General features: G+C 36.6%; 1 protein-coding gene across 1 annotated transcript; it reads left to right on the top strand.

Annotated features, from left to right (window-relative positions):
- The first annotated feature begins 45,485 nt into the window (after positions 1-45,485).
- On the top strand, positions 45,486-105,409 carry LOC121314206 (cadherin-12-like). Its single transcript, XM_041247230.1, has 11 exons — positions 45,486-45,835; positions 55,730-56,024; positions 62,275-62,394; positions 67,620-67,787; positions 70,996-71,183; positions 85,117-85,370; positions 90,405-90,541; positions 98,107-98,228; positions 100,639-100,756; positions 103,201-103,452; positions 104,236-105,409. The coding sequence occupies exons 1-11, from the start codon at positions 45,602-45,604 to the stop codon at positions 104,733-104,735; spliced, it is 2,388 nt and encodes a 795-aa protein (XP_041103164.1). The 5' UTR covers positions 45,486-45,601; the 3' UTR covers positions 104,736-105,409.
- Positions 105,410-144,179: the final 38,770 nt, after the last annotated feature.

The following is a 144,179-nucleotide window of genomic DNA, read 5'->3' as shown; positions in this document are numbered from 1 at the left end:
CGGTCAAAATTAGTCGCAACCAATGGATCAAAAATGTCAATTAGTCAGCAAAAGAAGCTAGTCCAAATGAAAGAGAAATCACTCCGCATCGCCATGCTCAACATCGGGACGCTCACCGGACGAAGCCGCGAACTCGCTGAGATCCTTAAGCGCTGCCGCATGGACAGCGCCTGTCTACAGGAGACGAGGTGGAAAGGTCAGAAATCCCGCGACATTGGTGAGGGCTACAAGCTCATCTACCATGGCACGACCAAGAACAAAGGCGTGGCTATCATCGTGAACTCCGAGCTGCGCAGCCGAGTTGCCGAAGTACATCGACATTCTGACCGCCTCATGTCTGCCGTCATCGACGCCGATGACCTCCGCCTGTGTGTCTTCTCTGCCTACGCCCCCCAAACTGGCTGCGATGAAGAGGAGAAAGATCAGTTCTGGCAAGAGCTACACGACCACGTTTCGTCCTGCCCAGCGGAGGACCTGCTACTCCTCTGTGACCTGAATGGACATGTTGGGTACGACTGCCACGGGGACAACGGGTATGGCACAAGGAACAACAATGGACGACGACTTCTCGACTTTGCCGAATCGACCAACCTCATCATATCCAACACGTTCTTCAAGAAGCGGACCAGCCACCTGATCACCTACGCCAATGGCAATAACAGCGGCCAGATTGACTTCGTCCTGGTGCAGAAGCGAGACTTTCCTGCCGTGGTCGACGTGAAGGTCATTCTGTCGGACTGCCTGGCCCCGCAACACAAGCTGCTTGTTACTGATATGAAAATCAGCGTGCGGAGAAAGTGCGGCACAATAGGCCCAACGACAATCAAGTGGTGGAAACTGCATGATCAAAAGGAAGCCATCGTTAACAATATCGCCTTTCCTCCGATCACCCCGGATTCGCTGGACGCCCCGTGGGCTGCGCTCCGTGACTCTGCCACCTCTGCCGCTAAAACGACCCTCGGAACCAAGAAGCCCGGCCGCCACCACATCAACAAACAGGCGTGGCTCTGGATGGACCAGGTGCAGCAGAAGGTGCAGGAGAAGAAGGCGGCATTCAAGGAGTGGTTTGCACAGAGGACGGACGAAAACTGGCGGAAGTACACCAACACCCGGAGGGAAGCCAAGAGGACCGTCGCAGCAGCGCCAGCCAACCACTACCGCGACCTCTACGAGCAACTGGACACGAAGGAGGGCGAGAAGAACATCTACCGACTGGCAAGGACGCGTACCAAGGCAGCCCAGGACATCGAGCACTACAAGTGCGTGAAGGACAAGGATGGGCGGCGACTACAGGACAAAAGCGAGATCCTGAAGTGCTGGCAACAGCACTTCGATGAGATCTCCAACATCAAGTTCCTGCACCCGCCAATCCCCGATTGCCCGATAAGCGCTGGCCCGGTTCCCCGAATCACAAACACTGAAGTCAAGAAAGCCATTGACAGCATGAAGAACCTGAAAGCGCCTGGCCCCAACGATCTGCCAGCCGACCTGTGGAAGCTGAAGGATCTTCATGGCGCCGCAAGCGCCTTGCTGACGGACTTCTTCAACGCAATGGTGGACACCGGCCAAACCCCTGCGGACTGGGCCACGAGCATTACAGTGCCCATTTTCAAGAACAAGGGTGACCCGGCAACATGTTTTAACTACCGCCCAATCCGCCTCCTCTGCCACACCATGAAGATCTTCGAACAAATCCTCGACCTGCGCCTGCGCAGCATCGTCAGGCTAAACATCAATCAGTGTGGATTTGCCAAAGGCTCGGGCACCACAGACGCGATTTTTGCCACGCGCCTGCTGCTGGAGAGACACCGGGAGAAGAGGAAACCATTACACCTAGCCTTCCTTGATCTGGAGAAGGCCTTCGACCACGTCCCGCACCAACTCATCTGGTACGCGCTGCGACCACTGGGTGCCGGAACGTCTCATCAACTGGGTCTGTATGCTCTACACAAACGCCACCAGCCACGTGAGGTGCTCAGTTGGCATCTCTGACAGCTTCCCTGTGAAGGTTGGCTTCCACCAGGGTTCTGCACTGTCACCACTCCTCTTCATCCTCGTCATGGACACCATCATGCATGACCTGCAGCGCAACGTCCCGTGGACCCTGCTCTACGCTGACGACGTCATGCTCGTGGCCACAACCAGGGAAGAGCTGCAGCGACAGGTGCAGGCCTGGAACGATTGACTTTGCCAGTTTGGACTTTGCCTCAACACTGCGAAAACCGAGTACATGGAAACGAGCCCAGCCGCTGGTTCCATCCAAGTCAACAGCATGTACCTAGCAAAGACTGACCTGTACCGGTACCTGGGATCCAACCTGCAGAGCGATGGCGACGTGCGAGCGCGAGTCAACGTGACCTGGATGAGGTGGAGAGAGGTCACAGGAATTTTATGCGACCTGTGGCAGAGCAAAGCTCTGCCCTTTAAATTGGCAGGGATGGGGTTAATTTCCCCTACCTGCCTGATGTTCAGGTGGCGAAGATCAATCAGCGCCCAGCCACCTGAGGAGGCCTCTGCTTCTCATTTGGAGAGGGGGTCTGGAAACTTTATTTTTGTGAGTTTTATTCCTGTTATTTTGCCCCCAGTTATTTTTTTGAACTGCAGTCTGTCTCTGGGCCTCTATCCACTCGCCAGCCTGACTGAATGCTGGCCTATGGGACCAAAGCTGGCCTACGACCAAAGCCGTCGAGTGTCGTCTTCATGCCATGGAAATGCATATGGTTCGCTGGTCAATGGGCATCTTCCTCCTTGACCAAATCTGCAACGACATGCTCTGACGGCAGTTTGGCATCGCTCCTATTGACGCAAAAATGCAGGAAAGACGGTTACGGTGGTACGGCCACGTCCAACGAGCAGCACCTGGTACCGTCGCCAGCATCTCCTACCATCTTGAGATCGATGGCCAGCGCCCACGTAGAAGACCGAAGCAGCGATGGCAGGACACGATCAATGCGGATATGAAAATCAGCAGCCTGTGTCCGAATGAGGCGCAAGACCGAGCTAAGTGGCGTTCAAAGATCCGAAGAGTGGACCCTGCACCAGCGGGACAACGCTAGGAAGAAGAAGAAGAAAAATTAATTTACACACAATTTTAATTAGGCTACCAATACAATCCTAATAATATGTGGTTTTCAAAAAATATATTATTGAAAGAATAATATGAATTAATACATCATATTTTGTTTTTTTAAATATAATAGCGCAATGATTAAATGTGATCCATTCTTAACATAGTACCAGCTAGTTTTATATGATATCCCCTTCAGAGGTTCCATTCAAACAAAATATTAGTCTGGCTTTATACCAGACATAAAACAAAATGAGAGCTATAGATGCATTCAGGATAAAAGAGATAAATATATGTTTAAATAATATTAATTAACTGGAAATTACAACATGCATGCGGTAGACAATATTAATATTAATTTGCTATAAAGCAATACAAAGAAAGATTATTGAAAACCAGTGTCTGGATTAATAAAGCTCATACTTGCTTGATTGTAGAGAACTCTACGATGAGAACTAAAGAACACGCAGGCAGCTACTTACCAATTTAGATGTCATTCACCTATAAGAAAACCCCTTATGCAAAAGCTTGTTTTATTGCTTTACTGTGTGACAGTCAGCAGTACCATTGATTCAATGGTTGACATTGTTCACCCTCATTGTAACATTTTTTTGGAGAGTGAAATATTTGCTCTTTAATGGTGAAGGCTATTATGGTACACACTGGCCATGCTGTTAGGGACACCAAAAGTGCTTATGAAAGATTTAGGTACTCTAAGATTATATTGACATAACTAACTACCCACCAGATTGCTACGGCATAAGCACACATGACTTTTGGTTACCATTTTGTGGTCACATTATTATTTACTTATTTTTTATTTTCAGAAAATAAATAGTACCTTACAGATTTTGTATCAATTGCATTATACAGGATTAGGGATTCTAGATATTCAACAGGATATGTAGTCATCATACAGTGTATTTTAAATACAGTTCTCATTGGACAGTAGTCAGAATTCAATTAGTTAGTTATATACTTTGAAAGGGCAGAATGCAGATGAAAGCGTGTTACATGGATACATTATATGGCCCTTGTGCATTTTGTAAAACAGCTCTAACCTTTTAAAATTGAAAATAAATTAAATTAAACAGAGTTCCAAGTGGAAAGGGCATGCAATGGTAACAAAAGACATGTAGATTCCAAAATTAGGTCAGCCCAGAACAAGGACATTATACTTCAAAAGAAAAGTGCAGCTTTAAATATTAAACAGCTCCTGCCTTTAAAATAGACACTTGTGCAAATTTGGGGGAAGACATATGGAGATCTATCCAAACCAACTGAGGCTACTAACTCCTTAGAGGGTTAACTCTTTTGATACACAGACGTACTCCTTCCTAACCCCACCCCCTCCACACACACACATACATTAACACTCTAACCACAACCTGCTACAGCATCTGCAAGTGCACTAGCCTGAAAGAAACAAGATTCCCAAGTGACCCTGTCTTCTCAATTAAAGATCCCCTAGTGACCACAAAGCAAATCACTGCTTCACTGCAGGAGGGAGGGTTTGCCACTAATCTGGTTGATGAAGATCCCGCAGTTCTGGGGGCCTGACAGAAGCCGCTTCACACCAGTCACGGGTCTCTGACTACTAAATGCACATGCAAACGTTTGAGAGTACAGCACTCTGTCTGCCCTGAACCTCTGGGAAATACTGTTTCACTTATATATTTTCCCTTTCCTTCCTTTCTTCACGCAGAACACTGAGGTTCTGCACTGAGATAAAGGCAGCTGAAGAAACAATTCTAGTTATCAGAGAGAATTGCTTACAGGGAAGTTTGATTGTCTTGTTCATTAGTCATTGGATTAAACTGGTTACTCCATCTACCACAGGGTTTTAATTAAGGTAAGTGCCTCTGTCTTTATCTTGCTTTCTGTATTTTGCTTAATAGCTGCTTTTTAAGGTCTCAGAGTGGAATTTAATTAGTTGATTGGCAGTAAGTCAGTGCGTTGGTGTTATGGGCAAAATAAAAATAAAAAAGCTCTATGAAATTTACTAGATTGTATTTGTTTTTCTGTGTTATTGCTTCTTCAAGTTATGTTACAGATCACTGAGCTTTTTCCCATTTTTCTTTCCTTTTTTGTGGTTATGTGAAATTTCACTTATGATGGCAAACCTCTCTCTCTCTCTCTCTCTCTCTCTCTCTCTCTCTCTCTATTATATTATATATATAATATATATATATATATATGTGTGTCTATACGACATAAAAAGTTGTCTAATGTCAAGTATTCAAATCGAAAAATTTTATATTTTTTTTAGTTTTATATTTAATAAAAATAATATAGATATATATATATATAGATATATATATATATATATATATATATATATATATATATATCATGGACACATACTACCTTTGTCGTGAAACAGCACTGGGGTCATTGAAATCTCAGAGTGTCATTTGGAAAAACGAATTATTACAAATATTAAATAAATCAGCTCAATAAAGTTTAAATAATATATATATATATATAATAATAATATATATAATATATATATATATATATATATATATATATATATATATAATATATATATTCATATATAAACGTCCCAGGTTACTACATAAGTTTTTTTTTTTTTTTTTTTTTTTTCTTAAATACAGAATATACAGTGCAGTTAAACAATAAAATCAGCATAACTTCAACCATACATGATTTTATGTTTTAAATAATTAATGGCAATTGTATATTTAGCTTTGGATTTAGCATATTCACAATGTGAAGATAATTATGTTGTGAATGCATCCCTCATCGTACCCTAAGATACGTTTCGGTAGAAGGTAAACAATGAAGGTACCCTGAATCTTGTGTGATGTATTGCACTTTGTCCATGGTTACAGCTGTCTTCACCCTTTTCTATCAATCTCTGCAGGCAATGAGCTCATACAGAAAAAATGTATACAACATTGTCTGGATACCGTTATCAACGCAGGTGTTATTTTCATACTTTTGCTTAATTTTATAATGAGATCAGCCATACATACTTGCCAAAAATTTGAAACTGTTCAGTGGAACGTTCTTCCCTTTGTAAAAGTTAGTGATCAGCAGATGTGTCAGCTGCACAAAAAGCACAGCGTGTGGTTTTCACTAACTCTGCTGTGCAGAATAAATAATTTTTTTCTATAGGTAAATATCTGGACTTCCTTCGTATGCATCGAGACGCAGGACATTTGCTAGGAATTCAGGACTGTCCCGACCATATAGGGACTGGTGGCATACAGGGACATATTATAAATTATTCTCCACTCACTGTATTTGGGTTGTAAACTTCTAACAAAAAGTACAAGAGTAAGCAATTTAAAAAGTTATTTTATTTTCCTGAATGATAAGGGGTAGATGGCTAATTTGTATATACAGTGTCTATAGAAAGTCTACACCCCACTTCAAAAATGTCTTCTTTTGTTGCCTTATAGCCTGGAATTTAAATGCATTACAATAGTTTTCTTTTTCATTTATCTACATATCCTACCCCACAACTTCCAAATGAAAAAAAAATTCTAGAAATTTGTAGAAAATTAATTAAAAATAAAAAACTGAAATAGCTTGGTTGGATAACTGTCCTCCCCCTTATAATAGCAATCCTAAATTAGCTCAGGTGTAATCAATCGACTTCAAAATCACACACCAAGTTAAGTGGCCTTGACCTGTATTAAACTGTAGTGATTTACATGATTTCAGGATAAATTCAGCAGTTCCTGTGGGTTCCCTCTGCTAGGTAGTGCATTTCAAAGCAAAGACTCAACCATGAGCACCAAGGAGCTTTCAAAAGAACTCCAGGACAAAGTTTTTGAAAGGCATATATCAGGGGATGGGTATAAAAAAATATCAAAGCCCTTGAATATCCCTTGGAGCACAGTCAAGACGATTATTAAGAAGTGAAAGGTGTATGTCACCACCAAGAACCTGCCTAGATTAGGCCGTCCCTCCAAAATTGAAGACCGAGCAAGAAGGAGACTGATCAGTGATGCTGCCAAGAGGCGAAAGGCAACTTTGCAAGAGCTACAGGCTTTTATGGCCATGTCTGGTCAAAGTGTGCATGTGACAACAATATCCCATGCACTCCACAAATCTGGCCTGTATTTTATTCAAGAAAGCCCACCTTGAATCCCGTTTGAAGTATGCAAAAAAAAAACCTCACGAGATTCTGTAGCCATGTGGCAAAAAGGTTTGTGGTCTGACGAAACTAAAATGGAACTTTCTGGCCTAACTGCAAAGCGTTATGTTTGGCGCAAACCCAACACAGAGCATCACCCAAAGAACACCATGGTGGTGGCAGCATCATGGGGATGTTTCTCATTGGCAGGGACTGGGGCACTTGTCAGGATAGAAGGGAAAATGAATGGAGCAAAGTACCGAGAAGTCCTTGAGGAAAACCTTCTGCCCTCTGCAAGAAAGCTGAAACTGAGACGGAAGTTCGCCTTTCAGCATGACAATGACCCAAAGCACACAGCCAAAGCTACACTGGAGTGGCTAAGGAACAAAAAGGTAAATGTCCTTGAGTGGCTCAGTCAGCGCCCCAACCTAAATCCAATCGAAAATTTGTGGCATGACTTTAAGATTGCTGTCCATCAATGCTCCCAAGGAACTTGACAGAGATTGAACAGTTTTGTAAAGAAAAATGGTAAAATATTGCCAAATCTAGGTGTGCAAAATTGGTAGAGACCTATCCCAACAGACTCACAGCTGTAATTGCTGCCAAAGGTGCTTCCAGCTTTATGATTTTCAGTTTTGTATTTTTAATATATATATATATATATATATAATATATATATATATATATATATATATATATATATATATATTCTCAATAAAAACTTTTTCCCCTTAACAGTTTGGAGTACAGTGTGTAGACAAGTGGAAAAAAAAAAAATTAAATGCATTAAACTCTGAGGCACTGACACCAAAAAGAAATGTGAAAAAAGGGGTTGTAGGCTTTCTATAGGCACTGTAAGCTGTAGGCTTAGGAAATGTGATATATAAAATTCTACTTTAAATGTATGCAGCACATTATTTCATGTCATTTTTTAATTGGTCACGTGAGTCCTTTTTTTTTTTAAAAACAATTGTGTGGTTAAGTATTCAGATAAAATATATGGTTCTGTTTAATCCTAACAACACAGTAAAATACAAAGTGAAACTCTTTACATTTGTGAGAAATTAAGCTAGTATTTGCAGAGGTAAATGGCTAGACAAACCCACACTTCCAATGCCAGTGCACTGTTCAGCATATGTACAAAAGTATTCAACCACACTTGTTGTTTTGCAGTGCTTGTAGTGGGACATTTGTATCACATTGAATATTGCACCAGTCTATGTACACATCTGTGTTGCATACAGTGAATTAGAAAGTGGAAATTTATCTTCGCTGGGATCTGACCATTTTTTTTTTTTATAAACAAGCACATGTCTCAACTCGGTCAGTACAAATCTTTCAGTGTTGTTACTGTACTCAAATACTAATCTTGTTACTGTGTCCCTCCTAGCATCTAGTCTGTAACACAACTGGCACTGTCATTATAAAATGGCTGGGATAAATTAAATGAAGTGATTGGTTGGACTAGATCATATGACTGTGCAGTAAGAATCAAAGCTCGTCTGGCAGTGTTGCCAGATCAGAGGTTTTCCCTCAAGATTGAGATGTTTTTATTCCTTACTCCAGAGATTTTTGGAGGTAAGAATTTAACAAAGGTTTTTTTTTAAAGCGATATATAGATTTCAAAAGTTTCTTTTTTTTTTTTTTATTTAAAATCCTCTCACGTTCATAATTAATTCAAGCCCTCACAAGCCCTCTGTAACAGTGTGATGTGTTACGTGTCGTCACTGAATTGAGCATTGGTGTTGACACGCTGCACATACATGCAGATTTAATTAACGCACTTGTGCTGATGCTAGGGTACCAGCAATGGTAGCCCTAGTGTCACATTTAATAAAGAAAAGCAAACAAAACAAAGCTAGAAATAAAAGTTTGCCACACAAAATGGAGCTTGCTAGTCCCACTAAAAGGAATGTCCCGCTCCAGGAACCTACTACTCTACGGTAACTCTTTCTATACTATTTTGGGATGAACCTCCCCTAAACTGACCTACTACCGTTACTCCCAAAGTCATGTCCTGCCAACGACTCCTGGCTGCTTCAACGGTCCTTGCAGTTCAACGGTCCTTGCAGTTCAAGGGTTCCATAGTAGTTCCTGCAGAGTGGACACTCCACTCCTTGATGTAAACAAACACACGTTTCCGCTCAGCGCCCGTCTGTGTCAGCTATTGAAAATTCAGCCTGTGTTAGACAAACTGCTTTGCCAACTTCCACACCCAGTGCTAAAATCAGCCAGATTCAGTTCACTAAAGAGGAAAGATTGATAACATGATGTGTATGACACTGATGTAAAAAAAAAATATTATTGTTTCAACAATTAAAACATTTTTGTTACAAACATTGAGAATATTTTTGTTTCTAGGTGAATGCTTCCATATTTGGGCATATATATATATATATATATATATATATATATATATATATATATATATATATATATACATTTTTGGACATTCTTGTTTCTGGCAAAAAAAATAAAAAATAGAAGAAAATGAGAAAACATTCTAATACATACCAGTTGGAATGGTACCAGCCATTTAGTTTTGCATTTTGTATTACTTTTTTTTTTCCCAAATAAAATAAAAAGACTTTCATTCATAATATGCTGTTCCAAGATAATAGTGCAGTTTGTTACGTTACAGACGCATGTTGTCCATTCAAGTGGACAGATGTATAACTTAAATTTGATACTAAAAAAATAGGCCCTGAAGAAAAATAAAATTCATTTGATAAAAAAAAAAAAAATGTTTAAGGTTACCATAATTCATGCATGACAGGTCTACATAGGGATTAAAATGTACTGACAGATTGGATCTGATCATCCAAATCGACAGTTTCCTCATAGTACTTGAGTAATTTTATTTTAAGAAGAAACCATTTGAACAGCCATTGAATTTCATGAGTACTTAAGGGATTAAAAAAAAAATTATAATTACAAATGTACTCAGTAGTGATATGTTCCAATAGACATAGCATAGGAACTGTTTTATACTGGCAGAAGGATATATTACATAAAACTTAAAGTTTAAAATGTTTTTGTTTAATTTTTTTCTTATAAAATTAACAGAGTCATTTCATAAGCGCTAAAGCTTCGTGCTTCACAAGACACCCAGGTGTGCATAAGATAAGTCTTAGCGCACCCTGTCGTGGGTTAATGCCTAGCTATGGAATAAAAGGCACACCATGCTCTATTGTAATATTTTACAAAATCACAGAGCTTCTAAATAAATAATGATTTACATTTTTAATAGTCTATTGTCTGTATCATTTTAAACAGATCAGTAAATAATTAATTCCTACTTTACAGAAAAAGGAGAACTGACAACTGTATTATATATTATACAAATATTTATTGGAGTTGAGTCTTTTATTTAAAAAGTATTGCCTCAAGGGTTGAAATAGTGACTAGAATAATCATGTGGCATAGTTTAAGTCATTTCATGGCAATAGATGGGTGGACAGACATACACAATTAGGCTGTGAAAAAGATGATCATTGCCAGAACAGGTAAGTTTCAGTCAAACAGCAATGTTACAGTTACCACTAGCAGTTCCAACTGTTGTTCCTGTTGGACATAACTGTTCTCACTGTAACATAACAAAAGAAGCTGGTAACAGATTAATTAGAGCATTAATTCAGAGATATTCTGAAAAGCAGAATTCAAAATGTATGTTTTTTGTTGTATGGATAGAAAGTGCCCTACTTATTATAAAAATATTTATAAAATAAACAGATACTTAAGATGGTTCTTTGTTTAACAGTGGAAATCCTTTAAATTGTGAGTAGACAAAAGAGAAAGGACTTACAAATAGCTCTGTAAATTGGCTTACAAAAGAATTAAGAAATCTGCTGCACACACAAACAATCAGATGGAAATCAGATGGACAAACATAAATCTGAACATCTATGGCAGCTCATAAAATACAAGTGTTTAATTTGCATACAAAACCAACCTCATATTTGATGTGCAAAGGGTTTAGATTTTTTTCTTATAAAATTAACAGAGTCATTTCATAAGCGCTAAAGCTTCGTGCTTCACAAGACACGTGCTTCATATATATAAAACCTGCATTGAAGTTATATATATGCTTATCAAAATCAATAGTAAATATCTGACTTACAATAATTTAGGTGTGCATTAAATCAAAAACACTAATAATTTAGCAAATGAAATACGACTTTTACATAAACACCAATATAATCATTTTACATATTCAGATCATGTTATCTGACTCTAAAAAACATAATTAATTGAAATATTACATACATTGACCTTGCTCTTTATTATTCCATTAAACTACATATTGCATGAAGGGTGCAATTCTTAAACTATTTGAAATTAACTGTTTTAGGTTTTCACAAAAAATTCTCACATGTCTGTTTTATGTTAGTGAAACTCAAGAAGACTTATATATGTCCATATTGTTGCATGTCAGCTTTCACAAACTCATTTATGATAGAAATTACATTTGTAAACATTAACTTAAAGGAAGTCAATCTTATCAATGCTTTTATAAGTATCGGTTAGAAACTATACATTTAAAATAAGTAAGAACAGAAAGGACATATATTATTTAATTGTTAATTTCATGTTTTCACAGCTTTGTAAATACAATTTAACACAGTGGCTCAGTCCCATACGATTATGCTTAACCAGTGTTTCGAATCCACACAAACAAAGCTAAATACATACTTTCAATTCCCACTAGATTGTAATCAAATTTCTGACAACATTTCATTTAAGTGACTGTAGAATTTACTGCAATGGTGATACATTTTTCTTTGTAAAAAAATGCACTTTACATAGACATTCAATTTAGTAAAAAAAAAAAAATAGATTAAATAGATTTTTTCTTAATAATCATCTCCCAATATTCTGATGTTCTTTCCCTTTGAGTAGTTGAAAATGTAGTCGTGTTATTTCCATAATATAAAATGCATTTAGAAAGGCATGTTATGTACATGTGAATGTTTTACAATGCCAACTGAGATGTATTTAACCTAATATGGAATCAAATATTTTTAAAAATGAAAATATATAATAATATAACATCTACAGGGCATGTCACACTTCTGTAGCAAATAGAAGTTCACAGTCTGTTATTATATCTTTGCTAACTTGCAACATGATTTCTGATTGGGAGTTATGATAGACACTCTGGCCAAAAAACTCAATTTCTCCTAGCTTATGACCCTCTTGATCTGTTAGACCTGTTTGCAAGAACCATTGTGGTTTTCTCTTCACTGCCTTTAATATTTTTAACTAGAGTAGTCTATAAATCCAGGCCATCTCCCACAATATTTCTTACACGCCTGATCTCCTGAAATACTATGCTGTGGGAATTCAAGTTAAGTCAAGTGAAGTCAATTGAGATCTGTTAATTCAACAGGCAAAGGTTGTGTGGCAGTAGTACCTGAATATCAAACAGATGAAGTTCTGCTGCAATTTTGCCTGTCAGATCAAAATCTAATCAAAGTCCTTTGGTATCAATTTAATGGAGATCTCTGGGCAGGGTGTATAACAATGTATTGATGTCATATAGCCTGACTTGTTTACACAAAAAAAATGTATTAAAGTCTTATACAAATTCCAGTGACACAACTTTAAGCAGTCAACCACATTTTTCTGAAGTAAATCGACTATTGGGGAGAATGCTCAATGAGTTTTATTGGCAGGAGCATTAAAGTGAGACTGTACATATTGCTTTGTCCTTCTTGAATCGCATCAGCCTCTCTTTCTGTATTTTAAAGTAGATATAAGGGCAGTGCCTGGTCCTGTTATGTTACCATACCATAATGCAGAAATATTAAGCTCCCTATCTCACATCACTTCCTGTGCTATAGTTATAGGGCCCCTCCTGCTCTATTATTATTATTATTATTATTATTATTATTATTATTATTATTATTATTATCTGTAACACTGGAAGTAAAATACAGGTATTGTGGCTGGAATAATTATCTCACCTCAATCAAAGTGAAACAATCTTTGGAAACCAAAAAGATTAATAGGAAAGAAAAGATTTTTTCAAGCCTTACGGCCGTTATGCCTTCTAATCCATTTTCTACATTTCTGGAAAAATGTGGCAATTGATTTATCACTTGAAGTCGAACTGGTATCCAGGCAGCATAAAAAAGAGAACCCAGCATTTACTTTAAACAAGGGGCGACTCCTCACCTCAGGGTTCCTTGGTTTAAAATGCATCCCTATCACTCACAACTAGGAATGACAGAAAGTTTGTGTCATTTAGCCCTGAGAAGCAGTAAATAGAGGCAGCAGTATGGTACAAAACCTCAAGTGTTTTTCTTCAGTAACATAAGATCTGACAGAATACAAAATGAACAAGAAAAGAACAAATTCGTACGTTGCTAAACAATCCGATTAGTATTGAGCAGTAGTCAAATTGTCTTGGATTGCACTACAATTATATTTGTTTGTTTCCCAGAAATAGACTTCGGGTTGTATTGGGATTTAGACTGTGAGCATCACATTGCTATCCAACTAATACTTTATGCATATAACCCATTGTGTTATTTCTTCTTTATTCCAAAGCAAAGCAGCAAAGTATTAGGCATAAGTAGCCTTTTAATAGGTATTTGAAGTTTTGATAATATTGAATCTCATCTTTGACAAGCCATTGGCAAGTTTATTTTTATTTCATTTTGTTAGAAGTGCTTTCTGTCATGCTGGTGAAATGCCATTAGTAAACAGACCCTGAAGGTACTGGTGGAATCTCAATGGATACTGGTAAGTTTGCTGTATTAAGAATATGTCTTGTGGCAGAGGAATACTAGAGACTGATTTTCTTCTGATCTGCCCCAAAATGCTATGTTCTGTACATTAGCCGTTTTCTTTACGGGTTTTGAAAAATGCTAAGAATGTATAATAGTAATGGTTGCATAATTTAAAACTACATTGGATTTCATTGAACTGTAATTAATATTTGTTCCTCCAGAAATCTTTTTATTAATTTTCGTGTTAACAATGGTACACGTAAAAGTAGTTATTAAACATTCAATAGAACTGAATTAAGAAATACTAAAATCAACTTTCCATGGCAAACATTTTGACTAGAAGGCTTTGAAAAATAATTGTCAAAACATTTGTCATTTAATTTTAGTTCATTTTAGTATTTCTTATGTAAACTTAGAGAATGTATTGTAAACAATCTTTACAGTTACTTTTGGCACCCAGAATGGAATGCTCTTTTTCTAGAATTTGTTGCCATCATACTGTCATTGTACTATACCTTTCCAGATTTTGGAAATACATGTTCCAAGCATGGAATGACTGGAGAGGGGTAGGCCAGTGCCATTTTTGGGTCAAATTCAAGGGAGAGATTGCAGAAGCATTATTTTACTGAGACAGAAGTACTTATCCTTATCTCCTGTAATCCCTTTGTAAGTCGCCTGTTAAGTTTTGTGTATCGCACAACTACAGAAAAAATAACACAGTCATTGAAACTCAGTGTCAAAAGTCTTACCAAGGAAAGGGCACAGAGCTATATTAGTGCTTCACCACGACTGTCAAAAGTACGTCATTAGGAATTTCAAAACATACTTAAACCAGGTTAATCACAAAACAGGTTAATCTGTTTATACTGTACATAGACACTGCCAGACTTTTTCTGATAAAACCATTAAAATGTCAGAACCAAGCAGAAATCTCAGTGAACAATAACTTACCTTAGCTTACCTAATAACATCAGTTTATGGGCCTTAAGAGTCCAGCTGTTGGAAAGTATTTTAATACAAAGATTATTACTTTATTATAATTCTAGTAGTTATAGCCTCTCTTTGAAGATTGAATTGATTTGGAATTAAGAACCATGTGTCTTTTATGTTACATATTTTGTTTTAACTTAAATCTATAAAAATGTGACCAAGGTTTTATTCATATTGGTGAAGCTCTTGATACAGATGATTGCACTGCTGATGAGGAATAATAGGATGATACACATATTAACAGTATACAGTTGACAAATTGACTTTAGTGTAATTAGTACTAGCGGAAACATTCAACAAATAATGACTGTACATTTAACCATCCTCAGGGCCAAGCAGAATGATCAAGTTGCACCTGTTGTTAACCTGGATGGCCACGATTAAGTTAATAAAATTAACAAGTAAACACACAGGAATAATATAGTGGGATATTGCTAAATTTAATTGCCGCCAATGGGGATCTGGTTCTTTTGAGGAAAATAATCTCCTCAGTTGGCTGTACAGTAAAATGTAGTTTAGCTAAAATGTGACTTTAATCAAGCACATTGAATGAAGTAATATGCAAGAAAAATAAAAGCATAGTTCAATACATATTTTTATGTGTCTTTTTATAAGAGATCTAGTGGTGTAATGGATTATTTTGAGCTCCATCCCTCTTTGTGGAATTGTGCATGAATGGCCTTAATCTTGCAGAAGAACAGTACCTTATTAGTAACACATCCTCATCCTAAACCTTACCGCTTGCATGCAATATTAGTATGGAAATGCAACTTTTTATAAATGTCAACAATATTTTTACAGGCAGCATGTAATACGAGCCTCAGGTCAACATTTAAGTATTCGATACAGACACCAGTTTTAGCTGAACATTTGCCAGTTCTTCAATTTCTAAACAACAATTCTGTAAACCCTTCTCCTTTGTCTGACATGGCCTTTTTATTAAGAAAATTGTGCAAGATTTGTGGTGGTGGTTATTCATAACTAAAGTGACAAGGAATTACAGATTTGTTATCCCAGGTACTGTATTAGTGTCTTTACCTGCTTTTGCTGATTTTGACTTTTTGAGAGGGCCTTCGATTTAGTGAATAGGTAGATGTGTGTGACAGACAGTCCAATGACCTTGCATTCTACAAAACAATGAATTCCCTCAGATATCTTCTTTTTTGCACTCATATCCCATCACCTTGACTCATATGCAAGAGACGGCACTATCTGTATCATATTATGTATCTGCATTATAGAATATACTATCTTATTTTGTGTACATTTTTGAGGGAGCATGCATCGTGAATACATGTATGCATAAATTGATGTTAAACAATTCTCCATGCACAGTATCAATGAATCATGATAGTTCCTTACTTGATATATTGGGTCATAGTCATAAGGGTTTTTATAATTATGTTTTTTTTAAGTCTTTTTTTGATAGATTAAATCAAATTTGATATCCATCCACAGTCTGTTGTAGTTTTCTTTAACAATCTAGAAAAAAGTATAACATGCTTGTAAACCCTCCTTAAAAAAAGCCGGTAAATTGATAATGTTATCATATTACAAAGGTACGCCAATGGCGTACCAGTCTATTTTTAAGAGCCCAGTAGTATAGATGATATTGTGGTAGCCAGGGTCAGCTATAATCACATTTTTTTAAAAAAAAAAATTTTTAAAGACCATTTCTTTTCTGTGTTTGAAAATCGCTTCTCATAGTTTCAAAGTATATCTTCAGATATTAATTTTTTTCCAGGATTATTTATGTATTTACACATTAGGAAAGGCTATGAAAGAAAAAATAAAGCTAAATATGAATGTGATCTTCTGTGAGCAGGATGGCTTGCAGTGGTGACGTCAGACCAGAAACACAGACTCAGGAAGTAGCGGGTGAAACTGAGCCACAGGGACGCTCAGTGTTTTATTAAATAATAACAGAAAATAAAATATTTAAACAAACAAAACAGAAACAAAGAGGCGTGTTGGCCAAACAAATAAACAAGTATCATGCTGGTTTTTTGCCAGCACCTATAGCATTTGTTTACACTTTTAATACCTTTTTTCGGCAGACTTGCGTCTCTCCTCTAACCCCCTTCCCCCTAATGAGCCTGGAGTGTGTCTTTTTATAGTCTGTGGCTGGAGCCTTAATTACCTAATTTGATATAATAATTACCTTAAGGCTCCAGCCACATTCCCACGAGGGTATTCCCATGAGGGTATAATAATAATAATAATAATAATAATAATAATATAATAATAATAATAATAATAATAATAATAATAATAATAATAACAACAAATAATCAAAGGGGCGGGACACTCCGCCACACCTTCCTATGTGAGTCATACCCACTCCTGAATGAACTCATTTGTAAGGGTAACATCTCTTAACCTTAACCAGCGTCAGGCTAACCTGGAATCAATAAACAAAGCAGCAAAGAATTGGTCTTTTGTGATACAGTACTAATTTTAGATAGTGAGACTACTGAATTAAATGCTTAACCACATGGTTTAAGTTGTTTGTTTATTTGTTTTGCTGTAGCGTTATTGTGCATTTGACCATCACCAAATATGCATTTTTATTGTGCAACTGAATCTTCTTTTTAATCTGGGTTATGCAACATGTAATTGATGATGATAATATTGAATGCACTGTTTTCTTGGTTTCATTATACGACTAAATGCTACCTTATTTTTAAATGCTACCTTATTTAAATTACTTATTCAAATAATTCAATGAAGAGCCATGATCAAAGTGTCTTTTTTCCTAACATCATCACATCTTACCCAAACCGTATTGATGTTTAGGTTTAGTTGCCTCAGTTCTGAAGAGCATGGCAGGTAAAGGGCCTGAAGTTCCACTGAGTTTGACAAAATTGTGGGAAGGAAATCAATTAAAAAATAAATCATAATATTGAAATTAGCCCCTCCAGTTCCATTTTGGGAAATTAATCTTTGGTTGTATATAAATTATTTGGACTGATGCACATCCTTGGGTAGGATATTTTTTGTTTCAATAGAAATGTTGTTACTTGTGTTACAAAGGCAAAACCCACAACTGTGAAGATTAAATGCCTAGTTGACAGAAACACATGGATTTACATTAGTATTGCAGTAGTGGCCTTATATTGTAAATGCTTGAGCAAGCCTGACAGACTGTTAAGCTTGAAGGAGTATCCTCATACATTAGGTGACAAAACATTAGAGGCATTTACATGAATTAAACAATAGCAAGAGCTTCATCTCAGACCCAGATTAAGATAGCTAAAAAGGATAATTTCATGTTCAAACAGAAGCTGCAAAAAGCTATTAAAATAAAGCATGTCAGAGTGTTCCACAATACTTCTTAAATGCATATTAATCTTAATATTATTAATGCATCTTTAGTAATATATATTTATATAATTATATATATATTATATATATATATATATATATATATATATATATATATATATATATATATATATATCATATATGAGGCACTTTTCGTGAAAAGATTCAAAGGACAATACCTGTTGAGAATCTAAGTTTCCTATGGACAATAGAGTATCTGAGACTTCCTGCTCTTGATCAGCAGCTAGTGTAAGGCAGCTAAAATGTCATTGTGTGTGTTTGTGTGTGTGTGTGTGTGTGTGTGTGTGTGTGTGTTTCTGGACTAATAAGTCTGTCAGGCATAGTTTAGTGCAGGGTACTATTAAATCTTCCCTATAAAGATAAAATCCCAAATCAGCCCCACTATTTAATCCTCTATCTATCTATGCTAGATTTAAATAGTATGTCAAGTGCAGCTTTTTGGGTTAAGGCAGGCATTGGCATAGCTAGGCTATCCAGACAGTGTGTGTGTGTTGGCGGGGGAGCTTCCTAAGATTATATATTAATTTTAATATATTATATTTAACTCAATTTGACACTCAAAAACTTGATAACAGTTTGAGCTCAAAAGACTGTATTCTCAATGAATATTGCATTTTAAGACATATAAGATTTTAAAAAGAGAGATTTTATAAAATGTTGCAAGTTATATGTTTTATTGGCAATGGAATGAATACATTACTCACTTTAGACCCCATAAAATGAACATAATGTATGTATTACCTGTAAGTAATCTTTCATTTCACCTTAAATATAATCTGAAACAAAACCTACTGTATACAAGGCAGTAATCTATTTTATATTTTTCTGTTAAATGCAGCACTTGAAATTCAAATACATAATACAAGTGTGTCTTGGCTCTAAGCTATTGTTTAAATTTCCGTATAGGGAGAGAAAAGAACCATTAGATGATGCGACACATACCTGCTACACTTCTAGACACCACTGGCTTTTGAACAGTAATGTTTTGGGGTATTTTTTTTTAGTTTAGAAACTAGAATTGCCCGGAGGTGAACTGAAACTGTTCGTGTAGAGTAAATTCTTCTTTAAAACTGCATGTTAAAGTATATACAAGTGTAGTGAAGCATAGCCATCCTAGTTAAAGCTTGGTAAAGCACACACAAACATGGCAAGTCTTGCATAAGCATGGGAAAAGCACAGCAATATTTACTAGGTTTACAGTGAAGCTATAATAAAAAGAATAAAACTACAGCACATAAGAATGTAACCATTTTAGAAGATAATTGATGAGTACAGTAAATTGTATAATTTCTAGCGTACATAGTACCTAGCCCAAGCCAAGCCCAGGGCTCTCTCATGCTTAAAAATATCTATTATGTTGTGTTTTACAATTTTGCACTGTTTATAGGATCTGAACCAAATCTAGCTCTTAAGATTTATCATACATTTGCTATTACTTCTCTTGCTATTAAACCATAACGACATGTTAGGACAGTACATGTAGAGTATACTTTAACTAAAAAACTTACCATTTTAAGTGGACTATGCTTCGCTATTTATAAATTATGAACTCAGACGTGATAAAAGCTTGTGCTGCTCCAGTAAAATGCATAAGAAATCATTTTGACAGACTCTACATCTTAGCATGGGCAGCAGCATGCTTTCCCTTAAGGTCACCAGTCCTGGTTTCTTACAGAGTTCATGTTATATGACAAATTCTAATGCATTAATGCTTTCTGTTTAGCTGGAAGTGAAAATTGCATAAAGGACTACAGTTGCTGTGAAGATGATTAAAGAAGCAGCATGGAACTTTGACCGCCTGTCTGTAGTGTTTTAGAAATACTGTTGGAGAGCCTGTGCAAACGATAGCATAACTCTATATAGGCTATATAAAGACTTTGTGAAATGCAAACAATTCTGACAACTGTTCGCTACATTTATTTTTGTATTACTTCCAACCCTATATTGTATATTTGAACTAACAATACATTCAGCAAAAAGGGTATATGTAATCAATAGTATGCATACTCTGTGTTTGCACTGGTTAAATCACTTTTGTACTGCTTCCATGTGCTTTCATATTAATATACTTAATAGTATAGTGTTGTTCTAATGGAAACCTCAATTTATATTACTATTCCTATCTATCTCTATCTTGTTTTAAATTTTCAGAATTCTGTACAAATTCTGTATGCCTATGCCCATAGTGTGTGTGTTTGAACTATGTCCAGGTCCTTTCAACACAGAAAATAGTAGTATTTAAGCAAACCCCATAAGCAGTGCTTATATGTGTCCCTCATCTATACATGTCCCCCACCACAAACTGAATTGCCTTACTGCAATAATGATTTACACTCTTCAGGAATGTGTTGGGTGCCCTTTCTCTTCTTTAAAAATGGTTGGCTGGAAATAGACTCTGATCCAAACCACATAGCAGTTTCCACCATGCTTTTCCCATAATCATACTAGGCACTTACCATAGTTTACAATATTTTATTATATGCTTTACAATACCTCTCTAGTAGGGGGTGCCTGAGTACAAGTAAAAACAAGTGTTCATAATGAGTATGGCCATTTTTTTTTTTTTTTTATTACAAATAATACACAAGTAATTTTAAAACGATTATGACTATAGGGAGTAAAAAACTATACATAAAAAAAAAAAAAAAAAAAAAAAAAAAACATTGATCAAATCAACTCCTTGCTCCATTAGTGAAGGGGTAATGAAGGGTGACCTTTAGTACAGCAGTCTTTCAGCAACATGTCCTCCAAAAGTATGCACAGGAGGGGGTCAAGGTCATATAAAAAATTATGACACTTATATAGAGATTGAAATGTTCACATGCCTCAGAAACAGTACTAGAGACAACAGATATCATGTTGGAACATGTTTCATTCACGCAACGCACAGTGAATACATAATTTCAAAACAGACAAAGGAGAGTCAACAAGTTTTGTTTAATTTTTCTAGTGTAATTTTTCTTAGGCCTTTCAAATTCCTTTCTGATGAAATGTGTTTATCATATAAAACATGTTAGTGTATGTTATAGGCGATAATTTGCATGGCAAATGATATACAGTACCACTTGCCAAATGAAAATACTGTTAATTGTTCAATGTCAGCAAATATACTGTAATATATTACTACTATGTTTCATTGCAAGATTGAATTAGAAAACTTGACATACTTTGTGCATTTTTCTTTTGAAGTTCCATTTTCTAAATGCCCCTTAGATTATACAGCCGGGAAAGGTTTATTCACAAAAACTGGATTTCTAGTTTCTGAAAATGTACATTTCTTAAGCAACATGTTTAATCCGGTATGGATTCTAAGTAGTCTAAGTAGTATAAAAGCTTAATTTAAAAAATTAATTGGTGATAAAAGCATAGCTTGTATGGTAATTAATTAGCCTTGGCTTTTAAAAAATATTTTGTTTTCAGGAAAAGTATTTAAATGAGCATGCAAGTTTTATTTTAAAATGTAATTAACAATCAGCTCCTGATTTAGTGCATTCAATTAAAAAAAAAAAAAAAAAAAAAACATCTGTAGATTCAATAATGTTTATACATAAATACTATAATAACATTGATGACAACAACAAAAACAGATCAATTTTGCTAATGCAAGAAAATAAAATGTAATGTATATAATAAAACAAAAGGGTAAAATTACCTATAAAATGGCGCCATGGAGTCTTGCATGGCAGTATGTTTAAATAACAAGCTGATGTTCTCTGTGTAAGATTGTTTTAATCATGTTGATGTTAATCCAGATACTGTACTGGACAAGGAATTCAATCCAACCTCCATGTTTACGGCACATTTTTCTTCGGAATATGTGAACACTTTCAACCACATCTTCACTCTGTCAACCCGCACAGCAGGTGTCATTAGTTTAAATAATTTGGGCACAGAATGTAACTGCTGAAGAAGTTGTATTGTGACATGAGCATTTGAAGTTTGCGGTAACACTATAAGTGTCATAATAAACCAATGTTTAGTGCAGTTGTTCTGTATAATGTAAACAAAAAATAGTTTTTGTTTTTTGTGCCATTGTTGTCTTTTGTAAACCTGCATGTCCCTAGACATTGTCATGTGCCATTAACTGACAGAACAACTATACATTGTCAGTGTTTTATTTATATATTTCTGAAGGGTCCGTACACAATAACAGTTAGACCCCATATTCTCCACCATACTCCACTGCCATCAGTCATATTTGGTAAACACCAAGCTAAGTCATAAAATATTGGAACCACCAGCAGAGGTTTTTTTTTTTTTCATCTCTGCAAACCTCTTAACTGACCTTGACTGAGTGTTGCTACCGGTTGCTAACATTTTAGTGGTTGGTCTTTTGTTGTGAGTAACTATACCTTTAATTTGCGCTGAAATAAGATTTCCCTGAAGCACGACATGATGTGTTTATGTGGTCCAATTACTGCTGATAGCAGCAAAAATTACTGCAAGTATGAAGTTTTCTGACATTCAACAATGTTGTCAAGTTGTGACTTGTTTATTTTTTTTGTTATGCTATGCAGCTGCAAAGTTTTATAAAATATAGTGACAATATAGATTCACTTTTAGTGATTGTTTCCTAGATTATGGTTTTAGAATAGAGAGATGTGGCAGAGTAAAGCTCTGCCCTTTATAAATTGGCAGGGATGGGGTTAAATTCCCCTACCTGCTTGGCTTTATTGTGTTCAGGTGGCTGGGGTTGATTAGTTGATTAGCATAATTAACGATCAATCAGCGCCCAGCCACCTGACATAAAAGGAGGCCTCTGCTTCCCATTAGAGAGGAGGGAGCTGAGGAAGCAGGTTGGGGTTGGGGTGGGGTTGGGGTTGGGGTTGGGGTTGGGGTTGGGGTTGGGGTTGGTTGGTGTTTTTTAAATTTTCTAAATCCTGTGAAGGCATTGCCCAGCCTGGAAACCTTTATTTTTGTGATTTTTGCTTTTTGTTTTATTTGTGTTTAAATATCTTTTATTTTGCCCTTGTGCACTTTTATTTTGTGTTTATTTATAATTAAAATATTTTTTTGAACTGCAGTCTGTCTCTGGGCCTCTATCCACTCGCCAGCCTGTCACATTTGGTGTTTGAGGTGGGAAATAGCACCTCCAGGAGGCTCGGAGCAGTACTTCAGAGTTTTTTTTTTTTTGGGACAATTTCTTTTTTTTATAAAAATGGGAAAGAAGAGCAGACAGCGGCAAAGGCAGGAGAGGCAGCAGCTGAAGAAATGCAAGCTGCTGCAGCCACCGTTGGAGGACCCGGCCAGCCTCTTCCCCTGGTGTTCCTGGTGCGGGAAGGAGGATCACCGTTGGCGGTCCTGCCCAGACGTGACACAGGATGCCCCTACAATCAGGCCCAGGAAGAGGTGCAGTGTTCACCCCGAGCATCAGGGGCCACCCCACTACCTCCAACACAACCACCTTCACCACCATCCCAGGAGATCTGGGAATGGTTGATGCACCCTGAGGCAGACCTCGTCCACGATCACCCATTAGTTATCAACACGCTGTGGCGTCGAGATGGGGAGAGGTGGGAAAAGTGGGAGGAACAACACCACCCAACGTCCTTCCCAGAGGTTTCCTCATGGTGGTTAATTACCTGGCGGTAGATATGGGAGATGCTCCGGTCATTCCAACAAAGAGGGTGAAGATGCTGTCCTGAGAGCCAGAGAGGGAGGAGCTGCCGTCCCGAGAGCCAGAGAGGGAGGAGCCGCCGACCCCGAGAGCCAGAGAGGGAGGAGCCGCCGACCCCGAGAGCCAGAGAGGGAGGAGCCGCCGACCCCGAGAGCCAGAGAGGGAGGAGCCGCCGACCCCGAGAGCCAGAGAGGGAGGAGCCGCCGCTCCCGAGAGCCAGAGAGGGAGGAGCCGCCGTCCCGAGAGCCAGAGAGGGAGGAGCCGCCGTCCCGAGAGCCAGAGAGGGAGGAGCCGCCGCTCCCGAGAGCCAGAGAGGGAGGAGCCGCCGCCCCGAGAGCCAGAGAGGGAGGAGCCGCCGTCCCGAGAGCCAGAGAGGGAGGAGCCGCCGTCCCGAGAGCCAGAGAGGGAGGAGCCGCCGTCCCGAGAGCCAGAGAGGGAGGAGCCGCCGCCCCGAGAGCCAGAGAGGGAGGAGCCGCCGACCCCGAGAGCCAGAGAGGGAGGAGCCGCCGTCCCGAGAGCCAGAGAGGGAGGAGCCGCCACTCCCAGAGCCAGAGAGGGAGGAGCCGCCGCTCCCAGAGCCAGAGAGGGAGGAGCCGCCGTCCCGAGAGCCAGAGAGGGAGGAGCCGCCGTCCCGAGAGCCCAGAGAGGGAGGAGCCGCCGCCCCCGAGAGCCAGAGAGGGAGGAGCCGCCGACCCCGAGAGCCAGAGAGGGAGGAGCCGCCGTCCCGAGAGCCAGAGAGGGAGGAGCCGCCGTCCCGAGAGCCAGAGAGGGAGGAGCCGCCGTCCCGAGAGCCAGAGAGGGAGGAGCCGCCGTCCCGAGAGCCAGAGAGGGGAGGAGCCGCCGCCCCGAGAGCCAGAGAGGGAGGAGCCGCCGTCCCGAGAGCCAGAGAGGGAGGAGCCGCCACTCCCAGAGCCAGAGAGGGAGGAGCCGCCGACCCCGAGAGCCAGAGAGGGAGGAGCCGCCACCCCGAGAGCCAGAGAGGGAGGAGCCGCCACTCCCAGAGCCAGAGAGGGAGGAGCCGCCGCTCCCGAGAGCCAGAGAGGGAGGAGCCGCCGTCCCGAGAGCCAGAGAGGGAGGAGCCGCCGACCCCGAGAGCCAGAGAGGGAGGAGCCGCCGACCCCGAGAGCCAGAGAGGGAGGAGCCGCCGACCCCGAGAGCCAGAGAGGGAGGAGCCGCCACTCCCAGAGCCAGAGAGGGAGGAGCCGCCGTCCCGAGAGCCAGAGGGGGGAGGAGCTGAAGATGCATAGATAATAAACAATATCGGCTGATTTACTGCTTGTAATTTCCAGATTGATTTTAAAATGCTTAACCATTTAAGACAGTACATCTCTTTTTTTTTTTTTTTTTTTTTTTTTTTTTAAAGTTAGCACTTGGGAAGAAAGACCGTAGTGGCAAAGTGGTTAACAGTGTGAAGGTGCAGGAATGCAGAAGTGATCAATGAACAGATAAACAACAATAATCCAGGTGCAATGATATTTTATTTGTAAATCTAATGGTCTGATGACACAAACACAGGAAACAATAACAATGCTAACAGGCAATACAGTGACTTGTATTGCTCTGTTTTAATCCACAGGTTGGTCCCGAAATAATAATAGTCCTGATCCTTAACACCCACACGTTACAGAAAATACAAACACAAGTCCATAGTCAGTGTGATAGTGCTCGTGTTGTAAATACAGTTATTCGTGAAGCAATAGTGAAGTTTTGTCCCGGTAAGTGCTGGCCTTTGGCGACAGCTCGGGATCGTGTTAGCCGTCTAATAATAACAAGCAAGTATTCTTTAGACAAGATAAGCAAAACAATTAAAACACTCACGACAACAATACGGGTTTTCCTTTGAGTTGAGCATTTAACCTTACAAAGGAACCGATCACTTCACTACGCCCCCATTTGTACCGTCAATCATGACCCCTTGGTTAACTAGTGCAGCTGCTCCTCCAGTCTGCAGCTGCCATGTCATTTCCCTTCTGGTTCGATGATTTAATGTATTGTAGCCCCACTCCCTTTCTAGATGACCGATTTACTTCTGACCCTGGGGATGAATTGTCTGGCCGTCCAGTTCAAGGCACTCTGTTCCCTTTACACAGGGTGCCCTCACAGGTCGGGAGGGAGATTTATCGCCAAGAATCATTCTGTCTCTGTCACAGCCCTGTTTGTGATTTTTGTCATAGCATACCGACAAAAACAAATATAATAATGTTTGTGTGTGCAATACAATCATTTGTGAGCAATATCACAGCGTGAGATCAGGCTACCCATAGGGTCTCAGAGCCAGTGCTCTGTGATAAACCTGGCAACTGCGTATTTGAAAACTGCTCTTTTATGAGACTGTTGATACTAAAGGCTAATCTAATGTTAACTGGTACCCAAAGATTGAGCTTTTTCTACTATTGTATGTTTAGTACTGTCTAAAAGAAAACACAGCATGGTCAGGGAATGTCCTGGAAATGCACCTGTGGGTTAAAATGTATTTTTTTTCCTTAAAGAGTTATGAGTCATTTTGTTTTATGTAGGTGATTGATACACATGTAGATCGATCTGTAATTCTTAGCTCATTTACCATTTTATTTTGTCGATGTAATAAAAAATTTAACTGAGTTTGGTCTAGTATAAAAATTGGCAGTGAAATAGGAAAAAAAATCTGGACAGTCTAGAAATTAACAGATTGCATGGCTCTAAAAAAAGATATATGAAATCAGTAGCATGGCTTGCTGGGAGGAGAAAATGAGATTGTAGTACAATTATTCTAGTTATGCTAGATTAAACAAGAAGTCTGATCCTTTATAGTTCACATACATAATATTTTAGATATATGAAATAATGTTTTCCCCAGAGACTAATATTTAATTCAATTTGGTTGAGTACACCAGTTATCTATATTAAGACATGAGTCCCCAATTCTAACATTACATTTGAAGCAGAATTGCTGACATTGCACAAGCTAGCAGAAGCAAAGGTAGTCTATGGTCATAAAATGAATTCCATCAGTTTAAGTCACATCTAAAGGAAATGCTATAGCATACACACCCTTTCACTTCATTTAGAAGAGTGACAGATACTTGACTAAGTAAGCTAAAATCTGCTCTACTTTGTTGTGTGTTGGGGTCAGGGGGATTGATACAGCATCAGTTGTTAAATAAAACTCTAGTTTTAAAAGGCTTCAAAAATAACAAAATACAGAAGCATCTCTTTATAAAAATGTGGTTACAAAATTGTATTCATATGCTGTTATTCCAGATAAAATATCACATTTCTTTGTACACAAAATCTAGTTAGCCATTCTCAAAGCTTCCTATTTACCAACTGTTATGAAATTTTGCAGAGAGTATATTTCATAAGTCATCTCAGGCATGCTAATTATTCTTTGTAATTAACATTTCATAAGACAGATGTACAGTAAATCGGCTGTAGCATTCTGACTGCTTATATGAGCGACAACTACAAAATTTGACAGCTGTTTTTTATTTTTATTTTAATGCAGCACTGAGTAACATTTTACCAGCCTCAAAATTTAATAAAATACAAGATATTTAAAGGAGCTAACTTAGGAAACATAAATATGGGAACAATAACATCATGAACATACAATCAGTGTTCTAACCCCCCAACTGACACCACAGAGCTTGACATCAGGACCTCTACAGTATGTTTAATCTGCACTCAATCTGTGGACCATATAAAAAGCAGCAACATGAAGTGGCATTATGAAACAAAAGATCACAATTTTAATCAGAAATACACACAGAATACAACCAAAATGGCTTCAAAAATTTCTTCAATTTCTTCATCTCATCAAAGGTCTACGAAGTTGTCGGTTACTTCTCTGACTCAGCAAGAAAAAAATAACTAAAGCATAATTGAGCGTTGCTTGGTAAGAAAAGGGGCTGGTGTAGAGAATGCATGAACAATATTCCAGTTTGATCTATCATTCACCAGTCTATCCTGTGTGCTAGCCTTGGAGAAAAAGGCCATGGCTGTCAATATAAAGCTTGTAAATTTCCTACACTCCAAGTCTTCACCGTCTTCTTAGAGTTATGAACATAGAGTGATGAAACCCTTGTTATGAACAGTGACACTTTACTGCTGATGCCCTCAGAACTTTTAGACAGATAAAAGTTGCTGCTCTTAAGATGGAGTTCATAGAGCTGCAAGAATCCTTAAAAACAAAGCTTGTGGACTCAAACCTTGCCCTGCTACCTAAATATTTCTAGCCAGTTATGTCAAGAAGTAAAGCACATCACATCTAAATACACTATGGCTCCTCTGTTTATAGATTTAAAAAATATATATAAATTAATCCAATTTTATTTGATAGATTAAAAGAAACCTTTACTTGAAATGTTACAGACTGGAGCATTTTAAAACAACATGATACTCTGACAAAGTCAACAACAAATATGGTTCCACATTAATTTTGTTAAGTGTTTGTTCATGTTCAATTTAACAATTTTCACTAGCTTGTTCAGCCAATAAAATACAACAATAAACCTCAGTAGTGATATTACTTTCAGAAAATGCATATTTGGACCTTTTGTTTAATGTGATGAAACAGCAATGACAGGGTTTAAAAAAAAACTAAAACACTTTTTTGGTCAATTGCAGCAGACTAAAACTAGTGTACTAACTGGGGATGATCCTGTGGTTAGTACAGAGGACCATGCTAATGATAGACTGACGGTTTCAATTGCAACATTATGGTGCACTATAATTGCAATTAGTGTGCCCGATCATGATCACATTATTTACTATTGCAACTGTATTCATTATCTTGCAACATAGTGGACATATTATGGTGCACACTGATTTTATTGTGCCACACATGGTAATCAGAATGAATATGTGATTTCTATGGTAATGCACGATAATGTATTTAAATGAGGCACCCCGCTCTGAATAATGAGCTTTATTCACATCGTATTTACTAAAGCGCGATATTCATAGCGTGGACCATAAAGTGGCATTACTTGCATTAAAGTTTTCATGTAGAGCAGTAAAAATAACCTGTAAATAACAGGTTATATTAAGAGTGAACAGATGTGAATGGGTGTTATAATTTCTTCGATTCTTCGATTCATTACAGTGGTACAAATAATAGAGTGGTTAAATAAAACACTGGACCAAACAAGGTAATATAACTTTAAACATCCTCCTCAACTAGAATTTTTAACTCCACTGTACATTTTTAGTTTGCATTGCCTCTGCCTGTCCCCTGTGGAGGGCTGTGTCTGTTGATCACTCATTTTCGGTCAATGTAATCCATCTCCACCATTCACAAGAAGCCACTGACCAAAAGATATGCCTGGATTGCTGCAGCTTTTTTTATATCACAGAGGTCACGGGTAAGTCTTGGACATTATTATTATCAGATTAAACATTAAATTATCACTAACAATACATGTAGTGTGCACGCTATGGTATGTAAATTAGCCAAACAGTGTGCACACAAATTAATGAGTTCTCTGTTATTAAATGGGACAGTAAATTTGGATTTATAATGCATGTTAGGATCTAAAGGATTTAATGTTCTCATTACAGCTACATTTAGTGCCCTTTCTAAAATAAGACCCAAAGAATGTGATGTGTATTTCCAACGTATTAAATAAAGTGACTTTTTTTTTTTTTTTTAAATAAAGCATTGCATTAACATACAGTGCCAAGAAAAAAAGTTTGTGAACCCCTAAGGATTTTCACATATTTCAAACCTAAAATGTTATTAGATCTTAATCTAAGTCCTAATAATAGATAAAGATAACCTGATTAAACAAATGACACAAACATGATACTTTTTCAACATTTATTTATCCACAAATGATTCAACATTCAATATCAATGTGTGCAAAAGCATGTGAACCTTTAGATTCAGTAACTGGTGGCACCTCCTTGAGCAGCAATGACTTCAACTAAGCATTTCCTGTAGGTCAGTCTCTCACATCGGTTTTGAGGAATTTTGGCCCATTCCTCCTTATAGAACTGCTTCAACTCGATGACATTTGAGGGCTTCCTTGCATGGACAGCTCGCTTCAGGTGCTACCACAACATTTCGATGGTTTAGGGCCGGACTTTGACTAGGCCATTCTATAACGTGGAAGTTCTTATTCTGCAGCCATTTTCTTTTAGATCTGCTTGTATGTTTAGGATCATTCTCTTGCTGCATGACCCGCCTTCTGTTCAGCTTCAGCTCACGGATGGATGGCCTGACATTCTCCTCTAGAATCTTCTGATACAATGCACAATTCATGGTTTTGTCAATGATGGCAAGCCATCCAGGTCGTGAGGCAGCAAAGCAGCCGCAAACCATCACACTCCCACTGCCATGCTTGACGGTTGGGATGAGGTTCTTCTGTTCGAACGCAGTGTTTGGTTTTTGCCAAACATAACGTTTCTCATTGAGGCCAAAAAGTTCTACCTTTGACTCGTCTGTCCAGAGAAGATTGTTCCAGAAGTCTTGTGGACACCATTCTTGTTCAGTCTTTTTCTGATAGTTGAGTCATGAACACTCACATTTGCCAAGGCGAGAGTGGCCTGCAGATCCTTGAATGTTGCTCTGGGGTTCTTTGTGACTTCCTTCATGATTTTTTTTGGTTTGTTCTTTGAGAGATTTTGGTAGGACAACCTCTCCTGGGTCGAGCGACTGTGGTCTTGAACTTTGTCCATTTGTAGATTATCTGTCTGACAGTGGATTGGTGGAGCCCCAAATCCTTAGAAATGGTTTTGTAAACCTTTCTAAACTAATGAGCATCAATAACTGTTTTTCCAAGGTCCTCAGAGATTTCTTTTGATTGTGGCATGATGTGTTTCCACACATCTGTATGGTGAAGACCAAACTCAAAGTTTCTGATCTTTATATAGGGTGAGGCCTCCCAAAATCACCCCTGAAGATCTATCTAATTATTTGAACACCAGATTCTAATTATTCCCTTAGTTAAGCTGATAAAACCAGGGGTTCACTTACTTTTTAACATACCCTGAATCTTAGTTACTCATTGTTTGTCTAATTCATACATCATTTTGTTTTAAAAAACATGGAATTGGTTAATATAAACCCTATTGGATATTTGAGAAAAGACTGGTAAAACTATCATGGTAAAACTATGCAATTTCCATAATTATAATTTGGGTCCACAAACTTTTTCTCTGCACTGTAATTCTGAATGTGTAAATAGAAATGTACACTAACTTTTTTAGATACCATCCATTGTAATTACTGATGCTTTAAAGAATGAAAAAAATCATATTACATGATTAAAAGGTTACACTTAATTTGATTGATTTTTGCAAAAAACTGCTGAATTTCCTTCACAAGTACTACTGACAACTGTTTGAGCAATGTTTTAAAATAGGTTTTATTTGAAAACATACTGTCAAATGTTCCTACTAATTTTAACATGAAGTGTATTATTATAAGTACACACAAATATAGAATGTAGAAAAAATGTAAGAAAACACCTAAGAAATAGAGCTTTAAAATAATAGCTGAAATACGCAGTACAAGAATGCAGCACTCCGCTCACTCTAGAGTCCCTGCCCCACTCACTGCCATTTCTCATACTGATCAACCCTGAGGTCTGTACTAATGCTGGGATCAGCTAATACCAGACTCTGTATTTTTTCGTTGCAACTGGTACTAAGATAGTATAGAGCTGGGGATGATTTGTGGATTCTGCCAAGGGCATTTTCAGCTTTCTTAATACTTTTTTAGAATGTACTACTAATTTTATCTCACCAATCTGCAGCTTTTTGGTAGGTGAACAACATTGCTTAATTATATGTTCAAGCCATTAATTTAAGTTTTCCTCATGAAATAAATGAGGATCCTTCCAAGGAAGTGCTCACAGATGCTTGTGACAAAGATCGAATTACGCTTGGTGTTAGATCTCCCTCCCGACCTGAGAGGGTACTAGATAAAGGAAGCAAAATACCCTGGACAAAAAGGCATGATACTATATTTCCGTGGATAGGTGGAAGTTGGCCGGCTAGAAAAGGGACTGAGCTACAGTACCCGAACTCAGTGACCCAAACGGGAAACGGCGTGGCATCCACGGATTGGAGAAGCAGATGCACTTGTTAACCAAGGGGTCATGAGTGAGGGTATAAAATAGGGGAGTAGCAACGTAAGTTGTTCCTTTGTAAATAGTTAGAAAAACAACCTGAAAGGAGTCTCTGCATTTAAAAGAAACTGTGAGTGTTCTGTTAGTCTGTCTTGTAAACGTTGTTTGTTTGTTTTGTCTGCTTTCAAGATTACTAGCACTATCAGGAGCTGCAGCCGCAGGCCAGCATTAAACCCAGACACCAGCCCTTCACTTTCTACTTGGAACAGTCTTTTCACCACAAGCACTTAATTCACGCACCAAAGGAACTGTGTGTGTGTCTTTGAGTTTTGTGTGGGTGATAAAAATTGACTTTTGGTTGTGGGTCAAACCCATAGGATTATACAAACTGAAGTGATAAACACAGCTGTATTATTTCCATAATTTATTATTTACAGGCATTCACCATAAATCTGGACATTGTAAACCCTTTCAATAAACACCCTTGCACCTCTTCCTAATTGTCTGTGTGATTTGTACCTGCACTGCACTCACCTGTATCTACTCACCACTTTGCCACAATGCTGCACACATGTTTCTCTGCAAGTGCATTGTACTGTAACTCTGTTGTGGTAATTTTTTTTTTTCAGTATGTATTTATGTAGGACAATATGGTATTAAGCAGTGCGTCATGAAACATGATTTCTTTTGACAACATTTTTTTCTATTCAGCAGCAAACTGTTTTTGTGCCAGACTGAGATGGTTCTATCCTGAAATGTTAATGCTTCTATTTAATTTAAATAAATAATTAACATTTCAGAATTTTAAGTAATATTAAAATAAATAATTGCTATGCCATCAAACACATCCTCTCTTGAGACTATGAACCATATCCAAACATATCCAAACAGCTAGGCCTATCTCATTTCAGCAGAAATATATCTGAAAGCTCTGGTTATCAGTGCTTTGTTGTGAGAGAACAGTGTTTTGGGGAAAGTAAATTGAAATATACATGGACACTGCTGGTAAAAATGTTTTTGGTATATGGATACCTATGAACTGTCTTTCACTACTAATTTTACATCTGTTATTATATATAAAAAGGAAATTAATTTGTAAATGTTAACAAATAGGTTGTATGCCAGTCCTAAATTATTTTAGTACAGTTTACTGTAATTCTCTTGTGTTCTGTTGCAATGTGTATACCAGTGATGTAAAAGATATGCATGCCAAGCCAATCTGAGTCACCCTTGGGTGTAATGGTTTGAAAAAATGAAAAGGCTGAGTCTGGTTCTTTTTTTTTTTGACATCTCCCAAACAGTTCCACACTCCCATAAGCACAGATATTGCAGGTTCATCCCTGTGAACATCCATGCCTTGTTATTTATTTATTTATTTTTTTCATTATTTTGTTTTGTTTTGTTTGAAGCTGGGTTATATGTCAGCAAGAAAGGACTGGTTGAATTGTACGATACATGATGGAGGTAGTCAATCTATTGTGGACAGATAGTGACCATAGTAATTAATTGGTAAATTAATTCCATTGTCCTCATTCAAAGTCATATAAACTTCTTATGGAAAAATCTGAATAAACTTTGATCAGAATAGTTTGCTTTGGTAATAGGCCCTAAGCAGCTATTTCTTTCACAGTACTAAATTAATGTAGGCCTTGGGCATATTCTAAATTTCAGAAAATAATTTGAATGCTTTATTTCACTGACAGAAATCATAACACATAGTATGTCTATTATTTGTAAGAAATCTAGTTTGCACACTAAGCATTATGACTTATTTATTTTCTATGTGTTATGAATAATTTTGTCTTGCTGCATACAACCGTGGAATTCCATTACATTGCTACCCATACAGAATACAATTATGCAAAAAGCATACTGTGTCAATGGTATTTCATTATCATCTTCACAAGAAATATGTGCAAGATTACCGAGCAGACTGGCATATACATGCACTGGATTGGGAGTATTGGTTTTACTAAAATAATTCAGATTATGGGAATTTTTAATCAAGATCTTATTTGGGTATTGACAAAAAAAACTTAGTTTGTTTGAAATCCTAGAACTAAATATTGAAAGCTTTCCATAAAATGTATCATTGAATTTTGTATTAATGTATGAAATTGTCAGTTGTTGCTGTTCTTTGCTTAGTCTCCTTATCAGGGTTCTCACTAGGAATTTTTCACACAATGGTGGTTGGAGGAGCGGGGAGCGAGGGGGGGCGGCGGCAGTGCAACGAAAGAAATGGAGATCCTCGCAACCCCCTGCAGGCGAGGCAGGACAAGTCATGCGCATGCTTACACTTTCTGGAAGTAGTTGTCAGCATATATACTATTCTATATCTATGAATGACAGTAGGTAGATGGAGTCTGCATCATAGAATGACGTACTCACTTGCATCCAGACAACCTATCGAGAATTATCTATTATTATGATAGCTAAATTTGGATTCTATCATCTAAAGCAGAATGACAGTTGCCTAGTAAAACCCACATCAGTTTGTATAAATAACATACAAACAAATATTATAGTGTTCATTAACTCAAAGCATGAATTGAAAGCAATAATACTTTTCTTGCATTCCACTTAAAACAAAACATTAATTTTAGTTTAAGGTCTGCTTATTCTCAAGGACTGAAACACTGCTCATTGAATACTTAACGGACTTGCACTGCCTCCTCCAGCTGTTCCGTGTCTTCAACAATACAGGCACTCAAAGGCTCTCCTGCTGGCAGGTTCCGGGGTCTGCCTTCCTCACGTTTCATCTCCACCAGGGTACGAAAGAAGTGTCTTTGCAAAGAACAAGAGTCATTAGCTATTTAGGTAATTACAATGAAACAGCAATTCCTCCACCTATGTGCACTCTTCGTCCAGTTACATCTGGGATATTCCACTGCAAAACTCCGGCACTGCTAGGTCAATAAATTGAATACATTTCAATTTATGTCGACTTCAAATGTTCATCCAACTCTTTCTCCAGTGGTCAACCTGGGCTAAGTTAGAGATTTGATTACAAGTACTTTAGGATTTTATTCACACACAGAATGATATTATGACCCACACTGATGCTACAATGTGATTTTGTGGAACTTTGAATACAGAGTCATTTTTCCAGGTAACAACATAAGGGCCTGTTACATTCAACAGCACCAGCGAGAACCCTGCACATGCCCGGAGACCCAATGAAAAAGAAGTCTTTTTTGTGCATTGTGCCACATTCATTTGTTAGCATGCCCCTGAAAGAACATATCAAAAGTACATGAACCTTTGCTCAAAGCATTATTGTTGTATTGACAGAGTAGTTGAAATTTGCATTTAGATTACTGTTTAAAATAAATAAATAAGTATCACTCTTAAGTAAAAAGGGACTTGTGGTTATTTTGTTAAAAAAAATAGAACTTAACCACTTTAAAATATTTTGGTTTTAGGAAATACATTTTATCACTAATATTTAAAAACAAGTGCATTTGTATTCATAACATAATATTTCATGGAGATGCCCCTTGGAAACTGCACTTACTTATTAATTCATATTACAAAAGAATATACAATACAAGCAAAATCCAGTATTGTACATGGCATTACTAATTTGAAACTAGTAAAATAAAACAGATGATCATACTATGTGATGACAACAAGATAAAGAACCATTGAAAGGGGCATGTGAAGGCTAGCACAACAAAACGCTTTTACTGGCATTGAGTGGAGTGAGAATGAAAGAGGCAAGATCTGTTATTTCACAGAGAAACATCCAGGGACCAGGCTTATTGCTCGATATTTAATTAGGGCAATTACAATAAAAGTGCAGTTTTCCTGTTAGGGGATTGCATAAAGTCAGCCTACCTCTTTTATAGTGTTTTCAAAACTACTCATATCAGGAGCCTAGCTTGTTTCAAAATTAATCATTTAACAAAGTTCAGTAAAGGCATTGCCAAGCCTGAACAGAACAGTGTGGAGAGAACTGTGAAAGAGAAGGTACCGGGATAGCTATGCTAGGGTGCTGTTTTGTTTAGTAGTGTTTTGGATTTGTTTTGTTTAAACCTTTAGTTTGTTCCTTTTTTGTTTTTGTAAAACAACAAAAGAGCGTCAAGGCATTTAAACTCCAGTTAATGCCTCTGGGTGTGCTATTCCTGCCAGTGAGCAGCGTTGACTGCCCGCCACGTTACCTCATTCAGATATCTGGCACTGTCCTGATAAACTATATGCAACTCTGACAAGTAAAAAGTTATTTGTTTATTTTTATTTTTTCTGTAATTATGTGATTCTTTTATGAACATTATCTGGACTATTTTCCTAAAACTTTTTTCAGTGAAAAATCGCCTGACAAGGCAAATCTAGGTTTTAAAGTGTTGTTTTTTTTTTTTTTTTTTTTTTTTAATAAACAATGAGAAAAATTGTTAACTAATTGTGATAGTGACCACTCAATGAAGGTTCTATGGTGTAGTAGTTGATCTTGACTTTCTTTAGCGCCTTTGGCTTTGGATGCATAACTCCAGTAGCGGACACTGTTGCCATTTCTAATTCTGCATGACTGGTAATGGTTATGAGTCATCTTTGCAGAGATTATATTACACAAATGCTGAATGGCTATAGATGAGTACATTTCAGATAAAGCCTTTTAAGGAGCATATTGTTTCTTACAGACAAACTAAAATGGGGAGGAAACGTTTAACACAGATCAACTAGAGTCCCTACACTGTCTCACCAAGAAAAAGCACTGCCATTTTCTGCTAACACCAAAGTGCTCCAAACACCTTTTCCTTAAATCTGAATTATACTTTTACATTTCTTAATTGTATCATAATTAATTTGAAATGATATCTTTGCACACCTCCCTAACAAAGTAGATTAACCTTATTCTAGGCCGCACATGTATTTACATTACTTCTTATGTAGGGAAGTTGTAGTAAAGTAGCACATCGTCCATATGAATGGCCAAGAATAGTCTTTATAACAACAGTGGCTGCAACCTTATTATATATAGTAAAGTTGGCTGTAACTGCAAAATCACAGACATCCCTTTCTTGTGTTAGTTTCTAAAAGACTGGCAGATGTTTGCATATTAATCACTTATTTTCATTTTCATTCCCTGAATGCCAATCTTAGTCTGCAGTATCATGCTGTTCATGAGCATCACAAATAAAGCAAAGAGCTACACAGTGGCAAAAAAGATACCAGAAAAGTAGAAGCTCTCTCTGACCAAAGCTGGACACAACACTATTCCACCCCCAGTAGTACCTTTGTTGAATAATTTATCATGACACATTATTATTTTTGTATTTCGTTGCCGTTTTAGTTGTATCTCAGTTTTGGCATTCTCTTTCATTGTGTGTTATAGGATGTTTTGATGCCACACTTCTATATATGGAATATAAATGATATAACATTGTGAGGCGAGTGACTAGACTGTCATTTGGCAGCTTGATGTGTTTAATAATATTGTGCCCTGCGGCATTTGCTTGTTTTTTTGTTTGTATGTTTGTTTGTGGTGGGGGAGTTTGGGGGGTGGGAAACTTGTTATCTACTGGATATACAGTGGAAGAATTGAAAGCACGTCATCTTCTATTGCACTCTTATTTCATTTAATTTTAGATTCCCATCATTCATGCCACAGATTTAAATACCATAAGGTGCCACATGTGCTTTTTTTATAATGTATGTCCTAATAATATATATCTGACCTAAATACGTTTGTTTGTGGGGTTTTTGTGAACAGACATGACCTTGATGTGCTATCTTTGCAGCCGTCTTCTTATCTCTTTATACTGTATGCCTGCAGTAAATAACAACTTCCTAATCCATATGCCCTACGAAAGAATCTGGATGATAGGATGGCTATGGCTTTCTTTATGCCTGTCTGTATGTCTATCTACTGACATACATAGCATAGGGGTAGATATAAGGATACATGCAAAGTGATTTGTAAGAGCAAAACCCCATAATGCAGCCGTAAATCGTGTTTAGCAGACATAAAGTCTGATTTTAGCATCTGCTAAAAATTTGGCATATGTAAAGAATGGTGTTCACCTTGTGTTCCACATCTGCTATCAAATTTACACTTTGCCATCATTAATCCATTAAAATTATCTGGATACTAAGCGGCGCAAATATTATAATGTGATTACAAGGCGCAAACCATTGTAGAAGCATGTAATTAAGAGATCTATTATTATTCATTTATTTAGCAGACATCTTTATCCAAGGTGACTTACGAAGACTAGGGTGTGTGAACTATGCATCAGCTGCAGAGTCACTTACAACAATGTCTCACCCGAAAGATGGCGCACAAGAAGGTTAAGTGACTTGCTCAAGGTCACACAGTGAGTCAATGAGTGAGCTGAGATTTGAACCAGGGACTTCCTGGTTACAAGCCCTTTGCTTTAACCACAAGACCACAAAGGTCACACCTCCTTGGTGTGTGCTATATAAAAGCACACAACTCCAGAGACCTGCCATTGGCTTCAGGCGTCCTGGTGTGACGACACTTGGGTTTTGTTAAGGAGAGGCAGGAACAAATATTCAATTCTAGGGTCACTTTGTTTGGGATGCAAGAGGATGAGATGCTGAAGCATTATCGTCTCACTCCACAAGTCATCCTAGACCTAATAGCTGAATTGAGGGATAAGCTAGACACCAGCATCAATCTAGGTACCACTATCCCTGCACATGTGAAAGTGCTGTGTTCTCTGTACTACTTGGCGTCTGGTTCTTTTCAGACCAAAGTTGGAATCTCTGGAGTGATAGCCCAATCCACCTTTTCCAGAATGCTAGGGAATCTTTTGGATGTCATGCTGAAAAGGATGTTTCATGCTGAGTGACCTCAGCTGTAAAGACTCTCAGCACCTTCTCAGAAAACCTTTATTTTCTTTTCTGTGCACCAAGAGGACTTTGTTGCCCTTACTCTGACATAGTTTTTTTTGCTTTGTATTTTTGTGCTTCACACATGTCATACAGCGACTGCTGCTCTCAGTACTGTGAACTCTGCAAATCCGGGTACTAGCTAGACTGATACACTCATTGAGACCTCATTATCATAATTCTGGATCATTATTTGTGTGTGTTGGGTAATTTGTATTGCACAGTGCAAAATAATTGCTTGGCTGCAATGCAATTTGAATTTTGCATCAGAAATTATTTGCACTGTGCCTGTACTTACAACCTACTCCATAATGTATAACACAAATTTATTATATTGTGTTACCAAGCAATCAGTCACTTCAAATATCAAGCCACGCTACCCTGCAGATTAATAATACAGGATTCTGGACCCTTTTAAAGGATCAAAGGGACGCTAATGTTCCCCCTTAAGAGATTTTCATTTTAACCATGTGACAACCCACTCGTACACCCATCATGACATTTATTATTTTTTTAAATTTCTTCCAAGGAGATACTTGGTGACAGGGAGTGAGGTTTGCTCAGCTGCATGATTTCTGTTCAGCACAGTTAATTCCGTTATCTGTTAGTCAAGTTTATTGCAGTCTGACAGCTAATAACTTCTGTATATCTCTGTAACCATTTTTAATCTCATTCCCAGCTCTGTAAGTCATATGTTCTCTGATTATGAGAGGTGATGTGCAAGTATCGTGTCAGCCCTTTACTTCATGTTATCTGAACCAGACAAGAAAGTTAGAGCTTCTCTCATAAAATATGCATCAAGTGAGAGGGATGAACATTTATGTAAGTTTTGAAACAGCCACATTCCATTATGTTTTTACAAAGTGAGAAATGAACTAAGATATATATTTCCAGACTTTTACATGGTTTGTTCTATACTTCAGGGATGTTTGATTCGCTTTGGCTTTATGCAGTGAGAATCTATTTCACCCATGTCAAACAGATATTGTAGATTTTTCTTTAGATGTGAAATGCATTAATGTATGTTCTAACAGAAGCAATTATAACTACTCACATTTTTTTTTGTCAAGACCTAAAAGACAAGATGAGACATCTGATCATTAGATAGATTGCACATTTGCAAGGAAATCAAAGCAGATTGTTTATCATGCAATATTCTCTTGCAAATCAAATGGTACCAGCAAACAGTTTACAAGCAATGTAGTGTGTGATACATAAAAAAGACAAAACTATTAAGAAACAATGTGCACTTTAAAAATTAATAACAAAAAAGCAAAAGTATCCCAAATATATTTGTATGTGATAGGATTATGTAGTGTCAAAGTGGGTCATAATATCATTCTGTGTATGAAATTAACAGAAATTAAGTTTTTTTTTTTTTTTTTTTGGGGGGGGGGGGGGGGGGGGGGGGGGGGGGGGGGTCCTAAGCCATTCTACTTGGTTTCTGGTCACAAACTCCCCCACTGACAAAGAATGCTTTTTAAAAAAGAGAGTCACAAACTAACTGCTGGACAAGTGTGTGATCTTTGTCCATCGCTGAATGATTCATTTGGCACCAGTAGTATCTTGCAAGCCAGAGAGTCTTGGGTGTTTTGACACCTCAGACAGAAAACAGTCCATCTCACAAATCTAGCCGACAGGGCGAAACACTAAGAACAGGGTGCCGTCTCTGAACGAGAACAACCAATGAGAACCACCCCATGTGGACCTGGGCACATACCAAAATAAACAAACTGACCAAACACAGCGTGGAAGTGAGAATCACAAAAGTAGTAGCTTCAAATGGTGTGCTTCCCACACTAAGCAAGCTCCCCACAGGAGAAATAGAGCTTCAGGCAAGAGAAAGAAAGTCGTGCTGAGAGGAAGTGGAACGGAGTTCGGAGGAACAATATGGAATCTAAACTGCTCTGACAAAAGTTTCTCAAGTCATGGGAGCATAAGTGCTCAAATTCATGGAAGGCAAGGAAGACCCAATGTTCTGAAGAATGGCTAAAATCATGTTCTGAGAAGGCTGAAATCATCTTTGAAGAGAGCAGTAGTTATTTGCCCTACGAGAGAGGGAAACAGTAAACGGGATACTGCCTTGATTTGAAAGCGGGTCTTGGTTTCCATGTCGCTCCATGAAATGGATGGAAGCATAGCCAGCAGCTGGGCCTAAGGTCATGTTTTAGGCATACAGAATAATTGCAATGAGAACACTTCTATGAACTACATAATGTTCCAATTACAATGTATTCTCTGAACTAAGTTACTTCTGATCAACAGAACTATTTCCAGTTGGAAAACTGCTGACAACAAAGATAATGCTGCAAGACTTGAAAATCAACAAGATGGTCTCCATTTGAAAATAACTATTTGTTTATTGTTAGCCAACGCATTACAATGTGTACTTTAAGCAAAGTACTGTCTTCTTTCTTTGGAACTTGTAGACACTGTGATCAACCATAATTAATATTAGTATATTAACCACGTATGCTAATGATGTTATGGTTGTAATTGTATATAAATCAATTAACTGTATACTATTCACATATTTCTAAACAATAGACTTTCCTTTCTGTATAATTAGATTAGTTGTGCTCCCCTTTTTATTCATAAATAAATTATTGTTTTACATTTCTGACATGTTGTGTGAATGTTGGTTTTTGTCAAGGAAATCCAAGTTCTACATGATCCAGAACTTAGATATGGTGTGTTCCATTTCTTACATGTTGACATCCCTGAGTGGGTGACTAGAGACTAATTTATATTTAAATAAATTGTATACCTAATTCATTAAATTTTGGAGGCCCCGTTGGGATATCATAGCCTGACCTTAACTGGATTCTACTGACAATGATTTAAAAATAATTTATTAAATACATGTTTAGAAATGCTAAAATTAAATGGCATTATTCTGATACTCTTCTCACAAACTAAGTCGGCAGAGACACCGGACATGACCTGCTTGCTACCGAAGCTGCAGTCAGTGTGTGTGCGAGTTATAGTGTGAAAGCAAGTTTAATGCTGTGTACATTAAATCAGCTGCAAGCAGATTTTGGTTCAAAGTAATTAGATATAATTATTTTGCTGGTACTGCTTTGAATAACAATGGCAGCATTGTTTTGTGAAGTTGAATGTTTAGTCCAGAGAGCTAGAGATGATGAAATCCCTGTTCACGTTGAAAGTATACTGGATGTTGATTTTAACATTAAACCAACACTGTCTCAAATTGGTAAACAGGAGATCCTGGGTTTGGGTAGGAAATAGTCAAAGCCGTTAACATTTACTCTGAAGGAGTTAAAGAAAGCTAAAATTACTGGACATGAAGCAAAAGAAGCAGAAGTTAATTCTGCCAGAATTGGCAAGGTGGTAATTCAGGAGAGAGACGAGATAAAATTGAAACGTTTATCAGTGGTCTGTAAAAAAATTGCTTTAGAAAATAAGTTTGATGCATTGGTAAATCAGCGAAATAATATGCAAAAGGCATTGTATACTGTCACTGAAGACGAGTAATCTTTTCGGGATCAGCTTGTTTCGCTAAACAGGGTGCAAGTACTGAGAAACAGCTGTGGCGCACAGACTGACCCACTGCGGTCAAAAGACAAACAATAAAAGGGGGAATGATTTTGCAGCATATCTCAATCAAATCCCTTCATTCCCAGTAAACGGGGATCTCTCGCTCTCAGCCTGGGAGACATTCTCGCATCATAGCGAAAACTGTCCTCGCAGCTGCATGACAGACCACAGCGAAATTGAGTTCAGCCCATACATTCTTCCCCTCGCTGTTCAAACTACCTCTCCTAGAGAAGGGGACCCAAGCTAGATTTGCAACAAGTGAGAGAATTGGTTACAAACATTGAAACATTTGTTCCCTCAAATCTCCACTGTAACGTAGCAACATATGTTAAAGATTAGAATTTTGCCCTGCAGTTTATTCCAAAAGCTACAGAGCTTGAAAATATGTCTCTCTTTCGAATCAAGAGTGACACTACACTATGGGGTTGGATTTTTAGACAGAAGCTGGAAATTCCTGATAACTTTATGCAGCTGTGTCAAGCGCTGATTAGAGTTCTCAGTTGGCTTGCTGATATGGGGGCTGTGTTGCAGATCAGGCAAAAAGAGAATGAGTGTCCTAGGAATTATTGCAAAAGGTTGAGAAACATTTTTCTGGACATCATTATCCAGGAATGGAAGAGGACATTTTCTTTAAAAGATTGATTGTTGCTAACTTATTTTCTGCAGACAGGGAAAACAGCAGCCATCAGGGGAGACCCTATGTTAGCAACCCACAGAGGAAGAGGGGAACCTCCCTCGAGGTTAGTGTGCTCATATCACCACAATGGGAGTAATTGCTGCACTAAATCAAGACAAAAGCCCCCAGGTAAAATTGAGACATGGGATAAGCATAAACAGAGCCCATAAGAGTCAGCAGCTAGTCAGTCTGACTTGGGTGTGGCTGGGGCAAGCTTTGAAACAGGTGTACTCTCTCTCCTGCCAGAGGTGGATGTGACTAGGGTTACAATAGCCAGGCAGCAACGTGCCCCGCTGATGCTTGACCAGTCAGGGGTACTCCCTACTCCTATCTTTAACTGAGAAAGGAGGGGGGAAGGGAACTGCTGGGAGACAGAATTCCCTGTGGGACTTAAAAGTTTCACTTTGAAAGTGTTTCTTTTATTTTTGTTGGTTACCTCAAAAGGGATAGAATAGTCAAAGAATTAAATTCCTTGAAGGAATATAAAAAAGTAGAAATTTATATATATATATATATTATTGAATGTATATTACTGAACAATCCAGAAGTATTTGTGAAGGATGTTTTAACTGATGTTCTTGATAGTTTGGTTATGAGACTGACGTGTGCAGGTATGAATGGATCTATACAAAGATTACTTAATTCTCTGTGGAGATTTAGTTCTCCTGGTGAGCAAGCAATTTGTTCCCAAAAGCATGAAGGCTTTCATTGCCAGAAGCATTATAATGTGTCACATGGATACTGTCTTAGAGATTGAGTTCTCTTAATGAACAAATAAGTTGTTCGGGAAAGTTTGTAAACTTTCTCAGCCTAATGGTTTGAAATGTAGCTAGACTGATTTCTAGACATTTTAAGGAGTAAAGTATTTAAATGTTAAAGATGTTACATAACCTACATCTCCTTTGGGAACACAGTGATAAGGTATACTGACTAGTGTGCTGATGAGCTGCTGTCATGAGTGTGATCTAAGATTACCGTTAATATTTTTGCATAGATTGTGTGTGAAGAGTCAACACAATGCTGACCTCACAACATTACCCTCTATATGATTTGGATATTGTATTTCATAAATCAATTAAATTACTGGTTATGGTTTTAATATAGATTAGTAAAGGTGTGAAAATGTTTTGTCAAAACTACCTGTAGTTCTAATGGACATTAGAATTATTCCAACTATGTCTGCTGAAAGTTCATCCTATAATGAGTAAGAATAGCCTTGGTCTATATAAATTACACTTAGTAAATGGGGAAACGTAACGATTAATGTCATGTTGACCTACCAAATGCATATCACCCTGGAATAGCATGCACGTTAAGGAAATATTTAACTATGCTTGCAACTCCAATATGTTGTTGGTGTCATTTTAAAAAGAAAAGCAAAGCAAACAAAATGTAACTCGGCAGAAATGAATATGAAAAAGTTATTCCAAGTTAGATCTCTCAACACTTGTTTTATATATGTATGCGGCAAAGTGGCTGGTAAAGGGGGAACAGGTGTAGCTTTAATGCGATGCAGGAGTGTCAGGCAGACAACGGTAATCTGGTGAAAAGTGCTAATTTCTATGCCAGGTCTGGTAACCGTAAAATAATAAATCCCAGGCAATACGTAACAATGTGTAAGGCACGGGGATAATAAAAAGGGCACAGTCCCAAAGAATAACAAACACACGGTCACCAGTCCTGGGTGAGTGCAGTCGTGCTAGTGCTGAGTGCAAACACAGGTATTTCTCGTGACGGTAGTGCAGTGGTGCTCTGGATAGTGCTGACCCTTTGGTGACAGCAAAAACACAAACAATTACAGTATAGACAAACACAACTCTAAATACATAACATGTCTTCCTTTTATTATTGAGAGCTTCTCTCTCAGTCCTTCTCTCCACCGAGCATTACCCAAATGAAGGAAAAGATCAGCGTTAGCCTGGCCCCTATATGAAATCCCGCATGACATCTAGGTAAACGGTTGCAACTGCTTTACTGCTTGCAGCTGCCCCTCGTTTACCTTTCAGGTCAATACGGTCTTACAACAGAGTCTCGCTTCTTTCCAGGCTGACTGACTTCCCGGTCCCGGAAACGAACTGTCAGGCCAGTCCTTCCAGATACTTCTCCTCCCTTTCTTTAGCGCCCTCACCGGTTGGGAGGGAGATTTATCAACAGGACTCATTATCTTTCTGTCACAATGCATTATTAATTTGCCTATAAAAAAAATAAAGTACATTGTATTTTTAATATACTGTACATTTTCAGTCTCGCGACACTGACATCTTGGTAGTACCACATCTTCTATGAAAATAAATAAATGTTTACATAACTGCATATGACTAGATATATCTGTCACACACATTTATCCAATTCCCTCATCTCTGTTCATTTGAGAACCAATGGGATTAGCTTCACTTATGTCTTTGGGCAAAACCAACCAACCACCCTGCACAAAATGTAACTGTTATATCTTTTTCCACTGCAGGTACTATACAGGAAAGAGATTTGAACAGAACACATCATTGGAGGAACTCCACAGAGTCAAGTTTTTCACCACTCTGGTTGCTGTCAAATTCACTTACATCTTTTGGAGTTTACATCATCCTGTACTGAACAGATTGCCAATGCTTACAAGGAACTGCTTGTTGCTGTTTCTTTGGTTCCTGTTTGACGAAGGTCTCTTGACACCCCTGCAGTCGCCACCACGTAGAAAACTGGGAAAGGAACATCCCGGGGACATTGTGGGGCTACTGAGAAATGCACAACCAAGTTTTCAACGAGTTAAACGTGGCTGGGTGTGGAACCAGTTCTTTGTCCTGGAGGAGTATATGGGGTCGGACCCTCAATATGTTGGCAAGGTAATATGTTTGTTTACTGTAATCTCAAACACCTGAAATTCATCCTTAAACAAGTGGTGGTGTTATTTTTTGGTAAATCTTTCTCACAAAACCTATTTTTTGCTAAAGCTTTTTTTTTTTTTTTTTTACCCAAAACACAAAATGATACCGGTGCAATTCACATATTAATACAAAATCTAACATTAGTAAACAGTAGTAAGATAGTATTAGATGTATTATTATATTTTGAAAACAACAACAAAAAGCAGTATAAAATAAAAAGTGCCCTTTTAAATATAAAAAATAAAGTCTGTGTCAAACCTGAAGGTGCTCCCAGAGTGCATGCAGCACATAAATGACATGACAAGAAATGTATGCGGCACAACTCCCTCACTTTAGAATATGTGGAAAGTTTGGCATTCTTTAGTGCACCTGTTGTCAGTTGGTTAAAACCACATGGTTTGGCCTTTCTGCTTACAAGGTCCACAAAGGAACATACTACTGCATAGCAACTCTTGAAATCCTTGACATAGTGACTGGTGTCTGAGTTGATAAGACACATAATCATAAAAACCTGCATCCATTGGACTAGTAGAATGTATGGACTGCAATATATCATATTGTAAAACTTTACATTTATCAATATTGAAATACACACAATTTATTTTTATGAATCTCAGCAAAACTTATTGTAAATAACTTCTTATAATACAAATTAACTTAACACAAATTTCCAGTAAACTTTTTAAAAAGTTAATTTACAACCGTATGGTCAATAAAGTACACAGTACTTCTAAATGTATAATAATTTTCATTATACTGTAAATACATTTTGATTTCAGTGGTACTGTAATGTCAATACAAACGCACAGTATGCTTAGACTCCTCATAATAGGAATTTCTGATAAGACTAATTGTTTTGCCGCCCCCTTAATTTGTACTAATGAGAGATGACTGTATTTATGAGTGGAAGTTCATCAATAGATTCTACACCCACACATTGCAATGTGTGCAGTCCAAAACCTTCTCACAGCAATTGATGTGTTGTGTCTGTGCAGTTTTTAAAATGTACAGTATATATTTTACCTGATCTTTTATTCAGAGTCTGTTTTGGTATGTCCAGGTTGCTTCTATAAGTAAAATCTTACAGAAACAGCTAAGCTACACATATATTATTGCTTGTATATTGAGGCATAACTAGAAATCATTGACAATACTAATAAAACATGTACATGCCTTTAAAGTTGTTTCAGGTGGTGACTATATTTACAGTACATGCAGTCTTAAATTATTATATTACCATGCACCTGTCATGAAATGGCAATGCAACACAGGGTTAATGCATTGGGTAGACAATAGTTATCTGACTGCTGTACAAATCTTGTCCATTGTAAAAATACCATGAGCTTAAATTAACAGCAGCAACTGGGTTATTACATAACCCAATTATATCATCATAAAGGGGCTAAAATCAGAGCTACATGTAAACCCATTGCATCATACTAAAAATTGCATGACAATTTTTTGGGGTAGACTGGAGCAAATAGCTGAAAATCAGTTATTGACAAGTTCCCTGTCTACTCTTATGCATGCAGTTGGGTAGTTATCCTGCAACTTGTGTTAAATTTTACTAAACTATTTTTAGTCCAGTAACCATTGTTGAAATGTTACAGGGCTGCATTACGACGAATATGTTATAATGCAATAAATATTTTCAAACAGACACAGTTATAAATATAGCGTACATAAAGGCTGTTATATACATTCCCCAACTAATTTAAACAGCCTTAAATTTATTAAATGTTTTTATTTGCAAAGCTTTTACTCATTTCTGCCCTTTTAGTCCAGGAGCTGTCAACTTATTTGACTGCCCACCTGGGAGCTCCTCATTTTGGAATGTCTTTACCAGTGAAATACTATTGCAACACTGATCAAATAACAAATTAAAGAACTTTTTTTGTTTGTTTATAAATATCTCCAGACAGAGGCAACCATTTTCAGAAATAATAAAAAATTAAAGAAGTTTGTTTTATTCCTGCACAGAAATCTATACAGATAAACCCCATGGGTCACAGTGACCCGAAACATCTTATTTGTCGAAATGCAACTCCCTCAACAATATTTACAGGTCTTACATCTTGCGTCACTACATCCACAATCAATCTGCTTTGCTCTCTCACCATTTGGATCTGTTTTTTTTTTCTCAAAAAAAGAAACAACTGATGGTAAGTGCTTATTTTTCTCACTGTCGGGTTGTGTTTGGAGTTTTGTAGGGTACCATCTTATTAAATGGTTACACACATTTGTTGTGTTGCCGGAGTATCCCAGACATTTGTAGCATAGACTGCACTTTACTTTCTTACTGTCTTCATTTTTAGAAAAGAATTGTCAAACGTCAGAAGGCATTGTATCTCTGTCGTTAATTTGCTCCGTTGTTCGTCCTGAAGATTCCAGCGCAGAAGAGAAACAGGACGGGAGTCCAAGTGATGAGCCCAGAAGAGCTGTGGCTGGAGTTCAGTGTCTGTTTGTGTGTGTTTCAATCACTCCCCCATCCATCAGCCAACCTTGTTCTCTTTTTTCCTCTCCATTTCATTTATTCTAAATAAATACTGGCTACTACCCCATTTTCTACAGTCACCCTGTATCTGTCTGATTCCATCAGGACCTTACCCGAGTAAATGCTACAAAATTATATATATATATATATATATATATATATATATATATATATATATATATTATATTTATTTATTTATTTTTATTTATTTATTATCTGACTGATTTTATCCTATAGGATTGGTTAAGGAAGAATCGTATACAATGGTTATCATTAAGCTCCTAATTCGAGGATTAAGTGTTTCATCCCAACATAGGGGGGGGGGGGGTCCATTTAAATTAATTGAATCAAGTTTGCCTTTCACTATATGAGAAAACTGTTTTAGGTATGGTTTAAATTTTTATATTTGTTAAAAGTCTGACAAATACGGTTATATATATATTACATGTACACACTTATTCACAAAAGAGTGAGTACTTTCATTTAAAACTTGATTTTGCTCTGGGGGGTCAGATATATATATATATATATATATATATATATATATATATATATATATATATATATATATATATATATATACACACACACACACACACACACACACACCTATTTACAATTGGATGAAATGTATCAATCAGTCAGTATGACACTTTTACAGTATTTAGTTTTAGCCAGTCAACATGTTGACAAATGTATTCATTTGTCCATAAAATGCCTCTTACATTTAGAAATAATGGTGTAGCATTCAGACCCTACTTTATAGTATAAACTAAATAAGTGATGCAAAGAACACACTCCATTATGGGGTGCCATGTGTAAAAAAAAATTAATATTTTTTCCCAGATTTAACTTAAATCTTGTATTTCTTCCCCTGATTTATAAAAATTGTAAAATATATATAGTCACTTTTTTGCTTGCCACACAGGCTCTCACGGGTTCTTCTCCCTTTTAAATCACAACCCAACACACAAGATTGTACTAAAACAGCGCTCACGTGCACTTTTAATAAACACAAAATTAAATAAATACAAAACAAACACCTAGCTCCTATTTGGAGCACTCGCTAAACAAACAGGAACCTAACGATCACGCAGGACGGCTAAACCGTTTACCTGCCACAAACATTCAAAAACACACCCTCACATAATACCTCGATATGACTGCCCACTCACACAGTCGGGCTCTTCTCTCAGCAGTAGCCAGGAACAGCCTGGCTGCCTCTCAAATACCCTACACCTGGCTCTAATTTACAATTACCACCAGGTGCAGGGGATAACTAAACAATAAAACAATTACACAATTAAACCCCATAACACCCAAATGTGCATTCTCACATGGTTTTAGCAGGGAAGGATTTTAACCCTCTCCCTGCTATCTCACTATATATATATATATATGCGCACACACACATTCAGATATAATTTATAAATCTAGTTACAAAATTTAACATTTAACTAGATATTAAGTCTCTTAACACTAGCACCACCATAGACACTTTTTGAAAGGCTTTTGCAATTCAAATATTAATATCTCCTCGTATGTGAATATCTCGTGCAGGTCCGTTTTTAAGTGTTACTAGAATTAAGTACCCATACAGTGTTTCAGCTGCAGAATCATTAAAAAATGAATACTTCATAAACACTTGCTTCTTCAACTGCCAGATCCACAGTTTATGTGGCATATTGAAATCAATACAATATAGCTGAAAATTTAGTCTGGGCTTTGTAATAAAAATCAAAGTCATTGTGAAATAACGTATTATAATCCTGTTGAGTAACTGAAACACTGATGAAAGTCATTCTACACATCATATATTCTTATTGTTTACACTACATTTCTCAGGCAGAACACCCCCATACAATACATTATTCAATGAGTCTGCATTACTTGATCTGGGGGAATTAGCCATGAGGGTTATGAGTTGGAAATACATAGCAGTGCATTTGGATTCTACTCATTAAACCTGGTTTAATGAACTGGGCTTAGAAATTAACTTTAACAATGTAATCACAGATATAATTATACATAAATAGTTTCTGCATTTTGGGCAAAGCAAAAATGTCTTGCCAAAATAATTCATAACTGCATATGTTAAGTAATTTAAAAGGATTAATATATGTAAAATGATGCAGCAGGTTTGCCAGTCACTTATAATCTGTCATTATTATGTAATAAAGAGCTGAAAGATTTAGTATTGTAATATATGGGGGTGATACATGCTGTGAGACTTGCTGAAAATGGGTGTTGAAATGATGTCTGCATTAAGGATAATGACACCATTTATTCGCCCTGCCAAATTATACTTTTTTTCAAATATGTTATTAATGGGACTGCTGTTCAAATCACAGTCAGGACATATTTCTAAAACGTTAATGTCCCCATCAGTCTCACTTGCTGTTCACACCGGATCCAGGTGTATGATTGATCTTGTAAAAATGAGCCTCCCCAAAAGGAAGAAATATTCTATTTTTTTTATTTTTATTTTTTATCTCATACTGATTCATAACCTTTATTATAAACCTGTCAAATGAATAGAATGAGAATGCTGTCTTCTGATTGGTTGCTGTAGAAGGCATTAAAGACCACAACCATCACTGACAAAGTACAGGCTCCATCTCTATCCAACAAACGAGAATGGTCTTCACATCTTTCCAGTGTCTTAACTCTTGCATTTATTGACATCCTCCAGCCATCAATAGTTGAAAATCTGCAGGAAACCTTCCAACAAACTGCAAACCTGCAAAAGCACATTCAAATACAGAAGCTCAATGTTTTAATCCACCCTCAGAACTCTCAGCCATGAACACACCCGCTATGTTTCAAAACTGCACTTCCACAGGAAACCTGCAATTCAACTTGAAAGAAATAAACTTAAAAAAACCAAAACAAACTAAACAATGAAATTTACAGAATAAATAACTCAAATAGTTAAAATACTAATTTGAGTTCCTTTCTTTTAAGAATACATTCATTTGTTTAGTAATACTGTTAGTTATAGAAACAGTTTGTTATATTTACCTATTTAAAACTAACTTTTCTTTTCGAAAAAGCAGATGAAACACAATGCCTGTCGGTTACTATTGCTTAAATTTATCGCTGGTGGGAAATTACAATTTATTTGCCAGCTGTAGTGTCAGTTTCAACTAATTTTCACAAATGTATCCACATTTATTTCATGAAAAAAGTCCAGTATGTGTTTATTTTGATACAAAGCATGTCCTATTTCAACTCGGGAAACTGGAGTAATCCTGGAAGTGGGTACATTTTTGGGATGCAGTTTTTAAACAGAAACGCTCTGTACAGTCTGCATTCAGTACATGTATTTCAGATGTATTATTATTATTATTATTATTATTATTATTATTATTATTATTATTATTATTATTACACATTATGTGTACCACTTGCCATTTGACACGATATGTGAACCTATACACTTGGTGTAATACAGTCGTATTACCACGTTGGTGGCAACACCTGTGTATCATAATCCACCACTGTGTTCTGGGACCCAGGTATAATATTCTTACTTACGATTGCTAAGACTTCTAACCTCACCATGTACTTATGAATTTGTGAAAACACTGTTGATACCAAAACTGAATATGCAGAGTACTATATATATATAAAAAAAAAAAAAAAAAATAATAATAATAATAATAATAATAATAATAATAATAATAATAATAATAATAATAATAATCTATTTAACCATGTCATCAAGTGTTCAAATCAAACTTGAATCAGGATGTTCAGGGTTTAGTACTGACATTTTGTTGGATAGGCTGTATGCCAAAAAAAAAAAAAAAAATTAAAAAAAACAATCATTATAAATCAGTAAATTATAAATTTACCTTTGTAATAGGATGATTGATTTCTTGCATGGACAAATATACAATGCTGAACAGGGGGATTCACTGTTTATAAGAAGTTAAAATCAGAAGGACATTTTTATTTATGCCTTAAATAACATTTTGAACTGTTTTGTTCTTGGCATAATATGATGTACATGTCTGGTTACATCAGACAATGGGCTATTTTACAATGCCTGTTCAGACAGGATATGTCAGATTTAAGGTTACAGTGCAGAAAGGTAATCACAAACACTTCAAATGACATGTAAACATTTGTCCAGTGTCACATTAAGAATAGTTTATCCTAAAGCATAATAAACATGGTTTCAATAAAAAGTGCTTTCAAAAAGAAAAACAATATGTTCTGTTCTGCCATCCTCAGTAAATCTAAATACCTGATGTTCTTGAATAACATTAGTTACATGCCATAAAAGCTATGTATTTATTTATGTATTTATGCATTTATTTTTCCCAAATATTAATACATTAATATAATATAATATATAATAATAATATAATACTTAATTATAATATTATATAATAATATTATTATGACTGTCACGAGGTGACACTATAAAAGTTGTGCTTTGCTGTCAAACACGTTAAAGAGATTCACTTGAATTATGTGTACACCTGTAGGCTATTGACTTAATTAACAGGTGCTCGACTGGCTCTGGGTTTAAAAGGTAGGAAGCTGATTCAGAGACGGAGGGGGAAATCACTAGGAGAAGACTGAAGAGGGGAAGAAACACTAGGAGAAGACTGAAGAGGAAGAGCACTGGAGAACAGAGAAAGGAAGTCCGTTTACAACTTAAAACAAATTTAAAATGAAAAGTAAAGAGTGACGCAGAGCAACAATGATAAAAGGAACTGGGACAGAGAAGAACGGGGACACAAACCAGCAACGCACAGATAACAAAAAAGAAAGATTAAATAGACAGGACAGAGGAGGGATGGAGGGAAACGAAACTAACAGAGAGGAGATATTACAGCCGAGCCGATTGCAACAAGGATTGGCAGATCCACCTACTTGAGAAGCAGCAGCGTGGCAATGGCTGGACAGATCAGCTTATTTTTAATGTGTGACTAGTGTCCTGTGATAGCACAGTTAAACACTGTTTCTTTTTGTCTGATATAAAACCAATACTGAATATTCTTATAAGAGTATTTTTTCATCTGGATACTATTTATCTGTTATATACATTTAGTTTGATCTTAATTAGCCTTAAACAGGATTGTTTGAGTTTAGACTTCTCTGTGTCTCTTTTTATTGAAGGAGTGATTATGTATATGTCTTTTCTGCTGTTTTTCGACTAATTTATTAGTGATTACATCCGATTTTTAAACTAAGGTCGTAGCTATTCAACAGAGCACTTTTTAAGTGTGATTTATACTCGGTATTTTAGAAGAATAGGTAAGGTTTTAGTTTAGTGTTTTTTATTTTTATTAATATAAAGTAAGAAACTTTTTAGGATTGTTTTAAAGCTAAATCTATTGGGATTAACTATGGGTTTACCCGCCTTGTCTGTGTTTTTTAAGTTAACTATTGCTATCACCCACAAACATCAGTGCAGAATAGGACAGGACTCCAAACATTATCCCCCATTAGAACTTTACTGGACAAGCACTGTTGTGGGACAAGAATTCTGGACTTGTGTGGGAATGAAAGGATATTGGATCAGAAGCCTCTTACAAGTACAGTTTTCAGAGCTGAGCGGTACAGGGTTTGGCTGGGTGGGCGGCACGCTTGGGGGAGGGTGTTAATTGGCGTTACAATTTCAATGAGTTTGGCTATTGTGAATTGCGAGAAACGAGTGGTTGCACGCGTCACTACCTATGCATCCAAGATGGTGGCACTAGAGGCCAATGTACATTGTTTTAGTTATTGTGAACCCTTAAAATTTCCAATCACATGTATAAATACCTGACACTAAATAAAAAAAAAAAACTGTTAAATATTCATCTGTGGTTTGTGTTCTCAATCCTGGCTGGTGGTAGATCTCAGTTGGTGTGGCTCTATTAAATGAAATACGAGAGAACTTGTTTAATCTTTAAAGTGAGTGGCGCCTATAGAGAAAGTATAGGTGTTATTTTGTTTCTGTATTTAATTCTCTGTATGGGTAGCTTCCGTGCTGGCATAGGCAGTACTACATTGTGCGGTCTGATCATATCGGCCAGGTGACAATACTACTAAACATTTATATAAAAGTGTATTCATAGCTATATGCACAAACTGTAAGTATTGTTGTGTGGTTCATTAGTTTTAAAGGGTATTGTAAGTATTACAGTGAGTATGGTGACCTTACTATTAAAATGTACGGATTATACTCCTGATTTTAGAACACAATTTTTAGATCTACCTTTCTTTAGATAACTAAAATATACCTCATAATATTATTTAATGTAGCAGCTATTTTTCAAGTTATTTTTATAAATAAATAAATTCGGGTTCTTTTTTTTTTCACTGCTATATTCTGTGACTATTTGGAAGTGGTTTTCACGGAATAATGACATCACCTGCCCTATTTTCCCATAGTTAAGATAACTGTTATATACCTCTTAAAGCAGCACGGTTTTGTATATATATATATATATATATATATATATATATATATATATATATATACACACACACACACACACACACACACACACGTCACACAATTATCTGCACCCTATAACCGAAAAGCTTTGCGTCAGTTTTTATAATAGTCTGTTTCCAGCTTTATCAGAGCTAACATAAATAAAATTGTGGAAACTAGAATAGGTTCAGAAACAATACCATGGTTGAATAATGATCTAGGACAAGTGTAAAAATAATATGAAAAGAAAATCATTATTCTGTTCAAATGTATGACAAGTTACAAGATGTATCGAGATAGCCTGCCTATTTCTCAGGGAGAGGCCCTTAGGGTAGACCCCCCCCTCACAACAACAAGGTCTCTCAAAGGAGAAACATTATGAAAGCATTATGCAGCCGCATTAAAATGAATACTGTAGCATGTTTTTTGTGTTTTCTATTAACTTTTTATAATAGAATTCTGAATGCTGATTAAAATAACAAGTTTACTGGTAGTTATTTTTCTTTATACTATAACAATCTCCAACTTGCTTTTCCAGTATCTTATTGAAGATTCCTAAGAGTGAGCCCACTGATTCTGTTTTCTTATTATAGATTTTTATTGAAATGCTGCTGCTTATTTAAGGGAGAGAAACTGACAATCAAAGAAATAGGAATAATGTAATGTATAGTAACATATGTTCAGAGATGCCGATCGTAGAAATTATGTTTAATCTCAGTGGAGTCTATCAAGCTTTAAAGACCTAAATACATGTTGACAGGTTTAACCCCATCCCTGCCAACCTACATCCCCACACAATCAATTTACATTTGCAGGGCTTTCGGCCTGACACAGTTACATGCATGCATAGTTTTCTGTTAAAAAATATGTTGGGACAAACCTGTCTTAAATGTCTATTGTGTTTTTTCACTTTCTTTAGCTGCATACAGATCTGGACAAGGGAGATACTGTAGTGAAGTACACTCTCTCAGGAGATGGAGCTGGCTCTATTTTTACAATCGACAAGACTACTGGGGACATTCATGCCTTAAGGAGACTTGACAGAGAAGAAAAGCCTTACTACACTTTACGTGCTCAGGCTGTAGATACAGAGACTGGCAGGCCTCTAGAGCCTGAATCGGAGTTTGTCATCAAGGTTCAGGATATAAATGACAATGAGCCCAAGTTTTTGGATGGTCCTTACACAGCTAGTGTACCAGAAATGTCTCCAGTAGGTAAGTGGATGTTTGGTTTACGGCTTTCCATGTGATCATATTAGAGTACTCTACAGTACATGTGCAATTTGTTGTCAACATGATCTAACCATGAATTTAACCAAAATCATGAATTAAAAAAATGTATTTTGCAGTGTGTGTGTGTGTGTATGACACACTCAAACACACACAAATGTCTATAGTGTGTACATGTGCACAAAAACATACTTATGGTTCATAAAGGCAACAATATTCTGTGCAACATACAAATCCTGCCAGGACAGATTTAGCAATTTACTCAATTAGAGATAAAGCCTGAAACCCATTCCAGACGGTTGCTAATGCTGAGGAACTAGGGAGGATGCACTTTGGTTCATCCCTGGAGGCAGCATTACACTTTAGCCATCAACACTGGGCCAATAGGAAATCCACATTACCTGGCAGAGGAAAGGCACTGAAAGCTTACATACTACAGCAAAGCTACATCTTGGATGGTCCCCACCGCTACTATCTAATTTTATCTTTGCAAAAGCAAAGTCTAATATTAGAATGAAGTAAATAACAGCTACTCTCATGTAATAAAAATCAGTACACAAAAACATATTCATTGACGTATTGCTTTGTAAAGACGGTAGCATTGAAAAGGTCCCAGTGATAATAATGCTGCCTTAACGTGTGTGTGTGTGTGTGTGTGTGTGTGTGTGTGTGTGTGTGTATATATATATATATATATATATATATATATATATATATATATATATATATATATATATATATATATACAGTATAAATAATAAATTGAATAGACACTCTTGAGTACCAGCAACTATATCTTAATGATACACAGTTAAACAATGAACATAGAATATTTAAAAAAGCATGTCAGAATTTGACCTAGAATGTGCATGTTCAGCAGAACACAATTGCATGCCTTGGTTATCCTGAGAGCAATTTTACACTGACAGTTGCACCACATATTGAACACAGGAAATTAAAATTTCCACAAGGGCATTCTTTGCATCTCTATATTGAAGCTATTTTTAACACTGTTTCTGTCTGCAAAGCATGCCTTACTGCCTGCTATCATACCTGAAGAGGGTTGGTTCTCATTGTGAGATTACCTTCTACCCTAAAGTTGAATTGATATTATTGTGCAAGATATTCATCAAGGTATTACTCTTACTTACAGTACATACATGCAATATAAACCGCCATTTGGTATCTAGAGATATAAATTAGAATTATAATACATGCAAATGAATAGGAAATCACGTATTCCATCTATTTAGACCTGTGCACTTTTTACCTTCTTTAAAACAAAGGATAAGAGGAAGAAAATATTACCAAAAGTAAATGCAGTATTTGAGGTTAAACAGAATACTGAAGAAATGTAAAAATAAAGTGAGGTGACAATGCAACCGAAATACAACCCTATCAAATCAGATGGAGCCCTTATTATGATTTTTTCTTTCAAGTGGGTAAAGTACCAGTTTCTAGTCTCTATGAAAAATATCCACAAAACAAGATAAGCACATAATGCTGTATTTTAGCTTATATTATGTCACTAAACACAGTTCACTTACATGCATTTCAAGTGGTACCAATCACCCCTTGTGCTATCCTATACTGTCTATTAAGCATCTTTACATTACGTTTTAATGATCCCTATAAACATATATGGTGGGTGTAATATGTCAGAGGTCAACCCTAAACATAACAGCTTTCATTGATGTGCATGCGCACAATCAGGGTTAACTGGATGAGCACAGAGCTTAATAAAGACATCATCTTCTTCAGTAACCTACGCTCCTTTTGATGTGATACAACATGGACTATTCAGATTAATAAACAAAATGTTTATAATAATTTGACAATGTATGCTTTGAGAAACTCAAATTGCATGCGTACGAAAAATACTAAGGTATAATGAATGCATAGATCTATAATGTGTATCTACAAAATACATGTGTGCATCTAATAAGTAATTTATCTAACACAATAATAATTAATATACATTGTCAGTTTTTTTTTTTTTTTTTAACTAACGCTTGCTATTCTCTTACAAAAACCTTTATGTAACTTCAGTTGTTTTTTTTTTAACTTTCACTCTATTGTAATGATTACTATTTGCTATATCCACTAAATTATTAAGTTGTTTGTTTGTTATACAACCACAATTTTAAAACCTGTTTGACACATTTAATAGGTGGATTACCAGGCATACAGTCAAAGTTACTATAATCACAACAACTGTTTCACAGGACAATAAAGAAGAAAGAAATATAATGAGTAATATGTAACGAGTAATATAACACTGTACTTTTTTATTAAGGAATTATATTTGTTTTTTTCTTAAGAAATGAGTAACAAGAAGTAACTTTTTTCAGTAAAGTGCCCAACACTGGTAATTCACATTGGCCCCGTTGAGTCTTCCAGTGTTCTGAGGCTGAATAATTGTTACACTACAAGAGCAACATGATGCATTATCATCGTCATGTTCAAACTGCAGCCAATAAGCAATTGGTTTTTTTTTGTTAAAATGACGGGGAAACCACATGCTTTGGAAAATCACTCTTGCACTCGAGGCCATTGTAACATCTAAACGCTGGAGTTACACCCATCTAAATTAAGTCGCTTTTCAAATTATAACGCAATGTGTCCAGGTGGTCTATGACACTTTTAGGTCAACAGTCAAATATTTAAACATTAATACACAATTTAATAGCCTTTACCCACTGGTAACAACATACACTGTGTAAAGATTGATTTACTGGATGCTGAGGATATCAATGGTGGAATACATTTTTGTATTATTTTCACAAAAAAAAAGTATGTTTAGAATTTTAGGGGCCTTTACTTGAGATTTAGGATTTCTGAAACTCTATTTTTACCTAATTGATTGGTCATCATCATTGGATTACCCAGTAAAGGCTATCAGGTGCTATCTAATCTTGACCTTGCTCAGCTGCCAATCTTGGCTGAGACCCAGCCCACTATGTTGCATTATCCTTTGCACACACAAGAGTAGGAGAGGAAAATTAGCTGGGGATAGTTGACCTCATCGTCTTTTAGCAACCTCTACTGGTAAAGTGCCCATCAAGTCCACATGGAGACTTTCAAGGCTGGACCATTGTTTCCAGGGTTCAGCAGCTCGGTAATATCCATTTATTTGGTTTGGTGGGTGACCCGAACAGGAACGGAGGTCAAGTATTGATTTTCAGTCCTCCTAAAAAGTAGATGGATTACAACAGTAAGGCAACATTAGAACTGGGCAAGCCCTGACTGCATAATTCACACTGCACAACACACAGATATGCATTTAACAGATGTGCCATCTGGGACTTAATCAACGTTGGGATGTTTTTGTTATTGTTAATATTTAAATGACAGTCAGGTTTTAAACACATTTTCAAATGGAACTATATATATATATATATAAAACAACACTAGCCTCCAAATTATTTGGATTTGGGCAATATTTAAATTTTGCAAGCTGTTTTCTTGTGGATGGAAAGACTAATTCATAATGAAATGTAGAATTACAAATTAGTTTACAAAGAGACACGGAACAGTACCTAAACATAATGAGGTGGATGGCATGTTGCCGTCAGATTAATGGGACACAGCAATGAGGCCCCGTAGACATATACTTTTCAGAATCAATGATATACTTCCAATGTAAAATTTGAAGAGGACTGTGGAAGGGGTGTGGGTAAGTCACTGATTAGGAGACAAACAGGTGTACTTGAAAACACCACACAGGTGCCCAGTTTTATTTTTTAGACAGTTCTTACTTTTTCCGGCAGAGGGCACTGTTGACCGTGGGCTGCCTATCAACGATGATAGACAGCACCACGGAAATACCACAGTCGGTACGTGAACAGGAAGGGCACTCGCAGGTGCTCAAAGAAATAATAATGAAAATAGAAGGCGAAAAGAACAAGGGAAAATAAAACAGTAATAAAACTACAAATAAAAGGTGCTGCACTCGGCAGCGTTATCCCGGTCGTCGCTACCCGCACGACCCGGATCACCGTCCTACTCTATCGGCTATCTAGCCTGCTCTTTCACAATACGCCGGGGTCTGCCCAAGGGTTCCCCGCTCTCTCTCTCTCTGTCTCGCTGTGGTTCTTTATTTTTCTTCCCGCTGATTCCCGGTCCCGAATCAAAGCGTCCGCACCCTTAGCGCGTCTAAGTGGGCAGACCTGAGGAAACAACAGAGCGTTATTTTATAGGACCGACAATCACCCAAGACCCGCCTCTCGGCCATTCAGAGAGGGGGAAAGTCCACACACACACTTTCCCACCTCCCCGTGTCACTGCCATGACTCCCAGGCGGTTGTTGGGCGACTGCCGCCCTCTTCCTGCAGCCCGTGAACACGCCAGCAGAGTCAGCACAGATCTCTCCCTGTTTAATTCCACAATCAACAACAAGGACCATTAACAATTGTTATGAATGACTAACTTAAAGTTTTAGAAGCTATCAGTACACACTACAGACATATGAAAGTATGAAAGAATAAACACATTTGACTGCCAAATTATAATTACTGTAGCTCACCAGTATAGTTTAGAAGGAACCTTACTCAATGTTGTTATTTATTTCACCCAGGACTGTAAACTATTTTAAGATGACCTACCACATAACATAACATATGCTGTTAGAAAGCAAGTGTACTATTTAAGAAACAAATCTCATATATGATCTGGGAATTGAGAAAAAAATAACTACAGTATCTTGAGAAAAGTATGTTAGTCATATTATAGAGCTGGGAAGAATTTGCATAATCAATGTGTTATTCACTTTCCTGTATGATGTGCAGGTGTAAGCATATGATATTCTGTCTATAGTGAATAACAGAGAAGCTGCTGTGAATTATGAGGTTTGAATTGCATCAAGGGTATCAGGTGATATCATAAAATTAATGTCAGCTCCATTCTCTATGTTTTTGTACTATGTGGATTCCACTTTTTCTACAGTATAAAAAGTGGGCTAAATGAACATCGAGCTCCCCAATGCCTATTTCATGTAAGTGTCTAGTCTGTCTCCTGTCTGTTGTAAGTACCGGTATGTTTTCACAAGGTTTATAGTGACAGCAGTTTTCTTTATTGTGTTTGCCTAATGTGGGAATTTTAAAATGGGCCAACCTTTTCAGTGCTTGGATCAGCATGTTAAAAGACATAGCACTGAGAATTAAAAAAAAAAAAAACAATCATTAGTAGTAACTGAATCTACAATAAGACATTGTTTTATTATGTACAGAAAAATGTACATCCTTTTTTGTACCTCTATATATATATATATATATATATATATATATATATATATATATATATATATATATATATATATATATATATATATATATATGGAGAATGTCAAGGCCCAACTAAAAGCATTGGATGTATTTTTTTTGTTTGAGCTAGCCACGACCTTGTGCCTTGATGTCATAGTTTATGACTAACACATTAAATAAATGCAGTATTTCACATTTTGACAGATTTACAAGCAAGAGGGAGAGAAGAGGCTTAAGCAACCAATATCACCTCTACTGTCTAGAAATTATAACTGTCTGCGAGATGTGTTCGATCTTGGATTGCCTTTCAGAACTATTTCAGAATTTGAAACAGCTTTGGTGTGAATAATGTTTTTACAGTAATAACATCTTCATTCTTTTCCGGTAAAGTGGCACCGAGATGCACCCAATGCTAGGCTGTGGCTGTGAGTGCACCTCTCAAATCTCACCGGCCCATACAGAAAGGGTGTAGATCTACTTTCCCTGCTAACAATGTTTTTACTATTTTTGGCCTGATTCTATTACAGCGTCTTTTGAAAGCTACAGGATTGCCTACATATCGATTTTCACAGATACTTTTGAACAAAACCAAGGTGGTCATATTTTATAGAAGTACTCAGAGTATAGTACTATACCTGTTTTTTTCTAAATATGCCATTGTATAAACCTGAAAGCTAGGTTGTCAATTCACTGAAAAGTAACCAAAATTAAACAAAACCTGTAGCCAGCATATAACATTTGCTTTTCTAGCAGAACAGAATGGTTAACATTTATTAAATTTAGAAGCCAATGATGTTTATGTTGGTGCTGTCTTCATTGTGTGTGTGTGTGTGTGTGTGTGTGTGTGTGTGCGTGTGTATATATATATATATATATATATATATATATATATATATATATATATATATATATATATATATATAATACACACACACACACACACATACACAATATATTTCTCTCTCTCTCACAAGGAACCTATGTGATGCAGATAAGTGCTACAGATGCTGATGATCCAACCTATGGCAACAGTGCCAGAGTTGTATACAGTATTTTACAAGGACAACCTTACTTCTCAGTTGACCCTAAAACAGGTAATCACAAACAAGCTTCTTTTTTTGATGCATTGTATTAAAATACAGTTTTCCACAATTTGATTTATTATGGATATTTGTTATTATTTTTTCCACATTCTGGGTATGAAGGTTACAGTGACCACTGCCAGCTGATTGCTCGAGTCATTGCAAGCTACTCTACTTGCTACACTTTACCTTTTTATACTGTGTTCTTGGTGTCATATGTTATCTTGTCAATATGTTTATTGAGAGTTTATTATTGTAGTTCAGTAAACATATCAGCTCAGAAAACTGAAAACAGAAATATGATAACACTTCGTAATGCACATGGAATTTGTAAACTGTGTTAACCTATAGCTTTAAAAAAAAAAAAAAATAAATAAAAAAACTGGCTTTAGTTATATAACAACAGAACTAGCTACAGTTCATATGAAGGGGAAATAAATCCCAAGTGATTTAAAATGTATCAAAAGTACTGTAATTCCACAATTAAAAAGCTTTTTAAGGCCAGACCTTTTGTTTCAATGACATTTCTCCAACTGATGGGTTTTCATTTGGAGACTTTGGACTGTTGAAAGAAGCTACTGATTTGGACGGAGTTGTTCATTTATATTATATGAACTTGCAAATGTTTTGATTTAGAAAGCTTTATAAGAGGTGTTCATTTTGCTTAAACTTTCAACGTTTTACTTGCTGTTTTAACAAAATGTGCATGCATACTTTTACAGTATAAATTAAGTAATCTTATTTTTAACCTTTATTTTTGAACATCTCAATTTTCAAAGCTTTTAGAGAGCTATGTTTCAAAATCTACATTTTCACTGTCACACTGTTTGACCTGCGTGACCAAAAAATATAGATATGCATGTGTTTGCAAGAATGAAGTTCACAGAAGCGGTCATTCATAGTCATTCATTTTAGCAATAATATTATATAGCCTGTATATAATTATGTATAGGTGTGGACAATTAATAGTTATGTTTACAAATGTATTACTGTCATGGTTGTCCTCTACCTTGGGAGAATATGTGAGTGTCAGTATGAGAATCTGCCTTGGGGGAAGATGCTTGAGTCACTGTGAGAATCTGGCTCCGGGGAAAGATGTGAGATTGTAAATCGATCATTTTCTCTGTCTTTTTTTATTTTATTTTTTTAAGAACACCTCTTACAAATCTTTCTAAATTGAAAAGTGTGTAAGTTAATATAATATAAATTAACAACTCCCTCCAAATCAGTGGCTTTTCAACAATAACCCCACCTCCAAATGTAAACCAGTCAATTGGAGGAATGTCACTGAAACAAAACCCTGCCTCCTTTACACAGTAAACCAATCAGATTGGAGATGTGTTATTCTGCCTCCAGAACAAAATGACTCGCAAATAACTGAACAGAGCATACAAAACAAGGCTCACAGAGCAAAATAAAAAGTTCAAACAAAACAAATCTTGAACACAAAAGAATTACCACCACCAAAAACGTGTACCATGCTGGTGCTTCCAGCACATGTCATCTTTTTTCCTATCCTTATTCCTGAAGAGACACGCCCCAGTCAAGCTGCGGGACTGACGAGGGTGAGGTTTCAACAAGAGACTGCTGTGACGGGACACAAACTCAGAGGCTGTGGCTCCTGTTCTTTGGCGCAGAGTTTTGAAGCAGGGAGGTAGAGGTGATGAGACAGCAGACATAACATTAACAAGACAGAGATAATATCTAATTATGGTAATCGAATACTCATTCTAAAAACTCGTTCTACCTGTTCTAAAACCAAAACGATACATTTTTAGCAGGGCTTTTCCCTGCCCCATATTTACATCCAAAGAGCCTATTGTCAAGAAGCGATGAGCATGTTAAAAAAAAAAAAAAAAAAAAAGAAAATCTTTTGCAAATCTATTTTTGTGCAAGCCTTTTAACTGAGAACACAACATTAAATCAGTGCACTATACATATTGATCAAATATCTAGCATTCATGTATGTATTAGAAACCAACAAATCACAAACCAAAACTGGAATAATAACATACAGTAGAAAAATATTTCCGTATGTGGTCTACAAGTCTTCAAAATGTAGTTTTAGATTTATGTCTACACAGGTATTATATTTTGAAAAAACAAAACAGTATAACAAGACAGTGAAATACAAAGTGCCTATATTCAATATAAAAAATAAAGTCGCTGTCAAACTAGAAGGTATTCCCAGAGTAGGCCTACATGCAGCCCAGATACTTATGCTATACAGAGACATATTGCAGAAAAACCTATACCAGTACATATATACATATATTACTGTATTGTTATTTGATACACATGGATGTTTAAAGTATGCTTTTTGCAATGTAGTTTGTTTGAAACCCTGTAGCATCCACCACTATAATCGCAGTGCTGCTACATAGTGGGAAAATGGCTTAGTAGATTACTACTGGCTATGTTGAACTGGATGACTGAAAATAAATTGCAGGGTCAGTGAGATTGTGAAGGCATTGCCATAGCAATAATTGGGGTCAACACAGATGAAACGTTTTTGAAATGCACTCATTTTCCACTTTCATAATTTGAAATAAATTATGTTTGGGAGTGACAATTCTGTTGACGCATTTATTTTTTAGGTCTGGCCTGATCTACATACCACTTATATAGTATGTATAGTATCTCTATACATATACTGATGTTTATGTGCACACATACAGTACAAATATGAATCTATGTATACTGTAGAAACCATACTTATTTAATAGTTTTCTACACAGGAATGTTGTTCCTATTGTTTTAGAACATGGTTCTAATTATAAAACAACTGTTACAAAAGGTAAATACCAGTATATCCCATATTGGTTGTGGATAGATCTATTTATATTTTTTTTGTGCTATAATAACAAAGGCCTAGTCAGATGTCAGTTGAATTCCACTTGGAAAAATACATTAGCAATATGTTTCCATTGGATATGCAACCATGCAAATAGCACAGCACACCCTTTGATATATTTGTGATGTTTTTTGAGGGTGCTGGGTTCCCATGTAAAGCCCTTTAGCCCTGCTATTTATTGAACTTTATTTTGAAATAGCAACTTCAATTACGATTGGCGACTGTAATGACTGTAATGCTAATAGTGACCATTTCTGCTCGGCAGAGTAAACTTGCAGCACCAGATGATCCATTATTTTAATTGGTCACTTTACCCAATAGAAAGTCAATCAAATGGCTTAAAACATAAATGGAAAATTGGAAATACTGACTATGAACTACATCAATATAAATCTTCTTGGTGTCTAAAGCAAAGGACTGGTACCCTTGGCATGTTCAATAAATTCGAACTAGTGCACAACATCTCCTAAAGATCAATGGCCAAATCAGTAGAGTATTTTTATTTCATCCCATACGCTGTTGCATCTTAAGGCTGATACTACCCTTGCACTATTGCACTGCTATTATGTCACTGGAGATGCTTTTTTAAAAAAAAATACTAACTTGCTACTTCTTATCTAGTAGTATATGCACTTACTGTAAACTATACTGTATTTAAATATTATTTTGCACTGTAACCTTATATTGCCCTGTAACACCTGCAAGTCGCCTTGGATAACAGCATCTGCCAAATAAACTTATAATAATAACAATTCATTATCAAAAAAATAGTTGTAAACACTAATTTCTCTGCTTTAGGTCATGATACATTTTTATCTTATGGTTTATATCAGAACTCAAGTACAGTGGAATAGTTAAGATATTGAGCTGATCTGTCATTTACTGTACTGGTCAGAAAGGTTGTACACGGTTTGAACCTCAGTGTAAGTCTTCTTTGCAGTGGGGAAAGTTATTAGTCTGATGATCCCAGTTTCAAACTTAATAGACCATTTTCTTAACAGTTTTCTGATCAAGTCTGAACTATATACACTGGGGACAATAAAAGGCCACTCTAAATTGTGCAGTTTTGTCACACAACACAATGCCACAGATGTCTTAAGTTTTGAGGGAGCATACAATTGGCATGCTGACTGCCGGAATGTCCACCAGAGCTGTTGCCAGAGAATTGATTGTTCATTTCTCTACCATAAGCCGCCTCCAACATCGTTTTAGAGAATTTGGCAGTACGTCCAACTGGCCTCACAACTGCAGACCATGTGTAATCACGCTAGCCCAGCACCTCCACATCCGGCTTCTTCACCTGCGGGATCGTCTGAGACCAGCCACTCAGACAGCTGATGAAACTGTGGGTTTGCATAATCGAAGAATTTCTGAACAAACTGTTAGAAACCGTCTCAGGGAAGCTCATCTGCTCGTCGTCCTCACCAGGGTCTTGACCTGACTGCAGTTCAATGTCGTAACTGACTTCAGTGGCCAAATGCTCACCTTTGATGACCACTGGCACGCTGAAGTGTGCTCTTTACGGAAGAATCCCGGTTTCAACTGTACCAGGTAGATGGCAGACAGCGTGTATGGTGTCGTGTGGGCGACACCATAAACTCTGTGAACAGAGTGCCTCATGCCTCAGACAATGAACACAATTGCATTTTATCGATGGCAGTTTGAATGCACAGAGATACCGTGACAAAATCCTGAGGCCCATTGTCGTGCCATTCATCCGCCGCCATCACCTCATGTTTCAGCATGATAATGCAGTGCCTCATTTCGTAATGGTTGTCCCAGTTCTTCCATGGCCTGCATACTCACCAGACATGTCATCCATTGAGCATGTTTGGGATGCTCTGGATCGACGTGTACTAAATTGTGGTCCAGTTCCCGCCAATATCCAGCAACTTTGCACAGCCATTGAAGAGAAGTAGGACAACATTCCACAGGCCACAATCAACAGCCTGATCAACTCTATGTGAAGGAGTTGTGTCACACTGCATGAGGCAAATAGTGGTCACACCAGATACTGACTGGTTTTCTAATCCGCTCCCCTACCTTTTTTTTTTTTAAGGTATCTGTGACCAACAGATGCATATCTGTATTCCTAGTCATGTGAAATCCATAGATTAGGGCCTAATGAATTTATTTCAATTGATTGATTTCTTATATGAACTGTAACTCAGTAAAATCTTTGAAATTGTTGCATGTTGCATTTATATTTTTGTTCAGTGTATGTCTTTCTCATTATTGTGATTTAGAATTTAAGCTGCTGCTCGTAAGTGTTCTGAACATAATCATTAATTCAAACATTGCTATACTCTAATGAAATATATATTATCATATGTGAAATGAAATACTTTCCTTTTTTTCTAATTTAATTCCACAACTTCACCAGGAGTTATAAGGACAGCTTTACCGAACATGGATAGAGAGGTGAAAGAGCAGTACCAGGTTCTCATCCAGGCTAAGGATATGGGCGGACAATTGGGAGGGTTAGCTGGGACAACCACTGTTAACATTACTCTTGAGGATGTCAATGACAACCCACCCAGATTTCCAAAAAGTAAGTGAAAATTATTTGTATGTTTTATTCTTAATTGCAAAGTACATATCTTACCTTGTTGAGTCGACTGTATTTGCAAGTCACTTTACTCACTTGCATAGGACATGTTTTTAACATTATCGGACAACACATCACTGCTAAATGTGGTGTCCTTTTATGAGGCGCCATTTGGGACAATTCACCCAAAGATATTCAGAAACACTATATACTGAAATGCATACACTCTATACTGACACTCATACATATGATAAAATTGAAATATCTTGCTTGCATAAGTATTCAACCACCACACATTAACATTTGGTAGAGTCAACTTTTACTGCAATAACAGCTTTAAGTCTTTTGGGGTAAGTATGTACCAGCTTTGCACACAGTGTCTGAGTGATTTTGGCCCATTCTTCTTGGCAGATTTGCTCCAGGTTTTTCAGGTTGTTTTCAAATAGTGCCACATATTCTCAATGGAATTGAGATCAGGACTTTGACTGGGACCTGTAGGACATTCATCTTTTTGTTCTTGAGCCGCTCCAATGTTACTTTGGCCCTGTGCTTGGGATCATTGTCCTGCTGAAAGGTGAATTTCCTCCCAAGCTTCAGTTTTTTAGTGGACTGAAGCAGATTCTCTTGCAGTATTTTCCTGTATTTTGCTCCACCCATTCTTCCTTCAATTGTAACAAGATGCCCAGTCCCTGCTGATGAGAAGCATCCCCACAGCATGATGCTGCCACCACCATACTTCACTGTAGGGATGGTGTGTCTTGAGGCATGGGCAGTGTTAGGTTTGCGCCACACATAGCGCTTTGAGTTTTGGCCAAAAAGCTCTATCTTGGTCTCATCTGACCACAAAACCTTTTCCCACATCACAGCTGCTTCACTCTCATGCTTACTGGAAAACTCCAGACGTGCTTTCAGATGGTAATTTTTGAGTAACGGCTTCTTTCTTGCCACCCTCCCATACAGGCCAGTGTTATGCAGAGCTCTTGATATGGTTGACTGGTGCACCATTACTCCACTCCCAGCCACTGAACTCTGTAGCTCCTTCAAAGTGATTGTTGGCCTCTCTGTGGCTTCTCTCACAAGTCTCCTTCTTGTTTGAGCGCTGAGTTTTGAGGGACGGCCTTTTCTTGGTAGTGCCTGGGTAGTGTGATGCAGCTTCCACTTCCTGATTATTGATCCGACTGTGCTCACTGGGATATCCAAACACTTGGATATTATTTTGTACCCTTTCCCTAATCTATGCATTTGTATTACTTTATCTCTAACTTCTGTAGAATGCTCTTTGGTCTTCATTTTCCTTCAGATTCACAGCCTTACCAATGATCCTTCAACAGTGGGTTTTTTATCCAGAAAATGTGACAGCAACTTTAATGATTCACAGATGGAGGCCAATGGTAAGGTAATTGTGTCCTCGTTAGGGCAATTTCTTTCATCGGTGCAAACTGGGAGTTTCCACAGCACAGGTGTTGAATACTTATGCAAGCAAGATATTTCAGTTTTTTATTTTTCTTAAAAATATTTCCCAACATAAAACCAGTGTCACCTTACAATAATTGATTCTGAGTTTCAGTGTTTAAAAATAAAATATTAAACAGAACGAAATTTCAATGTACCATTTGTAATTCACTAATATGAGAGAATTGAGAGAATTGGTCAGGGGTCTGAATACTTTTGCAAGCCACTGTATATACAATATATATTAAAATGCATACACTATATACTGTACTGAGATTCATACACTATATACTGAAATGCTGAAATGCATACACTGTATACCGAGAAGCATACACTATATATTGAAAAGCATACAATGTATACCGAAACGCATACACTCTATACTGAAACGCATACATTGTATACTAAGATGCAAAAAAAAAAAAAAAAAAAAAAAAAAACTCATGTCTGCACACTCTCGGAGAATGCACAGCATTACCCACTGTGCTGAACACTCTTGGTAATTAATAATTTTCTATGGTCATCACTACAAATATCTCCTCAGTATGCCTCTAAACTTGAATACCAGAAATGTTCTTAGATCTCCAATTGATTTGAAAAAGATTGTATTCATGTTAAAGTATGCCATTGAAACAGTAGTGGCATGTAGATAATAAGCAGAAACAAGTGTAATAACTATCTTTACATATTTTACATATCAAGTACTCAGTATTTATTCCATTATACCTAATCTAGTATTAATCAAGAAATGCATTGGTTTAAGAAATGTAGTCATAAATCTGATCAGCATGCTGAAATGCAGACTGCATCTGTCAAATGATCTGTCTTAATATAAACCTCTAGATTTTAAAATAAATTCCAGAGAGTAATATTAAGAATACAAAATAAGATAGGATCACCGGTAACATATCTACAAAACATTTCCTTAAAGCTGGGGAACTGTGAACAAGGGACATTATGAAGTAAGAAAATAATAATTGTATACTTTAAACTAATTAAATGGTTCTATATCTGACACAGTATTAAAATAATGTTTGATGGTAATATATTCCACAGGCTAAAAAGATGTGTCAAGGATGGGATAATTGGGGGTTGGGTTGATTTACCAAAAGCTCTTTCTATCTGTCCTTTGTCACCTTCTTTAATCTTCTGATATTTATGTCTGCATTGGAGTTACTTGCTACTAGTTGTGTAAAATGAACAGGTGTTTGTCACTGTAATAGGAGCTTTGGCAGGTATTGTATAATCAACATATTTAAATATGTTGATTACTATTATTAATAAGGTAATCTAATTCCAATGATGTATTACAGTATTTAACTGACTCGCTGGGTCCCATGCAGCAGCTAAGTAAGCTTACTTGGGAGACTGTTCATTTTTTGTAATGTTTAACAGAGAGCAGATCAGATGCTAGTCTTTGCTAATCTGCCTGACAGGCTCATGTGGAAGTGGTAAACAATTTCAGGGATCGATGTAAGACTCCTATTGCAGAGCTCTTTCTACACTTCACACTAAAACACACTTCGGAGCATGCTTCTGCTATCTGATCGTACATATTCTGTTTATGATGGGCACCAGTACATAACCACCATCATATATTTCAAATATGGCTGTGGTTTTATGTTTGATGCATTGTTGGTTTTATAATGGAAACTGTTTTAGTTGAAAACATGGTTCATCCATATTTTCATTGCATATGTTCCACTAATTTAAAAGGGTTTTTAAACAATATTGTTTTATTATAATTATTTTATAATAGGTATCTTCCACCTTAAAGTGCTGGAGTCATCTCGGGTGGGATCACCTGTTGGAAGAATTAAAGCTCATGACCCTGATGCTGGTAAAAGCGCCAAGATTGAGTACAGCATAGTTCCAGGAGATGGTGGAAACATGTTTGACATTACAACAAATGAGCACACTCAAGATGGAATTCTTATACTTAAAAAGGTACATTCAATTAATTTACATATGGTGTAAATCACTAAAAGAGCAATGTTCTTGTATTGATCGTGTGCTATAGGCGTTAAGTAAATATACAGAATGTAAAAAAGCCGTGCACTCACCAGATATCTGCTGTTAAGCTTATGTATTTATTATTATAACATCATTATGAAAAAACAATGAAGTGAATTCACGCAGACACGTTGCGGCCACTGCAGGCCTTTGTCAGTGCAGTAACATAATTTAAATCAAGCACATAGAGGTGAGACATTTATATGTCTAAAGCATTCATTATTCAATTATCTATCAATAAAACAATAATAATCAATACTATTAGTGCCTAATTCAAACTATTTAAATACAAAACAAAAATATTTTATTATTAAAACATACAGACCAACTCAAAAATATGTATATCTAGGTCTAGTCTACTGTAAAATTTCAAAAGGAGCACACACAATCATAACGGACCACTAGATGCAACAACAATAGATACGATTATAAAAAAGGTGTAAACAGCAACTCCTCATTCATGCCACCAGGAGATTCAGTTTGCAAAGTATGTATCCAAGAGGCTTCCCTTTGTAGTAACAGATTATTACCAACTCCACCTCGACGTTGGATATTAACCACTTCAATTCCCATACATCTGAGAGTACAAACACTATGCTGTTGTTCATTAAAATGTCTCGCTACAGGTGATGTATGTCATTATTCCTAATAGAGCTTTTATGTTCACTTATACACATGTTCAGTTCCCTAATGGTCTTACCCACATAGCACAGACCACAAGGGCATTTCAACAAATAGACTACAAACTTGGTGACACAAGTGATCCTACCTTTAAACTGCTTGTTCGTTTTAGGATGGGTAATTTTATCGATTTTTATTATTGCATTGCAACAAGCGCAATTGTGAGTTAAATTGTTGTATCTGTGTTAAAAAGTGAGACAGTGGAATAAAAGTGTCTGCTTTAACAAATACATTTCTCAAATTTCTTTGTCTTTTAATTGTAAAACGTGGAGGATACTGTAAAACAGATCTTAATTTGGGATTGGTTGACACTATATGCCAATGAGTCTGTATTATGTTTTTCATTGTGTTTGAAATAGTAGGTGTGAGTAGGTAGAAACAAAAGTAACAGATTGTTTAGTTTTGGTTGTCTTAAACTGATGTGTAAGTAACTGGTCTCTATTAAGAGACATGCATTTAGATAAACCTTTGTCGACCCAAGTATGTTTATACCTTTTCGTCAAAAATCTGTTTTTCATTTCATTATCTTGTGTCACAAAATCATCCTCAGAATCACAGATACGTCTTAATCTAAAAAACTGACTATATGGCAAATTGCGTTTCAAAGAAGGATGATAACTGGAAGCATTAAAAAAACTGTTACGATCCGCGGGTTTCCTATATAAAGTGGTTATCAAGCGATGCCATTCTTTCACAAATTGAAATTCTAGAAAAGTAACCATACTCGAGCTAATCTCTGAAGTAAACTTGAGTGTAGGTTTAATGTTATTGATATATTTTTCAAACTTACTCAATATATCTTTAGGTCCAGTCCATATATAAAATATACCATCAATGTAACATAACCACAACTTTAGATAAGATTTAAAAAACATTATTATTGTAAATGTAATCATGTTCAAATTTACCCAGATATACAGTAGCTCTCAAAAGTATTCAGCCACCCCCCCCACCCCTTGGAATTTTCAACATTTTATTGTTACAACATGGAATCAAAATTGATTTAATTAGGAGTTTTTGCCACTGATCAACACAAAAAAGTCAATAATGTCAAAGTGAGAAATAAAATCTACAAATTGTGCTAAATTGATTACAAATATAAAACAGAAAATAATTGATTGCATAAGTATTCACTCCCTTGAATCAATATTTGGTAGAGGCACATTTGGCAGCAATTACAGCCATGAGTCTATTTGGATAAGTCTCTACCAGCTTTGAACATTTGGACACTGCAATTTTTGCCCATTCTTCTTTGCAAAATTGCTCAAGCTCCGTCAAGTTGGATTGACCTTTTTGTTTTTAAGCCACTCCAGTGTGGCTTTGGCTGTATGTTTGGGGTCATTGTCTTGCTGGAAGATGAATCTTCTTCCAAGTCCCAGGTCTCTTGTAGACTTCAGCAGGTTTTCCTCCAGGATTTCTCTTTACTTTGGTGCATCCATTTTGCCCTCTATCCACAAGCTTTCCAGGCCCTGACACAGAGAAGCATCCCCATAGCATGAAGCTGCCTCCACCATGCTTCACGATAGGGGTGTTCTCCGGATGATGTGCGGTGTTAGGCTTGCACCAAACATAGTGCTTAGCGTTGAGGCCAAAAAGCTCTATTTTGTTCTCATCAGACCATAGAATCTTCTTCCACTTGATCTCAGAGTTTCCCACATTCCTTCTGGCAAACTCTAGCTGAGATTTGATGTGAGTTTTTTTCAAAATGGCTTTCTTTTTGCCACTCTCCCATAAAGGCCAGTTTTGTGAAGCACCCAGGCTATTGTTGCAGTATGCACAGTGTCTCCCAGATCAGCCGTGGAAGACTGTAACTCCTTTAGAGTTGCCACGGTCCTTTTGGTGGCCTCCCTGACTAGTGCCTTCTCAGTTTTTGAGGACGGCCTATTCTAGACAGATTCACAGTTGTGCCATATTCTCTCCATTTCTTAATAATGGACTTTACTGTGCTCCGGGGGATATTCAGTGCCTTGGAAAAATTCTTATATCCTACCCCTGATTGGTGCGTTTGAAGAACCTTATTCTGGATTTGCTTTGAATGTCCCTTCATCTTCATGATGTAGTTTTTGTTAGGAAATGTACTAACTAACTCTGAGACCTCCAGAGACAGGTTTATTTAACCTGAAATTAAGTGAAACACCTTAATTGCACACAGGTGGACCCGAATCACCTTATTATGTGACTTCTAAAGAAAACTGGTTGCACCAGAGTTTATTTAGGTGCATGATAGCAAAGGGGGTGAATACTTATTCAATCAATTATTTTCTGTTTTATATTTATAATTAATTTAGAACAATTTCTAGATTTTATTTTTCACTTTGACATTATGGACTTTTTTGTGAATCAGTGGCAAAAACTCCTAATTAAATCCATTTTGATTCCATGTTGAAATAAAAAGTAATGTGGAAAAGTCCAAGGGGGGTGAATACTTTTGAGAGCCACTGTAGATTGACATAGATAAGTGTTATTGCTGAACCCATTGCTACACCATGAATTTGGAGATAATAAATATTCCCAAATCTGAAATATTTTTTTATTTAAAATCAAACAAAACAATTCTATTAAATATGAACTAGGGGCATCATCTGAGAACCACGCTGTTGTAAACAGTAATCAACTGCACAAATGCCTTCATGATGGGGAATATTGGTGTACAAGCTGGACACATCCATAGTTCCTAAAATATCGGAGGGCATCAAATCACAGAGCGAATGTGGTTCAAGAAATCAGAAAACAGAATCTTGTTCTTTTTTAATGAGATTTGCATATAAGCGAGGTCTATTAGGGGCAGAAAAAACTTGCATAGTATCACTTTCAACCAGTCTACAAAAAGACTGAATAGAATGATTTAAAGTATTAGGCATAAACGTGTTCTTGGGTTTAAAAATCTCTCTTTCCTGTATCTCAGTAGACTGATTTGGTGTTATAATTTCTTAATTAAGGTGCGCTGGCAAAAAATGACTTCAATTTTATAGCTCTAAATAATTTAAACAATTCAATTCTAGTGGTAAATGAATCAGCAGGTTTACACGGAACAAAAGATAAACCTTTGGTTAGCAAAGTCAATTGGCTTTCTGTTAGTTCTTTACCTGAAATGTTAATCACAGAAGTCAGTTATTTATTGGTTTCTTCACATCTCTTTTGTCGACCCTTGCCTCTTCTTGTTGGACCTTTCATTCCATATCTGTGTGAGACCTGGTTCGAAGTGAGTAGTTCACAGGAGTTCCTCATCCCAAAAAAACGAGCAGTTCTCTGGGGGTTTTCCATAGGTTAGGTTTCCATTTCCACTTAGGTGAGAGGTACCACTAGATGATGAATTGTAATCTCTGTATCTCTGAAAATCATGTCCCATTGGTTTGAAAATCCAGGGATAAATACAATCATCTATGGTATCACGTTTATACTTCTTAATCTTGCCTGCTGTATCTTTGATTTATGTGTAGTAAGCAAAACATTACATTCCTTTTCCAGATCTCTGAGTTGACTTGAGTTAAACTTGGTAGACACTAATAGTATTGATTATTATTGTTTTATTGAAAGATAATTGAATAATTAATGCTTTAGACATATAAATGTCTCACCTGCATGTGCTTAATTTAAATGATGTTACTGCACTGACAAAGGCCTGCAGTGGACGCAATGTGGTCGCTTCATTGTTTTTCCAGAATGATGTTATAATAATAAATATATAAGCTTAACAGGAGATACCTGGTGAGTGTTTGGTTTGTTACAACATTCTGTGATATTGGTTAAAACCTCATCATAGGAGCAAAAATAGACTCAACTATCTGTTGCACTGGTAGTAGTGTATTACTTCATTATATGTACAGAATTAAGATATTCGTGCCCAAAATGTTTATTTTTTTATATTTTTTTATACTCGAAAAAATGTGTAATAAAAGGCCTGCAATTTTTTATTGAACTACAGTATATAGTCATATTTGCAATCCAACCTTGCCTCTCATTATTTTGACTGACTCATAAATTAAATATGTACTTGAATAAGGGTTTTTATTAACCCTAACCCTTACCTAAAAATTAGTAATGTTTTAACAGTTAATAAACTAAAAAAAACAAATTATTTACTAGTGCTGGGATAACTATCCAAGTATTCCAACAAATATTCTTACAAATAAGTATTCGGATACAAAAATTAGATGTTCTTATTCGCTACAAAGGACAACAATAACTTACACTTATTTACCACCTAACCAGAAGTTGCGTGACAGATAAAAAAGAGAGCTCTGTGATCTCTCTCTCTCTCTCTCTCTCTCTCTCTCTCTCTCTCTCTCTCTCTCTCTCTCTCTATTATATATATATATTATATATATATAATATATATATGTGATACACGGTCAGCAGCTGTTAAGTCTCTATTTAAAAGTTTTAGACAAGTTAAAAGTAAACAAACCTGATTATCTGCGTCCATGCATAGTGATCTCTATGGAAGGCCATCTGGGTCCAAAATGTGTTGTGCTGCTTTAGAACGAGTCAAAGTGTCAAGCAACAGAAAAAGGCAGGCACGTCATTGTGAAATGCCTCACTTAAGCAGTGCCCAACTCGCTGGAAATGTTGTGTAGTGATTTTTATATAGCGTTTGTATTTTATATATATTTTTTGTTGTGCCTTTCAGTTATGTGGAATGTAATAAACGAGAACCAAAATGGCTAATGCCATTTCCACGTTTGTTTTATTTTAAGTGTTTAAAGTTACATTTCAGTTTTCGTTTGCTTGTTCAGCTACAAAAAGGCACAAGTAAACTTCATGATATTACTTGTTGAAAACGTGTCAATGGCCACTGTTTACAGCGAAGGAACGGTAATGTCACGGAATGAAAAAAAAAAATTAAATAAATAAAATGTTGTTTATGCACAATTTATTTTGGGAATAAACAAACCAACGTTTAATTTGAACTTCTACTTGTCATCCTTTGTTTTGTAATTAATTCACTGGGGTGAAGTAAGGCCTACACAACGTGTTCTTTACTCATGTGATATTTTTCTACTTTAACATGTTACATACTGTAACATCTTGCTGTAAAATAAAGGCACAGACATAGGGGCCATGTCCCCCTGTCCCTGCTGCTATGCTGTCTCTGCCTGCGTTCAGAGCAATATAATGGCTTTTATTACATTTTGAAAATGAACGAATATCTGAACAAATATTTAAATTAATAGCGATAACATGATATATATATATATATATATATATATATATATATATATATATATATATATATATATATATATATATATATATAGTACTGTGCAAAAGTTTTAGGCAGGTGTGAAAAAATGCTGTAAAGTAAGAATGCTTTCAAAAATAGACATGTTAATAGATTATATTTATCAATTAACAAAATGCAAAGTGAGTGAACAGAAGAAAAATCTAAATCAAATCATATTTGGTGTGACCACCCTTTGCCTTCAAAACAGCATCAATTCTTCTAGGTACACTTGCACAAAGTCAGGGATTTTGTAGGCATATAGTCAGGTGTATGATTAAACAATTATACCAAACAGATGCTAATGATCATCAATTCAATATGTAGGTTGAAACACAATTATTAACTGAAAAAGAAACAGCTGTGTAGAAGGAATACAACTAGGTGAGGAACAGCCAAACTCAGCTAACAATGTGAGATTGCTGAAGACTTTACTGTCAAAAGTCATACACCATGGCAAGACTGAGCACAGCAACAAGACACAAGGTAGTTATACTGCATTAGCAAGGTCTCTCCCAGGCAGAAATTTCAAGGCAGACAGGGGTTTCCAGATGTGCTGTCCAAGCTCTGTCGAAGAAGCACAAAGAAATAGGCAACGTTGAGGACCGTAGATGCAGTGGTCGGTCAAGGAAACTTACTGCAGGAGATGATGTCCAGCAATGCCATCAGCTCAGAATTGGCAGAAAAGAGTGGGACCCTGGTACACCCATCTACTGTCCAGAGAAGTCTGGTCAGAAGTGGCCTTCACGGAAGACTTGCGGCCAAAAAGCCATACCTCGATCATGGAAGCAAGGCCAAGTGACTCAACTATGCACGAAAACACAGGAACTGGGGTGCAGAAAAATGGCAGCAGGTGCTCTGGACTGATGAGTCAAAATTTGAAATATTTGGCTGTAGCAGAAGGCAGTTTGTTCGCCGAAGGGCTGGAGAGCGGTACACGAATGAATGTCTGCAGGCAACAGTGAAGCATGGTGGAGGTTCCTTGCAAGTTGGGGCTGCATTTCTGCAAATGGAGTTGGGGATTTGGTCAGAATTAATGGTCTTCTCAATGCTGAGAAGTACAGACAGATACTTATCTATCATTCAATACCATCAGGGAGGCATCTGATTGGACCCAAATTTATTCTGCAGCATAACAACGACCCCAAATATACAGCGAAAGTCATTAAGAACTATCTTCAGTGTAAAGAAGAGCAAGGAGTCCTGGAAGTGATGGTATGGCCCCCACAGAGCCCTGATCTCAACATCATCGAGTCTGTCTGGGATTGCATGAAGAGAGAGAAGCAACTGAGGCTGCCTAAATCCACAGAAGAACTGTGGTTAGTTCTCCAAGATGTTTGGGCCAACCTACCTGCCGAGTTCCTTCAAAAACTGTGTGCAAGTGTACCTAGAAGAATTGATGCTGTTTTGAAGGCAAAGGGTGGTCACACCAAATATTGATTTGATGTAGATTTTTCTTCTGTACACTCACTTTGCCTTTTGTTAATTGATAAATATAAACTATTTTGTGTCAACTCATAAATACACATACTTTATTTGACCATAATGAAGGTACTGAATAGAAAAGGTTAGCCATCCAAAAGGGTTATAAATACTGTAGACATATACTGTAGACATTCTGAGCATTTCTGCTTACTGGAAGTGGCTGTCCAAGACACAGAACTGCACAATTTTCCTTTCAGTCAGGTACTTTTTGCTATACATGCATCTGTCATCTCTTATTCAGACTTCTTTGACCTGAATGTGTCTTGCACAATTCACAGACTAAACTAAATAAGGAAACAAGAACAGTGTACACTGATGAGGATTAAGTGACCTGCTCAAATGACCTTTGACTTTATAAAAGCCAAACATGAACTACTTTAAAGTGAAATGCTTTCAAGATAAAAAAATGCTAAGAACTGACTGCAAGATCTCATCTTAATTGAAAACATTTGCATGTCTTGTACAGGACGGAGGTACTCCAGTTATGGCTCCATGGCAAAGTAGTATATAGTTTATAAAGTATGCAGTGCCATCTATAGCATTTGAATGATAATTGCAGGTAATAAAAGAGTACAGTTACGCAGGACCAAAAATTCAGTTGACAGATCAATAAATTGGTAGACTAGGTTGAGGGGGACTAAGACGGCGGATCAGGAATCCAGTCACTTATTCACTAAGTCACAAACACACATTGCAAGTCAGAAGATTCAACCAAATGGGATTTTTTTTTTTTTTTTTTTTAAATGAAAAATATAAACTGGTCATGCATTTTTGGCAATTCCCAGACAGGCTGCAATTAGCTGTCCCTGCATTTCTATGATCCATTCTCTATCTACCACATGCAGTATTTTCACAATCGGCCATTGAGACGCAGGTGTTACAGGAAATAAGTTAGTGTTTGCCATTTTGAGCCTTTCTACGCGTGCGTGAATCTTAGAACTTAAAGACAAGATTCTCTACGGAGATTCATCCAAAATGACAGGACGCCATTTGTATTTTTTTGAGAAAGAAAAACGGGTATTGCACTGCAGACAGTAATTTTTGTTTAAATATGTTGTCATCTTATTTGTCGAAGTGCATTGCTGACAATATTTTTTGTTTAAAACGGTGACATTTGTATTAACGTTTAATTTGTACTATAAATACATTTTATCTTAAGGAAATTGCTCACTGTTTTTTTTTTTGTAACGTAATTAAATATTTTAAAAACATTATTTTGTCGTTTTAATTTATGTCTATGCATAGTTAAAATCACTACTTGCCAAATGTGTATTTCCTTTAAAAAATGGTGTTTGTGGACATATCATATACTGTCTAGCAAATACCTGGTTAATAAGTGTTTATGTAGACTCACTTTAACAAATTTTAATTATTTTCATGGTAAATTGGTCGGTGACTTTGAATCTTTTCAATAAATTGAGTGGGAAAGTGGGTACAAACACTATTCTGTTATGTAGAGAATAATGTTTTTTACATTGTAATCAAGTCTACATGGGGCATCTGAACCTGTTAATATAGAAAACGTGCACTTATTTTAGTGGAAGATGGTCTTTTAAGGTGTATATATAATTTGAGAAACTCACAAAACGATTGGCTTCCTATACATACCATCCTAAAGTACAGTTACATTATTTATATGGACGTCTGTAATCCTAGTTGACATGGTGGATGTACTCGCACAGCACCAAACTGTACTAATAATTCAGAATTTAATGTAGTACATTGTGCAAGTCCTCACTTCTACAATGAAAGTCCCCACTCGTTATATTTCAGGAAAGAAAAAACATCATATCAGGTTATACTTTTTACTTGTAAATTATTATTTGAAATTCTGTGTGAGAATATATATAGTTTAATTCCAAATAAGATAAACTAAATAAATAATACAATATATACTGGTACACAGACACACACACACACACACACACACACACACACACACAAACACACACACACATGTTTTTGGTCATATACATTTTAATAAAATAAAATGTAAGCTGCAAAAATGTCTGTTTTCAATAATTTAAAAAACATGGAATTGACTATTGTTGGGATCCTTCAAGAAGCTGCTTGATGAGATTCTGGGATCAATAAGCTACTAACAGCCAAACAAGCAATTTTTGAAAATACATGAAAGTGTATTTCATCACTCGTTTTATTCCAGTGCAGTTCTAAATCTCCCGGAGTGAAGAATTTCATTGCTTGAAACAGGGAAAGTACCTACAAGTTAAGTGTCTAATAGCTTGACCGGCATTTCAAAACTGTCTGATAGCTTGACCGCAGTTATTAATTACACATCAAAATAAATCGTAAGACAAATGCATAATGGTTTTGGATACAGTATGTCAACACATACAAATTATACATCATGTATTTATTTCTCTTTTGCAGTAATATTTGTACGAAGAAAACCTAATATAAAGTAGCCAGCGATTTAAATGTAATCTTTGTAAACTATGCTGCCTAAAGTTAACCTATTTTAAATTAATTCATTAAATAATATAATAATAATAATAATAATAATAATAAATAATAATAATAATAATAATAATAATAATAACATACAATACAATGTAGCTTTTAATAAAGATCCTGACAACATTTTTTTAATAGACACATTGTAAAGCTTGCAGTAACAGTCTGTTCTGAATTAAAGTTCACAGACAGAAAAACTGGACGGATTAACCTTGCCTTTAAGGTCTAAGATTCACACATGCATGGAAAGGCTCAAAAAGGCAAACGCTAACTTATTTCCTGTGACACCGGGATCCAACGAAGTATAAGAAGGTTGACAACATGCAAACTCAAGCTGTGCAGGAAAATTGCTATGTGAATTCCTTACGCATTCAGTTTAAATATTATGAGTAATTCAGATATTTTCAGTGCATAAAACACCCAGTACACAGCTTATCTGGCAGGCTGGATGCAGGTCTAGGTATCTTAGTAGTTTTAAGGGGATAACAACCCACATCACAGTTATAGTGAACACTTTGAGACACTGAATCTTAGCTCTTTTGACCAATTCTCCCCCTAAACAACTCACCTGGATTTACATTGTAGTGCTCAAATTATTGATGAGAATTTGATGTGAATAAATGTAGCCTCTAAACACATATAATAATGCAATTAGAAATTAATAGAACATTGCATTCCTGTTTTCAATATTTTCACTGTAACAATTATACAGGAAGCCTGTGCTGTGGTAGTCAACTATTGTTCAATATAAGATCTATTGGTTGGGATTGTAAAACCCATCACCTTCCCAGAGAAATACTTTAATCATAAACAAACAAAAAAAAAAAAAAAAAAACATCTTGCTTTTACAGACATTCATTATTAAAATCGCTCAGCCCAGCAGGATCACTTGTTATTGATATATTTCACACAGCATTTGACTGATTTCTTGGGTAGCAACTTTAGGGCGCACCTGCACATATGATGTAAATGAAATACTTTCTGGTTCAATGAAATGTGATATGATCAGAGATGAGACAGGCACTGTGATATTAAACTATGTGAGTATAGGCCATCATAACAAGATTATACCAAAACAAGTGGAAAAACGTGGGCATATTGTAGCGATATTTTACTGACTACCAATAAACAGAACCTACTTGATCACCCTGTTTCTGCTTCCAAGTTTCAGGCAGGTTTTATATTTTTAAAGTCTTTGTAAAAACTTTCAGATGGACGGGAAAAAAGAACTAAGACAAAAAGGGAATCTACAAGAAACGATACATATTTTACATTCAGAAAAAAAAAAATCTGCCTGGAGATAGGGATTTTAAATGCATTGTATTAGTGTGTTTTAAAGAGCTCTTATAAACGATGACAGTGAATAATGACTTTTTGGCTCACAAATTACTTTAATAATGACATTTCTAGATTATTCTAAATGTCAATTGATATTTGATGATGTGCCCTTCGTTGAAATGTATTAATTGAAACTTGCCTAGAGCTCATTTCTGCAGCACTGTAGTTTCAACTTGGCTAGGCAACTTTGCTTAGACATGGGGAAAAACAAACTGGGATTTTGATGGCACATATTGTTTTTTTAAATAATTTTTATTCAGGGGAAATTATGTCTCCAAAGCAGTTTTGCCTCTTGCAGATCTGATAGAAGCACACACAGACTAATGACATCACAAAGGAGCAAGCTTTCTTTAAAGCACATTTCCCAGGTTGTGTTGTTTGTTTACATTTCATAATTGGTAGGAATGAATGGAAAATATGGTTCATATACGGTAACAGAATTTGGGACAGTAATATGTTGTATAAGAACAGAGGTAAAATCAAAAGAAAAACAAATTATTATATTAATTATAAATTAAATTATATATTATATATATATATATATATATATATATATATATATATATATATATATATATATATATATAGTGAGATAGCAGGGAGGGGGTTAAAATCCTTCCCTGCTAAAACCATGTGAGACTGCTCATTTGGGTGTCATGGGGTTTAATTGTGTAATTGCTTTATTGTTTAGTTATCCCCTGCACCTGGTGGTAATTGTAAATTAGAGCCAGGTGCAGGGTATTTAAGAGAGGCAGCCAGTCTGTTCCATGTTGCTGCTGAGAGAAGAGTCCGACTGTGTGAGTGAGCAGTTGTATCGAGGTATTGTGTGAGGGTGTGTTTTTGAATGTTTGTGGCAGGTAAACGGTTTAGCCGTCCTGTGTGATAGTTAGGTTCCTGTTTATGTTTAGTGAGTGCTCCAAATAGGAGCTAGGTGTTTGTTTTGTGTTTATTTCATTTTGTGTTTATTAAAAGTGCGCGTGAGCACTGTTTCAGTACAATCCTGTGTGTTGGGTTGTGATTCAAAAGGGAGAAGAACCCGTGAGAGCCTGTGTGGCAAGCAAAAAGGTGATATATATATATATATATATATATATATATATATATATATATATATATATATATATATATATATATATATATATCCATAAAACAAACTGGTGATATTATAATTAAACTATTCCATACCTGTAAATGTACATACAACATGTGTTTAAACTATACAAATATATAGCTGACTAAGAGCAATATTTACTGGTCTATGTAGATAGTCATTTAGGTTGAGAGAAAACATACGAAGTAAATGGAAACATAAAGCAGATTGATAAGTCGACCTGAGACTGAAGTGGGAGACATTAAGCAGCCTCTACATAATCCCTCTCCACACCAGCTGTCTTATCAAGCATGACACAAGGTTGTAGAGGCCTTTAGAGAAAAAAAAAAAAAAAACACTTGTGCATCTATCAAAGATTCTTCAGCGCTGTAGCCTTGACCTCTTCTCTACAGGCATGTTGAACCTTGTGTCATACCAGGTCGATGCAGTAGTGTAAATGGAGATTATTTACAAGAAGTAGTCCACAGTACAGTATATCTGTATTGTGGCTGGTTTGTGGATGTTTTCACTATCACACTGTCTCCTTACTTTCTGAATTACTTGTATAACACTTTTCAGTTTCCCCTCATACAATGCGTTTGAGTTACAAGTCAAAAAACATTTAGCAGTACACTGATATACTGTAGGAATGAAAGCCAAGCGTATACAGTAAATAATAGGTCTCCTAACAGCAGTAAGGACCTTGTTGGCTTTTTCTACAGCAGTTGCAAAGCTTCAATTCATACTTCACTGGTAAAAGATGCCCAGAGAAACATGCAAAGGTGGTTTACAAGAGACCCCAGCGGCTCACCAGAATGATGTATTTGTATACAAACTATTTTGAAAATAGCAGACTTAGGCTTTAGAGCTGGGTGATCAGCTTGGACAAACGGGTTAACTCTTATCTACACAATGTAACACTCCACTACTGGTAGACAGATTCAACATTGCATTGTATTGTTTTGCTGCTAAACTGACTACACACAAATAATGTTGTGATACTCATGCTGTCCCAATACTCTCGGTTTGCTTTCAGGGCATCAAAACTGCAGTTTAATTCCTCTGAAATGGAAGTCATGCTCATAGGCTGTTGATGCCTGCTGATATCACTGTCACAGCTGTTAGGTTTTTTTTTATTTAGAATCAAAGCCCAGTTTGTTTTAATGCTCTTTCTTAAACTCTATTTTCTTTTCTTAGCTATGCAGAGCCCACCTATGCATCCAAGATGAATTCTAAAATTCAAGAAAAGACCCATGGATTATTAATTCAATGGACATTGATTTTTAAAATCTTTGATTTACAAATGGCAGCTTGAATAGAACGTAATCGATGAGCCCCAATATAGAAAAAAGTACAAGACATTGATGGTTATTCCTACTGTGATGATTCCAAAATGCAACAATTATTGTTTACAGACACTGTGAAAGATAAGACAACCCAATATAAAGGATGTTCAATGAAAATGCTCTTGATTATTATTAGACAGCAAGTTGCAAATGGAACAGGAGTTTACATATAGATATGACTATTGGTGTATATGTGGGGGGAATGATGATTCCTATTTATGTGTCTTCTAGCCATTAGACTTCGAAACAAAAAAGGCATATACTTTCAAAGTGGAAGCCTCTAATGCTCATCTAGACCATCGGTTTCATGCCTTTGGACCATATAAAGACACAGCTACTGTCAAGATTAATATTTTGGATGTGGATGAACCTCCCATATTCACCAAACCTTCTTACATGATGGACGTGTATGAAGATACCCCTGTTGGCATTATTATAGGGGCAGTGACCGCTCAAGACCTGGATGCTGGTAGCAGTCCAGTAAGGTAAATTCTTAGTTTGAACATGTTATTGTCTTCGGAATATGTCATAACATACCTGTATGCATGACTCACTAAACTATATAAAAAAAAAAAAATTCTGAAACATCAAATTAATCAAATGTTAATGTATTTCATGATATGATATTTTGATTATAATTGATACAGTCAAGTTCTATGTGTTCATTTGGTAGTCTTTTTTGTTTCTAAACAGGTAGTTACATTTATAACAGTTGAACACAAATAGAAAAGTACTACAAAAACAATCTTTGCTGCAATGCAGGGCAACACACTGTTCCCAATACTTTTGGGATATGCCTGCCACAGGTCAGGTATTTACTGAGCAGTTTATGTCCTCAGTCCCACCTACCGAGGGAATAAGTAGTCATTATGCAGAGATAACGTTCTCTTTTGCTTCTCACTTCAGGTAAGTAAGGTAGGTATAACTAACCTGTCGTTACTGTGATTGAGTTTTGTGTAAACAAGCTCTCACTCAAGTTTTCTGGAGTTCCCCTGCAATTTATTGCCTGCAATTCATTGCTGGAAATCAGCTTGCCACGTCCCTGGTATAAACGCTGTGCAATGGTGCTGCATTTAACCTTTTCTGTTCAACAGCCTACATTGCTTTGCGGTTGTAGTCTGCTTTCTAACATTTCAGCACTTCCTTTTTTGTTTTTTTCCTCTGCTATTTGCAAAAAAAAAAAAAAAGAGAGATGCATATTGAGTCGATTCTGCCAGATTGTCTCGACCCACCCTCTCGGTGCACACAGCCAAAAATCTCACAGTTCACCACGCAGTGACTTTTTACCCTCACAGCTCTTGTTGTGTGTGTGCGCATGTTTTTGTTTTCTTGCTGCCTTGCAAAAAAAAAAAAAAAAGACATCACCAAGACCCAGCTCTGATGAGACCCGCTATTGAGTTGGCTCCAGCGACTTGTTTCAGCCCACCTACTCGGCTCGCTTGGTAAAAAAATATAAATAAATAAACAAATAAATTCTAATAAAGAATTTCACAGCTCACCTGTTTTTTTCCTCATAGTTATGGGTGTACCTGTGTCTGTAGTCTGTGCTCCACTCAAGGCTATGCACTGCTACTGTTGTGTGACTAGTCGCAGTCCAGACAAAAGCACTCTTGCCCACTACCCTCAGTGCTCAGTGCCCCTGGTGCTTTGGTGCCGCTGTTATGTGACTGCACACAGTCCTGACTAGGCCTGCTTTCCCAGTACCCTCGGTTCTTGGTGCTTTGGTGCCTTGATGCTCTCTGTCTGTAGGCTTTGCTCCACTCCGTTGCAAGCTATGCACTGCCCTGGTTGTGTGACTGCATGAGGTCCACATTAGGCACGCTTGCCCAGTACCCTCGGTGCTTGCGCCCTCAGTGCTCAGTGCCTTGGTGCCCTCTGTCTGTGCAGTCACACAAATGCTGTCTTTAGAATGGCGCAGGTTATGTGGATAGGACGAGAGTGTTGTTTCACTCTGAACGGCTCTTCTGTCATGGTGAAAGGACCCTGGGTCAAGCCCTCTCAAAGTAGCAACTGTCCCACTGGACTGTGGACACAGTTTCGACTGCCTATACCAATGCCGGTCTACCCCCAACTTGGCGGGTGGCCGCACACTCTAACAGAGGAATGGCTATGTCATGGGCCCTCTTTAGAGGAGCTTCATTGACTAATGAATGGGCTATTCCGCATACATTCACCAGGTTCTACTGACTCAACATGGTAGATTCTGCAGTGCCTTCATTAGTCACAAGGGTCCTTGAGGTTGCATGCTCACACCACATATTATATTGGTGGTAGCGAGACGTCCCTTGTCTGCTGTCTCTGCTCATGCTCCCTCATAACGGCTTTGATATGCTTTCCCAAAAGTATTGTTGTTGGTAGTCTTCGAATTGAAAGCGAATGATAGGTTACAGATGTGGCATAACCTGCATTCATGGGTTCGATTAGTTAAGTTTCTACAACTTAACTAATTACATAATCAATGTACTGTGTGTAAGTATTTGTAAAGCAATGTGTTGCATATCATTTTTCATATACATATTTCTTTTAATAAAACAAACATGATAGCATTCTGTTTTTGATGCCAAATAAATAGCTTTAGCACGCTTCAGCTGTTTTCATATTTTTTTTCTGCAGTCTGTTTGACATTATTCTATTGGAGATTCAGTTAAAAAGTGCAGTGATGCACGACTCAAACTTTTAAGTGAGGTCAAGGCTGCCAAATAATTTCTGCTACTCATAGAATGATGATTTTAGAATAGTGTATTCTGTGTTTTACTCCACTGGGACTTACATGCACCAAGATTAAGTTGATAGGTGAGACACTTTGTTCCATTAACCACTGAAACATTGTTTGTTTGTTTTTTTTTTATTTTGAGTAATCAAAAATAATTTCTAAACCTATTCAGGTTCAAATAGAAATCCAAAAAGAAGTTATTTAATCTATGGTTTCAGTGGACAATATAGTTAATATCAAGCACGACTGCCTTAGACTTGACCAGTTTAGGCATCCACTACATTGGAACAGAGATAGACTTAGAACTTGTAGTTTTCTTCAAATTGGGATACCTGGTTGCATGTACAAACTCTTAATCAAGGTTTTAACTAAGCGTGCTGCCATTTTTATAACATTTTTTTTTAGGAAACAACCTTCTGCAGTAAACTGAACAGTGCTGTAAAAAAATATTATGTTACATGTGGGGATATAAACATATACCATGAAGTTGTAAGCAGCAGTACATACACTATACTTATTTTCAGTTATAAGCAATAATAAAGAAAAATAATAGTTAATTAAGGAAAAGTGAATTCAAGTGTGTTCTTGGTGGCATTCGGGGAAAAAAAAAATTCATAGCAAAACAGACTCATAGCAGCATCTTCTGAGGAACACCCACAACCCACAAACTCTGAGCCGACATGACAGCTCCATTTTACCCTAGATTAGCTTTCTGGATAGCAGCAGTCTTAAAAGCCATTTACATGAAAAAAGGGGCGTGCATAGCCATCTACGACACACAAAAGTGTATAGACCAGCTTTGCACTGAAAAAAGGCTATGCTGTTTCATAACAGACTGGAAAGCTGTTGAGGTATCATGGGACTGCAACACATTTAACAAACAAACCTGCTATTAATATTTCACATTCAATGTTAGTTTACAGTTCATGGGTTATTTATATGATTCTTAGTTGTAGTGGTGTGCAGTTATTCCCTTTAGCATGTTTTTTTTTTTTTGTAAGCAGGTATTAAATTACTTTGTTCTGCACATAGATTATTTTTGGTGCAGTGGGAGTAATGCTGTGATAATACCAATTAAAATATAAAACGTTTGGTGCAGTGGGGGTAATGCTGTGATAATACCAATTAAAATATACAAAGTTCTCTGGAAAGTTTATTACTATTATTATTATGTTTGTATTTCTACTACTTTATCCATAAATTTGAACGCTTTGTAAAATACCAGTATATACTATCAAAGTAACAATTTTGACAAAAGTTGAAGATTGTAACATTTATTATTTTCTAAACTTTTTTTTGTGGGTGTGCCTACTCTATATTTAATACTAACATTTCCTACAAAAGGTTTACAAATACATAACTATATAGATTATATGAGGATATTCACCTATAGTTTTGGGAAGCACTAGCCCTTTCAGTTGCATTCTTTCCTTCTGTAAATGAGATGTCATCTGCACTGCTAGAATCCCTACCACTACTATTCTCACATTTAAGAGCTACTTCATTTCTGCCTGAGCTGGCTTCAGATGTATAATCTGGCTCTAATTCACAATCTTCCTCACTAGATGAACCAACATCCCTTACCTTTCCCTCAGGTGCTAAAATAGTTGCATGACTATGGGGCCTGCCATAGAAGGTCCTTGTTGAAAATCCGTACAAAACATATTCTGCATTATAGTCACACAAGTTAATCAATTTTATTATATTTTAAATATTTTTTTAAATATAGAGTTCGGGGGCCTACTGGTCTATATGTGCGATGTATCCCTGGAGAGACGTACAATTTAACTCAATGTAAACTAGATAAATAATTATATTTTTTATTGGCTTTAATGTGACCCTGTCTACTGATTGCTTAAAAATAGAATCTGAAATGTATTGCACTTTTATCATGTGGAAAAATACGTTCAAAAATTTAAACGTACCACGCTCCTGTTACCACATGGGCCAGAAGCAGCCATGACAGTTTTCAGTCATGCCTGATGAGTAGATAACTGAGAAGCAGATGCTAAAAATTTTGCATGGATACTAAATGGAATGTATATTGTGGGATTCTATACCTAGTTTCTGTTCAAACAAAGACACATGACTGAGAGAATGTACTAAAGAGGATATATCTTGTGGTGCACAATATCAGTTTAAGGATTAAGAAATGGTTTACAGGTGGACAGCATCAGTTTATACCAAACACAACATATCTTTGTCATAATACAGTTGTTGCACTTTTAATTAGCTTACTGTCTATGTGGGGCCCCACAACTTGGTAAAGGTTTACGGAAATTATGATTCTATAGCTGACCAGACTTACCTCTGATTTCACTGTGGCCCGAGTCAACTTTCATTCAATTTATTTGCGTCAGATAATGCTTAGGCTGATCCACAGTAGTTTTGGTCTTATTTTACTGATACCCGCTCTTTTAACCACTGCACACAACTCGGTGAAAAAAAAACACACACACACACACACACACACACACAAAAAAAATGCTTGACAAAACCAGGCTGTATATGTGGGTGATACTGTATAAATGAAGCTCCTATGTAACAAGGTTTGTTTTCTGATAAAGTAGTATGCACATAAAACTACACTACTGAATAATTTAGTGAATCATCAGGAATTATATTCTAGTCTAACGAGATTTGCAGCTTTAACTTGTGAAGAAAAAAAAAGTGTGAGGACATGCATACTGTACTCACAATAAAAAATAAGCAAACTAGCACTAATGTAAATGTATTTCTGTGGTCTATTTTATAAAAAATGTATTTCATGTATATTCATAAAAAACAAACTATTGTGATTCCTCAGGTATTCTATTGATTTGAAGAGTGATTTGGACAGCTATTTTGAGATTGATCCAGTGGAAGGAACCATCGCTACAAAGGAACTCTTGGACCGAGAGAACATGGCACAGCACAATATATCCATTGTTGCAACTAAAGTTAGTAAGTATGACAAAGAATCAATACTGATTTATGGGGAATTACATGTTCCTTTTATTGTCAACAACCACATATTATGCATTCAAATCATTGTATTAAATAGCCGATTTTAAATCAACAGTATTGTATTGTATTGGAATATTAAAACATTATTGATTGCACTAGTAGGAATTTCTATATATTGTAAGCAGAATGCAAAAAATAAATGTCATGTGATTACAGCATCTATTGATTGGTATGTGAAGACAATTTGCGTTGCTTGAGATACCAGACTTATCTAAAATACAGATGTATTCTTTAATAAATCAGTTTCTCTCAAGTCAGGGTTGTTCTGGAGTGTGTGCATGGGTTATGCCATGTTTTTAGGGACACCTCTAGGCCACATATTGCAACTGACCTAGTATTATTGCTAATGTATGTCAGTGTTTTTCTAAAATGTGTCTCTTTTTACTATCTATTATCTGACTCTCGTTTTATACAATGTTCACTGCTTGCATGCATTACGCAGTTACAGTTTTAATTTCAATTCATTTGACTTCTTACCTGTGTTCCCTCTAAAAGGGACAATCAGCGAGCATGGAGTTACTGCAAACTCTTACCGGAAGGCAACATGGAGGAGAGACTGATCTATAGAGTGATGTTTCTGTCAAAGAAAACTTAGGAGCAAACAAAGGCAAAGAAAAGATAAACTTCACATAATTATTTTGAATTTAAAAATCAGTTAACATGTTAGAGCAACTCAGAATAGGTTGTCTGGTTTGTCAAGTTCAGGCACAGGTGTCAATGGTGTTAGTTGGGTCTGGCTTTTCTGTGGGAAACAATGTAGATTGCTTTCTAAACTGCAGCTGTAAGCTTTCAGCTGGTACGGTTTTTAAAATTGATAAAACTTTTATCACTTAACTGTATCCCATCACACGTAGGGCCCGGTATTCGAAAGGTATGCGCGTCACAGATGGCCGTTGTGCCGAAATTGTGCCAAGTTGCCGTATTCGAAACGTCCTATTGTGCATCACAAGTTATGCGCCAAGCACAAAACCAAGTCTGTGACACGCAGAATGAGGATTGTAAAAGGACTGTCTTAACTCTGCGCACACTACCATTCCAGCACTGACTACAAACAGGCAACAATGGGAAACGTGGGTAGCATGCAGCGTGTCCGTCGACGTGTGGATGTGAATGATGCAAGGCACACCCAGCAACAGCAACCTGACATAGGTGAAGATATGCTGAAAGGGTGCACTGGCCTCGGCACACATATGACGAGTTCAGCAATGAGCAAATCGTGTCCAGGTATCGTCTTGACTCATCTATGCCACATGCTGCATGATGACCTGGCTAGAACAAACCTGCGCAGTCATGCCTAGTCTGAGCAATTGGTTGTGTTTGTCTGTATGTGTATCCTGGCTACCTGGACCTTCCAGAAGGTAGCAGATGATACAATGGGCATCACCCAGTCAGCCGTGTCTGGCACCTTGACCGGTTCATAACCGCGTTGCTGCGACGTGCTGAGGAACATATTAAATTCCCCAGTACCAGAGCAAACAGTGACGAGACGAGTTTTATGAGGTCGCGCAGCTGCCACGCGTGGTAGGTGCAATTGACTGCACCCATATTGCTATCTGGGTACCTGTTCCAGTTGTCCTGTTCTATCAGGATTCCAGTTGTATTTGGAATAGTGGGAAATTTGAATAGCTATTCCATGCCATGTAAACAGGGGATTCCAAATAAATCCATCCGTATTCTGGATACCAATATTCTGAAAACGTGATACCGAATACCCACTTAGTATTAGGATACTATTGGAATACTAGCCCTTTTAGGCACCTTATTCAGAAAACCATTTTTTTTCGTCGTTTACAAGTCATCATTTTATAATCTATAATATATAAGATGATGGCTTGTGTGCCCAACAAAGCCTTTGCAAAAACTGTACACAAATATATTAGTACTTGTATGACCCCAAACTGTTTGCCGACTATGCAATATCTTTTTTTAGTAGATCAACAGTCAATACTTGGATATAATAAATTATATATATATATATATATATATATATATATATATATATATATATATATATATATATATATATATTTATCCTTGTAGTCACATTGAGATTAAAACCTCTTTTACGAGTGAGACCTAGCCAAGCAGGTAGCAGCAAGTCAATCGGACAACAAGAACAATACACAAAAAATACAATTATCAAAATACACAAAATATCAGTCAACTATTTAAAACAATTACAACTCTCAGTCACAAAATCATGCAGTTTACTCTTAAATTGCAATAAAGATATCTGGGTCTGCAGTTTAGTTTGGACTGGAACTCATTCCAGGACCATGGGGCATAATAAGCAAAGGATCCTTTACCAGCCTCAGTACACACATTTGGGGTTTTAAAATAAATTATATTCATATGATTTAGATTGAATAGCCTTATATACCAGAATATACCAGTGCTTCAACCTGCGTAAAGCCAAAGAAGTCCAGCCTACCAAATCATATAATATACAATGATGAGTATTAAATCTTGTATTTGTATTATACCTCAATGCTGCATGATATAGCGAGTCCAGTTTACCTAAAGTTGATGGTGATGCAAGCCTATATACTGCATCACCATAGTCAATTTGCAGCAAAAACATACAAGCAATAAGCCTCTTTTTTTTTTGTTTCCATAACATATATAACATGTGCATATCATAGTGACGTTTATAGCGTATTCCCATGCCCAACAGACGAGTGTGGAAACATGCACTCACCTCTGTCCAGCACACTGCCTTCCTTCTGTTACTTTAATACGGTCCTATTAGCATATTGTAATGCATCGGTAAATAGAAACATGAGATGTAAATGTATTCTAGGTGGACATTCAATATGCACATAGCGCAATCAAATTTGAATTGGACGAAAGCCCTAATTCATCTGAATATACCAATATCTGCGTGATAATTGCGATGCGCTAGTTCCAATAACTGCGCACCGCTAGTTCCAATAACTGCTCACCGCTAGTTCCAATAACTGTGCACTGCTGGCTCAAATAGTGTCAGAGTAACCGTCCACTCTGGAGTTGGGTACAATAGTACAAACGTACAATAATACAGACGTCTCACCCCCACCCCACCCCCCAATCATAAGTTAGCTGAGGCAGGACAAACAGTTCTGTTAACTGTAATTTTGTCCAGTGTGCTGAATGTCGGTGTTGCTAATTGTACAGAGACTGTTTATTTATTGAGAAATCACAGTAGGCTACAATTAACATTTTAGAATTAATTATGATTCTTACAAAAAATGGCATAACGAAAAAAATCCATTCCGGCGACACTCAAAACCTTACAAACTGGGCTTAATCATGACGTTCAAATGGGTGAGTAGAATGAATAACATAACGCATTTCTGTGTATTGTGTATATAAAAATGCTTGATTATTACTTTGCAGGTGAATGACCTCGTTACATTTACAAATCAGAGAGTGTGCTACCACAGTTAAACTTTGTCACGGCACGACTTACATATAAAAAAAAAATAAATCATTCAGAAAAAAAAAAAAGACAGTATCCAAAGCCTTTTTTTTTTTAAATTTACTTCAAAAACTTACAGCTATGTCGGATCAGCTGGCATTTAAAAGAAACCTATATAGTATTTCCTCGTGATACAATACAGTCTGTGGCGTTATTAGTACATTAATTAGAATACTAGCATCTAGCTATGGAGCCAATTGTGTATTTGCATGGTCAGTATCTATGTGTGCACGATATATTGTGTGGTCTTGTTTGCTGTCATATCGGTACATACTGTGGCAACACCAATGATAGAAGCTTGTCGCATTACTAATAATGACTGTCCATCATTCTGCATTCTCTCTTGGCTGTTGTGTTGCTACATTGGTAGTGAACGTGCAGACGGTTTTGCAAGGCACAAACAGATTTGGGAATTGCTCAAAAAACTGCTATATTCCAGTGTCTCGCAACACCTTTGGGCCGTTTTGGAATATCTCTCATTTTGTGCCAAAGCACAATTTTTTTGAGAGGCAAAAATTTAGCGAGAGGATTGCGCGAAGATCGAAGATCGGGCCTGTAGTCTTTAATGAATGTTGTATATACTCAATTATTAGAAACGACTACTAGCAGTTTAATTCATAGAATTTTTTTAATGAACTAATTTACAGTATGTATGGCAATTATGTTACTGTGGGCCTAATTTATCAAAGTGTGTGCACTTTTGTATGCATTATTAGAGCTTCTCTGCTCATTTAAGCCAGTTTCTAATTATCAACAGCTTTTTCTAATTAATCTAATTTTCTAATTATCAACAGATTTTTCTCCTTTGTCTCAGCTATTGTTTGCCTGCAATTTATAATTAGTTTTGTAATTAGTTCTGGGAAGATTTTTATGTTTGAATATTCGGATATTCATTCGTTTTCAAAAAGTAATAAAGTCATTATATTGCTCAGAATGCAAACAGCTTAGCAATAGGGGCAGGGGGCATGGCCCCTGTGTGTGTGCCTTTATTTTACAGCAAAATGTTACAACATATAACATGTTAAAGTACAAAAATAACCCAGGATTAACAAATTAACTAAAGAATAACACGTTGTGTAGGCCTTACTTTACCCCAGTGAATTAACTACAAAACAGTGTATGCCAAATAGAAGTTCAAGTTAAACGTTTTGTTTTTTCCCCAAAATAAATAATATATAAAATTGACCGCATTTATTTATTTATTTTTAATTCCTTGCTATTGCCGTTTATTCACAGTAAACAGTGGCCATGGGCACTTTTTCATAAAGTAATAACATAAGGATTACTTGTGCCTTTTTGTAGCAGAACAAGCAAACGAAATCTGAAATTGAATTTAAATAATTAAAACGTAAAATGAAGGGGGAAAAAACTCGCCATTTTGGTTCTCGTTTATTACATTCTACATTACAAAGTCGCAACAACAAATATTATAACATCTATATAAAAATCACTATACAACATTTCCAGCAAGTTTGGCACTGTTTAAGTGAGACATTTCAGAATGACGTGCTTGCCTTTTTTTTTTTTGTCCCATGAGATTCTGACTCGATCTAAAGCTCTTTCATTTGCCATTTTTTAAACTGTCGTGCAACTTCTAGTGAGGTGGTATTTTTGTCATTTCTGGCGAATACAAACATCTGATTTTTGTATCCGAATACATGTCAAAAAATATCAGTTTGAATATCTGTTCCAGCACTACCTTTAATAGTATTTGGGTTTTGTAACATGTATTATTATTCAGGTTTTACTTAACGTGCTGACTTGACAGGGCAGACATGAAATGTTATGTATTTTAAAGCATTTACATCACCAAAAAGTACAGTTTAATGCTGGGACATGCCTACTATTACAGATCCAGGCAGGAATGGTCATGTTAGCACCATAGTTTTTACACAGAGTGGTGAGTGTATGGAATGGGTTACCAATCCATGCTGTTAGTGCTGGATCACTGGGATCTTTGAAGACCAGACTTGACTCAATGGCTAATAAGCTGACCAGAGTGTGCGCTGATTGGTTGAATTCCCTCCTTTACTTCGTAAATTCTTATGTTCTAAAATCATGGCTAATGAACATATTAATGATGGTGTATTCTTATACCTTTAATGTGATACTATACACTCACCATAAATTAGCTTGAGCAGATTGCAGACAATGCCATGCAATGATAATGATGTCAAAATGAACAAACCAAGCTTGCCCTAAACTTACAGGCATAAAAACTCCTTGCATATTATTATTATTATTATTATTATTATTATTATTATTATTATTATTATTATTATTATTATTATTATTATTATTTTGAAGTGTTGATTTAGCGCACATCAGTTATTATACAGGAAGGGAAGATTGTATCTCCAGGTCAGAATATGAATCTAAGGTGGAATTGTACCAAATGTTTAACTTTCTTAAGGTTTTACTTGCTTAAGCTTACTCTTTTTGTCTAGGTAAACAAATGATAGTAACACCAGTTAAAGTGTGGTTTGTCACCTTGTAAATACTAATATAACAGTCCCCTCTTTCTGTATGTTTTTCAGAATACTAAATACACATATTCATACTTGGTCTTCAGCATTTTACATGTCCAAAAGACATGTAAAAAAAAAAAAAAAAAAAAAATCTGTGCAATGTATTCATGTGGCAATGTTTGGATTGTGTGATTTAAGTAATAATCATAAATAACCTTGGTCTGACATGCTCAGTGATGTTTTTTAATTACTATAAAATAGAAAGTGCATTTGAAACTACTAAAATCTTACTGTACATATAGTTTGGTCAAGATAGCTTAGCCATTACTTTGCAAGCTTCTGATTTATTGGGGTAGGTTTATGTTAAGCATGTGACTATGGTATGTATAACAATTCATCATGAAGTGTTTAACCATATATCTCCTTACCTGAGAATTCAGCATGCATTCAGAGGACAGCTCTATTTATTAACAGAATTACATCATCGTAATCAAATACAAAATAACATGACAGGTTCCTAAAACTGCGATTACTTACATAAACTGTTGAGATTAGAAATAACAAACCTCACTATTATATAACTTTGAGAATTGATCAAAGCTGTTTAGTAATATACAGGAATGTTATAAAGACATAAGTTATTATACAGTGCCGTAGTGGAGTTGATTCAGATTCCAGGAGCTTATAAAAAATGAACTGCTTCCGCGATGATACAAATTCCAGTTTAACATTTTCTTTTCCCTCAGCACACAATTTAACAATTGTAAATATGAACATATATATATATATATATATATATATAAAGTAGTTAAACAGCTGTTTTCAGGTCTGTTCAAATTGAAGTTTATTTGTTTTATGATTGTGAAAATGTTAACTCTTTTAATTATGCTTGGAACTCAAGAGCTCCATTCATACTGCTTAGTGATGTACCCTTTCAGATCTGCAGCATACCAGTAAACCACTAGATGTTGCTCATTCACTGTATGATAAAGGGCAAACTGTAATTTATTTACAGCTTCATTTTTTTTTTCTCCACATCTTTCTTTCATGAGATGCACTCCTTCAACATTAAAAAAAAAAATCAATAGTTGCTCAAGAGGACATCACTTTACTATTATTGAGGATTACTGATTTGCATATTTATATATTTAATTGTATATATTGATGCAATGTATTTTTTAATTGACTATTTAATGTGTGAGTGCACATGATTTTTGACCCAAGATCAGAATCAGGATAAATCACCTCAAACAGTTTTCTTTTAATGTATGAGCACTATTGGCTATTGCATGTTCATTTACAGTCACCCATGTATATTTGTTAAGGTCATTTCAAGGACTGATAGCATGTATAGGACACCTAGGGAAGATTTTAGTCATTTCTGGGCAACCCCCTGAGATGGTCTCACAAATGATTTGCACAGCCTAAACATGAAATCCTTAAAGCTTACATGGGGTGTGTTGCAGGATATGTATAACAATGTATTTAAAACACATACATTAAAGAAAAAGTCTGCTCAGAGAATTGCTTTTTTATCACTGTTTATTAACTCTATATGTTTTTGTTTTTTAATGTAGATAATCCTGTGCTTTCTAGCAAAGTTGCAGTCATCGTCCATGTGTTGGATGTTAATGAGTTTCCTCCAGAATTTTCAATACCGTATGAGAGTTTTTTATGTGAAAATTCTAAGACAAACCAGGTATCAACCATCTTTTCTGTTTTGTTTTATAAATGCATTTAAAAATATGTAGATATAATATATACAAAAACCCCACTACATTATTATTTTACAGAACTGTAAATCTTTAAAAAAGCTGAAATGAAATGATACCCACAGCTTTGGTAACTGCTTATAGAGCATAAGACAGCTGTATGCAACCTTTAATAAATATATTTATTTACTGAACAAAGAGTGTGACATTGGAAAAGGTCATTGAGCAACTGGTGTCTGCCACAATCAGAATCAGTCAATGAAATATAGATTTTTAATTACAAAATATTCATGACAGTCCACAATAATCCTAGTGTGAAGGGGATTATGAGCTAGATATAAAGCTTGAATAAAAAGCTCCAGTGCTTTATACCCTTCCATCAGATAATTCAAGTGGGATTACAGGTTTTTGTTAATATACTGAATTGCGTAACTAGAGTTGGATTTGGTACCACAACTGAGGGACTAACAAAAGACCTACAGCGAGCTGTGCCTCCAGCCATACGTAACGTCACAAGAACCAAAAATGTCTGCTTTAGACACTGAAGCTAAATCTTTCTCATCTTGCACACAACATCTTGTTGTATTTTTTTCAGCATTGTTGTTGAGTTTTACTTGTACAGCTCCAACTCATGGAAGCAGACTTTAACAAATATTCAATATTAAAATATTAACAAATATTATTATTATTTATTTATTTTTACTGTACATGGTTTGATGTAACTACAATCGAGCCATTTAGAAACTATGTGACTGTTTATTTCATACTCTAATTTGTTCTTTATAGTAAAACAATTATTACAAAGAAGGATTTTATTAAGGCTTAAAGATAGGAGGATGTAGTACATTTGAAGGGTACAGTAAAACACTGGAACTATAAATGGCTGTAATTACAGCAGCACTACAGACTATAGACAGAAACATTTTAATTTCATCTCCCCCGTTCCTAATTAAGTTTTTCTTGCTTGTTTTATTCTTCTCCAATGGGTTCCTGACATATTTATATCTCAACTCTAACCCTGCACAACAGTAATTATGCACAAATCAGGGATGAGGGGAGATGTAATTTCTGCCCTACCCAGATCCCACATTCCACATGTGAAAAAGTAAGAAATCCACTGCATTGATAATGTCAGTTCAAGAACATGCAGTTTTATTCAAAACCAAATGTGAAAAAAATTCTAATGATAAACTTGTATAAAACTATCATTGCGGCATGATAGTGCCACCTTAGTTATAGTTTCAACTTTGCTTAAGTCCAATTTTCAACCATTAATATCTTGGCAATGGTTGGGGGTGGAGTGCTGCGCTTGGCAATGTATAAACATTTTGTAACATTGACTCTTTAAACTTTCCCCTGTGTACAATGCAAATTATAATGTCATTTTTCATCATACTTGGATACTGGCTCAATGCAGCTCATGGAGTTCAGGCCACTTCAACAACATATATTATGTGCCAGATATTGTGTATATGGGGTTTCTGATTTTGTGTAAGGTGTTGTTGCTAAGGTTTTAAAAATAATATTCATTGCCTCCCTTATCATTGAATGCTACTTGTCCATCATATATCAGTATCTCTGCTAAATACCTAGTAACTATAGGTGGGATGGCATTTCTTGACTTTTGTGACTTCAAGCTGCACCACTGAAGTTAATTTAATTACATTTTTGTAATGAATTTCCTGAAATTTGTGCCTTCAAGCTTAAACCATAACAGTTTTTATTTATTTATTTATTTATTTTTAATATAATGAGTAGTCATATATCCCAAATGAAAATCCATTGCACCTATAAGCCCTGGATTTCAAGTAGATGACAATGTACTCAAGATCTCTCTCTCTCTCTCTCTCTCTCTCTCTCTCTCTCTCTCTCTCTATAGCTATATCTATTATATATATATATATATATATATATATAATATATATATATATATATCAAATTTTGTGTAAACGACAGTTGCAAAAAGTAGACAGTGAACTACCAGATGTTTTAGTCAAGTCATGTAAAACACATTTGCTGTCAACGTTTTTCATCTGTCACTTGATGGTCTACAAAATCAGTTCAGTACATTGTAGGCCTAAAGAGAACAATAACCTTACATTTGCAAAATACCCATACAAATATATAATGGGCATTGCATTAAAGAGAAAAGACGAGAAGCTGCCCAGAGTAAGATGATTTTTTTTTTTTTTTTTTTTTTTTTTTTTTTACTTTAAAAACCAGAAGTTACTGTAATTTCAAGGCTACACTTAAAAGCCTTGGACATTGCTCAGTGCGGTTGTCCGATGATAAAATGATGCCATTAACTCAATAGCTTTGTGCAGTACAGTGTCCAAATGCCGTTTTCCTTTTTAATATATTGAACAGACATAACCTCCACTTTATTTCTTCATACAGCTAATTCAAACCATCAGTGCAAAAGACAGAGATCTGCCCCCTGCTGGTCAGAAATTCTTTTTTAAATTATCCCCAGAGGCCACTGCGAAACAAAATTTTACAGTCTACGATTACGGAAGTAAGTATGCTTTAATGTGCACTTGTTTCCACATCTCTTATATATCACAACAATCTTTTTCCAGCAGTGTACACCCTACCATCTCAATAAAAAGTTTCCTGAAATCCTGATGAAACTAATTGTGTCTTGTGCTACTAGGTTTTTAGTACAGAATTCTAATACTTCTCTGAGCAGGTCTCAAACTCTGGGTTTGAAATAAACATTGATGTTTATAAAAAAATATTTTGAATCAGCATGAAGACTGTTATTGCAGAACTTTTAATTACTTTCTATGGGGAAGTAGCCTATCTCTGATAATTGAACTGCATCATTAGTGTGTTCTACTTTCAAACAAAATCACACCTCTCTGTATCTGGTACCCACCCTGTGTTGACCTTCTGATATTCTATTTGATGTCACTCATGACAGTCACTGTGCATTGCCACAAGACGGATTTACATATCCTGTCTAAACCTGGATCACAATAATGATGATATCATACTGATTGTAAATATCAAAATCCTAATAACTCTTGGATACTTAGAATTGCTTTCAAACCCACGAATGTGAAACTTACAGTATAAAAGGCAATAATAATTGTATCAACATTGTGGATAACAGGTTAAGTTTGTTTGTAATCAACTATGCTAATGATGCTGTTGCATGAATGGGGTGTCTTAAAGCATTTAGGTTTTAGCATTTTGAAATTATCAATCATTTAACACACCTCTTAAGTCTGATAATTAATAGGCAACAGAAGTAAAGATCAAACAAGAAAGGAAAACAAACCTGTACATGCAAGATGTGCTTTAACCGTTCACCTTGATTCTAACTCTTAGCAACTCATGTCAGGAAAATCTTTGTTAACATGAGTGGAAAAAATTACTAGTGACGGGGTCGGCTAATCTTCCCTTACTGGAGGAACACATTCAGTGCACTGCTTGACACCTACTCAGTCTCTTATAGACATGTTTAGATGTTATTCACTTTGACCAAAAACACTCCTCTAGGCCTCCCCTTATTGTGTTTGTTTCAGAAAAAAAATAATAACCTTCCCCTAAGTCAAAACCTCAGTTTGACAAAGTATGTATTCCAGCAACTGCTGGCTCTGTTGGGAACCGATTGAAGTGTTAGATGTTTGGAATTTGAAGCAAGATTATAGCAACTGTTTTATTTAAAGTTCAAACTATTCCATATTATGAAGCACTTTATAATAAATCATTTCCTGGTGTATTTCTTGTTGCTACAAGTATTTTGAAAAAGATAAACTATGGCCTGTTACTTCTGGATTGATAATGCTTACAAAAGGGTTTTGAGTAACGTTCAAAAAAGAATGTCTTCACCACCAAACCTTGTTCAACTATTATATTTACTAAGTCTTCTCGACTTGGGGAAATCTGTGGTTGCTTTACTCATTCTAGAAGCAAATTTGATATTGTCACATCCAATAACATTTCTAATTGCAAGAGCACAGGATTCCACCAGCACAAACTCTTGTGCAATAACTTTTATTTTAGCCTGTACCTCTTTGTTAGTTTATCAAATTTAAAGTTTGGGGAGGCTTACCCCCTAGCCATATATTGTCCGTGAAATTAACAAAAAACACCTACAGTAAATAATACTTTTAAACAAAATAAATACTGTAAAAATAAATAAGTGAAAACCCTTCCACCACTCGCTCCACACGTCATCTCAGCATACACACCGAGAGAGAGAGATGAGCCCCAAACAGCTTCACTGATCTATACACTTTTATTGTTATTCAGAATTATTATTTGTGTTATTAATAAGGCCAAGCCTTTTATATAATGCAGCAACAGTGTGTAAACAGGATCAGATATACAATGTAAATACAACAGATAGTAACAACGGGGTTCGGAAAATCCACCACCATGGGAATTGAATGGGAACAGGAGGCCCACAGGTTGAAATAACTTCCACAGGGAGCCGATATCTCCCGCCGAGCGGACAGCATTCTCACACAACGCCTCCAGGTCTGCTGAAAGATTACATTATAATTCTGATTGTACGCAGGGGAAATTTGTATGTGTTGACCCCCTTTTTATCATTTAAAATACTAATCATATTGAAAGACTGTTTAAATATTTAAAGAGACAATGTCACAAAGTTTTTGATCCAAAGGACATTACTCTACCCCCACCATTGCCAATATATTATTGGAAAGTTTAATATGGAAAAAAGTTGAAACCATAACACCTAATATATATATATAATCTATATATATATATATATATATATATATATATATATATATACCGTATGGCAACTAAGTTGGCATGTCGGATACATTGTTTTTAAATTGTACTGTAGAATGTTATGATGCCACTATATTGTTTCACATGATAGCTCAGTGTATCTTTTTCATCACAATCTTCTTGTCAGCACTATGTTAGATATGATTGTGTCAGCCTATATTAACACTGTTTTGTTGTATTTTGTTTTAGATAACACAGCTGGGATTCTAACCAAGCGGAATGGCTATAGTCGTAGAATGCAGGCGATCTATTTCCTGCCTGTTGTAATAGAAGACAGTGGGTATCCGGTCCAGAGCAGTACAAATACTCTGACCATTAGAGTCTGTGGATGCGATACTGATGGCACCCTCTTATCTTGCAATATTGAAGCAATCTTCTTACCAGTGGGGCTCAGCACAGGGGCACTGATAGCAATCCTTCTATGCATCATTATACTCTTGGGTTAGTTATCTTTCCCTTTTCTTCTCATCAGCCCTTTTTGGATTGTAATGCATTACATGTGTCCAGGTTAGGCAGGTTTATATAGACTTCAAGGACTGGTATAAACAAGTTCTTTGAGTACCACTCAAATGAAGGCAGTACATTTGCAAACATGAAAATATGTGTGTTAAATAAGGGAAATATTGCCCAAGTGAGCCTTATTAAAAAATGTTTGGATTTCTCAGTAAAATGAAATATAATAAATGGATGTCTGTCCTATTACTTAGAATCATTTTTATGTCAAATGTATTTTTTTTTTACTGGCAAAGTATTACCATACTCCATATAACATGGGATTAATTAATTAATTTTTACCATGCTCTGATAAAACTGAAGATTAAAGCTCTTACATGAAACCTCTCACAAATACTTACCATGAATTCACTATTTGCTTTATAATTTGTTTTTGATTAACTGCAACACAACAACACTTGCAGGTTCCTGAAAACTTGGATTATTTCATTGCTATCCCCTTCCACTGTGCCTTGTTTCTTTAGTAATACTATCAATGTTTTTTTTTTTTTTTTTTTTTTTTAAATAGAATAACATTAATCTTGTTACAGTCAGACAAACCCCTTGAGATTATAGATATTTTCATTATAGCTCTTTTGTTATTTAGTTAATAGTTATTTTACAACAGGATACAATAGGTCAGTATGCAGAGCTTTTATTAAAAAAAAAGAACGAATTTGCAGTGTCTTTTTTATCATTTATTTTGTTTGTTTTGTTTTGTACTTCTTGCAGTGATCGTGGTTCTCTATGTTGGGCTCAGGAGACAAAAGAGGAAAGAAACTTTGATGACCTCTAAGGAAGACATCCGTGACAATGTCATACACTATGATGATGAAGGTGGTGGAGAAGAAGATACCCATGCTTTTGACATGGGCACCCTGAGGAACCCCAAAGTGATTCAAGACAACATGTTTCGAAGGGATGTGAAGCCAGAGACTGAGACCTGTCCCAAGCCACCTATTTCTCAAGAAAGTGCAGACATCAGAGATTTCATTCACCAGCAGCTGCAGGAGAATGACGTTAATTCCAATGCACCCCCATATGACTCACTTGCAACATATGCCTATGAAGGTGATGGCTCTGTAGCGGAGTCTTTAAGCTCCATTGAGTCACTGGCTGCTGATGCTGATGAGGATTATAATTACCTCAGGGAGTGGGGGCCTCGATTTAAAACCCTGGCAGGAATATTTGAAGAACATGAGTCTCATTTGCAAAAAACAGACAAACTTTAAGTTTTTTTTTTTTTTTTTTTTTTACAGGAGTAAGGGGTCTTTTTTGTGTAAAGCTACTGTTTAAGTTTGGGGCTTTATTTATTACTATCAAGTAGTTTTGGTTTGCTCTTCAAAGAGAAAATCTTGCAAAATGTGGTACAGAAGACTCAAAGGAAATAAGCCAGCCTTCCAATTAATATTTACAGTTACGTCTACTTCTAAGAGGTAGATGAAAGAAAGACTTAGAAAGGAAGATTGGCAAGGACTCTCATTGGTATTCTTATAAAGTGCCTCAGTATAACTATTTTTGTTTCAAATCTCCTATTACAGTAAGAAAAAAAAAAGTTTGACAGATTGATCCTGCTATAAGAAATAGAAAGCAACTTAATAAAATGGAAGCCCTAAAACAATGTTTTCTTGCGGCAACATTACTAATGACAAAAATGTGGGGACATGTATGTGGCCCTAGTTTGGCCAAAGATTTTGTTCTTTCTTTCTTTATGTATTTATTTATCTATGTATTGATTTATTTACTACAAATTCTACTTCTTGATGTTTTATCATGAACTACATGCAACAGACATGTCAATCATGAGGGGGTTGTTGTAATGAGTTGTAACTTGTAAAAAAATAACGCTGAATATTAATATTCAGTTCCTGTAGTAAAAACCTTTTTTTTTTTCTTAAATAAACAAAACAGCAGCAAAAATTGTTTCATAAATGACTTTGAAATGAAACGTTTTTCATGAGAATATGAAGACATTTTAGTTATAAATCTAATAGGGTAATTATTTGCTTACTTCTTCCATGTATGGATAGTTTAATTTACAATATGTACAGTGCAAATATGTGCAGTGTGTGTGTGTCTATATATATATTTAATATACTACTGTATATAATAATTATTATATCTTATAGATATATATATCTGGTATATATATATATATATATATATATATATATATATATATATATATATACTGTATATACGCTCACACACACAGTGTAATACTTTATTCTCAAATCTTTTGCAGCATGATAAAAGTTTGGTATTGCCCTGCACATTACCTCCATTATAGATTTTATAATGTGTACACATGTTTTAAATAGCCCTGGTAGTGTGTTCAGCACCCTGGACAGTGGCCAGAAAATAAATGCTCTTGCTTGCCAATTCAGCACCAGTGGCTGGACATTCCATTGCTGCTCCCAAAGTCATAGAGGCCTGCTGGAGCTTCTATCAAGGTAACTATGTGTGAATGTAGAAGAAAAAAGCTGATCAGTTCTGCCACAGAGGGCTTACCTACCTACACCATAACTCATGTACAACAAATACTAATATTATAACCTGCTCCACCTGCAAAGAGATACAATGCTAGTAAATGGAGGTGAATATTCTGATACTGGGCTGGAACAGTCTGACTTCAACAGTCTGTAATTCACTTTATTGGAGGCTACAACTATGGTGTGACAGCAGTAAAAACAATAATTTCATATAGGAAAATATTCTGATTAAATTGTACCCCATACAATGTGTTTATTTTCCTGGTCAGTATATCTAAACTATAATTTATTGACTTAATTGTGAACCATTTCTTTGTTTGACAGACTGCTGTAGATCATATTGTTTGTAAATCCAAAGCATATTTTGTGTTTGTTTTCGTGCCAAATGTAAACCATTTTTGTTGCTCTATGACTGCCATCACAGCTAATGTACAATTTACAAGTATTTTATTTTTTCAGTTATATATACATTCTGCTTGGTAGTTATTTTAGAGTAGTGAAGTATCTTTCAAGTGCTTTGTGTTGGGAATCTGCTGTTGCATAGCTTAAAAAAAAAAAAAAAAAAAAAAAAAAATCAATGCTTCAAAAAAAAACTAATAGCCTCAAGCATTAGCTTGTTTTAAAGCTGAAATTCTGTAGCACATTTAGTGTTGGTAACCATTTTTTTTCTTAGGTTATGCAAGATACTTTAGAAGCAGGCAGTAGAAGATTGTAGAACATTAAGTGATCTATCAACAGCAATCAGTGAATATGCAGGTTATTAAGACAGCCATGCACTTCTTCAGCTGGTGGTGGGGGATGCTCTGTATTTATAAAAAAAAAACAACCCCTCAAAAAAAAAACAGGGAAAATAGTGGAGGTGCATAAGGATCACGTTCCAGGTAAAATAACTATATATCTATGTGCACAAAATTAACAAAGGTATATGCAACAGCGAGGAAGATGTACCCTTTAAGGTCAGCCTAACCCAGTTTGGTGCGTCAAGTGGGGTTTTTTTTGTTATTATTTTTTTATTCTACATTGTTCATAACCTTTTGTTTAAATAGCCTAACTACAGCAGGTAAAGTTAAATAAAAGCAGGCTTTAATGAAATAATTTAGTTTTTTTTTTTTAAATACAATCAATAAGTTATGCACAGAATAAAACCACCTCCACAATAGCCAATGAAACAGCTTCCCGATTAACATTAGATTGTGTCTAATTAATAATAAAAATACTATTATGACTACTACTACTAATAATAAAACCCAAGCACAGAATGAAAACTGCCAGGCTACAGTATTCCACTGGACAGGAGCAATCAGTGGCCCTTGTCAAAAACTGAAAGTACACCCACTTTATTGTAATTGAACAGATGTCTAATGAAGTAAAGTAGTTTAAGAACTTAAAGTGATTAAGATTATTACTTTTAGTGGTAGTGTTGTATTACTTTATTACATTTTATAATGGTGGAGTTGTTTAAACCACCTTTTCAGTGGGCTACAGAATGTGAGTGGTGGTAACACTTTTATACCAGCATTGAGACAGCTCAGAAGTTTTACTTCAGGGTGCAAAGACAAATTAGGCTTTGTAACAGGGTGGGACCTGTACTGGCTCTCTGGTGCATGCATGATCCTGCAGGGGGAGCGCGGGAGCTGGGAAGGGTCCGCCTGTCAATCATGGCAGTGACACAGGGAGGCTGGGAGAGGGCTAGCGCTCTCTCTCTCTCTGAGTGGTCAACAGGCGGGTCTTGAGCGGTGCTTGACCTATAAAAATAATGCTCTGCTATTCTCCAGCTCTGCCTTTCTAGGAAGAATGACAGTGAATTCCACCACCCTCCCACAGGCTTCATAAATCAAGCTCTTAAAATGGAAGTTTAAAGCTTCCTGGGCATAGTTTCTAATAATGTGGCAAGTAATAGTCTCGTGTTATTACAAGAGACAGAAATATGTGTTGTATTTGCTGTCTCTAAAAGCAATACTCACCTTTTATAACCACATTATTTTAGCACCTTGGACATGATTCTCAACAATATTGGTTTTAGGTGTGTACATTTGAAAGTTTAATTCTCAAATGCAGGTTTTATGTTTGTACACATATTTGGGTTTTTAATAGTCTTCAGAAGTGCAAAGTAAAACCATGTACACAGCTTGTAATCAATATAAACAATTACAAGCAGATATATGCAGATCTTCATATGTCCAGACAATTACAAAAACATCCAGGATGGATTAAACATCCACTGAGAAAATTGTTGAAAATATATAACTTGCATGTATAACCTATTTTAGACCCATAACTCAAACAATATAATAACGTAAAACAGCGAGAGCCTTGTACTAACCCTGCTGTATTTTGATTCTGAGTTTCAGTCCTGGATACCATCAACATCAAGATTGCTAATGCATCCCAACATTTATTTTGGTAAATTCTGTCAAATTTGGTGAGTACTAAAGGGATAGTGCAAAGCATTCATGTTTTTGGTATTTATTGGGAGATATACATTCTCTTACTTTAAATAGTGCTAATAGTGATAAAACCTCCATTATACTGTTGAAATTATTAATTATCAAAATGGGTTTAGAAGTCCTTAACAAAAAGTTCCTTACTAAAAAATGTATTCCACCTTTAATTTTAACATTTGTATAAGTTAAACTGCATTATGGGAATGACATATATGAATAGTATATTTGTATCACTGTACATTTTTTATTTATGTATATTTAAATAACACAAATGCACAGATATGTTTGGATTCTGTGATGGGCCCTGAGCCTCGATATGTTTCATAGCTCTGCAATGTCAATCTATTTTGAATTCAATAGATTTAAAAATAATATACATTCAGAGACCATTAATGGGTGCATTTTAGTAACGTACCAACACACAATTTTCAAAACAAACATTCAAATGAAGCGTTATATATTATTATGATGCAAATGTCTGCAATTTTTTAACAGGTTCCTACAAAAAATAGTAATTGAATTATAATTTATGAAATAATGAAATGGAAAAGACTTGCATTATTAAAAATATAACTACAAGTAAGCATTTTAGTTTCCACTATTAACAGAGGTAATTTGCATAATATGTCTAATTGTGTTTTATTATTCTAAGAATGTTTGAGAAACAAGCATAATGTTATAATGCATAAAACAATACATAATACCCTTTTTCTAAACATAGCAGACACTAACTTCATTAACATATTCATGGAAAGAAATAATTATGTGCACAGTGAAGAGTTTCTTCAACATATCTTTTTGGTTTTCGATACAATAATCATTTCCATTACTCCTTGACAGCTCTTAATGCCCCAGGGGTTATATCCCTGAATCAGAATGAAGAAGCAACCTGAAAGCAAGTCTATTTGTCATTTTAAAGACCTCCAGACAGCACTTCAGATAAGCTGCATACTGGGTGTTTTATATACCGCATTATGCATGAATTACGGATGATATTTAAATTGAATGCGTACAGAATCTGCATAGCAATTTTGCAGCACGGCTCGAGTTTGCATGTTATCAAGCTTCGTATTTTTTTATGTATGCATTATTTATTTATTTATTTTTGGGTGGGGGTGTCTTGAAAGAGAGCATGCTGTGCATCCTTGCTGTATTTGATGATAATTTTAGATGACCCCTTACAATTTCAGAGGAAAGATGCTTTCAGTGTGAGTCAGCAAATTTCTACGTACATTCACTTTGAAAAAGGCTGTCAGGAAAACAAAGAAACTACATTTTGTGCACCAAAAGGTGTTTTTTTTTTGTTTTGTTTTTTTTTGTTACACATTTAAAAAGTTTTTTTTCTATTTTTTCATTTCAGATATGTCTAAGTTCTATGAAAACTCATCACAAAAAATCTATTTCATCTTTTTTTTGAGAAATCGAAAAATATGTTTGCCCAACTTACTAATAACTCTGCTTTTAACAGGAGAATTGCCACGGCAGTCATTTTGACGGTTTGAGGTAATTGAAATTACTCTGCGTGTTTGAAACTTATGAGGTTGTCTGTTATGACTTTGCCTAAATACATATATTAAATACCCTGATGGTGTCTGAAAGGCAGGATCACACAAACAAGGAAGTTACAATCCCGACCACCTAGAACCGCTAAAGCAGTAATTTGACTGCCTTTTACAAAACATGTTTTTATTTTGAATATAACCTACGATATTATATATGCCTGTTATCTCTGATGGACCTGGCAGCCATCAGTTCCTAAATTTTATACAAGGAATGCACCAGGGAAAATATCAGGAGAGATTTAATCTTGAAGCTAGCCACAGTGCTTCAGCAGAAACACTTTGATCAGAAAACTGCAAAGCAGCAGACTGCAGCAGCTCAACTTGGATTCTGTGCTGCACCAAGTGACACACACAGTTTACTTTCGTTTTAAATTTAAAAAAATAATTCAGTTTTTTTTTTTAGTTTTGGATGTACATATACCTGTTTACACAATATTTTGTATGATTACAGTTTTTTTTTTTTTTTTCATTTTTTGAAATAGTGCTTTACATGTGGTAAGTTAGAAAATAAACCCTTTTATGTTTAATTGTTCATTTAAATAGGGCATGTCATCTGTGCAGATGTTTGATATGATGTGCTTGGATAAAAATTTTTAGTTGTATCCGATTGACTGTCTTTCATTTTAATACTGGTGTTGTTTAAAATGTAACTGTCATAATGTCTGCCTCCGGCGGTTTTAGGTATGAATATAATCGCGGTGGTTCTAGTGTAAATTTACTTTGCACACACAAGTTGTTTTGTTGAAAAGCATTAACTTTTAAGATTTTTTTTTTTATGGCAAAGATATGTTCCACAAGCTGTATGCATTTTTTTTTTCCCCATGAGCTGTGTGCTTAACATATTAGACTTATTATGAAACCATGACAGTATAAGTATTTGTACAGGCATCAGTTTTTCGAGTACGATTGAGAGAAAGTAATGAGTTTTCACATGTACATGATTAATAGGTTGTATGTGCCAATGCCAAAAGAAAGCATTTACATAATGGCAAGAACATGGTATAAAAATGCCTTTTCATGGTATTAAATTGTATGAAATGTACTGTTTTATATCAATCAATGTAACAAATATTGATTGATATTGATTGAACTTACTGGAAGCAATCATGATTTCAACAGCAATACAATAATGTTTGTATGAGGATATGTAATGCTTGTCATGCATTGTCTAAAATGACTAAACAAGGAGACTGCAAATGTGTTTGTCTAGTTTAACACTGTGTAAAAAATGTGTCATCATTCATTTCAAGGTTGAATTGTAGGACAAAAAGTAAAGCGTTTATTAAGACAGCTCATTAAACCAACATTCACTTTTAAATGGACGACTTATAATTACAGTTCTGGTTTTTTAAGGCGTTATGAAACGAGGCGCTGGGCCATTTTGTTTTATAAAAACCTGTTTTACAGCTTTCTCAATAAACTTCTGAGACAGGACCCTTATTTTTATTCATGAAAGCAACAACTCAGATTAATAACAGTCGATCTTATAGATAGGATCAGAACTTCAACAGTGAGGCTATATATCTTGAGGCCTCCAGACAACTATATATATATATATATATATATATATATATATATATATATAGTAATATAATGTGGGGGTATATAATATACTATTATATGTAGATATTGATATATATATATATATATATAGATAGGCGTATATATCTATAGCATCTCTCAATTCTTTATAGCATCTCTCTCAATTCAAAAATACATTTATTGCTGCCTGAGGAGAATGAATTCCACTTTTTATTATCAAAAGTAATTGCAAGCAAGTTCCTTTGTTCTTTTTCAATAGCAAGTTAGGCATATGCTGGAATTCAAACATGCCATTTTTTTTTTTAAAGTTTGCTATAAGGCACATGTCACTAAAATAGATGATTTCCTGTAATTACAAATAAAACTGAACACAAAATCATTGTGATAATAGGCCCCATTTACTTTAAGATTGTTTATTTAAGTCTTTTTCATTTCATTTTATTAAATGTCACAATAATAAATTAACATTCCCTGTGTTTTACAAATAAGGCTTCTGTTTTTTTTTGTTTGTTTTTTTTTATGGTTTTTATTAATTTGTTTTTGGTGCTTATTTTTTAGATATTTTCAAGTTAGATATTTTTTTTCTGGACTTTTGCTTTTTACATATTGTATGAAATTATTGTTTGTGGTTACTTTCTTTTGTCTTCCACAAAGAATGATTTTGGTAACGGACACATTCTGTGTTTTTTGTGTATTTACGCATTTTTTTTTTTTTTTTTATATGTCGCAATTCTGTTTCAAATTCCACGAGCGAATAAATACTGCCTACTGTAACATACCTTTAAATTTTGTTTTAAATCTTGCAAGTGTGTTACAATCCTCCACTAGAAATGTATGAATTTGCTGCCACTCAGTAGTTGGGGTGAGTTTAAAGTATTGAGAAAGACTCAATGGGAAATACAAGTCTGGAAAGAGGGAGTTTGTCCAACTGAATTAAATAAATAAATAAAAATTCCAAGGGGAATCGGTTAGGTCAATGTGAATGAAGTAATCAGTTCCGGTTTTATTGTTTTTGTATTGGTTAAATTCAGAAATCAGAATTCCATACCATTTACCATAAAATAAAAAATAACATTCAAAAATGAATTTCATACCTTTGACAATAGTATTTGCACAATCAACATATTTTGTATGAAACCCATTTGTTGCTAATTATTGACAATTATTATGATTGAAAACCAACACTTGATGATAATTATGAATAAATAAATACAGTCCTGAAATAAATTGGAAATTTGTGATTCAAAAAAGAAACAAACAGTTAAAACTAAAGAGTACAGCAACAACCTCAAAATGGCACAGATACAACTAAACGAAAAAGGAGAAACTACCAGAAAAATAGTAGAAAGTCTCAGTCTACAGAAAAAGCACTATGTGTTATTGATAAACACAGGAGAACAGGAACTATTGCAACTAGCTCCAGGTGTGGAAGACCAAGAAAGTTGTCTGCAAAATCTAGATGAAGAATTGTTAAAGCAGCCTGGAACAATCCTCGAATTACTGCAAAAGATTTGACACAAGAATTGAGAAAAGATGGTCAACAAATTCACGAGTAAACAATTCATACCTTAACTAGATGAATGTCCATGGGTGAAAACCAAGGTGCAAGCCTTTGTTAAACAATACACATAAGCAAGTGATTGGAGTTTTCCATTGAATACTGATGAATCCAAAATCTAACTTTTTTCACCAAGAAAGCGACAATATGTTTAGGGGAAGAGAGGAGAAGAATTTAAAGAAAAATTCACCATGCCCAGTGTTAAACATGGTGGGGATTGTGTGGGCTTGTATTTCTTGATGAACTTTGTATTGTAGAAGGCTCAATAAATGCTACAATATATAAAGACATTTTGCACCCATTTTTTGCCCAGTGCTAGAAGGCTTATTGGATGGAAGTTTGTATTCCAGAAGGATAATGACCCTAAGCATTCTGCAAAGTATACAAAGGAATTTCTGAAAAAAAAAGGAAGATTACAGTTATGGATTGGTCATCTCAGGCCCCCAGACTTGAATTCAAAATATAGAAAAAGACTGCAAGCTGTAAAGAAAGCAAAGGGTGGACACACAAAATAGTAATGTAAGAGTGCCTCAAGTATGAAATTAGTTTGTGCATGTTATTTTTCATTTTATGCATGTTATGTAATAATGTGTTGTTTTATTATAAAGCTGCATCACTACATTAATTTACAATAGGACAATTTGAAATTTTAGAGATCACTTTTTGTGGTTCTCATATTTTTACCTGCCCAAATACTTTTGTCTGTGACTGTATACACATACACACATATTTACCAAAACCATAGAGTCACCATACCTACGTTAACAGCAATTGTGGCTGCTGAAGAGAAGCTCTTAACTGCAGTACACGCAATGGCAGACGACATGTTCTGAGCACAGGTTTTAATTAGAGGAGCCTAGAAAGTGTTTTTGCTTAGAGGCAAGTCACCATTATAAATGGCAATCTGCCATTAACCACAGAACCACTGGTAACAGTACTCCTGAATTTTAATTCTTACTGTACATTGTCAACTTTTGTCACCCTTGGAAAATGCGTTGTTGAAAGAAACCCATTCCAGCCAAATCACCAGTGCCACTAACATCTGGTTTTTAGATTTTTAAACAAACACAGCATGCTTCTGACAAAGTACCCTTTGTCTCCCACAGTAGCCATTTCAATCATGTTTGCAGTCCTGTAGTAAAATATGAGCTCTAGGTCCAGTTATGCAAAGTAGATAAATCTACTTTCTATATCTTAATAACTTATTCATTCTGTCTATTCAGATTTACTAATATAATGCAAGTTTTTGTCTAATTTGGGGACAATAAAGGTGCCGTAATCTGCCTCCTTATATCCTCGATAACGACTTCTTTGGAACATTAAAGTCTCCCCTTCTTGTACCTAACAGCAAATAAAACATGAATTTCTTACCACAATTGAGAAATTCCCTAGTATAATAAACATAGCCTAATTACTAGTATGGCATGAATAAACGTTACATAATTTTTTTTAAAAAGGAACTACATTTACCTGTTTCATCATAAAATAGCACTATCAGTTAAGAGTCGTGTTATGGAGCCTAACTACAATAAAAGCAACTACAGAATTAAATTTTCACTGACAAAAAAAAAAAAAAAAAAAAAAAAAAAAAAAAAAAAAAAAAAAAAAAAACTGCTGCTCCTGTTTTTTATTATTATTTAATTATAGTATTATTTCATGAGGAGGCAGTGTGGTCTGGTGGTTAATGTCCAGGACTTGTAACCAGAAGGTCACTGGTTCAAATCCTACTCCTTCTACTGACTGACTCACTGTGTGATCCTGAGCCATTCACTTAACCTCCTTGTGCTCCATCCTGCAGGTGAGATGTTAAATCAATGTCCTATTGTAAGTGACTCTGCATATAATGCACAGTTCACAGGGCACCTCTGTAAAAGGCATGGGGTAGAAATGCTGTTGGGCAGAAATATTGACAGTGATCACCAAAATGGTTTAAATAAACATTCCATGAAGTATTGTGCGTGTATTTCAAACACAGAAAAGTAAAACATAATAATAATATCTTTATTTTTATATAGCGCCTTTCATAGTGGACCTTATTATAAGGAAACGCAATAGTTTCCTAATCTCTTTTCTTTCTTTTTGAGATTAATAATGGTAAGCTGACTTTATTTATTTTGTTAGTTTCAATGTATTTTAGATCGAGTCAAGTCTGCAATACTGGGAGTAACCCTGCAGACAGACAGTCAATGAGATATTGTTAAATGAAACCAAGTGTGACATATTATTCAAGATTTAAACCATTGAACTGTTGTATGGCTCCATCCTGTTTTTGAAATACAATCAAGTGGTTATCCATTTCAACTGCCTTTGATACATCAATGAAAACAGCTTGTTAAATTAATAAAGAGTCATATTCCTTACATAAATACAAGTGACCCTAAGCAGTGGGAACAATGTAAAATGATTCACTCTCAATATTGACTGAAATTGACTAAGGGCATGTGGTGGTGCTGGAAAAAGGAAATGCAGGGCTTGGTAATGGTAATTCAAAGAGATCATTGGAGAGAGTAATCGGTGACCTGGTATAAACAAAATAATGGTGGCTGTTACAATGTCAGATGTTAAATTCAAATCTAAACAAATGTAGGTTTAAATACTGATGCCATATAAGAACATATATATATATATATATAAAGCGTACAATAAAAATGTATTTTCTTTGCTTCTTCAGAATTTTTTTATTTTTTTTGATTTTTCGATTTTGAAATTAAGTGAACGTGTATTTTGTTTGGTTCATTTGATTTTGACACTAGAAAGCAAGTTATTGTTTCACCGGCCACCATGGAAAATACCTTAAAATCTGTAATTGCAGTGATGGCAATTTTGCTTTATTCAGCATCACTTTGCATAAATAATATAGCTTTGTTTTACTCACCATATGATTTATTCTGTAATAAAAGAAACACTTTGTATTATACTTGCATATCTGTATTGAATTAAAAAAAATAGGTTTAATCAGTTAAAAAAAAATAGAGAGATGAGTCTTATCTACCTAAGTGCCTTATCAAAAACGCACAAAAGAAATCGTGTAAAAAGATGATAGGTGCTTCCAAAGATACTTAACTCCGCTTTTACTTCAGCACAAGGGATCATGGGTATATAAAGAGAGCTCCAAGGCTAAGGAAAGGGATCGGATTGGGCTTATTTTCTCAGTGTTTAAAAATTCAAAAAATGTATGAAGTCTGTTTCCCTGTTGCTCAGGATCCATGAAAGAAATATTAACCTGGTGAATGATGACAATGTATAAGAAAAAAAAAAGGTTTTGTGAATGCAGTATCATATTTACATGTAACAAAATACTTTATTTACTGCAGTAGTAATGTGATAAGCATTATATTTTGCTGTACTAATGCAAATGTACTTAGGTTACTGCAATCGCAGGTCCAATATTACAATTTCCCTTTCCAGTCCGTAAAGCACAGGTAAAGCACAGGTCTCTAGTCATTTTTTCTCCAGAAAAAGCCACGACAACCTTTCAATGGCCGAATGAGACCGATAGGAGCCGAATGAAACCGGAAAAAAAAGGGGTTGTATCTGAGCAATAGAGGTAGCAGCTGCACCATAGAGTTAAGATGGACACAAACAAAGGAGGTAGCTGCTTCCACATCCAGCACTCAGAGAATATCACAGACATTTGAGATGTTATAGTAATAAAATAATGACACATTATTGAGGAGTTTGGTGATAAAACAAGTGATCAGGAGAGGATTTATTAATATGCATGTCTATAAAGAGGTATTGTAACTATCACTCTGCACAACTGAGAAGTTGTACTGTCCTCCCTAAGGAGATACTACTTGCCCAATAAAGAGTGACAGACAGCAAAAGCAGGGATGTCAGAGGTGTCAATTTCAAGAACAATCGGTTTATTGTTGTGAACTATAATACAACAAATGAAATATAAAGACAACAACTTATTGCAAAGGACATTTAGTTAGGTGGAAGGTACAGGTGAGTAAGAAAGTAAAGTGAACTAAACAAACATCCAAACAAAATAACACTAAAACAAAATGAATGCGGTGTCCAGTGAGCCTCCAATAAACCCAACACACACACAAACACCACACCAATACAAAACCAACATACCGACAGGCAAAAAAGACAAAGGTGAATGAATAATTATATGGGGAAACCAATGACAAAGACAGTCTTGATGGCAATGGATGACAAAAGAAATTTAGGCCTAACAAGTCCAGTGAAGCAATACACATGTAATCCAAAGTAACAAAAGAACAAAATCGAAATTACAGGAACCAAAATTTCAAAGTAAAGTAGAAAAAAACAGCAAACAGAAAAGGAATAATCTCACCAACAAATAAAGAAAATAAATTGGACCTGACGCGCCTGACAAGCGCTGAAAAAATGGACCTCTAAGGGTTAAATAATTAGCTTAATTGATTCTGGAAACTCACAATTCTCTTAATTATGTTAAAAAAAGTAATACGTTTAATTAAATTATTGCAAAACTGTAAGTAATAATGGTCTTTGTTTGTATTATTATTTTTTTTTTATATTTACAGAGATGTTAAACGATCAAAGTGAAATTCAAATAAATGGTAAAAAACAAAACAATATATAAAAACTGGTACTGAAATACACATTTTATAATCTCTGTGCATGCTTATTATATTCTGGTATTGTATTCAAAAATATATATTTTTCATATAAATTACAGTATGTCATCATTAACACGTTATGTTTTGGTCAAAAGTAAAACAGACTTTCCAAGTTTCTTATATTTTTAAACATCGATAAAATGAGCTCAAAGCAGCTCAATATGACACCACTCTACTGACTCAACAGAAAAACCTCCCAAGCTCTCTCTAGCCCATAATCCTCTGCATGCAGCGTAACAGAAATCAGCAGAGATGAGTATCTTGGTGATATAGAATATATCTTTGGTACTTCTAAAGACCCTGGGAAAAGGGCAACTGGAAGGCATACTCAATATTTCACAATGTCTCAGAATGACGAAAAAGACTGAAACTTGCACCATCAGTTTGTCTTTTCATCTTAAGGCTGCCACATATCAGACATGATATGTTTTTCCATTGGGCGACTTTGGCAGCGACATGACCATATACAGCAGACACAACATATAGGCTATGTCAGATCTTTACAACTATTACAAATTGCTATTGACAAAACTATGATCAAGACTAACACATGTTTCTTTGTTTGCTGTTTATTTGTATTGTGTCTTAAATGTTATATATTAAATGTAACATTATTTGTTAGTATGTAGTTGGTGTATGTTTCCTTCCCGTTCACGGAGGTTATTGTGTATCAGGCTTTCAACCTGGTGCTTGCGTTGTTTGTTCTTTTGCAGTCTCCCCCTCCCCCGCGTATGCAGGGTGTGAGATGATCTCGCTTTCTCACCTGGTCGCAATGTGCTGATCAATCTCCTTTTAAAAAGTAGGAGCGCCAGGGCAAGGGGGGGCATTTTTGTAAAGCTGCTATTGAGGATGGCTGAGCGCGCTGATAGACTAGAGATGCTGAGAGGAAACGGGACAATTGCTGTTTCAAGAAGGAACATTTGGGAGAGCTGCTCACCGCCGTTGGTACCTGTTCAGGATAGTGTTTGTGGTAAACAGTGTGGTGAGCTGTTCCTTGTTTTTGGGTGTTTTTATGTTGTAGACAGAAAGTATAGTACAGACTGCTTTTTGCCTTGTGTCCAAGCTCTCAGCTTTGCTCTATTAGCACCGCTAGCTCCTCCCTTGTGTCTGTGTATTTCATGTATTTTAGTCTGTGTGCGGCCGGCACATTTGTTTTAAACTTGTGTTTTATTTTATACATTGTGGATTGTTGGAGAGTAATTGTTTTAACACTTAGAATATATAGATTTAACAACAGATCATTGAAGGGGTGGGATATTAAAGTGCTGTTTTGAATTTCTGTTTAGTATTATTGCCATTGTGTTTATACAGCTGCTGTGTCTGCTGCCGATTTCGACTGCTGCTGCTGGAGCGTATCAGTTAATCTTAAGCACTAATTTACTCAAGCTGCTGTAGAGTACTTCAGTAGCTTAGTTTTCATTGTTTGTTTTGTTTACACTGGAAGAAGCATTGATTGTTTTTTATGCACTTTTTGTTGTCGAATTTATTTTATTGATTATTTGTGTTTTTGTTGTTATATTAATCACTGGTCTTTTGCTTTTTTTTTTTTTTTCCTTATTTTTTATTTCTGTTTTGGGTTAGCACTGACAGTGTGAACTAGCCTGCTCAAGTAGACCAAGCAAAGTGGTGATAATATAATTGGTTTTGTCTATTTCTACTCTCCCCTGTTGTCTGACTGGTTGGACTGCCTTTCCAGTGTTGGGACTTTTCTGTAATAAAGATTTATTGATTTTTAACATTGTCTGTCTAGGTGGGAGGGAATCATTACTGAAAACCCTAATTAAAAGAACTTGTGTGCTGTATATTACCCTCACCTAATTGTTTTGATTAAAAAATATTTGGGGTTTTTTATAGTCGGCTACAAAAGCACTGGGAAATAATTGTGATAGTTTTTCTTAACAGTTACGTATATTCATCAACATGTGGAAATTCCTATGGTATTTCAACATATATGGCAATACATCACACATATCAGATTATCCAGTTCCTTCGAAATGGACTCTCATATATTGTCTTTCTTTCAAATCTGTATCTTTACAATTGCACACTGGACATCTGTATGTTTGACACCCATAAAAAGTATTTTTTTTCCTGTCTGTCATTTTGACAGTCAATCTGAAAATAGATATATATATATATATATATATATAAAAATACATATATATATATATTTATATATATATATATATATATAATATATATAAATTTCTCTTTTGAAAACACTAATGAATTAAATTTGTGTCTCAGAAAGGAAATTAAATCAATTTGTTTTGTGCTCAGCAATGAAAAAAATAGTCATTAATTTATAATGTGTCAAATGTCTCATTAATCCTTTTTCATACCAATATAGTTAATTTCACCTTATGCAGCCATATACACTTTACATACCATCCTACAGCTAGCTGAAATATTAAAACATTAATCTTGTTGCATTCCCACCAGGTGAAATAAATATACATTTAACTAGATAATAGAAATGTCTGTGCATATAATGCACATCAAACAACGTGCATTTAGACTTTGGCTATTGCACGTGTAAAGCAATGTCATGAGCTTTGACAACAAGTGTAATGTCCTGCATCAATAACAATAATCATTGCTGTTTTATACTGTTAAATGTTACAAATGTTGAGAGATCCTAATATGCCTGTGTAATCTGTACAATCTTTTTTGGGAAAATGTCATTTTTTGAGAGTGAAGTTATACAGAATCAAGGTGGAACTAGAATCAGATAATCATTCCATTATCTGCAGCCAATACCTTGTATGAACAGCTATGGCGCCGCCTAGAGTTTTAGGATTGAGACAATTTAAAAACAAAAACAAAAAATCTATAAGAACATAATTTAGCTCTTTTATTTAACATCATGTAATCAAAGAAACTACAAAATGACATTGCAAAAGTCTACTGGAAGCCATAATGGCATTTCATGCTAGATTTTGATGTGTCACATTTTTTAATTTTAGTCAGTTTTCCTTAAGTATATGGAAAATTATAAAGCGCTATGTAATTCAATAGGTTAATGTAACATCATTCAGCAGGTTTATGAAGCAAAATTTGTTAATTCTATAATTGTGAAAAGTTGATGGATGGACAACGACACCTGTGCCTTCTGCCAGTTCTGTTGTCAATTCGATACTTGTCTTCTTTCTATTCCTTAAGAATATTATCTTCAAGTATTGCTCATCCTTGTTATACAGACGATGTTTCTCTGTATTTGTTGATTATACTTTGGATTACACACCTTGAAAATCAAGTGATGTGAGCTATTTCACGCAATGATTTTCCTTGCTATAATAGTAGAAAACACTAGTGGAGGCTTTGAGTAAACTGTTGATGCTCATAATGCATCAGAGTAGAAACATGCAAAATGTCTAAGACTTTTGCACAGCAGTGTATATGTTACACGCAATATGCAATTTCTGACATTGACTGAATAAAATAATCGTTTTGTGATGAACAAATTTGGAACATTTAAAATTTTTGAATTTAGAAAGACTGAAGTTAAATGTTTTTTTTTTGGTGTTTGAGTAAATTATTTTGCTCAAATTTGCGAAGTGTAAAATACAGGCTAAGAAAATATTGAAGCAGAAGACAAAAACATTTGCATCGGTCAACGTATGAAGTGATTTAAACATTTGCATCGGAAATGACAATCAAGGAGCGAATCAGAGAAAAATAGAAAGATATATCGTTCTTTGTGTAAATTGCGAAATGGAAAATGACAAACTACCAAAGAGAGAAATTGGAGAAAATAGAAAGCTGCATCGGTCTTTGTGCAAAGCTATTTACACACTGCGAAATGAACAGGAAAACAACAAAACATAGAAGCAAAGACAGTTTCTTCAGTCTTTGTGTAGTATTGTTATTATTTGTTTATTAGGAGACGCCTTACCTTTTTTAATGCATTGACATATATATTAGAGGATGGCACTGATACCCAAAAACCCGGGTACCAGTTGGGTTTTAACCCTTTGTGGTCCATTTATTCAGAGCTTGTCAGGCGCGTCAGGTCCAATTTATTTTCACACGTGCTATTATTTTTTTTTCAGAGTAAAACAAGATTAAAAGGCACTGAATCGCAAAAGTACACTGAGTACTCTATCTCCAGCCAAGCCACCCCTTGTTCATTATATTTTTCACATACCTCTTTATAGACGTGCATACTGATCAATTACACTATGTAACACAATTTTTGTTCCTGGGTAGTAAGCGTTATTTCCTAATTGCTTATGCCTCAAAAGTATAGAAAATGACTATTATTCCCCACAAACTTTGCTTTTGTGACCAGGACAGTGATATTTTGAAATTTACCTATTTCCAATGAGAAAACGGGTGAATTTGTGTCTTTTCGTTCACATAAAGTCAGAAAAAAACAACATATGAATCCAAATTAACATGTATTTATACTAAAGTAATACAAAAATGACTACAAAAGATTTAGAAGTGAGTAGTTTTTCGAGATTTACGATTATACTGTAAATCACTTTCATGAATCAGCCCCCAAATGTAGTCTCCCATCATGTTCTCGTTATACTGTCCTTGGTAGCGACGTTCAAAGTCCAGTATATCCTGGTGGAAGCGCTCGCCTTGCTCCTCCGAGTACGCTCCCATGTTCTCCTTGAATTTATCAAGATGAGCATCAAGGATATGAACTTTGAGGGACATCCTACAGCCCATTGTGCCGTAGTTCTTCACCAGAGTCACAACCAGCTCCACATAGTTTTCGGCCTTGTGATTGCCCAGGAAGCCCCGAACCACTGTGACAAAGCTGTTCCAAGCCGCTTTCTCCTTACTAGTGAGCTTCTTGGGGAATTCATTGCACTCCAATATCTTCTTTATCTGTGGTCCGACGAAGACACCTGCTTTGACCTTTGCCTCAGACAACTTAGGGAAGAAGTCTTGAAGGTACTTGAAGGCTGCCAACTCCTTATCTAGAGCTCTGACAAATTGTTTCATAAGGCCCAATTTGATGTGCAGTGGTGGCATCAGCACCTTCCGGGGGTCCACCAGTGGCTCCCATTTGACGTTGTTCCTCCCCACAGAGAACTCGGTCCTCTGTGGCCAGTCCTGCCTGTGGTAGTGCGCCTTGGTGTCCCTGCTGTCCCAAAGGCAAAGGTAGCAGGGAAACTTGGTAAAACCGCCTTGGAGACCCATCAGGAATGCCACCATTGCAGCCTTGATGCCATCTCAGAAAAATGCAAATATGTATCCACTTAGGCAGCTGGAACTAAACTGAACTGGTGGGCTTAAGGCCCCTGTATTTATACTAATATTTATATTACTGGAAAGTTCTAGAAAGTTCTAGAAGTTACTTCAAGTTTACTCAGCACTGAATCTATCTGGAATGTTCTGGAAAATAGATAAATTTCAAAATATCACTGTCCTGGTCACAAAAGCAAAGTTTGTGGGGAATAATAGCCATTTTCTATACTTTTGAGGCATAAGCAATTAGGAAACAACACTTACTACCAAGGCCAAAAAAAAAAAAATTGTTACACAGTGTTATTAATTTGAGAATTCAAAGAAAATGTAGAATATCTGACAATGCAGTTGTAATTGCGGGTTTCTGGCTGGCATAATAAATACAAAATTAAAACAAGCTTTGCATTAGCAGCAAGTACAACTCAATATAATAACTGTAGCAACTATTCTCAGGAACTAAATAGTCACTGCTATTTCTCAGGAACTAAATAATCGCAAATATAGTTCCTTACCAAAAAGATCAAATAAGTAGCCTTTACTTAACAACACATTAACAAATAACTAAAGTATTGTGAGCAATGTACCCCAGAAAACCGTAACCCTTTTTTTATTTTAATGAAGAATATTTACTAAGAAAAACATATGCACTCCAAAATGCATAAGGTGTAAAGTACACAATTAAATCAGTAAAAGATAAACATTACTCACACACTTACGAAATGTTTACCTATTTTATTTTGGGTTAAATAAAAATATTTATAAATAAGTGTGCTAGTGCTTCCTTTGAATGAAATATTTCCTTGGCAGAGTTTGCAAATTCTGTTTTGTCTTGCTTGATAAAGATATTCCGCACAATGCTTTGCTTGGATGCCATATCAATGTAGACTGAAATATTCACATTTATTTATCAGTTCGGATTTGGAGGACTGCACTTTTAAGTTTTGTTTTGGACTATTGTATTTGTCATAAAGAGACTGATGAACAATACAGTTAGAAAAAAACATATGTGACAAAAAGGGATACATAGGAAAAGCGACAAAAAGTGCAGCAAGATATACTTGCCTATACTTTTGTTTTGTGTAAACTACGTTGTGTTCCGATTGAGCAAATAAATAAAACCTCCATTACTGGAACCCTTGCATTGCCCCGAATCAATACAAATACATTAACAACAACAACAGCGGAATATGGCCAATCGATGTTGCAAATAATCCAAAAGTATGAAGTGCATTTAACATAACTATATTCAAACCAAGATCTTTTTTTTTTTATATTGTTGTTATATTATTATTAGCAACTAAGTCTGAGCTGGAGAGATATATTGAGGAAACGCACACAGATTCAAAAAGGCAGGAGCCTATGTCGATTCATTCAGACATCCCACCTATCAATCCACTAGAATACCAAATGGAGGACTGCACACCTAAGTGGAAAAAAGTAGAGCAATCTGTGAAAAAGACAAGGACGTCATCATCTCCTGGGCCTAATGGAGTTCAGTACAGTGTATACAAGAGTGTCCTTGGTGTTCTATGAATCCTGTGGAAATTGATGAAAGTGGCATGGGAAAAAACAGGTTGTACCAAGAGCATGGCACCAAGCAGGTGGGGTCTTTATACCCAAAGAGAAAGGGTCAGTTTCACAATATTTCCCTGTTAAATGTGGAAGGCAAGATGTTCTTCAGCATTGTTGCACAGATTGTCAGCTTACTGAAGAACTGCATCATTGACACTTCAGTACAGAAAGCTGGTATTCCAGGTTTCCCTGGATGCTTAGGGCACATCAATGTGATCTGGCAGCAAATTCAAAAAGCAAAAAAGGAGAGGAAGGAGCTCCATGTGACATTCCTGGATTTCGCTGATGCATATGGTTCAGTACCACATGAGCTTCTTTGGGCAGCATTTGATTTTTTCAGTGTACCGAGGACAAGAAGAAACTTAGTGAAAGCCTACTTCAGAAATTTGCAATTTTGTTTTTCAACTTCAGAATTCAATGCTACATGGCATTGTCTAGAAATGGGAATAATAGCAGGATGCATCATTTCTGCACTGGCTTTTACCATGGCAATGGAAGTAATTATTAGGGCGTCAAAATGGGTCATGGGAGGACAATGCTTGGCTTCTGAAATGCGACTGCCACCAATTAGAGCGTACGTGGATGTCATGACAATCATGACTACAACAATATCCTGCACTATTTGGTTATTGGGCAAACTAATTAATAATATTGAATGGGCATGAATGCAATTCAAGACCACTAAGTAACTCTATAATTAAAGGTAAAGTAGTGGATAACATGTTCCTTAATGGTGAGGCAATAGCAACAGTGTCTGAGGAGCCTGTGAAAGTTGGAAGATAGTATTATGGAGACCTAAAGGACACAGTTTGTGTGATAGAAGTGAGACAGAAAGCAGTGCAAGGGTTGAAGACCATATACAGTAGCACTTTACTGGGCAAACTTAAATGCTGGTGCTTTCAGTTTGATCTACTGCCAAGACTTCTGTAGCCACTCACTGTGTATGAGGTTTCCTTGACAACAGTAGAGAAGCTGGAAGCGTTAATCAGTTTGTATATCAGGAAATCTTTAGGAGTTCCCCGGTGCCGCTGCAAAATGGGACTATATGGTAAAGGGATACTGCAGCTGCCAGTCACAGCTCTAACCGAGGAGCCTAAGTGTGCCAAGGTTCAATTGGAATTGACATTGGTAGAGTGACACGACGAATCTGTGAGGGAGGCAGCACCTGTGTTGAAAACCAGAAGAAAGTGGTAATAGGAAGGACAGTAATTCAAATGGCAATGGATGAGATGGTATAAGCAATTAATATTACAATTATAAACACAGTATCAAGCTTTGATTAAGTAACGATTTGCAGCAGACAGTATTTGCACAAAAAGTGTTCCCCCATGCAGACGTTTACCCAGACAGTACAGTACTGATCAAAGCTTTTAACTATGAATAACTTCATATAGACATTATAGCACAGAGCAAAGTAATAACCAAGACACACATTTAAATCTGACAATGTTACACAGGTTACAGCTTTTGCCAATGAATAACTTTGTATAGACGGTACTGATTCAAGTGTTAAACAATTAGTTCATCATTAGGGAGCCAAACACCCTCCTTAAAGACTGGGTGAGATCCCCCCCCAATGGGGATCTCACCCAGCTCTTCCTCTTCCTTCCTTGCGCTTGGATTTCCAGCCAGGAGTGAAGGCAAAGGTGAAGTTTGGGAAAATAAATTGATTAGTTGTTGTCGCCGCTCTCAGGATAAAAAAATATTATCCAAAAATATTCCATGGATAGTTTAATTTGATCAGGATTTTAGATAACTGGATGCTTTCAGGCTGGAAGTAATCAGGAAGTAATCGTCATATTTAAAGAGCATAATTGATATAGCTTTACCTAATTTTAGCTTTGGGAATCTGAAAAGCCTGCTTTAACAACAAGCACAAAATTGCTTATTTAGCAATTGAATGGAAAATTAATTTAACCTGGCCAGGTATTCTGATACTCAATTAAGAGCAACATGCAGCTAGTTACTTATGCTGCATTAATGTAGCTGGGTCCACAATGCAAAGGCTGCCCATTGTATAAGTGATATCATGGGGAAAGTACAGCATGGAAGAGGAGGCCTTGGCCTCAGTTCAGCTCCTCTTACATGGCACAAAGTAGCCCCAGCTTAGCAGAGAAAGCTGGTAGTCAACAAGGTGCAAAAGCAGGAGGAGAGGATGAGGTCGATAAAGGCAGTTTCCCAGGCCAAGCAGGGAGAATGAACAAGATGGGAGACTGTGGAACAACGCAAAATCGGCTGGCGAGATCTATGGATAATGGAACAGAGCAAGATCAGTTTCCTCATCAGGTCAACATATGATTTTATCCCATCACCTTAATCTACGGTAGGAGAGGATCCGTGGTGACCTTTATGTTCACCGGCAGCTAAATTTAGACACATTTTAACAGGATGTAAGGTGGGTCTTAGCCAAGGATGGTTTACTTGGCATCATGACCAGATGCTGCGATGTTTGGCCTTAGCATTCAAGGACAAGCACAGCATGACCAACATGTTGCCGCCAATGCCAGCAATATATGCCACATGAAGAACAACATTCCTCTGTCCAGGGGAGCAACCTCCAAGAAAAGGTATTAAAACCAAAACTTGTCTAGGACAACTGGAAGCTGCTAGAGACCTGAAAATGCTAAGATTGCCACCACTAACCTTCAACCTGATATTGTCTGGTGGTCTGGATCAGCACACCTTATTCACCTGGTACAGTTAACAGTGCCATGGGAGGTTGCTGTAGATGAGGCATTTGAAAGGAAGAAACTTTGGTCTGCTCAACTGGCTACTGAAGCGGAACAGCAAGGATGGAAAGTCTAGGTTTACCCAGTGGAGGTGGGTTGTCGAGGACTTGTGGCACACTCTGCATCGAATTCAGTGGTCAAGAGTTGTGATGCATAGTGAATAACTTATCTGAAGCAGCAGAGAGAAGCAGCAACTGGCTGTGGTTGAGATGAAAAAGATTCTGTTTGAGGACCTCAAGTACAGTAGAAAAAAAAATGTTGATGTAAAGGAAGGTAAGTAAGCTGGGCTTAGCTGAGTGGGGGATGGAGAGGAATGATGCTGGGACACCAGAATCAATGTAGAGTCCTCTTAAGGTGTCATGGGTTAGTCGACAAAACACCAAGGATTGAAGGGGCCCACTTGAAGACCCAGGAGAAGTCTCTACTCAGCTCAGTCCACACGGTTGTCATGCTGATGCTCTAGGGAGGCCGCACTCTGGTTGATCCCCGGAGCCAGCATTACAATTCAGCTATCAACACCAGCCAGAAGGATATCTACATCATCAGATGGAAGGAAACGCAGATGGATCTCATTTGTTTACAATAAAATAAGCTATGAGTCCAAATATAAAGTTTTAACATGCAATGGAAATCTTGTTATTTCAATGTTTCCAGTACTGAAAAAGATTATGCAAGTCTACAACAGATCTGAAGGGACTAAATATATGTGTGCTATATAGTATTTGATATATGTATCATGCATTTAAAATATTAACACTAGCACCGCCATAACTGATTTTTGAATGGCTTTTGCATTTCAAATTTAAACATCTCGTATGTGAATATCTCCTGCATGTCCGTTCTTAAGTGTTACTAAATATTCGAGTTAAATACCCATTCAGTATTTCAGCTGCAGAATCGTAAAATGAATATGTTAAAAGCACTTGCTTCTTCAACCGCCAGACCCGCAGTTTATGCGGCATATTGAAATCAATACAATATAGCCGAAAATTTAGTCTGGGCTTTGTAATAAAATCAACGTCATTGTGGAAGAAAATATTATATACTCCTGTGGAGTTCTGAAACACTAATGTACTTGCAGGTAGCCTCTGGATGTTTTTTTTTATAATGTTTTGGACCTGACAGCCATCAATGCTTTGGTTTTGTACAAGGAGTGCACCGGCAACACAATCACTCAGAGGGACTTCATTTTGCAGCTAGCCCTGGAGTTACGGCAAGAGACACGAAATCCGACTGGCAAATGCCCCTCAACCTTCAACCAGCGCTGAGCCCACTGCCACATGGAATAAAAGACAATGCCAGGTTGCCAAATGCAATAAAAACAGAAATTTTGATGTCTGCGTCTGTTGTGAAAAGGCAGTCTGTGGCAAATGCACTGGTACAGTTGAAAAGCGTGTTTTCTGTGTAGATTGTACTAGGAAAGCTGTAATAAAACTTTGAACAGACAGACAGGGTTGAACTCTGTTTCACTCAAAATGCTTTCACGTTGCATAAGTTATTTTATATTTTTGTTTTATGCTACTTTTATAATTAGTTATTTATGTTTTATAATTTTACATCTGCATACAGCTTTCTGCATTTGTTTACACAGAAGTTTATTGCGTAAAGTTTATTTTACTACAGTTTTTTATGTTTATCGTGGTACTCTGATTAAGGTTTGATATTTATATAGTAATAATAATAATAATAATAATAATAATAATAGTATTATTATTAAGGCAGACATTGTACACAATATAAACTTTAAAATGCATTAGTAGAAACATAACTGTACATGAGTTTTCTATTTAAAATAACTGAATTGGTTCATCACTGGTTTGTTTGGGTTTGTGGTTGTTAAGACCGTTGCTAAGCAAATAATGCATTGATGCAAATGACGCTTATTATACAGTGGACAAAACTGATGATTGGTCAGTTGCAATGTTTTTGCAAACTGCCCACCTTCTGAAAGCCATTTTCTTTATGTAGAAAGATAATTGTGAATGATTGTGAATTTATAGGTTTAAAAAAATAAAAAAGCGAATCTTATAAGTAGGTTGACCGCACGCAGCTCGACGCCGACCTCAGCACCAACAGCGCTCGCCTCGACACCAATCCCGGCAATGACTGATTCGGCACTGGTGAATCGTTAAAAAAAAATAATAAAAAAATACATCTGCAGGCTGCTTGTTGAGCATAGCAGTTTGGAACAACAATAACAACTGCAAACATGTCGGTGCAGTCAACTGGATCAGCGGGCTTCCACCAGTGTGACCGGTGCTCAGCCAAGCTGCCCAGGCAAGATGAACACAGATCCTGCGCCAGGTGCCTCGGGCCAGAACACGCGGCCAAGGCACTGGCAGGTGAGCTGGATGCTCTCCCTCTAAGAAGATCAAGGAGAACAAAGCGACAGAGAGCAGCCCTATCCACAGCAGAATCTCTCTCCTCAAGCTAGGGGAGAATGAGATCAGTGGTCCAAGGGCCTCCGCAGAGGTCTTCCAGGACCCCCCCTGCTACAGTGACCAGGGAACTCTCCTGCACAACCGGGTCACCCTCCCCTTCCCCACCACCGGTACAGAGGCACAGGCACCTCTCAGGGGAGGCAAGATAGTCACCACCGAGGCAGTACCACTCAAGGGGACACTCACCAGGGGACAGACGGTCGCCGCGCAGGTACCGCTCCCCTTCCCCAGGGGACAGGAGGTTGCCACACAGGTGCCGCTCTCCTTCAACACGCAGGCACAGACGTCTTCCATTGCTGTTGCCTCGGAGGCTCATAGCTTGGCCGAGTGGCTCTTCGCCGAGCTGGCGGAGACTGTGAGGGCTCAGCAAACTATGCTGGAGACCCTATTAAAATCCCAGGGCAGGCTGCCCCCTACCACCAGGCAGCCCCAGCCCCTACAGTGTCGTTCCCCTTCCTCTCTGCCTAGACCCTCTAGCCCAGACGAGCTGTCCTTCACGGCATCCAGGTCGGACGTGTCGGACCCAGCCACCTCCGTCTGGTAGGCCACAGTGGGGAGCACCCTACTGTTCTTGCCACACGTGTCCCAGAGGGAGGAGTTCCAGGTGCTAATGCAGTGAGAAGCTGCAGCCACGGACGTCCCATGGCCGACGGAACAGGAGGGAAAGGGGAACCGCTTCCTCCAGCAGAGAGGACATCCACGCGTCGGTAGAGCTGTCCGTGCGAGCAGTAAATGCCATGGCCATACTGGTGCTCTACCGGAGCCAGTTGGTGGAGAGGCTGCAGGACAGAGCCACGGAGGCAGACACAGGGGAGCTCCAGGTGGTGGCTAAGGCGATGACTGACCTAATAGGGGAGTTAGGTCAGGCATCAGGGAGGTCGTTTGTGGCTGATGCAAGCTAAGGTTGTGGAGACCGAGAAGGTGGCACTGCTGGATGACCCAATTACACCAGGGCAGACTTTCGGGCGACCATTTATGTGAGACTTGAGAGGTCCCACAAGGCCACGGAGGTCACCTCAAAGTTCTCACACCTTCTAGCTTACAGCTAGCACCCAAGGTGGCATGCACAGCCTGCTGGGGTAAAAGGGTCTGAACATCGCCATCCACTCCACCAATCAAGGCAGAGGCAGGGCCAGCGGTAGGGGACCACCGCAGGTGGAGGTAACTGGTTATCCGGCTGGAGATCGAGGCCGGATCCTAAGAAAGACCCGCCCCCTCCCAAGCCCAAGGGAGTGCGAGTGTCCAGACAATGTCAGAATACACAGGAGTGGTGGCTCCATGCCAGCAATCTGTGCCTCAGATCTTTCCTCAGATCCCCTCACAGAAGGGAAGTGATTACAGATGCCTCCAGTCTGGGCTGGGGAAAGGTCTAGAATGGGAGAGGAATAAGAGGTCAGTGGAAGGGACATTGGCAGCAACCGCACATAAATGCACAAGAGCTGCAAGCAGTGAGTCTGGTGTTATTACATTTTCGCCAGCAATTAGCGCACAAACACATGCTGGTCCAGACAGACAACATGACAGTGGTAGCCTACATAAACCACCAAGGCGGCTGTGCTCACCGGGCCTTCACCATGCAGGACACAGACTCCTGTCTTGGACACACAGCTGCGCCCAGTTTCCTTCAAAGTGGCATTTTTATTAGCCATTACGTCTGCCAGAAGAGTAAGTGAGCTTCATGCGCTGCCTATCGATGACACATGTATGGCTTTCACTGGTAAAGACTCGCGGGTAACATTAAGAATGAACCCAGCCTTTTTGTCAAAGGTGGTCTCCTCATTCCATGTTAAACAGCTACTGGTTATTGAAGCTTTCAGAACTCCCCTGCATGAGTCAGAGGAGAACAATAGACAGCACACGCTTTGCCGGGTCCGGGCTATGCACTGTTACCTGAATAGGACGGCGTCCTGGAGATAGTCCAACCAGCTGTTTGTCTTCTAGGAGTCCCATTCTAGAGGTCAAGCCCTGTCGAAGCAATGTCTAGTGCAATGGGTGGTAAGTGCTATACGCTTGGCGTATAAACAGAGGGACTCCCCTATGCTGGGGGATATTACGACCCATTCTTCCAGGGGCCAAGCGACTTCGTGTGCTCTCTTACATGGTGCCTCCTTGGATGAGCTTTGCAATGCTGCTAAATGGACTACATGCGCTTTTTTACCGCCTTGACGTTGCAAACCGAGCGAGGCCCTCTCTGGGCTCTAGGGTGTTGCAGGCAGCATGCCCTTAGGCATCATGAGGGCTCTGAGGCTATCGCCGTGGGGCTGTACTGTCGGTAATATGGAGCCACGACATCTTTGGTACAACGTCCAATTCGGTAATGGTTGTCATTACCATAACCCTGGTTGCCTGAAAAGACTGACAACCATTACCCTTCGAGGTCATGTCCCCAGCTGACCTTTGATTTCGAAAATGGCCATATGCTACTGTGAGGATGTCCTCTTCAGAAGGAGGTGGGAGGGACTTCTTCCTCACAGCAGGGCCCTGATAGGGCAGCTTTTTTATGTATGCTCAGTGATTGACGGGTCAGAGAGGCTCTTCCCATTCGGTAATGGTTGTCATTCTTTTCAGGGAACCAGGTTTATGGTAATAACCTAACGTTAATATACCTTGTTTAAGAAATGCTGGCAAGTTGGGCTTTAATGCCTCAAGTGTTGTTTGTAAATACAGTACAGTTTTAAAGAAATAGGGAGAATGCATTTAGCCTTGTATTTCCATGAGGTTTTTAAGAGTAGGGAGGGTGTTATTTAGATCAGGGAGACTCCCCAAAATTCTGGGAGACTTGGGCTGTCAGCTTTTGGTGACATTGTTTTTAGGTGGGTATGATCTTATATGAATCTGCTTACAATTATGTTTATGTGTACCACCTTATATGGTTAATTTCCATAGCTTAACCACTACCTTGCCTTAGTCAACCTTGTAAATTGGCATTGGCATAATATTATCACAAAAGGGGGTTTAAGCTCCCCTTTATTGTGGGAGTTTATTTACTGTTTTTGCATCCTTAAAAATATTAGCAATACTATTATTTCAATTCCACTGCACAATGTGTTCCTTTATTCAGTAATCAACAATGCTTTTACTATATGAACAGGGAAAATGGGCAGATGGGTAACAGTTTGAAATCCTAAAAAATCATGTCATGGACATCCCTGGAATGTTATTACTATCTGCATTATGTTTAAAGTTTAATTTTGAAAATGACTGCCACATATTAAAATCTCCCACATTACATTATTGTTGGTCATGCAGAAAATGACTTTGCTGCAGGAAACACAACCATCCAATGTAATCGTTTCACTCCCACAAAAGAAAAGATAATTGGATTAATCAGAAAAGTCAAATCTGAAAAGCAAAAACACTTTGTTTGCTAAAGTAAACCATACATGGCACATACAGATGACAGAAGAGTTAAAAAATATCAGCTGACATATTAATAATTAGCGTTTAGGTAACCTGTGAGGAGCAGCTATTAAGATATCTACCACAGAAATGTTTCACTTATGAAATCTTTCATGTTTGATTTATACCACAATGTGTATCCATATTTTAATTCAAGGGTATTGATGCGAGAAAATAAGGATAAGTGTACAGTGAAAGCCCTCTGATAATAAGAATTTAAATCAGTTGAATTACTAAAAGATTAAACAAAGCGGTGAATTCATGACTTCATCTAGTTATTTTATTTTTATTTGCCGTGCATGAGATCCAATCTCAGTTTAACGTGTATAGCATTTTTATGTTATAATGGAAGACTTAAATAATACATTAAAAAAATCTCTGTAGATAGTGTGCTATTGATAGTAGACACAAACTATCCATCCACCACTTTTCATTTTAGATTTTTACTGGGACAAAGACTTGCAATAATGACTGCTGGCTTGCAATAATAAGGCTGTTATGACTGTGGTCATCAGAGACAGGCTCCAAATTGTGATTGAATATGAGCTCTTCAAATAGAATGAAATGAATTATACAGAATATTAACCATGAAAGGCAAGTATTTTAACGGAAACTCCAATCAGCAAAATAAAAATGCTGGCAGCTCTCTTGGGAGGAGAGCTGGGGGAGTCGTCTTTGTTTTTGTTTTTTATGAATAAACTGAAGGATAATCTCTAATACCTTTAAATACCATACCATATTATATAGGAATGTGCACATTTATTTATTTGTTATCTGACATGTGAATATCAATGAGCACATGAAGTATGACAAATACATGACTTCTTGCAACAGACAAACCAAAGCAATACTATGTTGCTCCCACATTATGGAATATAGTACTGTACCTTTGTTTTCCTATATTCATTTCCACCTTAGAAGAGGGCTGTGTGTTCAGTTTCGGACCTCGGCTGACCACTGGCTTCAGTAAGACAATTCTTAAACACCTAGTCCTTCTGTAAAGATAGTTACAAACTCAGCTAGCTGTGGCACTTTATTCTGTACTACACAGAGGTTCTGAGTCTTCCATTATGAAGGCCTTAACCCATTTAGTTTGGTTTCTATCCAGCTGGCTGAGCCTGCATGTTATACTGTATACAGTATATGTGTATTATCTATCATACTGCTATTCTGAAATGTACTAGAACTATCTGTTCAACCCCACAAATTAAAGCTCTTATACGTGTGACATGATGTATAGGTAATTTGCTTGTAAAAAGTAAATGACTACTGTTGTTGCTGCTCATGCATAACATGTAGAAATTAAAAGACTGGTTGTAAACTGCCAGTGCTGTCTTCTTTGTGTGGTATGTCAGGCAAATTTTATTAATTAACCTATTACTGATGTGGTACTTCATCTAACTCCTGCGGTGATAGGACAGCCACAGTGATGATTTTAATTACCATTTCTGATTTAAGTATAATATTTACAACTAGTGGGTTAGACATTTGAGGTCTCCCGGTGTGTCACTGTAATTGACCTCCATAATTGACATTCTCTGACAGACAGAACTGTGATACAAGGTAATAAATCCCCAGTGTAAGGCCTGTAGGTGAACAGAACTAGTGTGATTTTTTTTCTTCTACATGCTAAATGTTTTCCTAAATTGATTGATTGAATTATTGGTCTCATTTTGTATAACTAGAATTGAATACACAATCTTCTGGTGTTTAAATGTGGAACATTCAAAGTATATATTTATTCAGATGTATGTGCTTAACATATATCTCATTTACAAGGGGTCCTGGCAATATATGGTGTGGTGCATAGAAATTTACATAGTTCAAGCACCAACATACATCATTCATGTTGTTTGGTTGGCATTTTTTTTTTGTTTCCATTTTTCATTACATCCTTGAAACATTATGAAAAAGTTTGAGTTCAGCAGGGCTCATACTGTAGCAATATTTTCTCTACCAAAGACAGTTCCTCACGAGGGCTTTTTGTATCATTAATGTGAGACTTAAACGTAAGAGTGAGACATTACATCTCGTTAACAGCAGTAATAACTTCAACTAGCCCACCACAACATAATTGTCAGCAGGGAAGCTTGTACAAATGTAGGGCACTATTCATCAAATTAGTATCACTCTTTATATTTACGTTGACGGCCATCATCACCTTTGTTATATTGGCTGTGAGTGATGATCGTACACAGATCTTCATTACAGAACCGTGAAGACCTATTATAATTTAAATTTACCAGTGTCTGGCTCAAACATTGTCTGACAACAGTTAACCATATAAACCATTTACAAGTGCTCATGTAGTTTAGCAGAGGGCAGACTCTAGGAGAATGAAAATTACACTACACCAGAATTGACTAAAAACTCCATGGAAGAGTATGATAAAAGCTTGCTATTGTACTGCTTAAAAGTCAGCAGAAATCATGTTGTAGCCAACAAAAATAAAGTTTTGGATGGATTGATACCTTTCAATCAACTAAAACTGGGGTCCTGACACATTTCCGAATTCCGGCAATGCAAGCAGAATAAAAAAAAAAAGAAATTGATTCCATGGCAAAAATCACAGTGTGTGGTGAAATTATAATGGAAACAAAAAAAGAGTTCCGCCATTTTGAAAAACCACAAGACATGGCCACTCTCAGAGACTGGCAACATGGCTTTCCAAGAATCTTTAGTAACCCTAACACACCACACCACACAGTCATTTCACACAATCACTGATTTTAGCCCATTTGGCACATTTAGACAAAACTGTGGTGAGGTTATGAGACACTTAAATTCACTAAACCGTACACAGCTAAGGAAATGACAAGCCATTAGAGTTCCATTGCCTCTGTACTAATGACTTGGCTGAAAGGCTACATCGTGATCAAATTGAAAAACACTACTTTGCTGGAAACTCATTATTACTATAATACCAGCATGCTCTGTAATAGATGAAAAACAACTTGTGTTAACCTACACTGTCTGGTCACTGTTGGACTACCTGGCAAGCATGAAAACAAACATCAGACAAGCATTTCCCATCTCATTAAAGGGAAACCTAGTGCACATTTAATAAGGTAATTAGATTCTGTAGTCACAAACAAAACAAAAGCAGGAAAGTTATTTACTGTAAGTGATCTTCAAGAATTTTAGAAATTGAAACATAATACAGACCAACAAGCAATTATATCTTAAATGGGTGTTCTTCTTTATTTAAGCAGCAGAGATACCAACATGTTCCTCTGGTTGAAGCCTCAGCAATATATTCTGTTATAAAGAAATTCAGCAGGACTTTGTTTAAACTAGATGATAGGATGATACAAAAGCAATCAGATGGAGGTAGTATAGCCTGAAAGAAACATGTTTTGCATCATGCTAATATAGAAGTAAAATCACAATGGGCCTACTTTTGGTGAAACACATTAAAAAGCAAACTTGCTTTACCTTGTGCAAAAAAAGAAAAAAAAAAAGGTACTGGAGTTGTCCTAAAATCAGTAATGGTAGCCTACATTTGAAACAATTAACCTTTACTAAATAGTACATCTAATTAAATTAAAAATACAAACACTAACTAATGTTTCCTAGCACCTGAAGTATGTCAGTTACTTGAATAATAATAATACATTTACCATTGTTTTGCACATAACTTTTTCATCATAAGAAATCCAAAAGTTATTTATAATTCAACGTAAAGCAAATTATAGTTTCTTTTTTAAAACTTACGCACAGTCAGATGGTAAAATGCAACTTTTATTCAATGTATATTACTGTGACAGGATGAAGTATGTAGTGACGTCAGGCCAGAAGCAATAAGAGACAGACACTGAGGGTGTAAAAAGGCGCAAAAGGGCGATTTTGTCGTGTTTATTTTAAAATAACAAAATGAATATTTAAACAAGAGAAACACTTGCTCACCGAGTGAAATAAAAAGATTAAACAAAAACACTCACAAACACAAAACAAAACCTATATAGGTTAGGATGGGCAATTACCTTCACTGTTCCTGTATATGGTTACTTTTAAATTTCTCTCTCCTCTCGCTTTCCCATTCTCCACTTCCGAACACACCAACCCCAAGTGAGTCAAAACATGCTGCTTTTATGCATCTGTACCTACATTGTTAATCAATCATTCAATAGGAGTCTCGGTACAACTGCTCATGAATTAATTTAGTGCAATTTCCTGTGATCACATATTATTACATTTTACCTTCAGCTCCCCCTTTAAAAACACAGCAGTCCAGGTCAAAGTCACTGGCCGGGAAGGGAGGCTTCACCAGGCCCATGGCTGAAAATGCTGTCAGCTCCCCTGCCAGGAGGTGACATGGCTGATAGCATGGTTGTCCACTCCCGCAGTGGAAAGGCTGTTGAGGAAGGTGGCCTCCTGACCTTTCCCCCCTTCTTCACAGCCGGCAGCACTTTCCTGTGGGACTTCAGTCACAAGAACTAGTGCAGCGAAATTGCTGTGGGGGAAGGTGGTCTCCTGACCTCTCCCTTCCTTCTTCATAGCCTACAGCTCCCTCTGGTGGGGCTCCGGCCACACTGACTCCAGCAGCGAAATTGCAGTGGGGGAAGGTGTTCTCCTGACCTATCCCCCCCTTCTTCGTAGCCGGCAGCTCATCTTGGTGGGACTCCGGTGACCTTGATCCCTGTGGCCATGGTGGGAGGTCCTTTACCCACCCCTTCTTCATGGCTGGCAGCCCCCTCTTCCGGGGCTCCTGCCACAACATTTCCGGTAGTGAAAATGCCATGGGGGAAGGTGGTCTCCTGACCTCTCCCCCCTTCTTCATAGCCGACAGCTCCCCAGGCGAAGCAGAGCTGGCGACCCCAGATGAAGCAGAACTGGTGATCCCAGGAGAAGCAGAACCCTCATCAACTCTGGAAGACATACAAGAAACTGCATCCCTAAATGATGCGGAGCCACAGGCAGTCCCAGGAGATGCTTCTCCCACTCAGGCGTATGGCATTCGGGCTCCTCCCACTCAGGCGTAGGATGTTTGGGCTCCTCCCACTCAGGCGTAGGACGTTCGGGCTCCTCCCACTCAGGAGTAGGACATTCTGGCTCCTCCCACTCAGGCATATGGCATTCTGGCTCCTCCCACTCAGGCGTAGGACATTCTGGCTCCTCCCACTCAGTCATAGTATGTTCAGGCTCCTTCCACTCAGGCGTAGGACGTTCGGGTCCTCCCACATCTCCTCGATTGAAGGCCTTCAGAAAGAGAGGCTCTTCATATGGGCATACACCATGGAGCCCCTCCTTCCTTCAGCTTCTCCTAGCGATTACGCCATGGCTGGCTTTCTTCTGCCCACCCCACTTCCACAAACAAACAACAAAAAAAATCACCTGCAGTATTTCTCTCTGGCCTGAGTTGGAAGCTGTGGTGGATCCCATGAGGACACCACGTGTGACAGGATGACGTATGTGGGGACATCAGGCCAGAAGCAGGAAGAGACAGAAACTGCTGGTACGGTGCAAAAAGGCGCTTGCATCGTGTTTATTTTAAAATAACAAAATAAATAATTAAACAAGAGAAACACTTGCTCACCGTGTGAAATAAAAAGATTAAACAAAAACACTCACAAATGCAAAAACAAAACCTATATAGGTCACACTGGGCAATCGCCGTCAATGTTCCTATCATGCAACATATATACAAAAATATGCACAGGGGTGGGCACGCTGCCACAATTACATAAAGTGCTGTGTTTGTGAAAGTCTGTGTTAACTGTACATACAGTGAATTATGAGAAATAAAAAGGTGACAGTTAAAAGGTTAAACAATTCTTCATATTGGATATTTCGATGTACCTAAGATTAGTATTTTCTTATTGAATTAATTTGTAGCCTCTACACAATAATAATGTATGTAACTATAAACAGACACAGCTACAACTTTTTTTACATTGTGATAGGCTATCACTTAATACATCACTCAGAGAATAAGACAATTCAACCAATCCAAACTAACATACCTTGCCCAATAGTCTGTGCTGTGTGACAGAGACGTATGATCTGTCTGATAGTGAGTGACAGTAGTTTGAATGTGAGTTGCAGCTAGCTTCCAGGAAAAGGGTCTTGTGGCAAAGCGTAAGCCTTGCACAGTGAAATATGTAGTTTATTGTATGTTTTTGTGTTAATTGTTACAATTGATTTAATTGTTTAGCTGCTGCAAGGCCTGCCGTTTTCACGGCACCTTTTGAGTTATAGTTTGGGGTATTGTGTTTTATTTTGCACTTTTTGTACGGTTTACTGTATTTGTCCTCTGTGCGTTACCATCGCTGGTAACGTCACATGACCGCCTTTATTTTACTTTCACTTTCTTTTTGTTGTTAATAAATCCTGCGCGCCTGTGCCGGCGTTTCAACACCAACCTCAGTCTCTCTGTATGCTTGAACAGCGGCGACCCACACGCGTGTGACCCGTGGAAGACCCTGTCACAGGTCTGTATTAATAAAATACAAATACCAAAATAAAACCTTGACTGTACCTAAAAAATAATCTCTGGCCCCACTGCACCCTTGGTCTGTGTCATACTGCAGAGCCGTGTCTATATTATCCTATACAGAAGAGTCGCCTCAGTAATTTACACTTGTTTTAATAGGCTTATAAAAAGGGAACCTATGTAATAAAAAAAGAACAATTGAAAGTGACATGTTCGGTACATCTCGTATGATTTTCTGATATCCTATGCACTGGTACTCCAGACTGATACTGTCATAAATTAAACACAAGCACTAAGGTGTTACACTTATGATGTATATTTCTGTAAACTGTAAATCAGACAAAATCTAAAAATGTAACTAGTCACAATAATATCACTCTCTTTTATAGATTTTTTTTTTTTTTTTTTTTTTTTTTTTAGAAAATAATAATAACTGTCAAAATACATTTTACCAATCTGGCTTTCAACTGTCAAATTTTCAAATGAAAAAAAAAATAAAATTTTTAAAGATTCACACATGATTACTAGCAGATTAATGTTAACAGGCAAACAAAATGGTACTATTTACTGATATGGGTGTCATACTAATACCTCCTTTACCCCTCATCAATAAGCCTGCATTTAAAGTGTGTGGCTGCATTTTCTTAACTTCAGTTACACTAAGATATTGTGGTGGTTCATTTGCAAAAGCTGTAAACAACTATAAGATATACATACAGTAGTATCTTATCAAAAATACCCCTTAACAGTGTCTCTGAATAAATCTTCACAGGATCTGTGATTTGCAGCAAATTGCAAGCGACATAAAGTGCCCAATGTTTCTGCACCAGCACATCACATCTCTCACTTACACCATCGGCAGAGCAAACACCAGCTCAGAGCTGCTGTGCTCTCTACATGTATGCGAAGTGAGAGACTGAAACTTTAGGGTGAAATAATATACTGGTCATGTAACTGGGTGAAGTTAACACTATAACAGGGTGGTGTTAATATGTTAACAACAGCTATGGTGTTAAACTTAAACAACGGAAGTATTGAAATAATTTTATTATTTTACCATAGCTTTCATAGCATGTTAAAATGATTCAGAACCATTCAGATCAACTGAAAAAAGCTTTTTGTTGTTTTACTTGGATAAAAAAAGTTTAAAAAAAAAAAAAAAAAATAGGCCAAAGCCATCAATTATGTTGATTGTGCTTCCAGATTCAATGTCCCTTCATATTTGTTTAACTTGTGACAACCTTTGTCATGTCTCCTGGTGATATTAGCGAGTCATTCTCCCACGCAAGCTTCAAACTAGTTTATTGTGACAGAATATATTGAACGCATGTTGGCCTAAGTTGAAGTGACTGCACTCCCACCTGGGTTAAAATTTGCTAGTGATCTGGTCTTCATTACCTTAGGACTTTGGTTTAAATTTTGGACAAAATCACAAACATGCTCCTAAAATACCATGGAAATAGACAACTGGAATATTAAAATAATAATAATAATAATAATAATAATAATAATAATAATAATAATAATAATACCACGGTACATTTTAATGTAAATTGTACTATGGTTGGACTTCACAAAGTACACCAGTAATTTCTCCCCCCCCAAAACAGAATTTCCATTGCAAAACTTGGAACCAGTGCACACACCTACTGGTTATTTTGATATGGACGTGTGACAGAGAAAGAATGAATCTTAGTTATAAATCTTCCTCCTGACCTGTGAGGGAGCTGTGTAAAGGAAACAGAGTGCCTCTGACTGGATAGTCTGACAATTCGTCCCAGGGAAAGGTGGAAGTTGGCAATCTAGAAAGGGGGCAGAGCTACAGTACACCAAGTCAACTCCCCAGATGGGAAGCGATGTGGCAACCTAGGGTTGGAGGAGAAAAGGTTGCACATGCTAACCAAGGGGGTGTGACTGCCGGTACAAAAAGGGACGTGGCTAAGTGATCTGGTCCTTTGTAATGGTTGCAAATGAACCCATGAAGAAGAATAACATAACCATGAGTGTTTAGAGTTTGTTTGTTTTGTCGTGTCTAATTGTACTTGTTTGTTAGTAATTGGACGGCTAACATGTACCAGGAGCTGTCGTTAAAGGCCAGCACCAAACCGGACACCTCTTCACCACTATACACTAATAAATTGTATTTCACCACTTGCACATTAGCACTCACTCTGGACTTGTGATCGTGTGTGTGTCTTTGTGTGTGTTATACTGTGTTTATTATTTTGGGACTGTAACCCATTGTTTGGAACAGTGCAATATACATTGCTGTGTATTGCCTGAGATTATTCTTTGCCGTCGCCAGACCAGGATTACAAAATAAAAATTTGTTTGGATCGTGAACTTTGTTGTCTGTCTTCTGTTTCGTAATCGCATCACCTCTACACCTGCGCACTGCAAACCACTTTGCCACGGAATGTTATTACAGAAATTGTATCAGTTTACTTATAGACAGAACAAGTTAAAACCAATATGAGTTGAAACATTTCTTGTACACAGCCTGATATGCTGTGCCACACCTAAAACTGTCCACATTATATAGAGGTTTTTTTTTTAAATAATGATTACAGCCCCAAGTCTGACACAATGTTGTTGTGAAGAACAGAAGAGATACTCTTGAAGCGGATTTACTGGGTCATAAACACTGATCTGATTTAAATAATGCTGTATGAAGCCTGCTTCTTCCAGGGATTTCAGTTTTCCATAAACACATACACATACTACTAAAATATTATCAAAAAGATGAAAATAGTTGGTGGCATTTTATCGGGAAGCCTTGAGAAGTAAAAATATCCCGAATAACAGCTGTCCCAATTTAAACGTGAGGCATTTGAGACATTAGTCACACTTTTCTTGTCTCTAAATGAAAAGAAAAATAATAAAAACATTTCACATTATTATTAAATGTTATATACATAATTAAAAATATGAGTCCATTTAAAAAAAAAAAAAAATTCCTAAACAAAATTAATCGCTGTTTTTTTTTAAAAAAATATTATTTCTACAGGAAATGAAAACTAATAAATTCACACCTTATCACATGGCGAAGCACCTGCGAGATTGACACGCCAAACCAAGGAGTCTCCAGCGCCTTCAAGAGTTATGCAATTTACACAAGTCACAGGGTAATCACTTACACACTGCACGGTTCTACGCAAAACTGTTTTGCTTTGAAAAGCGATCTTCATTCATCATTTGTAAATAATAATTAAACAAAGTGACGCCCCAATTAAATGACATAAATAGCACTGTGAAGAACCGTCTCCCAGAGTTGTATCCCAGTTAAGCAAACATCCCAATTATCAGTATCGCAATTAGGTGGTGCCGACTGTATTCCTTTTCTCTTAATTTTACTTTCATTTTGGGTTTTCTTGGGATTTACGAATCAATTTTGAATGGTGTTTATTTTTTCCACAAAGCTTTTTCAATAATATTGTATGTAATGATAAATCTCTTTAGTTCAGGGTTTCTCAATCGGGGGTCTTGGGACCCTAGGGGGCCTTGATGAGGTTTCAAAGAACGTTGAAAATGTTCTGTTCAAATGAAACTTTAACCTAACTGGAAAAAATATATAACATGATTTGTTAAACATAAGAAAAATATATAAAGGAACATGTGTCTGGTTAAAGATGTACGATTCTTAACTTCAAACCACCTACATTTTCAAACAAAGACAAAAACTGCAATCATTATTAGGTATTTTTTGTATTAAAATACTTTCCAACAGTGGATTTGATGTTATGATCTTAGAACCTGCAAGCACAATCTTTATTGATTGAGTTACATAGAGATCAGCAACAGTCTGGAGGTGTGTACATCTTGACATATTTTTTAATTTGGTTTACATGTATAAACAAATACAAATTTTGAGATTTCTTAACAGCAGATTTGTGACGTGTTTACTGTAGTCCAGGAAGTGTAATTTGGTCTCAATAAGATAATGAATCTTTAAAAGCTTAAAAGCTCTATAACCACAAAAGCAGATGACCCTGGTTAAAGTGCTCTCATGCGATGATGCCCAGCCTCCATCGTTACACTTGCAGAACTGTAAACAGCACAAAAAACTAAAAAAGAGCTCAAAGTTTTCTTTTTAATGGCTATTGTCAAAACTACAGGCTAATATTCAGATTGTGAGAGTGCCAAGATTATGTGTAAAATTAAGCATTAATATGCATCGTCACTGATGTGGAAAGTGGTATGATTCTATAGGAACTGGAATCATTGGCCCTTTTGATGACAGCCTGACATTGTGGATAGGGCTGTAGGACAATATAATCAAATGAGTCACAGTTCAGAAACCTGTCAAGAATAAAGTAAATCACTTATTTTAGTACTAGTATGCATGTCTATGATCTTTTCTGTGAAAGCTCAGTAAATCAGTCCTGTCACAATGTCATGCCATCCATTAACAATTTCTGTTATGTTTATAAAATGGCAGCTTATCCATGCTAATATCAAACATGCAGAAAAGTGTAAAAAACAGAAACCTTTGTACTTTACTACATGGCTTACAGTCCCAGTCAAACCTAAAATCCCAAGTAAATCTGTGGAAAGATTCATACTGACACTGAGGTTCATATTCCAAAGCAACACTAACAGTTTTTGCTTAAGTTCTAAACAATCATTCCCTATAAGATATTTTGGTTCCTTACATTTCCCTTGGTGTTTACATAAACTGTTTAT

Source organism: Polyodon spathula, chromosome 4 (assembly GCF_017654505.1).
Source record: "Polyodon spathula isolate WHYD16114869_AA chromosome 4, ASM1765450v1, whole genome shotgun sequence".
NCBI lineage: Eukaryota > Metazoa > Chordata > Actinopteri > Acipenseriformes > Polyodontidae > Polyodon > Polyodon spathula.
Note: the sequence above shows the minus strand (reverse complement) of the source record. Positions and strands in the feature narration are given on the sequence as shown.

Coding starts and splice junctions, on each gene's coding strand:
- LOC121314206 (XM_041247230.1), top strand. CDS start 45,602: ATGCTTACAAGGAACTGCTTGTTGCTGTTTCTTTGGTTCCTGTTTGAC. Junction 56,025..62,274: donor ACCAGAAATGTCTCCAGTAG/GTAAGTGGATGT, acceptor CTCTCTCACAAG/GAACCTATGTGATGCAGATA. Junction 90,542..98,106: donor CATTGTTGCAACTAAAGTTA/GTAAGTATGACA, acceptor TTTTTAATGTAG/ATAATCCTGTGCTTTCTAGC.